Raw genomic sequence first — 134382 nt, 5'->3', positions numbered from 1 at the left:
AGAATTAATCTGTTTTTTAAAGGTCTGAAAGAATTTGTCCATCACAGCATATGTGCCCATCATTTTTAGGAAGGGTAATTTTTGGATAATATTTTTTATTTATGTCATGATTTTCTATCTATTCGAATCTTTTATATCTCCTTGGATCAATTCAAATAATTTCTCTTTCCTTAAAATTGTTCCATTTCTTTCACATTTTCAATCTTGTAGTATCAAGAGAAAATTTTTCATTGCAAATGTCTCTCTCCCATTTCTCCCATTTCAGAGGGGTAGGACTGCTTCATCCCTTTTAGGCTCCTTTGTACTTATCTGATCTTGGAGTGAGTAAAATCCCTGCCACTTTTAGCCACTGCTCTTAATTTGGCCCATTGCATTTTTTAGTGAAAACTTGCTGGCCCCTATAGGGTGCTTCTGTTCTCAGATCCATCTGCATATGCTACTATTTTTTCTTGCACAGATGCCATTGATAAGCAGGTCTTGATTTTTATTGATATGTCCCACCCACTTGTATTTAGGGAATCATAAAGACACCTATCACCTAGTTTTGTTGTAAATGTTGTCTATAGACTTTGGTTTTGCAGTCTAGTTACTCTGTTTTTATGTGGATATTTAGGAATATCCAAAAATGATCCTGCCACTGTCGTCTCCATCTTCCTTCTCTTAATTATATATTAGAAGTATGGGGAATATAAAACATAGTGCAAGGGACCATAAAGGAAGGAGGGGAAACTGAATGGGGAAAAATTAGAGAGAAAAGACAAATCATGAGAGACTCTTAACTCTGAGAAACAAACCAAGGGTTGCTGGAGGGGAGGTGGGTGGGGGTTGAGGTAATTAGGTGACAGGCATTAAGGAGGGCATGTGATGTGATGAGTGCTGGGTGTTATACACAACTAATGAATTATTGAAAACTACATCTGAACTAATGATGTACTATATGTTGGCAAATTGAATTTAAATAAAAAAAATTATATGCTAGAAGCTTCTTTGTGTAATTGCTGTGTTTGAAAGACCAGCTTTCAGGTTTATTTACCAGTTCTAAGTACTGGCTATTTACCTTTGTTATGCTTTGATGTTTATTCATTTCTTTTTTTATTTTTATAAGTTGTACTACTGTTCTTTTTCTAGATTTTAAGTAAGAGTAGTTCATTTTTTTCCCATCTTTCCTGTTACATATTAAATATTTGAAGCTATGCTTTCTTTTTTTGGAAATTATTTGGGAATTTCATATACATTTCTATTTATAGGTTTCTCATCTTTATCTGCAATTATGATTCATATTTCTTCTTTATTTTTTTATTTTATTTTTTAAAAATATTTTATTTATTTATTCATGAGAGACACACAGAGAGAGGCATAGGCAGAGGAAGAAGCAGAATCCATGCAAGGAGCCCCATGCAGAACTTGATCCCGGGACTGCAGGATCACACCCTGAGCCGAAGGCAGATGCTTAACTGCTGAGCCACCCAGGCATCCCCATATTTCTTCTTTAACAATTACTTAATGAAGTGATTTTTAACCTTCTAAGGGGTTGGGCTTTTCTTTAAACTTTTGTTATTAATTTAGAATTTTGATAAATTAAATTTAAAGGTACAGCTTGTGAGACTTTGGCTTTAGAACTTTGAAAATTTCCCTCTATACTAATATATCATAAATTATTGTAAATGGTCTATAGGTCTTAGAAAATAAAGTATATTTTCTGTTTGTACAATATTGTATAATTTATAAAATTGTATATTAAATCAATTTTAATAGATTAATCAGTACCTTTATTTCCTTGCTTACTTTTTTTTTAAAGATTTTATTTATTTATTCATGAGAGACAGAGAGAGAGAGAGAGAGAGAGAGGCAGAGACACAAGCAGAGGGAGAAGCAGGCTCCATGCAGGGAGCCCGACATGGGACGCAATCCCGGGTCTCCAGGATCAGGCCCCGGGCTGAAGGCAGTGCCAAACCGCCAAGCCACCCGGGCTGCCCTCCTTGCTTACTCTTTATTTCTTTTATCTGTCAAAAACAGATGTTTTAACATTTCTGAATATAATCATATTTCTGTCATTTTTCTCTGTATTTCTAATTTTTGCTTTAAATGTGTCAGTGCAATATGATCTGACATGTACATGTACATGTTTATGACAATTATATTTTCATGATAAGTTAAACCCTTTACCAATATAAAACTATGGTCTTTCTTGCATTTGCCTGATAGTCTATGTTATCTAATATTAATATTGTAGTCATGCTTTATGTTTTATGCATTTACATAATATTCCTTGCATTTTTGGTTGATTTATTTTAAGATATATTTGGTAAATAGCAAATACTAGGTTTTGACCCAATCTAAGAATCTTTGAATAGGGGTTATAACCCATTTACATGTTTTTGTTAAAACAGATATATTTTACATATGTTTTTTGTCATTTTGTTTCTACTTTCTTTTTACATTTTAGAGGGTCACTATATATGGTATATAGGTTTTTTTTTTTTAACTTCTCCATTATTTTGGGAAGTATATATATTATTTGAAATTCTACAAATAATTACTTTCAATTTCTTCTGGCTTCTTTGTTTTCGAGTAAATCTACAGATATGAAAGAAGAACTCAGGACCTTTTATAAGGTACTGCAATTTCATTAGCATTGTTGCCAAATGCTTTATTTAAGGCATGAATATGTCTTAAAGTCCCTAACAACCCTGTGCAAGAGGTACTTTTTGCCAATTTCACAGATGAAATAACTGAGGCTCAGAAAAGTTAGATGATTTGTTTCTGTTGAACAGAAACAAGGGGTTCTGAAAGTGAACCCCTCCAACTCTGGTTGGCTTCAGAACCCTTGATCTTTGGGCTGTTAGGATGGTGACACTGAGACTTGAGTCTTGAGAGATTTCTGGTTTTGGAAGATACCACCCCCTAGTTTGCTGTATTAGTTATGGTATAGGAGGAATTTTCTGTTCTCCTGGGAGGGGTGTGTGTATGTGTGTGTGGAGGAGGGATGGTAACAAGATTCTTCCTACTTCCCTGGTGTCTGAGTCTCACTGAATTTATTACAAGGAATCTAAGTTGTTGCCACTTTTAGAAAACTAGGACTTTCCCATCATGGTGAGAACTGGAAGGAGAGCTTCATTCCTGTCTCTGCCACTTTTTAGATGACTGACGTTGGTTTTCAGTCCTTGCCTCTTGGGAATAATTTTATTTGTCTCATACTCAGATGTATTCTTGACTATTGTTCCCCTCACAAGCCAAATATGTGGAAGGATATTTCTTCGAGAGCCTTTACTGTGACTTCTCCTGGGGAGTGGGTGGGGGAAGGCCATTTGTATTATGCACCATTGTTCTCTACCTCTAGTTGGAAGGGAAACAGGACCACAACAGAAACCTTCTTTTCTGGCTACACAGTGAGCTGGCTGACTTCTGTGGACCTCCCCCCGCCTCCCGCCCCCAGAAATTTCCCTGCATGTTGCCACAGAAAACTGCCTGTCATACAGTTCCTCCTCTAGATGACAAACTGATTTTAACCCTCCCTGGCAACTCCCCTTTCTTTGCTGTTATTTCTGTTAACCTGATGGTTTGCTAGTAAGTAATTCTAATGAGTTGAACAGGGAGCTTATGACCCTTTGGTGAACATGACCTTGAGTGCGAGCATTACACCAGTCTCTCTTTTTCTACTATAGATCAATACCATTACAATGGGCTGATAGGCAGGTGTGCTTCTCTTAGAAGAATATAGGCATCCTACTCCCTCAGTTCCTCCTCAGAAAGACCTTCTGGAACTGACCTTTGAGTTCAGATCAGATCTGAAGAATGAACTGAGGCAAAATGGCTGGGGTTTGGGGTGGGCAGCACAGAGAGGCAGATGGGAACAGGGAAGGGTGTATTGGATCAGGGTAACTCCTGTGCCTCAGGATCATAGGAATTCAAGAGGAGTATGAGACCCTCTTGACAGTGGGTAGGGCTCCACCTAGGTATTTACTTCAACTCATGCTCTTGTGTATTTGTATATCCCGAGAAAATTATGACTGGTGCGAAATTTTATCTTTATAATTTTTGAAATGATAAGGCCCTCTTTTTGAAGGGATCCTTCCTTCATTGATTCATTCACTCATTTATTCATTCATCAAAAACCTTCGTGAAGTGCCTGTCTTGTATTCTGCAGAGTCAGGCTTAGCCCTGGTGGGAGGCTGGGCTCCCCTCTGTTTCCCGCTCCATGCTTGTGTGTTTGGCTCACCAGCTTAGACTCTTGAGTCCAGAGGTGTCATAGCAGAGGGAGGGCAAAGTCTCAGGGGCAGGTCTGGCTTCCAGTTCAAGGGCATGAGACTTCACTGGGTAATAATTTGCTCCACAGATATGTCTTTACTCCCATAGCAGGGGAGGCTTATTGATTAGAAGCAAGAATTTTCCATTCCTCTTACCAATGATTTTGTGATGAAAAGAGTCACTGGATCAGTCCCAAAGGAGTAGTCTCCCAGGTTGGTTATGCCTTGGCATAGTGAGGGTGGATTTCCATTGCCAGCCCTGGAGGAGGGTGAGTCTGAAGGGCTGCTACTTTAGAGGGTATACTCTCAGTCTAGCTGGGAGAACCAGTAGATGCCAAGTGCAATGAGGTGTCACAGGTGCTATGACAGAAGGCTGTGGAAAGTGAATGGGAGCACAAAGAAAGGAGGGTCAGTTCTGTCTGGGGTGGCTGGAAAGGGAAGAACTCTTAAGCTCAACAAATTTTAACACCAATCTGAAATGGCACTACAATGCCTCTCCAGGCACCACACTTGGCTGTGATGACACAGCCAGACTTCAGGCCTGTAGCCAAGGCCTGATAGGGGTTGACAGATTCATAAACAACTGTACTACACAGAGGGTTCCATGTCATGAGAAAACTGTGCAAACTGCTGGAGGGATGGTGCCATCCATGCAGGTCAGGGCAGTAGAGGGTGGATGGCAGCCAGATGATAAGCAGGGCTGAGCTGGCTTGCAACAACACTCAGGCTGAGCCCTTCCCCTCAGCCTATAGTTACTGGGTGGAAGCACGGTTCTTTCTGGGGACTGGGTCTACCCATCAACTTCAGCCCTCCCTCAAATCCACACTTCCACTGACAGCTGGGAAGAGGCTGTGGATTTTGCACAGTCACTCCGAGCTCACGAGCAGCAGCCTGCTCAGGTCCCCTGTCTGTGCTTTTTCTGGCTCTCTCCTGGTGAAATATGCTGTTTGTTAAAAGAGTGTCCAGAACTTCAGGATCTGGCCTTGGGCAAAGTACTTAACTGCTCCAGGCCTCCGCTCCCTTGTTGTTAAGGGGAGAAAGATTGGTACTACTTCATGGGTCTTAAATGAGGTAAGAAACATAAAAGGCTTAGCTTGGAGGCTGGCATACTCCTCATACTCCTCAAACAGAAGACATTAATGAGTGGGGATAATCGCCTGAGGGAGCATATTAAAAAATGCAGGTCCCCAGGCCCACTCTTAACGACACTAATGGTTAGTGATGATCAGGGTCACCCCGTGTCCCAGGAAGGCATGACTCTAAGTTCTTTTCACGAGTTACCTCATTTCCTCTCCACAGCAACCCTACCAGGTAGGTCGAGGTTCTATGATGATGTTCATTATTACATGCCAGGAAGCTGAGGCCAAAAGAGAGGAGGCCAAGTGCCAGAGTTCACATCATAAGTGTGTAGAATCAGGATTTGAAACCAGTTAGTCTGACTTCAGGGCCTGGGTGCTGACGGCTGGGCTCCATGCTACATACAAGGGCTGCATGCTTCTGGGGCTGGGGACTCTACATTTGTCACCACACCCTATTTGATTAGGAAACATCATACAGTGTGTAGATCATGCTTTGAGAAACACTCTGAAGGCTGTTATTTCTATCTTTGTGCCTCTGCCTCAAGTGTCCCCCAAGGCTCATGGAGCTGGCTTCCTGTGACGCACCTCTGCTGTTGCCTCTCTTGGGATAAGCAGTTGCCCCCACAAATGCTTGACAACAATTCATATAAAGGCTTCTGGGAGTGTGAGTTGAGAACTCTGCCCATGGCCAGAGCCTACAGATGTCTTTTCTATCTATATATTTTTTTCTGTTTGCACTCCTTTATATGCTCTCACCTTCAAGGTTCCCAGCTTATCACTTCTAGTCTTGCTATTTCCCTTTGGAGTAGGGTCCTTCCTGTTTACCTAGCCTATTTGCTTGGTATGACTGAGGGAGGAAAACAGGAGGGAGGGGGCAAGGATACCTAAGGCTCCTGTTGAAATTCTTCCTATTGTGAAGATTGTCACTGAAATGTTAGTTGTGGATTCATTTTCCTCGGAACACTTGGGACATTCCCTTACCTTTGAACACTGAGATTCCCATTTCTTTTGGGGCTTGGTATATGTATATGGCCCTGGGAGGGAATGGAAGAGGACTTCAGGTCCTGCCAAGTCAAGTCCCTTAGGAAATTGAATTTAGATACAACAGTTGAGAAAGATTGATACAACCTCTCTGTCTGATCACATTTCCTTCTCATTTAAAATCTATTAAAATCTATTGATCTCCGGGTCTTGAGTTCAAGCCCCACGTTGGCTGTTGAGCTTACTTTAAAAAAGACAAAATCTACTGATGGCTTCTGGTTACCTTGGTGCCTTGGGGCAGAGTCCAAAAGTCCTTACAGGGGCTCCAGAGTCTCACATAAATCAGCCCTACCTACTTCTCCAGTGTGTATTTGTTCATTCTCTGCTTATTCAAAGTCCTCTCGTCACACTGACTTTCTGGTCAGTTGTTGGATGTGCATGGCCTCAAGTACTGTTTCTTCAGCTTTATGCTTCTTCCCCCATGACTAGCCTTCCTTTACTTTAGGTTTGAGTGCAAGTGTCATTTTCCTAACCCTCCTGTCATGGCAGCCCATATTTTGGCCACTTAGGGCTTATGACATGGTCACTGGGAGAATTATTTGTTCCACTTCTGACTTCCCCATTCGAAAACTTCCATTTGCCTCAGAATTCTGTGTTCCTAGTGTTTAGCATGGTGCCACCACACACACAGGTGTTCAAAGAGTATTTGCCAAATGAATGAATCACAAGGAAATCAGGGGGCCTGAAGCCTCTTCAGAGAGGTCTCATAAAGACCAAGGAAACAGCTTGGGAGGCATGTGGTTTTGGGGTGCTGCTCGGGGGCTTGCTTCCAGGGATCTTCCATGAGTTCCTCTAAAATTGCCGAGCAAAACCATAGCAGCCAGGGTAGGGGAAAACCTGGGAGCTAGGAAGCCAGGCCCTTTCCAAGAATATGTTTTTGTAAGTTGGTTTCAGAACAACAAAAGTTATCCCAAGAAAGAGAAACTTGTTTCTCAGTAGAAGCACTAGGTACTTCTTAGACAACAATGGTCAGAAGGGGAAGGAAAATCAGAGATGTCAAATTTCCACAGATAGTGAGCCTGAAAGTCAGAGAAGGAAAGCAGTTTACACCAGGGCATACAGCTACCTATGGACCACAACCAGATCTCCTGGCTTCCAGAGCAATTCTTATTTCATTACAATGTACTGCACTTTGAGTTGGGGCCACTGTTGGCGGTGAAAAGAAATCATTAGAAAATGAATGTTTCCTGAAATATCACCTGCAATTTATTGCACTCAGAATTTCACACTGATAAATAACCTCTCTCTCATTAACATGCAGGCTCCCTACAATTAGCACTCTCATTTGCACTATGTAAACAGCTTCTAACTGTGCCTTTTACCTCTTTGTTCAAACAAAGATTTCTGTTAGCAAAGAAACAAGAAGGAAATTAGTAGCAGGTGAGAGCTTATTTTTAATTATATTGAGATTGACTGTTGTTCTCCAAATCTTCTCTAATTCCCCCAAGATATTTATTTGCAGACCGGAGTTTTCAATCTATTAAAACAGCAGCCATTTCTGATCCTTATTTACTAAATGAAAACACAAATGGCAGCAGTGGATTTCTGGCTTGGTGCCAAGGTAGACAGTGTAGGGGGATGGTGCTGCATCAAGCTTAGATCTGAGAAGCCTAGCAATCAAAGTGAAGTAGTAAATACAGAAGATGTTGAAGAACACCAGTTTTGGCATGAGATGGGCTGAGAGTCTCAAAGCCAAGCCTTTCTCGGTGATAACTCCCAGCTTCTACCACCTGAAGTCAGGCTGGGGTTCTTTAGCCAGAGGATTTTAGTTTGTTTCCAGGAATAAGAAATTTTATGTCTGCCAACAATGGAGAAAGGGATTGGCTTAGAGCATCTTATCGTCAGAACTTTTCAAAGATTATCTATTGCAACCTTTCTCCAAAGGCAAGAATCCCTTTTGAAACATCTAAAATTGACGTTGTAGGAGCTCCTCATTTTATTTGTTAATGTACTACATCCTGAAATTCGCTTTCCCCTGAATCAACATCTTGTCTCCGGTAACTTTCCTTTGGGAAATCCACTTTCCACAAATCCACTCTGGGGAGTCCGTACTGAAGAAACTCCTTCCTCTTTTTCATGACAATGAAATGTCACTTATGTCACTTTATACATCTGAAGACAGGGCCATGTCCCCTGAGTCTGTCCCAGTCTCCATGTGCTGAGTTCCTTTAACTCTTTTTAATGGAACATGGTTCCTCAGCTCCTTATGCTCTGGTTGGTTTCCTTTGGACACTCTATAGATGGTGAAAGCCTCCGACTGTGTGCTGTTAGAGGATGGACACAATGCTCCGAGCTTTATCTGAATCTAGTGCAAACGTAAAGCTAAACACCCTGATACTCAAAGGCCATCCTCCCAGCTAAGGACCCTGCTCTGCCCACTGTGCTCTTAAGTTTCCATCTGTTTGAGGAGCACACTAGGATCCTCTAGATTTCTTTTTAAAACCTACAACCTTTTCCTAGGAACAAGAGTGCCCTCTTAGATGAAGGGCCAGTTATCACATCTGAGTATATTTTATTTAGCATTTCTGAGCTATTTCCATTAGTTGTTAAATAATTTGCATTGTACAAAACATTTCATTTTATACAGAACTTTCATAAGAACCCCAAGACAGGAAAAGTCAAGGTAGTCACCTCCATTTCACAGATGAGGGAACCAGAGGTAATGGCACACGGGATGCCACACAAAGTTGGGATTTGAAACTCAGTTCTCAGACTTGACTCATACCTTGTTTTCCCTACTCCACAGCTGGCTCTCCTTAGCAGATAATTGGGTTGAGAGGGAGTAACTGAGCTTCTGAGGCAACTGAACAAGGCCTGAATACCTCCAATCTGCCAAGTAGAGCAGTCCTTCTGGGCCCTTTGTCCTCTGTCATTTGTCCCAAGAGGCAGGTTGATGGGAGCCCTGTCATTGGTATAAAGCTGTAAAATCCAAGATTCACCCACATTTATAAGCTGAATAGAGAATATGACTTTCTGAAATCTGAGGTAAAGCTTGAATTAAAATTATTTTCATTGCAATAATTTGTAATTTATGCTCTGACTACTTCTAGGTGCCTGAATTCAAAGTTACATTTTAAAAGGATACTAAAAAGAACCCAATAATACAAAGGGAAACAGTTGTGCCTAGAAATCTAAGCCAGGAAGAGTTGCTATCACCTTTCAGTTTCCTGGTACCCAAGGCAAAAACAGAATCATAATGGGTTACCTAGCTCTTCTTTTCTTGTAAAAGGAAGCAAACAGAGAAGTGACACCTACACCAACTGGAATCTCTCACTTTCATTGTTATATAAACAATTCTGAACAGCATAATGATCCATCACTTCCATCATCATTTACAAACTGTTGGAGTTTCCATTCAGGAGGTCTGGGGTGTGCTTTGAGAATCCACACTTTGAAACTGCTCGAGATGCTTCTGGTGATCAAGCAAATTAGGAAAGGAATACCTGAAGATGCTTGTCAGAAATGCAGATTTCTGGCTCTGCCCCAGATCCTTACCTCTCTCTTTGGGCTTTTGATCATAGTGTAGTTTGTTAGCTAATAACTGGGGCTCTCTCATGAGGTCAGGAAGGCAGGCGGTTCTCTGTAGGGGTAAAGAAGTGGCGGCAATGGTGTTTTCTTCCAGTAGCTAAGGATTTGGACGCGTAATCTCACCAAGACAGAGGATCAGTCCTCCTTTTCATGAACCAGTCAGGATTACCGACAAGCATGGCCCAGACTTCTCATTTAGGTAGCAGTTCTGGTTCTGATCAGTTGCTCAAGGCATTTGCAGCCCAAGGGTTTGACACCACAAGGCCAAAGAGAAGCACTTTGATCCAGGAAGATTTTGGAGGAGGGTCTTGTCAATCATCTGGCTGTCAACAGAAGAAGCTTAACATGGCTCCTATGGAGTGTTTGATTCTGCACAAAACTGCTGTTATATGGTCCCTCTGTACGATTCAACATACCACTGCAGAACTTGATAAATTCACCTGTTAGAGTTATTTAATATTGTGCATCTGAATGCTGAAGAGTGTCTGCACATTAGAATTAATGTCAGTCTTGGACATGATAAATATGATTCTAGTGACTCCTTGAAGTTTCACTAGGGTACCGTTTTATTGTCTGCTGTCTCGAAGGCTTAAATCTTTTTTTCTGCCTTCAGTTCATAGGATAAAAACATGTGAAATCACTGGGATTTATATAGGCAGATTTGGCAGCTCTTTCATTTTTTTTTACTTGGACTGTCAGATATAAATCAATGTTACAGCACTCTTTCCAAGAATGTGTTAGAATGTGCATGTGTTTGGGGAGCAGACATGGTATTTCTATTATAATTTTGTTTGTTAGGTGTGATCTGAATTGTTTGGTTCTGTTTTATAACATTCACAATTTGTGGTTATTTAATTGGTTTTCCTCTGTTATCCCTACCCAGTGACTGTTTTTTTTTTTTTTTGCCACTATGCCTTTATTCTCACCGAGAATGCCCACCCCCCTCCTGCCCATCCTTTAAGACTTAACTCTGGCACCACTTTCTTGATAAAGTCTTTTCTGATATCTCTACTCCATGTTGATCTTTCTTTAAACTTCTTCAAAATTTGTTGCCAACACCATATACTTAACATTTTATTGGACCTTTTCTAGTTATTAAGCACCAGTACCATTCCATCTAGCATTTTATTTTAAACTTTTCTTTTTTTTATTTTATTTTAAACTTTTCTATTGGCCAACAGTTTCACATGGGTATTCTATTTTCCCAATTAGATTTTTTAGCGCATCATTGACAGAGCCCAGATTTTATAAATCTTTTTTTTTTTTTTTTTTTTATTCCCTCCCAAGAGTGTGTGCCAATGGCTAGGCATATGTAGATAGGCCTTTTTCAGGCTGCTGTAACAAATACACCCATAGACTAGGTAACTTCAACAGGAGACTTTTTTTCTCACAGTTTTAGAGGCTGGAATTCTAAGACCAAGGTATTGGTCAATTTGGTTCCTCCTGAGGGCTTGCTTCTGGTTTGTAGATGGCTATCTTTTTGTTGTATCCTCACATGTTGGAGAGCAGAGAAAAGAAGCAAGTTTTTTTCTTGTCTCTTCTTATGAGGGCACTAATTCATCATGAGTACACCTACCTCATGGACCTAATTACCTCCCAAAGGCCTCCTCTCCTAATACCATCACATTGGGGGTTAGAATTTTAATATGTGAATTTTGGGAGAACACAAACATTCAGCCCATAGCAAGATGTTTAGGACATGATGATTGTTTTACTCTCTTGCCACTACAGTTTGTAAAGAATACTATTGGCAAAATCAACTGAAGGAACAGCAAAGATCATTTGATTAGAAACTCCATGAAGTCAAAAATCATGTGTACTGTATGTATCACTACTTCTCCAGGGTACATCTTCAACTACTTGAACAGATACTGAATTAATTTGTTGAATGACTTCTTTTGTCTAAACCTAATTTCATCTGAATATGTCTCACAAGTCTTTTTTTTTTTTTTTTAAGATTTATTTATTTTGGAGACCAAGCACAAGTGGAGATAAGGGCAGAGGGAAAGAGAAGGAGAGAAGCAGACCCCCTGCTGAGCATGGAGCCAAATGTGGGGCTTGATCTTAGGACCCCAAGATCATGACCTGAGCAAAAACCAAGAGTTGGACACTTAACAGACTGAGCTACACAGGCGCCCCATGTCTCACATGAATCTTTTGTGTCAAAATGGAAAGTAAGGTATTTATCTTTGGCAAGATAGAAGTTTCTGGAGTTTGAAACGAACTGGGCCTATTCTTTTCTTGCCATTTCTTTTTTTTCCCAGACATTTTATTTTTAAGTGATCTCTGTACCCAACTTGGGGCTCAAAATCACAACCCTGAGATCAAGAGTCACATGCTCTACCAACTGAGCCAGCCAGCTGCCTCTTCTTCCTACTTTCTAAGCTCATCCCTCCTGTAACATCCCAAAATGAATAAAACAGGCAAAGGCAAATCTCTGATTCTATGGCATTATGGAGGGTGTATCTTCTTCATTGAAGAAACCCCAAATAAAGTCATTTTGTGTTTATACATCTCTAATTATTTGGACTTTTCTGCAACCCAAAGAATTCTATATACTTTTATATCCTCACAATATCTCGCATTTAATGTGAAAAACTGCAATCTACCTAAGTTTCATTTACCAGACAAGGTAAAATCAAAACCCTGTTAAAGATGTCCTAAACATGGAAAAAGGATTCTAAAGCAATGAGAACAAAGAAAAGTCATTATGTAAACATCTTGCCCTTCATCTTTGAGAGGGAAACAGCAGGAACAAATAGACTTTAAAACCTACTTTGGAGTTTTCACATTGACCTGCGGATTGATTGCAAGGAAATATGGAAATATCCCTTCATCCACCACTTAGGCACCCAGGCTCCCATTTCTTCAGTGTACATTTTTCATCCAGTCCCAAGCAGTTAAAGAAAGCTGCCAAGGTCGGGTGGCCCTTTGCTGTTTATTTGGCTCATTCTCCTTTCTAACAAAGAGGATTTGGCTGGGTCAGCTTGCCAAGACTCCCTCAGTAAGGAGTACCTCCTGGTTAGTTAGTCTTTATGGGTCCTGCTCATGTAAAATCCTCAGCATGGGCACCAGTCCAATCCACTATAATGAGGATAGCAGTGTTGGTTTCACTTCTATAGTAATAATTTTGGGAGGGGAATAGCAAGAGAAAGTCAGAAAATTGGTTAGGGTAGTTTCCCTTGAAGAAGAAGTTTGGCAGATGCTTGAAGCGTCATGAATTGTCCTTCCATACATCCAAGTCCAAGACCCACTGGAGGTTTGGGGGCAAAAGTGATAGAGCTGGGGATGGCAGATGGTAGGAAGAGTGATGACCAATATATAGGGAGGAGGCCTGCAAGACTTTAGGCAGAGCTTCTTGAAATAGGCCTAGGAGTTATTCAGGGAAGGAGTGAGTTTCAGATAAGACCCCTAGAATGGAGGTGCTACTCTTCTCTTTATTGGTAAGCAAGCCCATTCTACTTTTCCCATTCATTTAGGGGATATTTATATATAATTTCATTCCAGGACAAGGGATCAGTGTTCACTAATTAGAATGTTATAATTCTCTCTGTTGATGTGTCACTAACTTGTCTTTGTGAGGACTTAAAGCGATTGACAGTAATGACCAGGGTGAATAAGAGGTCAAAACTATGACATATGAGATAATGTTAAAAAGTCTTCTTTGTCTTCAGACATCTGAAGGCCACCATACAAAGGAGGAGTTAGATAGATTCCTTCATACTTAAGAAGGCATGATGGGAACCATTGGGTAAAAGATGCAGGAGGGCAGATTTGGGTTCAATAAATGGAACTAACAATTGAATCTGTTCAAAGATGGTCTTACTACCTTAGGGAACAGCGAGTTCTCCATTCCTAGAAATATTTGAGCAAAGTCTAGGGGCTATTCACTAGGAATGTTGGGGAAAAAGCTCTCTTTCAAAAGTTATAATATGAAGATTGAAATGTTTAACTTTGGTTTCAAGGCAAAAGCTTAAGAAATAATGGTGGTAAGAGCAGGTGTAGATCTCTCCCCTTTGGGGGACTCAGTTTCCTTCCTTGCAAATTGAGAAGGCTGGGCCACATACCCTTGGAAATCAGGTGGGCTCTGACACTTTGTACTAATGGTTATAATCCAGGTAATTTACCAGTCCAGTTTTGAGGTCACATTGCTAAGGGCACATCCAGGTGGTTTTGTGTTGGCTTCTTCAAGTACCTTAATTCTTATCCTTAGGGAGAAGACGGGGGGAAAGTTTAACCTTGGTTCCTATGACTTCCTATACCATGTATCAAAGGCCTTAGAGATTTTCTTGGCTGCCTGCCAATTTTTCTGGTCCTTTCACATCCTAACCTTGTCCGTGTGCATGAGGGGCCTCAATGAAGCCCCATGAGACATCGTTACCCAGCAGGAAGGAGCTCAAGGCTTCCCTGAATCTGTTGAGGACTGGTTCTGTTCTAATAGTGCTGGGATTTCTACTCTGATCATTTGACATGTTCTTAAATTGGAATTTATGGGAACTTCTTTCCTGAGTCCTAGGATCAAGAAGTAGAAATGAATCCAAGAGAAGGTCTACTTTCTTATCTTAAAATCTCAGTGCTGGCTGATAACTAGGGCACACCTATGCTTATTAAACTTCCTTTTTAAAGGTCCTTAAAAAAAATCAACCATAGAAATGCAGGATGGGGGACACATACATTCCTTATTCACTCATTTATATCAATATTGGAGTGCTGACCATGTGCCAGCCATTGAGATAAGCACTGTATTAGTTTGCTATGGCTGCCGTAACAAAATACAACAGACTTAATGACTTAATAGCAGAATTTTTTTTCTCACAGTTTTAGAAGTACAAGATCAAGGTGCCAGCAAGGTTGGTTTCTTCTGCGCCCTATGTCCTTGGCTTGTGGATAGTCATCTTCTTGCTGTGTCCTCACATGGTTGCCCTTTCATCTGTGTATTGTCTGTGTCTTAATCTCTTCTTATAACAACCCCAATCATGTTGGATCAGGACCCACTCATATGACCTCATTTTACCTTAATGACTTCTTTAAAGGCCCTATCTCCAAATAAATTCACATTCTGTGGTACTTGGGCATGAGTACTTGAACATGAATTTTGGGAGGACATAATTCAACCCATAACAAACACATGATTGTGATTTAGTGGCAGATATAATAATAATGAAAATTAGATTTGAACTGACAGGGAGGTCAATATGATTTAACTGGCTGCCTAACATTATGGCGGTCTCAAGCTGTGTGATAGGAAATGTGACACACTGTAGCTTCTCTTTCTTTTTTAAAAGATTTTATTTATTCATTCACAAGAAACAGAGACAGAGAGAGAGAGAGAAAGAGAGAGAGGGAGGGAGGGAGGGAGGAACAGACACAGGCAGAGGGAGAAGCAGGCTTCATGCAGGGAGCCCAATGTGGGACTTGATCCCGGGTCTCCAGGATCACACCCTGGGCTGAAGGCGGTGCCAAACCGCTGAGCCATCCAGGCTGCCCCTGTAGCTTCTCTTAATCAATTTGCATTTAGTTGACTTATTGGGTTGATATGTTCTCTTGATTACTTCTGCAAGTTATGCCAACCATTCATTGCCTATAGCGTGCTGAATGCACGTAGCCAATGGGCTGTTCTTTAAGTGCGTTCAGGCACTTGTGCCCCCTTCAGGTGGGTCCATATTCAACAAGGATCACTTGTGTTTATTCGAGTATATGGAAATACCAGTCATACTTATTGTAATTATAGAATCTAATTACATATTATGTAAATCAATGAAATATGAGTGCAAAAGAGAGTCATTTCTATGAGAACTTTGAACGTTTTAGAAACACTTATGCCACTAAACACATAAGCCACTAAAAGAATTGGTGTCCATGTTCAATGTGGTTCAAGTCCTGGCTCTGTCCCTTTCTAGCTGGTAATTTGGGGTACTGCACTTTACCCCTACCGAATAGTAAAATGATGACTGAGAACAAGGACTCAGTCAACTGTAAAAGGCTAGAAGGATTCTGTACTCAGACTGCTTCACAATTGTCTTTATGTTCTTAGCTTAGCTTAGTCCCCAAACTGTAAGCTACATGAGGACATTGAATAGGTCCATTTTTCTCACCATACCTAATGAATAGCACAATGCCTGGAATATTGCAGGTGCTCCATAAATATTTGCTTAATGAAGGACATCTACATTTTGGTGCATTTCCTTGTAGTGTTTTTTTCCTGTGTGTATTATACATGTATATGTTACGTTTTTTGGAATACATTATATGTAGTTTTTGTTCTCTGCTTTTCCCCCCACTTAACCTGATTACATCTGAAACATCTTCTCATGTTATTAGAAATACTTAAGAAAAAATCTTTGTGTTTTGAAATGACATCTGGTGCTCTGATAATTGTGTACAACATACTACCTATCTCACCTCGAAGGTTCTACAACATGGTGGGTGTGGCTAAGGGGATGCTGTGTTTGTGAATGGCATCCCTCACCCATGTTGTTGCAGAAAAGAGGTCACAATTGCTGCTTTATTGGATGGAATGACTTAAAAAGAGCAGATTGTATTATTCAATCCTGAAGGTTTCTTAAGAGGGTTTTTGCTACAGACCAAGAGACTAAATAATTATTTCCTGAAATGACTCTTTCACTTAGTTTTGAAGGATTTACAAGCACCAGAAAATCAACATGTCGAAACCTTTCTTATCCCGCCATGTTACTCAGATCATTCGAGAGTACCACCATCCTCTCAGCCATTCAAACTGCAAACTTTGGGTTCTTCTTTGACTTGTCCCCTTCTTCCACCTTGGGTAAGTCCTGGCAAAGCCATTTCTGAAAGCTTTCTTGAATATTCCCTCCTATGTTCTTTGTTAATCATGATCTGTCCTCTCTCAGACCTTCATCACTATGACTTGTACAGAATCCTCCTAACGGGGCTCCTTACTTTCTGCCTCACCCACTTCTGATTCATTGTTTACATTCTAGTGAGCTTTCTTTCCTCCTCAATGAGATGTAATCATATTGAGTTTTTAATTTTCTGCTCAAAACTTTTGAGGGTTTCCCTTGCCCATAGAATAGAGTTCTTACTTTTTGCTGTGATATTCAGGGCATTTTACTTCAACCTCTATTTCCAGTGTCTTTTATGGTATAAAATACTTTAAATGAAAAAAAATTTTAAAGAGCATTGTCTTTATTACAGAAAGGTAGGCATGGGCCAAATCCTGGCTCTACCTCTTTCTAGGTGGTGACATAGGGCATCTTACTTTCCTCCAACAGAGCAGTGACATGATGGTTGAAACAAGAACTCAGCAGCCCCTTCACCTGGCTTCACCTCTTAGTGGTAGTAAGACCTTGGGTAATTGACTTAAACACTGGAACTTAGGTTCCTAATTTCTGAAATGGGCTTTGCACCTGTATGGTTGAATCATTGTGAGGATTAAATGAATTAATACACGTGTAGTTCTTAGAACAGGACCCAATATGTCCTAAAGGCTAGATAGCTGTTTGCTATTATCATATGAGACATGGTTTTCACATCTGTAAAACAGGGATAGCACTACCCACTTATCACACAGGAGTATTTTGTAATTAAATAAAATGATATAGGATCACCTATGTGAAAGTACCTATAACAACCTCTGATACAGATTAGATATTCATTTTTTTCCATTATCCAGATCACAACTTAGAATCCAGTTCTGCCTCATGAGAGTTTCCATAGCCCTTTTTAGTAGTGTTAATATAGAACCAATCACTCTATGAATATATAATTTTATATATTTTTTTCTTTCTCTCTCATATATATATGTATATATGCATATGTATGTATATTCTACATTGTTAGCTTCTTCTTAAGGGAAGTGGCCATGTATCATTAATTTCCATATTACTAACTCATGACTCAATCTCTTGCATGGATGGGTGAGACAGTATGGGTAATGATATGAATGCATCCCCTTGATTCAGACAAATGTAGATCCAAATCTTCTTGACTCTTGCTAGCTGTATATAAGATCTTGGATAGGTTACTGACCCTCTCTGTTAATACCACCCTCCATATAGGGCTAGTTGAGGAGTGGATGAAGTAATCAAACATAGAGCACAGTGACTTGATCATCACAGGCACTCAGTAATTGTCTGATAATAATTTGTAGACATTTGTTAATTATTATTGTAGGGATGCAAAGGTATCTATACTTTAATTCTTTAAAAAGTTTTTTGGTTCTTTCATTTTTTTTTAGATTATAATACAGAAAGATGTGATCTAGGAATTTGCCATTTAAGTTTCAGTTACTGGCCTTTACTTCCTCCAGAAAGTTGGGACAAGAGGTAAGGACAGAAATGGGAAACTCAGTAGTGAGGAGTAGGGTGAAGAGAACCTTCCCTATTTTCATCAATAATAAAAATAGGTCACCCATGTGATAAAGGAACAACCTTTTCTATCATTTCTTTGCTGAAATTGAAGAAACGAAATGAGCACTGACGGAGATGGGTGACGTCATGTTGTCATCTGCCATCCCTGAAATACCACTTCCTCTTCGTGAGGGCATGAGGACCCAACACAGAAATGGAACTTGGTTGTTCACTGAGAGGGCGTCACCTCTTCAGATGCTCACTATAGATGGAAGGGTGTCATTGCCAAACACCTGGCTACCTGTTCTTAGGGGGGAAAAGAAACACAATGTGAGGAAATATGGAAGACACCAGCATAAGTGTTCTTACTTTTCAGACAAACAATCTAAAAGGCCTGATACATTATGCACTCCCCATCACCGCCACCCACACCCACTTCAATTCAATTCTACAAAAATAAGTTTTGTGTGCCACATTTATGCTAGGCGTCCTTCTAGATGCTGTGGGAAGTCACGGTGAGTTAAATGCAAAGATTTCTTGATATAGTAATGCCCTCAAGATAGTTTATGATCTAGTGAGGAGACAGACGTATTCTAAAATTATCAATACTTTGTAAAATAATACATAATAAACTAGCAAAGAGTAAGCAGAGAGCCATGGGACATTTTTAAGGAAGGAATTACCCAGATGAAGGGAATTAACATTTGTTAAGTAGCTGCCATGTGGCACATACTGTGCTAGAAATTTTACATATATTATTTCTTCAACAGAAAAATCAAATCAGGTCAGTCAGTATTATGAACTCTTTTATGAATGGTTAAGTTGAATCTCAGAGAATTTAAGTAACTTGCCTATATCATATAGTTAATGCATATCCAAGGTTGTTTGATGCCACTCTTGGCAGTTCTTGTTCTGCTAGAGATAACGGGAGGTAGCTTCTGATTGGGGCTTGAAAAATGATTTGGGAAATGGGGAAAATGGAGGCAGGATAGAGAGAACATGAAGAGAAGACTTTCACTCTGAGGAAAGGATGGCAAGTCACAAGAGACCTTAATAGCCATGTTGAAACCCCACCTGTCCCATCCATAGCATTCATTCCATCAAAAAACTCGTGTATACTTCCTATGAGGCAGAGCCTGTATTAGTTATGAGGAGATACAGGTATATAAGACAAAAATCCATGACCTCACTCATATATCATGTGTTAAATTATACTCTGTGAAATGTGCAGACGCTATGTAGTATAGTCAATGCCTGATGTGGCACTGGTGGGTTATGAATCATGGTTATTTTATGTATAAGAGAACAGTGGAAACTGAGAATACGTATCATGAAAAGGCACTGGATTAGAATTCGGAGGATCTGAATTCTAGTGTCGACTCTACCACTTCCTGATTTTGTAGCTTTGGACAAATCACATCTATTCTCTGGGTCTGACTTTCTTCATGGAAGGAGTAAAAGTTTAGTTTACATGATTTTGAATATCTTCCTTCCAGGGACGGCTGGATGGCTCAGCGGTTAAGCTCTGCTTTCAGCTCAAGGTGTGATCCTGGAGTTCAGGGATTGAGTCCCACATCGGGATCCCCACGGGAGCCTGCTTCTCCCTCTGCCTGTGTCTCTGCCTCTCTCTCTCTCTGTGTCTCTCATGAATAAATGAACAAAATCTTAAAAAAAAAAAAAAAAAGAATATCTTCCTTCCACCCCAAAGTGTACCCTGAGGAACTTTGCTAAATTTACTTTGTTCTAGTAGGTGCTTTCTCATTTTTTAAGCTTTCTCCTCCCCATCTTCCCGAAGGCAGCTGATACTCCATTTTAGGAACATTTATTGCAACCTCTCAACCTACTTCAGTGTGAGGGAGCAAAGAGCCAAACACAAGCTCTGTCTCTGAGAGAGAAGGTGCAGTTGAACACAGGCTCAAGGCAGTAACCTCTTGGAAGTCAGCTGACTGTGGCTGGGGAACCCCAGACTGGAAGGTTTCTAAGGTCTCAGCTCTGACCATCTGTGTCTCCATGGGTGGAAGTGACACCTTGGGCCTGTATTATTCACCCCACCACCAAATGTGTTTACAAAACATGGCTGGTAGATTCTGGATAATTGACCATTCCTGGGTAAAACAGAAAAGCTACTGTGTCCTTGTGCTTCAGCCCAGGAGAGGAGGAAAGGTAGAAAACAGGTTCATCTGAGGCTAAATTTAAGCATTTGGATTATTTATTATCACTGAATCCATAATACTTTCCTTCGATGTTTATGATAAATGTCAGCATATTCGTGAACTGTTAACTACACGAACTTCAAATAATCTCTTCTCAGAGAAGAGAAGGCTGTTGGAAGGCTGGTTTCCGAGAAACTGTGCATTTACAGAGTATTCAAAAGCCTTGTGTTCCAATCCTACCTCTGATATTAACTCTGTATCATCTTATTTTTTAAAAGATTTTATTTATTTGAAAGAGAGAGATCAAGCACAAGCAGGGGGAGCAGCAGAGGGAGAGGGAGAAGCAGGCTCCCCACTGAGCAGGGAGCCCCATATGGGGCTGGATCCCAGGACCCTGTGCTGAAGTCAGATGCTTAACCAACTGAGCCACCCAGGCACCCCAACTCAGTGTCATCTTAGATAAGCCTCTTTGTACTTGACTTTTGTCATTGGCAAAATGAAGAAATTGGGTTTCATTCATTAGCTTTGATTACTTTTTCCTTACCATTGACTCTACATTTTAGAACATTCTCACTCTCAAAAATTTATATAAATAATAATTGAATCTGTTTTTCCTACTGCTATCATTTATCATGGGTACATATAGCTTTTAGTTAGGGCTTCTGGTCACAATGAAGTACTCAGCATGACCATGCTAAGAGGATGTCATTCCAAATGTTAGAGAAGAAACTTGACCTTTGACCTCACCTGGGGAGCCTTACCACAGGAAAACTTGTGATTTCTGGAAAGATATTGAAAGGTTTAAAAGGGCTGAGGGAACCACTTTGCCAAAAATATAAACAGACCTGAAGTTAGATCCGTATTTTACCATTCCATAACTATGTGACTTTGGAAAAATTACTTAACCTCTCTGAATCACATTATTCTCATTTATAAAGATGATCATAGAATTATAACTACCCCACCCACCTCACAAGTTTCTTTTTTAGGAGTTAAATAATACACTTGGAAATTTGTTCAAAACTGCAAAACTTGATACAAATATAAGTTGTTCTTCCGAGTATTATAAATATTCCAATTCCATATATTCTTAGAGTGTTTGATTGCAACTGACAGTTTTTCAGACTTAGATTCCATCATCCATCCTATTAGATGTATGAGACGATTTGTCTCATCTTTGTCATCTGTTTCTTTCCCTTATTCACAAAGTGGTTCTATTTGAAAAAAAATTGTGGTAAAATACACATAACATAAAATGTATCATTTTAACCGTTTTAAAGTACACAATTCAGAAGTATTTAGTATACTCACAATATTGTGCAACCATGACCACTGTGTAGTTCCAGAACATTGTCATCACCCTGAAAGAAAATCCCATATCCATTAAGCAATTGCTCCCTGGTCTGCCCTCCCTTTTCCCCTGAACCTCAGGAAACCACTAAAAAATTGGGTTCTGTCTGTAGAGATTTGCCTACTTCAGACATTTCATGTAAATGGAATCACACAATATGTGTCTGGCTTCGTTCACTTAGTGTAAGGTTTCCCAGCTTCATCCATGTAGCAAGTATTAGGGCTTCCTTTCTTTTTATGGCTAAGTAAGATTCCACTGTATGGATTTGCCACACAAAGTAGTTTTTAGTCTTTGGGTTATTGGCTTCTTTGAGACTGACTATACACACACAAGTACTCTCCTTCTCACACAACTGCCCATTAATGTATCCCAGATTAAAAACTCTTGCTCAAGTAAGAGATCATTCTCTGAATCATTTCATTCATTCATTCATTCATTCATTCTAACCATTTATTCATACTTACTGATTGAGTATAAGGTACTTTTTCTATACTCTAGGGGAAATAAAAGTGATTTTTAAAAAGCAGATAAGAATTTCCTTCACCCATGGAGCTTACACTTTCAAGCAGTGGGCAACATAGAGTGAACAAATAAATCACATAGTTTATAAGAGGGTCATAAGTGCTACAGGGAGATATAAAACCAGAGAAGGAGGTAGGAAGCAGAGGAGGGAGCACTGAAATTTTAAATAGGGTAGTCAGGGGAAACTTCACAGAGAAGGTGACCTTTGGATGAGTGTGTGATGAAATAGCCATGGGTTCAGTCTTATCTGTAGGACGACTTGTTTACTGTGCAAAGATGCCTAAACAACATTCCTTTTCCCTGTAACAGGGGTAATTCCATCTTTAAATTGTCAAATAATGGGGTGCCTGGGTGGCTGAGCTTCTGCCTTTGGCTCAGGTCATGATCCTGGAGTCCTGGGATTGAGTCCCACATCCAGCTCCCCAAGGGGTGTCTGCTTCTCCCTTTGCCTATGTGTCTGCCTTTCTTTCTCTCTCTCTCTCTCTCTCTCTCTTTTTTCTCTCTCTCTGTCTCTCATGAATAAATAAATAAAACCTTAAAAAAAATAGTCAAATAAGAATTCATGTGGATGTGGGTTTCCACAAGTTTGCCTTCCAAAAAGTCTAAAGTTCACTATGTTTCAATTTAGGGCATAGGCTTGGGAGTCAGACTCTATCTTTGCCACAAAAAAATCTGCTACCTTTCCAGAAAGTCTGTTAGTTCTTATTATGGCTTTTTCATTTGTAAAATGGTAATAATGATCCTCTATATCTTATCCTTTCCACAACAACCCTATTCAATAAAATGAAGTATCTAAAACACCCATCATCCTTCATGGAGTATAGGTTTTCATCAATAAATGGATAATTTTATGTGTTTACAGAACACTTGCTGATTGCTATCGTCTCCTGAAGTAAACCACTTTTGCATGTTGTTTAACCACGGAGGAAAAAGGAAGTGTTCTGGTGCCTGTGTTGTTTCAGTCAGGAAAAGAAGGAAGTGAGATGGTGTATTATGGGGCTTGAAGAGAGCAAGCCCAACTATTTCAGCCCCACAGATACACACTGTTGATGTCTCAGCCCTTTGTCTCTACTTTTTAGGAATCATTCTGAATTTTTCTGAGATTTGAGTTCTTTGTGTCTTGCTTTGGCCTCAAAGGCAGAATTTCCCTTACGTGGCTCCCTCCTTCAATTCCTCCAGGTCTTTTGGAGAATCCCTCCCTGAACTTGCTTTTCACCTCCTCTTCCCCAACCCAATCACTCACCACTGAACTTGCTTTTCACTCCTCTTCCCCAACCCAATCACTCACCACCACTTACTCCACTTTATTTTTCTTCACATCACTCCACACAATTAAAAAAAAAATCCCCATTGCATAGAATAGTGTTCAGCACTAGCAGACACTCAGGAAAATATTTGTTGAGTAGGCAAATGTATTGAAGAACTTGGAAACCATGAGTTTTGTACTTTCTACCCATTTGATATTGAGTGTGACTAGATGACTAACTTTGACCAATGAACTATGTGAGCATAAGTGACAACATATCAGTTTCATGTGGAAGCTTTGAAAAACCAGGGCATGCTTTGTTGCCTTCTCTTTTCCTTTGTCAGGCAACTAGCAATGTTAGAGAGAGTGTCTGCATTGTCATCCTGGATCCCAGAATGATTACAATCAATGGAGCATCTCCTGACTTCTTGTGATAAACATGTACTATAAGCAAGAAACAAACCTTTGTTGTTTTCAGCCACAGAGCTTCATGAGTTGTTTGTTACTGCAGCATAACCCAGACTATCCTGACTGATCAAAGTGCCAACCTTATAATTTAGTCTTGTTATTCTCTCTTCCCAAGAAAGAGATCTGGGCATCATTGATTTTCAAAATAAAGTTCTGTGATTAGCAAAAAAATGGATATGGCATGATAATATCATGTGGGTCACATCTGACTTCTTCAAAGGAGTCTACCAGAGACCCTTGGTCAGCTCCTGTTTCACATGCACTTGAGGCATTGGAGAATGAGATTAAGTCTCAGATGTCATCTCCTTCAGGGAGTGGAGGTCTCTCTACATGAGACAGCTCTCACCTAGCTCCAGACCCTATGCCATTTGTTCTTCTTTCTGTTGTGCTGACCAAGTCTGTGCTACCTCGGATTAATTTACCTCTTTTATGTCAATGGGATAGAGAATTTTCTTAATACTCAATTTCAGATTAATTGTTTGAGGTTTATTATAATGAGGAAAATAAAACCCCAAAGATTTGACACCAAAGCATTTTGGTTTGAGTATCTATTTACTAGGTCTGTGATTGTGGTTAAATTGCTTAGCTTTCCTGAATCAAGACTCCTACTTATAAAAGTGGGAGGACAATGTGAGTCCATGATCTTCCCAACCAAAATTCTTGAGGCAAGATGTATTTTTGGAATTCTGAATTTTTTACTTTTTAATTTTTTAACGTTTTCTTAAGATTTATTTATTTATTTTATAGGATGTGGGGAGAGGGAAAGGCTGTGAGCAGCAGAAGGGGCAGAGGGAAAGAATCTCACCACTGAGTGTGGAGCCTGAATCAGGGCTCAATCTCACAACCCTGAGATCACAACATGAGGCCAAATCAAGAGTTGAACACTTAACCAACTGAGCCATCCAGGTGCCCCTGGAATTCTAAATTTTTTAGATTTTAGAAAGGCTATATGTCATATATGATATGTAGATTTAAAAAAAAAAAAGCCTAACAGCACCTAGGAGGTCCTCCAAAAGCAAATGTCTTAGTATTTCTGTGGCAAAATGTATAAATATTTACATAAGTAGGGTAAAAACTATGAAAAGGCTCACTTCAACACAAGTCAGGCTTTTTATTATATACGTTTCCCCCCAAGCTTTTGGTTTTAGAGTTTAAAAAAATTATGGATAATGTATTGTGGACCTATTTCTAAAGTAGTTATAAAGAATAACAAATAACGTGTATGTAAAGGACATTGTGTACAGTGTCACCATGAAAATGAGAATTGTATTATCACCACACAGAATTGGTAGTTCATTTAACAACATTCAACATAGCATTCAATAATAACAGTAATTATTCAACGAGCATCTACTATGTGTTTGTTATTGTTCTAGGTGCTGGTGCTTATGTTATGAATGGACCAAGGATCCATTTCTTCCACTCAGCCTCTTGCCCAGAGGACGCATATGTTTCTACGCAGTATTTTCCCAAGTGTGTGTACACACAGAGTCAGTCTCTTGCTTGTTCCTTAAGCTTTTTAAGATACTTCATTATTTGAGGCTTTAAAAAATACTTCAGATAAATTAAATTTTCTACTTTTCAGAACAAGTTAGTCCTAGAAGGTCTTCCGGTGAGTCACATTCTGAGCAGAGAAATCTGGCATTGAGATATAATTAACATTCTGGGTTGCCCCCAGTTTCTATGGAGATGAGTCTAGCCCCTCGGGGGAGGAGTGATGGATGTGTAATCTCCAAGATAAGTAACTGACAGGTAAGAAATTTTCCTTTCTCAAATGCATTAATTATTCACATTCATTATTCATCAAACACTGTGAGTTTCCATTTAGAAATTGGACCAAATAGAGAAAGTCTCCCCTGTCCAGCCCTCATAATCAAATTCTTCCAGGGATTGCTAAGCATTTGAGTAAGTCTGCTGTTTGGTCCAGTTTAATGGCAAGTGTTTGTCTGATGTTGCTGGGAGATGGAATGAAGATTAAACACCTTGTTGACTCCAGTAGCACAGACTTTTGGGGGGAGGGGTTCAACTTTCTCAACTTCTGGTATTTTCTTATCATCATATCTTTCTTCTAGAATATGGGCTTGGTAAGAACTTAGACCTTACCTGTCTTGTTCACTATCATAGTCCCAACCCCCAGAACAGGAAATAGATACTTGATAAGTGTTTATTAAATAAGAAAATGAATGGAAGAGGTTTGAGTCTGGGCACAGCAGACCCCTCTGAGTAAACGCACATATGTGCTGTAAAATGGCGATCCAGCCCTAGATCTTTGAGAGATTGCTGTCTACAGCCTCCTCTCCCCTGCAATAATCATGTATAATGGGACACAGAGAGAATGCAGCCGGGGCAAGACCCTTATTGCCCATTCCAGGATAGACACTCTTAGGCACATCTTTAGATCCTTTCTTATTGTGAACATTGCTTTTTAATGGACTCATGTGAACCTAGACCTGTCCTTTACCTGAAGTGTATCCAGAACTGTGATCAGTCAAAAAATATGGATTGCTTCAACAGGCCAGGCTGTGAAACACCAGAGTGCCTAGTCCCAGGATCCAGCATTGGCTCAAGGTTTGCAAAAAAAAAAAAAACAAACAAACAAACTCTCTAAAGGCTGATCTGTCCAATGACCAATTTCCCAAAAACATGTTTTCTAAGATCAATTATAAAGTAGATAGTCTTTGGTGTTCAGTGGGAACAATGGTGAACAATGGTGTTCAAAAGCTCTTGACTTTTTTTAGCAGTGTCTTTTTGTTCCATATTACTGTTAATTTCGTCAGAGCTGTTTCTCTATGGCAGGTCAAGGTCTCTTGCTTTGTAGATTTTCTTTTCATTAGCTCTATGACTTCTGGGCAGGAGGCTTTTTTTCACGTATTCAAATCAGGCATTGTGCATGTCTTAAATGTTAAAGATAGTGTAAAAGAGAAGGTGTCTGCTGTCCAATACATTCTAAATCCACTAAATACTTGTTGAATGATTCAAACGAGTGAATATATTGTTTGGTTTTGAGCATTAGAGAAGCTTCAGGATCTGAATTATTAAACATACAAGCAACTGATGTTCAGTTCCCCTGAACTGAAAGGGTGACGTGACTGAGAAGAAACAGTTTCAGGAAAGCCAAAACTAATTGTTCTTCTCAATAGCACATTCATTCATTCATTCATTCAACACATATTGAGTCCCTTTTTTGGTGCTGGGCCTTATTTCTGGGACTTGGCATAAAAGAAAAACAAGATGAGGTTCCTATTTTGGAGACTAGTCTGCTATTTTGAAGTTTCCTGGTAAGATGTAAAGCCCATTCTGTTGAATTCACTTAAACTTGTTTTGTTTTGTTTTCTCCTTTCAATGTGTGGTCATTCTTTTAGCCTGGTCCCCCTTCCACTCTGACAGGTATAGCTTCAAGTGTCTTAAACATACTGGAGGTGATCTTCATGGCCGATCTCTTCTTGTACAAATGCCAGTTCTCATCTTACAAATGCTGACAGCACTGTTAGAGACTGCAGTTTCATCCACTCAGCCTCTTCCTGCACTCTCTTGCCCCAGCAGCCTGTCCCTTCAGAGGCCACAGGAATCCAAAGACCAGTGTTCAAGTCCTGCTCTTCCTATGGAAGCTTGGACTCTGTATCTGTTAAGTGGGCTAACGAAGACTAACCCACAGTGTTATTGCAAGTATAATGGAGCTAAGAGTACCTTGTAAGCAATAAAACCCTAATGTGAGAGATTGTAATAGATTAGAGCAAGTCAGGTTCTAATGCACAAATAAAGAAAGCACCTTAGAACACAGAAGATATATATATATATATATATATAAAGAACACAGAAGAGAGACAATTAGGGAGATCAGCAAGGTTTTGCAAAGCAGGTATGGCAAACTTGGCCTTGAGATTAGGGGATCTCTAGGTGAAGCAGAACATTCCAGAAAGAAAAAAGAAAGAAACAGCTAGACAAAGTCTCAGAGGTACCAAGAAGTCCTATACATTAGGCAAAAAATGAACAAGAGTGATAGTAGATCAGGGAGGAAGTCATAGGTGTTGATACAACACCTGGTACAAGCCAGTTCCTGAAGAGCTCTGTATGTCAAATGAAATAGTTTGAGCTTTTTAAATTAAATTAAATTTTTTATTTTATTTTATTTTATTTTATTTTAACTTAATTTTATTTTATTTTATTAAGTTAGAGTTTTTTTTAGAGAGCCACTGAAAAGTTTCTCTTTTTTAAATATGATTTTATTTATTTATTTGAGAGAGAGAGTGAGCCTGTGCAAACAGGGAGAAGGGCAGAGGTGGAGGAAAAGGGACAAGCAGACTTTTTTTTTGAAGGCTGTGTTTATTTATTTATTTGGGTGGGGGAGAGAGAGAGAGAGCAAGAGAGAGAGCCTGCGCAAGCTGTGGAGAGGGACAGAGATGGGGGAGAGGGAGATTGTGTGTGAGCAGGGGGCTCAGGGCTTGGTCTCACCACTCCAAGATCATGACCTGAGCTGAAAGCAAGATTTGGATGCTTAACTGATTGAGCCACCCAAGTGCCCTGAAAAGTTTCTTTCTACAATTAATTTCTTGGGTGAGCCAATATGTGCCAAGAACTGTTGTAAGCACTTGTGATTTATCAGAAGAAAAATAAAAAGAACATCCATGATCCCAAACTTAAGAAATAGTTTAAGAAATGACAGAGCCCCTAATACACCCTCTGTGTTCTCCTCCTCAGTGGAATCCTAATTCCCCAAGAGTAACTCAAACTCTAAATTTTGTGTTTCTCATTCCCTTGTTTTTCATTATAGTTTTACTCCTATGTGAGGCTCCATGGATACTTGTTGGATAGAGGAATGAAAACACATGCCCCTGTGCAGGTGGTCTCTGGTGCCCCTTTCTTACAGCTGTTTCTCCCATTTCTGCCGCCATCCATGATCATTCCACATTCTTGACATGTCCGTCACTCTCAGGTTTCTTGATTCGCATGCTGGTGTGTGTCTTTATCAAACAGTTGTGTTTGTTATCAAAACAACTTGATACAGATTACTCTCAGAATCCCATTCAGCATAGCAATCATTTTTAATTTTTCCTTCTTCCTTCCATCTTTCTCCATGTTAAGTGAAATTATTATAATCATAGACATTTTGTTTTGTGGCTTGAGCTTTTTGCTTTGTGCTATTCTGTAATTTCTGTATTTCTAGGTAATGTTTGCATTAATTATTTTTATGAGTCTCCAATATTCTATCAAGCCAATATATTATAATTTTCTTTATCATAATTAAATTGCTGGATATTCAGGTTGCACCCAATTTTAAACTGTTATAAGTAACATTGCTATAAAACATTACCTTTTCACTTATATGATTTTTTTTCCTGTTTTGAATTATTTCCTTAGGATATATTTTCATGAATGAGATTTCTTGGTCAAAGGCATGATTAATTTTGTGGTTGTTACCTGAGGAGCTTGCTTTACATGCAAAAAAATTGTTTATTTTTCTGATTATAAAAGTAATTCATGTTCATTATAGAACACCTGGAAGACACAGAAATGTGTAAAGAGAAAACCCAAACTCTTTCCTAATCTTACACAAAGATAACTATTATGAATATTACATTTAAAAAAATCTATCACTAACATTTTGGTATATTTCCTTTAACTTTCATACATTGTCATATATTATTTTGTATCCTGCTTTTTAAACTTGATGATCAGCTCTTCCCATGTCACAGAATCATTTTCAAGGAAGTGATATTTTTTAATAGCCACATAATGTTGTGTTGTGTGGATGGCTAGCAATCCCATCTTACTGGACTTTTTACTGGAACAAATAATGCTATCAATAAACATCCTGATATAGGATAAGAATTCCGATTATTTCCTTAGGACAAACGTATGGAGGTAAAGTGTCTTGTCTGCATTGGACAAGCATTGCCAGTTTTTGATCCATGCAGGAATCATGAGCCTTGATGTGTAATATTCCTTTGCCACTCTATCCATTTTGTGTTGCTGTGTGATAACAAATTATCACAAAGTTAGAGAATGTGTTCAGAGATGGCTTAGACTAGTAGAGTGCTGTCTGATAGAACTTTCTATGATGAGGAAATGTTCTATATCTATGCCATTCAGTAGCCAAATGTGGCTGTTGAGCCCTTTAAATGTGGCTGGTGCAACTGAGAAACTGAATTTTTAATTTAATTTTAACCAAGTTAATTGTAAATAGTCACACATGGCCAGAGACTGTCATTGGGATAACGCAGATCTAGAGTGACTAGAAGGGATCTTTCGGGGAAAGAATTTTTTTTTTAAGATTTTATTTATTTATTCATGAGAGACACAGAGGGAGACAGAGGCAGAGACACAGGCAGAGGGAGAAGCAGTCTCCATGCAGGAAGCCTGACATGGGACTCGATCCCGGGTCTTCAGGATCACTCTCTGGATTGAAGGCGGCGCTAAACCGCTGAGCCACCTGGGCTGCCCTGGGGAAAGGATTTTTGAAGATGGCATTGGAAGATTTATTGTGGCAACATAATATAATAGAGGGCCTTGAAAACCATGCACTGCATAATGGGGAGTCCCTACAGAGCTTTGAGCTGGAGAATCACATGATCATAAGTATGTTGGAGGTAAGAAACTATTCTGATTGCCTTTGGGAGGATGGGAAGGATGGGAGGAAGTTGAAAGCCAGTTGACATCAGGGCTGACACACAAGTACTATTAAGTTCTAAGTTCTATGCATTTTCTAGTCAGTATTAACATTTTTGGGTGACTTTGTTTATGTCCATGCTCTGGGCATTTGTATGTAGATATCTCAGGATATGTGGATAGGCTTTCCTATTGAATTCTTAGCACCATTGGATACTTTCTATATCTTCTGTATAAAACTGTAGTAGGATCTGGTTTAGAATTTTTCTAGAGTTTTTATTCTTTTTCCTTCCAATTTTGACTTAAAGCAAGTGATTGTAAAGCTGGGAGGGCACAGACCACATTATTCGTTGTTGTATTTCCAGCTTCTTGAAGAATACTTGGCATGGTTTAACTGTTCAATAAGTATTGTGTAAGATAATGTCTTCTTAGGTTGATGAAGAATCTTGTGGTTCTGATTGGATTTCCCCGTACCTTTCCAACAGCCCATTGTCAACCACAGTTCTGAACAGACTTTCACACCCCTCTCATGTAGCCAAATGTTCACCTCTACAGTTAGTTATCTTTCAGGGTCAGACCTTTCAACTGGAAGAAGTGGCCCACTAGTCTCTCAGTTTTTAATCCAGTACTTCAGTGACAAGAGAGTTGTCCATAACCTTTTGGATGATTTATGGATCTATAAACACGTGTAGTAGTTGGTGCAATTGGGAAGCTTGGTCATCTCTGCGATATCTTATGACCATGTACTTCTCATACCCTGTCCATCCAGGCTACCTCCTCCCCTCAACAGAGACAAGTCAACCTTGGTAATGGAACACTTCCCCCACGCAGCTATCACTGATTTCTTTGTACTGCTAGTACTTAAAAATCCTTATTTTGGGAGGTCATTGCCCACTCACTTTGGCACTATTTCATATTATCAGTTTATTATTTCCTATGTATATATCTTGTTCTTTCATATATCTATATATATCTATCTATATATATATATATATATAGATATATATATCTTGTTCTTTCTCCTCATTGTAGTATAAGTTCCTTAAACACAGATGTAAAACTAAACAAAGACCACCCAAATGTGCAGAAGCAAAGGCTATTTATTCAGATTTTGTTATACAAAGGTAATCAGCCACCATCACTTGGGTTGGGCAGAGATTCAAAGGCAGGCAGTGGAGTAGGAAAGCCTTATAGTGGGGAAAAGGGAATGATTTAAGTGTACTCTGACTGGAGGCTCGTGGCTTAGAGGAGCCAGAGGCAGGCTAACTAGGAGCAGAGCATTATATGTGAGTGGTTAGGAGAGCATGTTTGACTTTCTTTGAACAAAAAAATGGCAAAGCTGTCAGTTATTAACCAGTTTCCACCATTTGGGGCTGATTGCCATAGGAGTCATTGTTTGGCTTCCTTGACTGTCTGTTGTAGTGGGTTGGCACTCTGGGCTGAAGGCTACAGACTGTGGGTCAGAGTCCTGTTTTTATATGTGATCTGGCCATTGTCCATTTGTATATTCAGTCTCTCACAGAGACTATATCTTATGCTTCTATTACACCTGGCCTTTCCCCATGCTCTTCTGGTTCTCTAGTGTTTACCATATGCCCAGACATAAAGCAGGTGTATGGTGAACATTTGGTTGAATGATGTGGCTGCATAACAGGTAAAAATGAACACTAAGCTGTGAGTTGACTTGGGCAAGTCATTCAGTTCTTTTCCAGTGTATTCCATTCCATTCACATTTACAGTATCCATGTGACATGTCAGGGCCTAAAGAACATGCTGATAGCACAAAGAAGGGTGATACAAAGTCCCTGCTCTCAAGCAGTCCTTAACAGATTCCTCTTTAAACTTTAGTTTTTCATCTATAAAATAGTAACAATAATTGCATCAAGCTGTTGGGAGGGTACGATCAGATAAAGTACATAAAAGCATGCAGCACATTGTAAAGAGTTATAAACCGTAAGGAAGTTTTGCTATTTTCGATGTTTCACAATTGTTTTTCTGAAAAGACAAAGTAGCTCCAAAAGATGATACACCTTGATAAACTTTTCCTCCATATTTTCAAAAGTATAATTTATGATATAATCACACCATGGACAGAGAACCTCTGCATTTCTTTTTCTATATTTTTACTGTGGGATCTGTGTATAATTATACCTCTGTCTTTTCAGGGGGTGATACAGTTTCAAAAGCCTGTTTAGAGGATTTCTAGTTGCCAAGCTGTCCTGTGAACTGGCCAATACGATTCCTTGAATCATCGCCCAGTGCGGACCCAATTTATATTTGGAATTTCATGCCATCTTGAAGGAACATCATCCAGTGCCAGGGTCTTCTTTGAGCTAATTGGGCTTTGGCAGTGATGTCATTCCATGGTGGGCGTTTGTCGAGACTATGGCAGTGATAACGCAAGTCTCATTTTCGGCAGCGTGTGCCCATGTGTGCAAAAGGCTGCTCCCCTCCCTCACAGGCAATCACTCCTCCTGCTGCAGTTCCACTTCTGGTCCCTTTCTGAAGACGAGAGATCAGTAGGCTATTTATACCTCATGGCTGGAAACATTCCTCTCCTTCTATTCCACGTGCAACTATTTCTCCTGTTATTAATATGGTTTAAAATATAATTAGGGAGAGCAGTCGTCAAACTTATCAAACTTTTGATAAGCAGGAAACAGTAATAGAATCATAGAGGCAGGTATCTCCTGGGGTTAAAATGATAGGTGTTAGGATGAAGCAGATCTGTGTGGAATGGCCGCCCAGCCACTTTTAGCCAAGCGTAGTGGACAAGGTTGTTAACCTATACCAGCCTGTTCCCTCACCAGTAAATTGAGGGTAATGATTTTTGTCTCATAAGGTTGTAAATTAAATGTAACTCAGATTTGTGGCTATTCTCCTATGTCCGCTATGTCCTCTGACTTTACTGACCTCAGATTTTCTTTCTATCCTGTGAAGTAATCTTCATGACCCAAGAGCATTGGAGAATAGGAAAAATTTTCTGGTGATTTTCCAGAGGAGATGGGGAAGGTTTCATTACATGTCTCACAGTGGGTTTTCACAATTTCTGGGATCCCTCCAGAACACTGTCCTCGGCCTCTGCTCTATTGTTTCTGAACAATTCAGTTCTGCCCCAAACTTGCACACCATTGCAGTCATGACAGTCCCACAGGCATCTTGCTGCTCAGTAGTTCAAAAGCCGTGCCATTAAGTGAACATCCAACTGTCCATCAGAAGGAACTTTAGCACTCATCCCTTGTTATGTTGGTATGTTCTTTGGGGTCTCATCTTTCACTCACATGGATGGTCTATCAAAATATTGCTTGCAGTCATGTTCAGGTTTTCCCCCCGAGAGTGTGTCCTAAAACAACTTCTCCCATCTTGCTGCATTAATTTTATATTACATAATATATACAAACACTTAGCACTGTGAGTACATAATAGTACTCACAGACACCATAGTACTCAACAAACAGAAGTGCATTTTTAGGCAAAGTGAAAGCAATATACTGAGATACAGAGCTTTGATATATCTGGATATATCTGGAACAATTGTTATACTTAAAAATTTATATCTCGTACTTGTCCCTTAATTATTTACATTCTATCAGAAAAGGTATCAGCAATTCTATAGAAATTCCCAAGGCATCAAAGGCATCAAGGATGTGTCGCTGCGGACTTAAACTTGCATCTGGAGACCTGGCCACATGCCTGCACAGACAGCTCAGTAAGCCATCATCATCTTTTCCTCCTGTACAGAGAGGTTAAATGACTTTCCCAAGTTTACATCAGCCTCTAAATTGCAAAGGCTACAATGTGATTTTGCTAAAGAAAGTAAATATTTTCTGCCATTTTGTCTTCTCCAACTGGGAAGTTGTATTAACCCCAACACACAATGTCCCATGGTCTCTCAGTGTTCCTCAGTGAGTAGTCATTGATGTTCCTAGCTGGTTTAGTCTCTTCTTTCTGGGTCTTAGTAAGTCTGTTTAGATTTCCTTCTACCACTGTGTAGGTTTGTCAACTGTTCTGCCGCCCTGGTCATTTTTTAACATTTAACTACAGAGAATGTACTCTGGGCCAGACACTCAGCCAAAGGCTGAGAAAACAGAGGGAAAGAAAAAAAGTTCTTGGGTGAACTCAGCTATGTCACAGGGAGTAGTAAGCTGGACAACACTTGATGAGCTAGTGTTCAAGGCAGGGCAGGATGGGAGACATTCATTTTGCTTAGGAAGTAGGGAGCCACAGAAGGTTTCAAGAGCCCTGATGTTTGATGTGGGCTTTAAGAAACAAGAAGAGATTTTTCTAGGCCATGAAAAACAGATGATGACAATCATTACAGACCTCTTTGGGTGTGGCGGCCAAAATCAAAGTGAAAACTTCAAAGGGGAAAGGAAACTCAAGGGGACAGAATTAAGACCTTTTATTACATCATCTCTTCTCGTGTGGAGACCCCGTTCAAGTACTGAAGGGCTTTGTATTTTCCTTTAATAAGGAGGGCCATTCCCTTATAAATGAAAGTTCTTTTCCCCTTAGGGAGGTTAAATGATTTGTCCAAGTTTTTATATCTTACAGGTAACAAACAGAATCTAAACCCAATGCCTACTACAAGGTCTTAACCCTTAGTTTGTGGTCAACAGCCAATATTTATTGCATGAACAATGAATGAATGAATGAGCGAATGAGAAAACCCAGGACTCCTGACTCCCATATAGTATGATTTCTGCTACTTGGCATTTTTTGTTGTTGTTTGGTCACACACTAGCTAATGATTATTACCATCCCTATATCCCCTCAAGGGATATACCTTGAGATCTTTCTGGCTCCTCAAATTCATGAAAGCATCTGATTTCACATAGATTTTTTTTAAAAAAAAGACTTTATCTGAGAGAGAGAGAGAGCAGAAGTGGGGGTGGGTGAGGGGCAGTGGGAGAAGCAGGACTCCCCACTGAGCAGGGAGCCCAATGTGGGGCTCTGTCCCAGGACCCTGGGATCATTAGTTGAGCCAAATGCAGATGCTGAACTGATGGAGCCACCCGGGTACCCAAGATTTTTCTATTTTGATATGAACATTTACATAGGGGAAGGAGTCTACCAAACAGTTTTAAAAATTGCTTTCCACTCTTTCTGACCCCTGGTCTCACTACCTTTCAATCTCTCTTGCCCATCATCATCAGGAGCTTAGCCTAAGTTTACCTTGAACCATACCCTTCATATACTTTCTTTATGGCCTATCTGTGGTTTCTCCAGCTCAGGGTTAGAGCCTTCAATCTGCCTTCTTATCCTTTCCTTTCACTTCATTTATTCTTGCATTTATTCAACAAACATTTATTGAGCACTTCTTAAGAATCAGACTTTGTGCAGTGTACTGAAGATCCAGGGGTAAAGAGGAAAGACACATAGTCTCACCCATGGGGCTCACTCTCCGGTGGAAGAAACAGTAGAAAATGAAAGTTGTATTATGTAATGGTTTATATTATGTCATGGTAGTTTTGCTAAGTGCCACAAAAGGGAAGTATAAGATGGTGAGGTTGTTTAGCAGGGGAATCTAATTTGTTTAAGGAGGGTTAGGAGCAACTTCCCTGAAGTACTGCCTTTAGGGGGAGTAGGAAATAGCTCAACAAAGAGAAGGGGATGGAGGGGGCATTCCTGGCAGAAGGCACAGCATGGGTAAAGGCCCTGAGGTGGGCAGAACTTGGTTTTCCCAGAGAGATTTAGCAAGGTTCATGGGGCTGTCATGATTTGGCTCAACAGCAGCTTCACAATGGCTTCCTACTGCACTGGGAGCAAAATCCAGTCCTTGTCTCATAGATAAGATCACACAAAATCTAGAGCCCTACTACAGCTCAGTTCTCATTTCTTCCCCCTTCCCCCTCCCACAATTCCTCAAAAATGGCAAACATAGTGCATTTTCTAGGCACCTGCATTTTTTTCTCCCTTCTACCTATACCATCCTCCTACCAGGTGTCTTCATAGCTCACTCCCTCATTTCATTTGGGTTTGTACTCAAATGTTACTGAACAGGACTTCTCTGCTCACTCTTCCTATGGCGGGGTATAGCTCAGGGGTAAAGTATTTGACTGCACTCTTCCTATGACAGTGACCCTCCCTTGTTCTCTATCCCATTACTCTGCATGTTGTTCATTATCATACCTACCACCACTGGGCATATCATTTTTCTTTGTTAAAGAACTGTGTCTCTCCACTAGCTTGTAAGGGTCATGATTAAAGCCACTTTGACTGCTGTATCCTCAGCATCTAGAACAGTGCCTGACTCATAGGTGACGCTCAACAAATATGTCTAACAGCTGAACAGAAAGGGTGATACAGGACCAGACTGGAGAGAAAGCCAAGAGCCAGACCCCATGACATGTACCACATATTATCATGCCTGTGGGACTTGCTCATGTTCTTCCCTCTGCCTGTGATGCTCTTCCTCACCCCCTTCCACTGTCATCTCCTCCAGTGGAAGTCCCATTGACATAGCCATTGCTTGAACTTCCACATAGCATTTAATTTGTCTTTGCATTCTAGTGGGTGGAATATATGTTTAACTCCAGTCCTCAGAAAGACAGCTGCCATTGGATAAGACCATATTGGATTCATGTCTGTCCCAATCCATCACAGAGTTTGATCCAGAGTAGGCATTCACATAAGTCTTAATTGGATGACAAGAGGGCAATAATCCAAGAGAGCTAATAATCCGGGTCAGGAATAATAATGAGGTTAGGGAGCTGGGTCAAAGTCATGGCTCAATTTGAAGGAACATACAGTTAAGAATCTGAACTCAGAGACTTGTTGCCTGGGTTTTGAATCTAGCTCTGCCAATTACTACGGATTTACTTAAACCCAAAAGCCTTAGTTTTTCTATCTGTAAAATGAGCATGGTAAGAGTATCTCTCTCACAAAATCATTACAAAATTTACATCAAACACTATGGAATATCAGAACAGTTCAAGGAACTTAGTGAAAACTATATATATCTGTTGATTTGATACATAAATAAAAAGCCTAGGATACTGTCAATAGGCAAGAAACCTCAAAGTCCAGGGGAGGTCTAAACTTGATGGAAGGGCAGCATCTGGAGATTCATGTGGGAACCCTGGCAGGACAGTTGCAGGCAAGGAGATCTTGAGAGCCAAAGCCCAACCCAAGCCCATCCTCTAGTCTGTTGTTATACAGAAGGGGAGACTGGGTCCAGGAAGCACCTTCCTCAAGCTCCCACTGTGGCAAAGGAAAGCTGACAACTCAAGCGGCCCCCAGTCTAATGCTCCCCCTACTATTTCCCCACAATTTATCAGTGGGAGCCAATAATGTTTCCCAGATGGTGGTTTATTATTATTTTCTTGTTGATTTCCCTCCTTGTTTCTCAGAGCAGTAGAGGAAGCTTACAGGAGGTACTAGAAGGTAAACTATCAATTAAAAACAAAATTAGGACTAGGAAATGTATACATTAAAATAGGAGGTCAGAATGACAGTGAGGTAGGAGAGATGCTGATGACAAACAGATTTTAAGGGTCTATGCAGTTGTTATTTTCATGTGCGCATTAAGTCCTGAGCTTCCTAATTGCCAAAGTGAAAAGAGGTACAGGGACAGTTATACAGAAGAGAAGATCAAAGTGCTTTCTTAGTTCTTAGCCCTAAGAGAAGTTCCTTATTTTGTGCCAGGCTCCACAGGATGACATTGGAAGCAAACTTTTTCTTCTGTTGATCACCATTCTCTTGTCCTGGAGCTGTCTCGGCTGACGGGTTGTCCAGATTTCTTCCCTAAGGAGGTTATAAATTCTGAATTTTCTTGCAAAATCTTAGATCCTCATTCTGACTCTGCTGTGATTACGGGGTTCCCCTGATCAGCCAAGAAGTACATTTGTGATTCAACCTCTTAGAATTTCATGATTCTTAAAAACCTTAAAGGTCATCAAGTCTAACATCCCCATTCCACTCACCTTCTGATGTTTGAATCTTCTCTGCAACAACTCCATCAAGTGGCCATCCAGATTTTTCTTGAATGCCCCCAGTGACAAGGAGCTCACTACCGTAGAAGGTACTTTATTTCATGTGTCCATGAAGTTTTTTATTCTATGGAGTTGACATCTGCATCTTGGCCATACTTACTGAAAGCTACATTTCATCGCTGAGGAAAGAAATCAAGTCAAATGGCCAGCAGGAAGAAGCTCTGGGAATCCTGAGCTTCCTTAGAAGTAGACTTTTGTTCAAATAAAGTGTTAAAATTAAAGCAGTATATATCTGAGTGGGGCCAATTGGCATTAACTCATCACAGCATATGGTGTGCTTCCTTTTATATGCATGTTTAGCAGCTAGTGGGTACCAAGCCTCACACAGCTCTCAATTGCTAGCACTAATGAAGGATCTGTTTGCTTTGGGGGATAAAGATGGTATCACTGATTCACAGTTGTTTTTCCAGGAGTGATGAACAGATTTCATTTCCTCATCCCCACTCTCTTGCTCGGTCCTCTATCGTCCCCACTACCACTACCCTTCTTCAGACCTCATTGTCTCTTGCCAGGACTGTTCACTTGCCTCTGACTGGCCTCCCTAAATTGGTTCTGGCCCTCTCCGGTCTAAGATCACACCACCCGAGGATCTTCATCAAGCAGATTTGCCACATCACTTCCAGCTTGAAATCCTTCAGTGGTTCCTGTTAGCTCCCTCGTGGAAGCCAAGTTTCTTAGCATGGAAGGTAGGCCAGGCAGGGTAGGGGGTCGCCTGAGGCCATGAAATAGGACAAAGTTAACTGTCCCTCTTTTGGGGACAGTAACGCCCCCAAAGTAGTATGAGGCCTTCTGGAATAAGAGCTTACATTTGTAGAACTTTACAGCATTCACTCTATTCACTGACAAAAATTAGTTTTATCTCCAGTGAGCAGAAGAAGAAATAGAGAATCTCTCAATGCTGTCAGTAGTAGTGTGGCTACTACTGATTATAACAGTAATATTGAATATTTTTATAGCTTATGTGTCAGGTTCTGCCTCTAAGCACTTATTTCATTTCGTGCTCCCAATGAGATGATGGACTGGCACGGCCCTGAGAGTGAGCACCTCTTTACATTTTGTGCCCTGATGCCTCCTTCACCTCACCTTCATCCCAACCCTGGGCAGAACCCCAAAAAGGCTTCAGGGGCAGCTGCTGGTGGGTGAGATGGGGGGAGGGAATCTCAGATGGGAAGGTGGGTCTGAGCAGAGGTTCAGCCTCACTGCTGGTGGTCACATAAGATGGCCCAGCCCAGTTTTGCAGTCAGGGTCAGAGACCCAGGAGGTCATCCTCACAGTAGGTAACATGGTGGAGAGGAAGATTCAGGGCTGAGACCAAGATTCCAGCTGTGTGTGCCACTATGGGGTGCCACAAGCACTGTTTCATTTCTGGACCTCAGTTTCCTCCTCTGTGCAGACAGTGTTAACTGCCCCCTGTCTCCTTCCCAGGTGGCCATCAGCGTGTCTGATGAGCGGTAAAGTGAAGCACCAACACGGCATGGACAGGGAAAGGGTATCCAAGTGGGTCAAGCTTCTCCCCACCACTGACTCACCGAGAGTGCGGCACTCAACTTCCCCTTTCTGGGGCAAGACTTCATATCTCATTAAGGTGGTTGAAAGGACTCAGCCTGACAAAGGCAGCTGTGCTTCATGTCCATAGGAGAACTGGCTGCCATCCCACCCATGGGCAGCAGCACACAGCCAGGAGTGGTGTGGCCCTCAGATCCAAGCCCCGGCTCTGCCCTCTTGGCGAAATGCTTCTTCCAGCTGGGTCACAGTGAAATGTCTCCTTCCATATAAACCCGGGGCCGTGCCTCTGCCTGCCTATCCCATCACCCACACTTCCTCTACAGCTTAAAACATGCCACTTCCTCAAGACTCGGAGGCCCACCTTAGGAAGTGTGAGATCCATGTTGATAACTAGCTAGGAGGCTAATTGAAAATATTTTGGGGTTTGCACGTTAGCTCTGTCAAATCAAGTAAAAAATCATTCTTATCTCCCATAACCAGCAGTTATGCAAGTCTGCCAATGGCATTAATTAAAGCACGTTCTTACTTCTCAGAGCATTTATCGTAAATGAGGAACAGGCACATTCAAGGGCCTATTTTATTCTCTCCAGGAGCCAGAGCCCCATCTGAATTAATGCCGTATGGCAAGAGTCTATCCTGGAGGGCAGTGGGAATTCGATTCCTCGTGGGCAGATATTTGAGTTCTGTATTTATGCAGCACTCTATGTTTCCCAGGTGTCAGCTTAGATGGGATATGCCGGCCCCCAAGTGAACCTTCACACGTCCTACATCAACACTTGAGATTTCAAGCCTTACCTCGACCCCATGTGGTGGGCCGAGTGGATGGTGTCTACAGAACAATTTTGCATCCACTACCCTTTTCTGATCTTCACAACAGCTCTATGATGTTGGTTATTGTCCTTGTGTTGCAGATGAAAAAACTTAAACTTGCTTGCTATAAAATAAGGTTGAACAAAATTTTTGCAAAGGGTCAAATAGCAAATATTTTAGGCCTTGTGGGCTGTAAGGTCTCCGTCACGTCTCTCAATTCTATTGTTGTGGCATGAAAGCAGAGATAGATGCTGAAAAAAAACAAAACATGGCTGTGTTCCAATAAAACTTTATTTACAAGAAGAGATGGTGGGCCATACTTTTCTGATCTCTGCTGTAAAGCACTCAGGATGTTGGGGCTCGGGGGGGAAGATGGCTTTGGTAAATAGGAAACTTTAATGAGGGTATTTGTTATAAACTCAATAAATATTATTGAGCATCTACCGTATGTCCAGCACAGTAAGGGATACATAGATGAATCATAGGTAAATCAAGGAGCTCATGATATGGTGGGGGAAATATCTATTTGAACTCACATCACTATCATGTATGTCCCAGAGTGCTTGGGGCCATTAAAGAAGGCAGATGGGACTCAGAATTCACAGCATCAGAAATATCAAGGGGCTTTCTGATAACATGATAACATGTTCAGGGAAACACGTTAGCTGAGCTTTGAGGAACAACTTTTGAATGCAACCCCGAAGCCTTGTTTATGGAGCTGGGGAGAGGCATACTTGTTGGAAGATCACTGCGACCATACGTCCCCTCCTCATTCTGCTCCTCCAACCACTAGAGACAAGCCATGTTCAAAGCAAGTGCCCATGTGACAGCCCTTGTGGGACAGGTGTGGTGGTGAAGGGCACCTTCAGGCCTTCAGGATGCTGCTCAAGGCCAATGGGAAGAACAGATCCAAATTAGGCCATGCAAGAGGCAGCTGGAGTAGGAGACAGGTACTTACGGGCAACAGAGAAAGAGAAGTTGGGGTAAGAAGATATCCCATGGCACTGAGTCACGGGGAGGGATGATAGCTGGGTGGAAGCCTAGGGTGCAAGTCATAATTCTGTGGCTGTATCCCTGACTCCAGGCCCTGCACCAGGAGGAGTTCCCCATGCTAATTACAAGCAGAATGGCCTCCCTTTGGGCCAGTGCCTGGGGTGCTTCGGGATCACAAGGCCCATTCATTGCCATTACTTGTTCATCTTCACAACAAATCCTACGAGAATGAGTAATACCACTCCCATTTTACAGGTTGAGAAGCTGAGGCTCAGAATAATGCACTGCTCTGTCCATGCATTTGAAGCTAGATCAGTGTGACCTCAAAGCCAGTACTTTTCTCATAGTTCTCTTCTGCTCCATAGTACGTGTGCCAGGTGGTAGAGACGGAAGAGTAAGAGAAAGAGAAAACACAGGTCAGAATCCCAATCAGGAAAAGCCTTGAGAGTGGACATAAGGGTCAAAAAAGTACTTTTGCAGGAGACAAATTCCTACCCAACTGGAAGCGCTGGGCTCCCATGGAACATGCTTCATTCTCGCCCAGTCTGCTAGAGGCACGGAGAGTGGCCACAGGCTGTCTCCTTCAACTCTCTGAGCACATCCCTACCCCTACCCCTGTGGCTGCCAGCTGGTGGGCTTGGGAATGCTTCCGGGCTCTGCCCCCTCTGCTTCCAGCCCTTACTCAGCCTGGTCCCTCTGGCTTCTAGCTCTTTCCAGCCAGCAGCTTTGGATTAATTATTTCTTTGGGCAGGTTTTCAGGGTGCAACTGTCAAAGTATCCACAACCAGTCCTCAGTGTTTACTCCCGAGGACCGCATGCCCAGGCCTCACATTTGTGTCAAGCCCCCGGTGTCTATTTTTAGCCTCATCTTGAATCAGGGTTATACACACAGTCTCAGTGAGGCACTGCCAAGCCTCGGAGAAGACTGTCATCGTGCAACTGAGAATTCTCTCTCTTTATGAGACTAGAGCCCTGATGGTATAGTTAATTCGTTGATAATTTCATTGACAACCATTGTCTTTGGAGAGCACACCAACATACATTGCATTGTTCACGTGATCAAAAAGCCGTACTTTTTTTTTTTTTGAAGCAAATATTTCAGAGATAACTGCAATTTATTTGGCCCTGTTGTTGCATTTCTTTCTTTTTATTTAAGGTACTGAAAACCTGGAACATGGAAATGCCCTGGAATTCTATCGATCCCCGAGTGTCCCTGGTGCCCCCCACCCCCCCAGGAGCCCAGTTTTCTGGGAAGCAGAATCAGATGGAGAAATTGTGCTTCTTGCCTTCTGTCCAGATCTTGGTTAGCAGCACAGCTCCCAGCTCAGTCTCCAGTCAGAGCTTCTGCCCACAGCGCCGCTGCCTTCATCTGCTCTTCTTCATCTCTCTTGGACTGTTACTGAAACATTCTGTCACCAGTTTCTTCCCGTGCACTCCATTTTCCACACTGCTCTTACAGTGAAAGCTCTATAAAAAGCACATCTGATCACGCCCTCCCCGGCTGCAAACCCTCTTCCTTACCTCAGTTCCTCTCCCAGCTTGGTTGGGGTGGGGGTCTCTGGTGCCATCATTGCCCGACATGACTTGTCTTGCATGGCAATGCCCGCGGAGGACAGTACCCTTTGGCCCCAGAGAAGAGAGGCACCCAAGGCTACTCTCTTGGGGCGGGGGGGTTGAAGGGAGAGCCCTTCCCCCCACCTTACCCCTGAAGCTTCACCAGACCCATCAGCCAGACAGTGTGGTCATGGTATGAGGCTCTTTCCCAGATCCAGCAAGGGACTTCCAGCATCAAGGCACAAGATGCAGATACTTAGTCACTTTTGCCCACACAAGAAAAGGCCCAAGGTCCTCCGAAAGATGTCTGACTTTCTGCCAATGGGTTCCTCTCTCTCTTGAGTTCTCTTTCCCCATGTGGTTTTCTCTTCAGTTCTCAAGTGTAGTGACCTCCCTGCAGACCTTTGCCCAAGGGGCAGTTCTCCCCCTTTGATTTTGCAAAGTGAGTGACGCCCTCAGGTTTCAGTGGGTCCCAGAGTAAGAGGTGAGGGTGGTGAGGGTGGCTTTCATCCCCTGGGTGGCTGAGTCCCTTCATATTAGTACAGTAGCATATCTCGGCCTTAGCCCTTTTAGAAACCTAGGTATCCTTACTATTGTGTCTGGTTTCGACTAACAAGCCTGGCTTTCCTTGAAGAGAAGCCAGGCTTAGCTGTAAGTGGCTGCTTTCTTTACCACTCGTGAAGGGTAGCATGGCTTGGATCCATAGCTGATAGAAAGCGGAAATGAAGGGGCTGCTGGTTTCCTGCCACAGTGAACAGCTGGCTATCTGTATTAGCTTCTGAGGGCTGCTGTGACAAGTTACCACACACTAGGTGGCTTAGAACACCAGAGACATGATCTCATACAGTTTGGGAAGCCAGAAATCACTGAAATCAAGGCGGACCGGGCCATCCCTCTGAGGGCTCTAGGAGAGGATCCTTCCGTGCCTCTTCCAGCTTCTTATGGCTCCACGTGTTCCTTGGGCATGGCACTATCCCTCTGATCTCTCCCTGCTGCTTCATATGGCCTTCTCCTCTCTGAGGCAATCCGTTCTCTCCTATCTCATATCTCCCTCTGTCTTTTTCCCTCGTAAGGGTACCCATCATAATAATTATTCAGGATAATCCAGGAAGAACTCATCTTGAGATCCTTAACTTAATTCCATCAGCAGAGATCCCTTTTCTAAATAAGAATCATATTCATGGATTCCAAATGTTAGGACACACACATATCATTTGGGGAGCCACCAGTCAAGTCCTTTGTGCCTTTACATCGGTTCTTATCCCTCTACCCTTGATCCTTGATGGTGCATCACCATCTTTCCACCTGCTTACCATTATCATTTTCCTCACTTTGCAAACTCGTTTTATCCTTAAAGTATGAGCTCCAACATCACCTTGTACCTAAAACCTTCCTTGACCCCCAGCAGGCACAGTCTCGTGTTCTGTCCTCTGGAACTCTGGGACATGTTGCTCACTTGCCTGGAAGGTAACTGCCAGCCTCAGTCTGGGAAATGAATCCTCTCAGACAGGCAAGTGCACAGTGCCAGGCAGGAGAGAGCCAGACTGGGAAGGAGGGGACAGAGGGCAGCCAAGGAGCTTACTCTGCAGCTATTCTCACCCCCATTTCGAACACCAGCCAGCAGCTGCTTCTCAGAGAGGTCAAATGCACCAGAGAAGGAGGAGGCAGTTGAAGCTATAGAGATCATGGGAAAATCCTACCCTCTCTGAATCTCTCCTCTTTTTCATATAAGCTCACATATTGCTGATATGGAAACAACTCAAGAGTCCATCAGAGGGTGACTGGATAAAGAAAATGTGAGTTACACACACACACACACACACACACACAGGACTTTTATTCAGACATAGAAAAGAAGGAAATCTTTCCATTTGGGATAACAAGGATAAGCCTGAAGGACATGATCCTAAGAAAAAAACCCAGGCACAGAGAGACAATGTGTGGTGTCATTTCCATGTAGACTCTAAAAGAAGTTGAACTCACAGAAACAGAACAAAATGGCAGTAGGCCAGGGGCTAGGGTTTGAGGGAAAGAGAGACAGTGGTCAATACTGGTTTGCAACCTTAGGAGATCCCCAGATGAAATTTGAAACTGGCCCCAGTACACAGAGGACAGGGAGGTCGCTGGAGAAATAGGCATGCTATTCTAGTTTGGTAGGTGGCAGTTTTATTAAGCAAGGGAACTTACACACGAGGCTTGTGTTGGATGGCTACAAGACGAGTAGATCTCCACACCAGCCCACTAGAATCTGAAAAATTTACATAGAGGCCTTAACAAGGTTCAGTCAGAAACACTGTCCAGATGGTCTCAGCAACACATTGCTCTCTCAAGGCTGTGACCTTGGAAATGGTCAGTGTGTGGGAACTGTGGGCAGAATGTACATTCCAAGGATGGGGAGAGGTAAAGAGCCTCCAGTTACCCATGTCCGTTACCAGTGGTCATATCCTCTCAATGACTTCCTTCAACAGTCAAAGGGTACAAACTTCCAGTTATAAGATGATCAAGATCTGCAGATTAAAAAAAATTTTTTTTTTTAATTTTAGAGAGAGAACAGGGGGAGGAGCAGGGGGCAGGGAGAAGGACAAGCAGACTCCGTGTTGAGCACTGAGCCCTGAGTGGGGCTGGATCTCATGACCCCAAGATCACAACTTTGAGATCATGACCTGAGCTGAAATCAAGAGTCACACACTTAACCGACTGAGCCACTCACGCACCCCCCATGAAGATCTGGGGATTTGACATACAGCATGGTGACCGTGATTGATAACACTGTATTGTATACTTGCAATTTGCTATGGGAGTAAGTCTCAAGTGTTCTTTCCACACACAAAAAGAGTGGCAACAAAGTGAGGTGGTGGCTATGTTAAGTAGCTTGACCCTGGTAATCATTTCACAGCATATACATTTATCATACCATCACACTATACTCCTTAAACATATACAGTTTTTATTTGCCAATTATATCTCAATAAAGTGAAGGGAAAGAAGAGGTTCCTTTAAGAGGAATAAGGTCTTTCCCTTCCCACCAAAGATAAGACAGGAGAGATAATCATCCCCTCTGTGCATAGTTTCCATCTGTGCCTTCTCTACTTAGCTGTGAGGGAGGTAGAGAGCAGAAGGGCTTTTGAAAGACAGCTGTGGCCAAGGGACAGACCACAGACACCAGAGACATCCAGAATGATGACCAGTCCTGTTCACCCTCAGCTCTCAGGGCCTATAGGAAAGAAGCAACTTGCTGCTGAAGAGTGGTTGGTGAATTAGGCAACACCAGTTTCAAGACTGAGCTCTGTCCCGACTGCCCATGACCTTCCCTTCTCCGGGCATCACGTCCCTCCCTTGGAAAATGAGACAGTGGATTAGGTGAGCTGTGAGTGCTCAGTGGTTCTAGGAGCAGCTCTCATCAAGGACCACTTTGTTCTCTGGAGATTGACTGGAACATTTCTGCAAGGCTGTCTCAGTGCGTGAATCTAGAAGACCACAATACAGGAAATCTCCACTGCCCACACATTTTTGAGAATCCCTGGAGAGTTAACAAACACTTGATGGATACAAGGGCAGTTCCAGGCTCTGAAAGGCACTAAGGACAAAGAGACTCTTCTGGCTCTCAAAGGACTTATGAACTAATGTAGGGGCACATATCCTCACAAGTTACCATAATATTGGTCAGACAGTGATGCATCCTATGATAGAGCAAGGTAAGGGAAATCCAGGAAGACTTCAGGGAGGAGATGACGTTGTAGTGGTGTTTAAGTGTGAGGAGGAACTAGGCAAGCAGCAAAGGCGAAAGGGAAGGAAGGGCATCCAGGTGGAGTGATTAGTCTTGATAGAATTCTGGCATTTTAGAGTCAATGGGCTGATGGGCTTACGTATAAATGATGCTAAGAAAGGAGCCCCGAGAGATAGGTTGGAGTCTGAATCAATTATAATGCATTTCATTGCCTCTAATCAAAATCAGTTCAAACTTGCTTAAACATTAAAAGCAATTTGTTTGTTTAGGGAACTGGAGATTACAGGAGTAGGACAGATTTCAGAATTGGCTTATTTCAGTGGCCCAAGAATGTTCTTAAAGTCTGTCTTCTCTCATCTTTCTCCTTGCTTCTGCAGGATCAGCTTCATTTTAGGCTGGTACCACTCTAGCCAAAAGACGGTTGTCAACTAACTCCTCCCAGGGTTATGTTCTTCCTTGGGGATAAGCCTTCGGTCCAAGAATAGAGAGAGAAGATTATTTCTGGGAGCTCTCTTGGAAGATTAAGGTAGTTTCTTTTATAGAAGCCTCAAGCAAATGTCTACTTTCATTTTACCAAACCTGCATCGGGTGGGTCATATATTCATTCCTGAATTTATATCCGTGACTGGAAGAAGGGGCTATGCTCATTGCCATAGGCCAATCACAAGCATGATCCATAGGTTGAGACTAGAGGCAGCTTCCTCCAAATCCAGGGCACTACAAGGTTAATAACAGTCAGGGTAGTCCAAAAGAAGGGGGAATAGATGCTGGAAGGTGCCATAGACACAGTAGATTCCACAGACTCCTCTGCCGTTAGGGGATCTACATGTGGCTAATGATCTGCCAACAGGAGGCTGAAATGAACAATGGGAGTATTGACTGTGTGGACAGTTTGGCTCTTGTGACAAGCATGGTGCTGGGGACATCTGCTTCTTCTGGGGTAACTGTGGTGGAGCTACTAGGTCCGTTCATACTAGAACAGTCCTACAGAACAATGGGGAGTTTCTCCGGACAACGTGGCTCCTGCATTTGTTATATCTGATTATGATGGGATCCAAGTCTGGTTTTGGGCCTTCCTGGAGATTCTGTGAGATACTTATTATCCTCTCATAAATCCCCTTTCTGTTCACATAAAGTGAATTCCATTCGCAACTAAGAACTCTGACAATTACTGACTTCCTCTATGGAGTTAGATTTCAGGAAGTTACTTTTATGGAAAGGAATGTAGCCTTTATCCTTTTATGTATAGGACAAGAACCATTGATGAGTTTCAAATGGGAAAGTGGTATTGATAGGACAAGATCTTATTCCCCTTTCCGAGCCACCATTCCAGTGAAACTGTTCCTCTTAAGGTCACCAGTGACTTCCATTTTGCCAAATCCATGGATCATTTCTCTCTGTGTCTCTTTCTCTCTCTTTTTTAAAATACACCATTTAACAAAATCTGACACAGCTAATTGCTCCCTTTTTCTTGATCATTTTCTTCTGGCTTATTATGTGACACTTTCCTTGTTTTCCTCCCACCACACTGGCCATTCTCTCTTACAATAGTAAGATCACTTTTCCACCACTGAACGAACCTCTGGACATTGGAGTGCCCCAGAGCTCTTCTTTTCCCTCTTTATCTCCTCCCTAGGAATTCCATGGCTTGAAATAACAGGGATATATGCCAGGGACCCTTAAATGTATACAGTTAGCCTACACTTTCTAAGTGTGGATTTGACTTGATATTTCACTTGAATGTCTAGTGGGTACTTAACATGTAACCTATTCAAAGAAAAATACTTGTTTTTCTCCCAGCTCAGTTGTCTTCCTTGCTCCCATTCAAAATGGCACCACCATCCTCTCAGTTGCTGGAGCCCTAAGGCCAGAATCATCCTCATCAAAGGATGATTCCCCATGTCAAATCCATTGGAAAATTCTGTGAGCACTACCTCCAAAATGTGTCTTGAACCCACCCATCTATTCTCTTCTCCCTCGGGCACCCCGGTGTCTACTTCATTTCTCCTGCCTCAGCTCCAACCACTTTTCCCTTCTTTCATACTACCTGCTAGCCTCCTGGGCTTTCTTCATGCTCTTCAGAGAGTCACAGTCATTCCTATCTTCTGGATCTCTTCTTTCCTTTGTCTGGAATGCTCTTCTCTCAGGTCTTGGTGCAATCTGCTCTCTCTTGCCTCTAAGGATGTGTCTCTCCACCTAAGTATCCCCCTGCCCGTGCCACTTCCTATCCCAAGACCTCTTCCTATGACTAAGCAGTTATGTGAGGTTAATCCTGTTCATTTGCCCTAAGTCATGTTGTCACCTCTGTCTGGACAAACACAAGTACTTGCCTGCCTTGATTACTTAACATACCTAGAAAAGTGCCTGACACTTAATTGCAGCTGAGTATGTATTTGTGGGATAAATGGGCATTTGATTTAGAAAAATCACTCTGATGACAGTTTGAAAAATAGCCTTGAAGGGAAGAAATTTATGCTTTAGAGGGGCACCTGAGTGGTTCAGTGGGTTAAGCATCTGCCTTTGGCTCAGGTCATGATCCCAGAATCCCAGGATTGAGCCCCACATCAGGCTCCTTCTCAGTGGAGAGTCTGCTTCTCCCTCTCCCTCTGCCCCTCCCTCTGCTCCTACTCTCTCTCTCTCTCTCTCTCTCTCAAATACATAAATGAGATCTTTATAAAAAAAAAAAGAAGAAAGAAAGAAAGAAAGAAAGAAAGAAAGAAAGAAAGAAAGAAAGAAAGAAAGAAGAAAGAATTCCATGCCTTAGAAAGTCCTCTCTGGCTGCAATGTGCAGTATGTATTGGACTTGGAAACCTCATAGTCTCTTGGATCAACAAACCTTATAGGATGTTAGGCGAGGTGAATTCAATATGATTAAGCTCAGAAATGACTTGGGAGATTTCTTCATTGGTTTCAACAGGTGGGCTTCTTTTTCTGTGCCGTTGCCTTTAAGTTGAGTAGTTAAAGTGTGGCCAAAATAGCTTTCTGTATTTGGGTTGCTGACACCACAAGTGTGTGAAAGTGGAATTAGATACTTTTCCCGTGGCAGCTCCTGACCCACAAATCATGGACAATCGTTGCGGGGACAGAGCCATTCTCTGAGAGCGTCGTCTGGCAGCGGAGAAGCGAGGGGAATGAGCCTGCAGTGGGGTGCGCTTCGCTCCGAGAGTCAGAGGTCCTTTTGGCTGGCCTAGTGGTGGATCATGTGGGGACAATTCTTTTCTTTCCATCTCTTCATTACCGCACAAAAGAGCACACAGATCTTCACAGAAAAGGGGTTAGCCAGGCTCCGTAACTCTAGGATTCTTCTTTTTCTCTTTACCCCAGAGCCTGAGTTCTCTTGCATTCTTTTCAAAGCACAGTGGAAACAGAAAGGATGCTTAGAAAAGCGGATAAAAAGAAGACAGAATAGAAATCTCCTAAACCTGCCAAATTCTTTCCCTGAATCCCATGTCATGCACAATTTATATTCCGTAAAAAAATTTTTTTGCAAGACAAATAAAAAGCCATCCCAATGGCAATTAGCCCCTTTCCTTATTATTTTTAAAATAGACTTTATGGAGTGATTTACATTCTTAGGGCCCCTCTTCCATTGTGCAGACTGAGAAATTGTAAACCTCGTAATTGGGAGAGCTGGGAGATGTGAAAGAGTGGGAAAACCAGACTCAAGCTGCTGGCAGAGACTCCGCAGATCCACATGGAAGCTGAGTTTTGCCAGTCTGCACGGACAGTCCCTTCTAAAAGGCATATGATGTTCTACTTGGCAGCACCACATAGTAGAAAAGTGTGGAATTAGAAGATGGGAAGTCTGGACTGCCGTCCTCACTACTTGGGTGACCTTGGACTAGCTCTTGAGGATTTCTGAGGCCTGGCTTCCCTGGGATGCCGTGGAAGCCATGCTACGTCCTAGCCTGTGTGCAGGAAGGTTCTGAGAATTTAATGGATCTGTGAGAGCGCTCAGGAAATGGGGAAGACCTTGTGTCTCTTAGTCATTATTTTCAAGTTTGTCAACTCAAAGTCATAATCTAGAACAGATAAATCTATTCACAGTGAATGTTCATTCATTAGACAGGCTGATTGATGATGAGTTGGGATTCTGGATTCAGACCAGAAGACAGGAATAAACCCACTCTTGATATTTTAGAGCCTCTCCAACTTAATATGACTGAGTTTGTGCATTTAGTATAGAGCTCGAGTATTAGATAGGTCTAAACATGGCTCTTAAGGTTCAGTGAGGGGCAGCCCGGGTGGCTCAGCAGTTTAGCGCTGCCTTCAGCCCAGGGTGTGATCCAGGAGACCCGGGATCGAGTCCCACATCGGGCTCCCTGCATACAGCCTGCTTCTCCCTCTGCCTGTGTCTCTGCCTCTCTCTCTCTCTGTGTCTCTCATGAATAAATAAATAAAATCTTTAAAAAGAAAAAAAGGTTCAGTGAGAAGAGATGGTTTTATCCATTCAACATTTGCTCAGTAAATATTTTGGGTGCAAGTAAAGTGTTTGTAACAGTGCTCGGCACATATCAAGTGTTTGATAAACTGCCACTGTTATTACTGTCATTATCCCGGGCTAAGCTCTGGGGCTACCGATAGGCAAAGCCAGTGTCTCTGCCCTCAAGGAACCCTTGAATCTAGCAGGTAGTAGGGGAGACAGATTTGTGAGCTGAAAACTACAAGAAGATGAAGCCAGTGGGGGCAAAGACAGACTTGAGTCAGCCTGCCTGTATTTGAATTCTGCTCCATTATTTATTAGGGGTGTGAACTTGGGCAAGTTGACTTAACCTTATTTCCCTTGTCTGTAAAATGGGAGAATAATAGCATTGATGTTAATAGATCACTGAGTGAGTGAAATTACATAATTATTCATTCATTTACTCATCAAAGGTTTATTGAGTGTCATAGTTGGCAGTGATGACCCCTCTGTCCACCACAGGTTTCCGTGGCCTGATCCCCAGAACCCATGAGTGTGTTAGGTTACTTGACAAAGGGGAGTTAAGGTTGTAGATGGAATTAAGGTTGCTAATCAGCTGACCTTAAAATAGGAAGACTAACCTGGATTAATGGCATGGGCCCTGGGTAGTCACAAAAATCCTCAGAAGAAGAAGGTGGCAGGAGAGGATATTTGAAGATGTTTCACTGCTGGCTTTGCAGATGGAAAAACAGGACCATGAACCACAGAAAACTGGAAAAGGGAAGGAAATGTATTTTTCCCCTAGAGCCTTCGGAAGGAATACAGCCCAGCCTACTCCTTAATTTTAGCTTAGTGAGATCCATTTTAAACTTCTGACCTCCAGAGCTGCACAGTAATAAATTTGTGCTGTTTAAGCCACTCAATTTATGGTAGTTTATTACAACAGCCATAGGAAACTGATACAAATGTCTACTATGTGCCACCAGACTCTGTTCTAGATGCAGGAGCTAAGCAGGCACACATACAACCACATGCTTGTGCGCTCATACATCCCCTGGTCTTCTGGAACTTAACTTCTAGGACAATAGACAAATAGACAAATTAATAAGTGTCAGAGCCTGATAAATGCTATGAAGAAAAACTAAAGCAGGGTAAGGGAGCTGGAGAACAAAGGGGATGTTGTTTGCATAAGAGTGGTCAGAAGGCCTTTGCAGTGAGATGGCATTTGAGCAGAAACATGGATGAGAGAAGGACTTGACCCACATGGATATTTATGGGGAAGAGCAACCTGGAGCAAGAACTCCTTTCTGAGAGTCATTCCTATGAGGGATGCAGCTATGAGATTTCAGCACCTGGGAGATGAACACTTCAATCTGGAAGGGGGATCTAATTAATGCATCACAGCACCCACCACAGGGGCTGTTATAATAGTCTGTTCCAGAGGTGACAATAATTTGTATGAGGATGCTTGCAAGGGAGAAGGCAAGAAATAATAATTTTAAATTAGAGCTCATAGATTTGCAAATGGATTTGCTAGAATGGAAAGAGAGACGTCAAGGCTGACTCTAAGCGGTGGAATGGGGTTGCCACTTGCTGAAATGGGGAAGACTGGCTAAGGGGCAAGTTTTGGGGAGAATAGTCAGAGTTTAGTTTTAGACACATTAAATTCGAGATATATGAGCATCTCTAAGTAGGGAAATGTTGAGTTCAGAGGAGACATCGGGGCTGCAGATCTAACTTGGGGAGAAATCCATGGAACTGAACTTCATCACTTTACGGGGTGGAGGTAGGCAAGGTAGAGATCCACGATTGAGTCCTGGGGCACTCCATCAATGAAAGATTGGAAAGATGAGAGAAAGGTCCTGCAAAAGCACAGGGCCCTGGCATGTGGTAAGTGCCCAGGGGAGGGTAGCTGGCTGCTATGGACTGAATTGTGTTCCCCTAAAATTCATTTGTTAAAGTACTAACCCACAATGTGACTATATTTGGAGATTCAGTTTTTAGGAAGGAATTAAAGTTAAATAAGGTAATAAAGGTGGGGCCCTGGTCTAATAGGATCGGTGACCTTATAAGAAGAACAGAGCACTTTCTCTCTCTCTCTCTCTCTGTCCTTCCTTCAGCTGTATGAGGACTTAGGATACATAAGCAAGCTAGGAAGAGGATTCTCACCAGGAATGAATCAGCTGACACTTTGAGCTTGGATTTCCAGCCTTCAGAACTGTGGGAAGATGCATTTCCTGTGTTTAAGCCCCCCAAGCTGTGAGACTGTGTTAGGGCTGCCCAAGCAGGCTAAGACACTTGACAAAAGGCAGGGATGGTTTAGGCCAGAAAGAATTAAGAAAGCCGGGAGGACATGATATGTCCCCAACTTTCTAACTGACTCATGTTCATCTGTGTCCTTCTCTGGGCCTGTTTCCTCCTTTGCAAATTAGGGGCTCCATTCAGTTCTCTCACTCTATAAGCTATGTTTTAGAAATGGAATTGTTAGGGCAGCCTGGGTGGCTCAGTGGTTTAGTGCTGCTTTCAGTCCAGGGCATGATCCCGGAGACCTGGGATCGAGTCCCGCGTCGGGCTCCCTGCCGGGAGCCTGCTTCTCCCTCTGCCTCTCTCTCTCTGTGTCTCTCATGAATAAATAAATAAAATCTTAAAAAAAAAAATAAAAACAGAATTGTTAGAAAACATTGTCATTACATTCATGTGGATAAAAAAAGACATTAATTTTATTTTTTATTGTGGTAAAGCTATACATAACATAAAATTAACCATTTTAACCACTGCCACTCTCCAGGACTTCTTCATCTTTCCAACTGAAACTCTGTTCCCATTAAATAATCACTTCCCTCCTCTCCTCCCAGCCCCTGACTCCACCACTCCACTTCCTGTGAATTCTATGACTCTAGGTAACACAGATAAGGGAATCCTATGGTATTTGTGCTTCCATGTCTGGCTCCTGCCACTTAGCATAATGTCTTCCTCTGTGTTGTAGCATGGGTCAGGATTTCATTCCTTTTTAAGGCTAAATAATATTAGTCATGTGGATTTGAAATCACAAGACCTACATCCAAATTCTAATTCTTCTCCTTATGAGCTCATGTGACCTTGAGTGTGCCCTCAGCTTTCTCATTTCCTCATCCTTAAATAGTGAAAATAGTACCTACCTCATGGACATGTTGGGTGGAGAATTTGATATAATGGATGTGAAACCTCTTTAAAAAGATTATGATGCTATGGCTATTTTTAGCTATAAAGAGGCCACTAGGTTGGCTGCCAGGGGTTGAGTCTTCTCTCTTGGCCACCCTAATGACATCTTTCCAAGCAATTCTTTGGCCCAGCTGCAGAGCTGATCCAATTCACTTATCATGGCCGTCAAATAAATGGACTTGGTTGTTTTCCTGTCAGCCTCTCTATGTGTCCCATCAGCACAGCCGAAGATAAGGAGCCTCTGTCTCTGACCCAGACGATTTGGACCTGGGTGCCGCCATTGTGTGCCAGGGAAAGTACAAGCCCGAGGGCTAGAGAAAACCGTCTTCCCTTTGGCTTTTTTTGCCACATTCTAAAGCAACATCCGGCTCCCTGTTTCTGGGCCTGGCTCCGGGAAGTCAATCCACCAGATCATGGGAGGTGAATTAGGGCAGCATGGCCTGGGAGTCTGGGGCATGAGGGCCGGACTGGGTCTCTTGTGGATGTACTCTGACTAGGGGTGATGCACTTCCCCAGTCTAGGCTGGTCACCCTCCTCTGTGTGCTGAGAGGTAGGACTTGACAGCCTCTGAGGTCAAGCTTGGTTCTGGCCTTCTGTGAATCATGAATCATTTAAGAATGCAATCTCACTCTCTGTCGAAGACTCTCCATCTTTCCTTCACCCTCACTCTTTGTGCACTCCACTTGTCCCCAGGAGCTGCTCATTTCAATTTCAGCTTTAAACTTCAACCCTACCCCAAGCACTGAGCCTATTATTTCCCTCCTTCCTCTTCATTTTGAGTCGCTTCTGGTCCTGTTTTCTGCCATCTAGAGGAGCTAGCTTTAGAAACCCCTGGTTTCCTAATGCATGCTGGAAGATTAATGACAGATTATGGCTTCAATTCTCATTCCACTTGCATTTTGGGAGAAGAGCGATACTCCAACTTCAGAAAAATGGCCCTCTCACAGTAGAGTCTAGACTTAGGCTGAGGAGATAGGCTCAAAAAGTAGACAGGGGGCTGCGTTATAAAGGCTTCCAAAGAGAAGGTAAGAGGTTTGGGCTCTATCCAATGGCTGCAGGGCGCCACCGAGGGTTGGTAAGCTGTATCTGAGCTGTATCTTCCAGGATCATTCAGGCAGCTTTTTGAAGACTGAGGTGGAAGGAAGCAGAGGCAGGCAGGAGAGTGAATCCAGCATCGCGGTGAGAGAGACAAGGAGAGTGGCAGCAGAAATGGAAGGCAAGAGCCTGACCTGAGAGGTTAGAGAACAGACTGGACTTGGCATGGTGGATGTGGAGATGAGATAGGGAGGAGTTGAGAATGACACTGAAAAGTGAAAGGCTGATGCAGTTTTGTCTGTAGTAGATAGGAAAACAGCTGCCCTGCCATCTTCCTCCAGCCCACCATGCTGTAGCCACAGCCATATCTGCTCCTGCCTCAGGGCTTTTGCCCTGGTGGGTCTCTGTGCCCAGTTTTACCTTAAACATTGCCTCTTTCGAGAAGTTTCCTTGATTGCCCAGTCTAAAGCTGTCTCCTGCCCTCTCATCTCCCATCTTGGGTCTTTATTCCCCTGGCTCTTTATCTCCAGCTGATGTGAGTTCATTCATCCATGCACTTCCTTCCACTATAATTTAAGTCCAACTTGTGTAGGGGTCCTAACTGTCTCACGCATGAGTGTATCTCTGGTACCTAGAAATAGGGCTTGGCTCAGAGCGGGTGTCTAGTAATTATAAGAGTTTAATGAACTGGAAGGGGAAGGAGGAAAGCAGGATGGAAGGAAGAAAGGAAGGAAAGAAGGAAGGCAGGATGGAAGGAAAGAAGAAAGGCAGGAAGGCAGGATTGAAGGAAGGAAGGATGGAAAGAAGGATGGAAGGAAGGAAGGCTGGCAGGAAGGAAAGGAGAAGGAAGGAAAGGAGGAAGGCAGGCAGGCAGGCCAGACAGGAAGGAAAGAAAGGACGGAGAGAGGAAGGAAGGAAGGAAGGAAGGAAGGAAGGAAGGAAGGAAGGAAGGACAGACAGGAGGGAGGAGGAGAAAGAGTTCTTCCCGGAGATGTCTGCAATACAATCCCGTCCTCCAGGCCTCTCCGGATGAGACTTGCTGCTCCTCCCTCGCAGGACTGGCTGTGCGGGTGGAAGGCTGCTGCTGGGCCCAGGGCCCGGGATCCCGTGGCTTCCGCAGTGCTTCCTCAGGAGGTGTGCGGGCGAGAGCCTGGAGCCCAGAAAGCCCGGGGCCTCGAGGAGGGGAGGCCGGCAGCCAGCAGCTCCAGGGGCCCAGCGCCCCCCATCTGCCAGCTGCCTGCGCCTCGTCCCAGGCCTGAAGAGCCCACAGAGCTGCAGAAGCAGGACATTGTTGGCAACCACTAAGTTTCTTTATCCACTTTGGGCTTTGGGTTTAAGGAACTGGTGGGCATCCAGATGGAGATGCAACGGCAGGAATTGGATATATGAATATACGTCAATATGTGTATACATGTGCACACATCTCCATGTATGTGTGCATGTGTGTATATGTTTATACCTACATGTGTGAGTGCATATGCACATGTGTTTACATTTCTGCAGAAATTGGTTTGATGACCTGTGGAGTGTGTATATATATAAGCTTTTAACGTAAGAAAAGAAGTTCTTTTGTTTCTTGATTGGCCTGTAAAGAAAACTGTAATAGTGGTGTGCTTTCATATGCCTATTCTGAAAATTTTTCGAATGGATGAACGGGGACAGGTATAACCAGGTAAAGGAAGGGTTTCCTACTGGGTGTGGTCTGAGACCCTGCCTGCCTGAAGCCTCTGCCCTCTGCAATCTACTCCCTGGTGCCATTCTTCTGCCCTCCTGTCACTCCTTCGGCCAAGGGTTAAGACAGTGGCTGCAGAAGCAGCAACTGCAGGTGGCCCTAGCATCAGTAAACAGGCATCTGGTGCTTTATGCCTTAGAAAGCAGTTTTCCCATCATCCTTTCACTTAATCCTCATAGTAACTCGGTGGCACAGGTTCTGGTATTTTTTTTTTTTCAAAATAGAGAAACAGAGGATCAAACTGAGTCACAGGATGCACAGGTAACTGAGTGAGGAGGGATCCAGCAGACTGTCAGTACTCCTGGGTCAGCAGGCTTTCTCTACCACCACCCTCAGTCCCAGGTAACATTCTATGGGCTTCTTGGAAGCTATTTACATAACAAAGAGAACAACCTTGGTCTTGAAAGCCATTCATTGTCTGTCACAGGAGACAGGGAGATACCATCTTTGGGCAAGGTCTTCACCCATCTCGTAATTTAAGTAAAACTTTCATGCTAATTTCCTCTCCCTTCTAGTGTTAGTCCTGGCTCCTGGGAAAGGAAAGGAAGTGCTTTCACACTTTATAGACAACCTTGGCTTCAATCACATCATTTGCTCCATTTTTTTTCTCTTACAAAATATGAAAAAGCAGAAGTAAGGGTTTCTCTGTTTCTCTTTAAAGGAAGAAGATAATAGTTGTTTTGCACATTTTAATTTAGCATATTTAAAAGGATTGAGAGTTGATGTTTTTTAATTGCAGGATTTATTTTGGATAAAAATTAATGTGGGATGAGCTAAGAATACTTTTTTCTTTCTTTCTTTTTTTCTTTTCGAGTATTGGGAGACAAGGGGAAGGCTCTGGAGATCTGTTTGCAAAATTCCAGCGACCTTCCTGGTCTCCCTGAGACCAGCCACACACGGTCTGAGATTCCACCCCCTGGCATCTGATTGGGGGTGGGCGGGGGTGTCTTCTAGCCAGGCCTCTTAGCTTTACAGTTTTCTATCACAGAAGAAAGGCCACACCTGACTCTCCTCTCCCCAGTTAGTGTCCCACTCATTCCTTGACTAAGGCAAGCTGCTTCTCCCTACTGCCTTCTCCACCCCTCTCCACTGTGCACTTGGGTCCCTGCTTCACGCTGACCCACTCCCCACCCACTCCCCTTGCTTATTGAGATCCGGATTGCTTCATGGGGACTTGCCCAGTGGAAGCTACTCATTCTTCCACTTTCCACATACCATGGAGCCAGGAAAAGAGTTGACATTTTCTTGGATCTCCACTTATGTTTACCAACATTACACTGTCACCCAAGTTTTAAAAATTGCAGTGTATTTTGAATTTTATTCTATTTGGCTATATAATCCATTATCTTTTCTATATCACTGTCATCTTCTAGCCTTCCAAGCACGGTAGTTCATTTATTGAAGACTTTGGCACCTGATTCATGACTCATCTTTCCATCTCAACTCCTGCTATCCTCATCCTAAGACATTTCAGTGACAAGAATTGGACCATCCCACATCCTAGTCTTATACTTCTGGAACTCCTTCTTTCTGGAGACCATTACCTTGCCTCAATTTCAGTCACATACTCAAGGATCATCTCCTAGAAGAGTTTCCTTTTTGAATTCTTCAAGTCCTTTCTAGCAGCCTCATGACTTTGCTTCCTCTAGGCTCTTGGAGCCTTATTTTTCTCTCCATCTATTGGCCTTCTCCCAACTTCTACTTCTACTTCTACTTTTTTCCCCTCCTTTTTAGACTATGATTGATTACCCTTTCCTTCTCAGTAACTCTCTGAATACTTACCACTCTCCTTGAATTCCACATACAACCCTGCACCCTATGCCCTACATTCCTAGTGGAATGTCGTATCACCTACAGCACTGAGAAAATTGATTCTTCCAGTATCAATCCATCTCTCTCAACTTACAGCAGCTTCCTATTCATTGCCTCCTTTCCCCTCTGCCTCAGAGGATATGTATCCTTGATGTCATTTCTCTCCCTGCACCTTGTTCTATCAGTCATCAACTCTCTACAAGACCTTTTTCCTTCTATGAAATCCTTTCCCTTAGGATATAAAAATGGTCATTTTTTTTTTCCAATCCAAACAAACGGATAGTAATTGCCTGTACTCCATGTTTACCTCTATCTCAGTAGGATCTTATCCAACTCTCTCAAAAGAGTTGCCTACACTCACTACCTCTAATTTCCCACCCCCCTTCCACTCTCCACCCCGCTTCAGTCTGGCTTCTTGTCTGTCATTCCACTGAAACACCTGTTCACTAAAATTAACAGTAACTTCCTAATTGCTAAATCCAATAGGTGTTTTTCCAGTCCTTATCCTACTGAGCTACTTTCCAGTATTTAATATTGTTAATCATCCTTTTCCTTCTGGAGACTGGATTTCCTTGCATCTGGGATATGCAGCCTTCTGATTTTCCTGGTAGCTGAAAATTCTATCCTTGGTTCTTTTTTTTTTTTTTTCTTTTTTTAAGATTTTTTTTTTTTTATTAATGATAGTCACAGAGAGAGAGAGAGAGAGAGGCAGAGACACAGGCAGAGGGAGAAGCAGGCTCCATGCACCGGGAGCCCGACATGGGATTCGATCCCGGGTCTCCAGGATCGCGCCCTGGGCCAAAGGCAGGCGCCAAACCGCTGCGCCACCCAGGGATCCCTATCCTTGGTTCTTCATGGCTCCTCTTCCTCTTACATATTGGAAGTTTCTGTAGTTGTCTACTGTCTCACACTCTCCCTAAATGAGCTCTTTTCCCCTTATGACTTCTATTTTTAATACCTGTAGGTCACTAACTCCAAAGTACATTTTTTCATTCATACCTCTTCTGAGTCAGGAATTTAACTATCTTCCAGATATTTCTAGGTGACCCATCCTGCATACATAGTGTGCCCCCGAACCAGTGTCTCCTCCAAAATTCTACAATTTACTCATCCTTCCCTAGGTACCAGGTTAAAACTTGGAAGTTACCTTAATGTCTCTTTCTCCTTTGCCAGCCACATCATATCAATGGGCATATCCTGCCCAATTAAAGCTTCCCCTTTCTCTTTGTCCTGGATTGGTGCAACGGCCTTCATGCATGGCTTTCTGCTTCCATTTCTGTTCACTTCTGGTCAATCCTCATGCCATAGTCAGCATAATCTGATGAAATAGAAATCTGATCAGACAAGCCCATGCTTAAAGCATTTAAATAGGCAGTACGTCCAGGAGAATGTCCAGGCTCTTCTCATACAAGGGCTTCCTTGACCTAACATCTGCAGACCTCTTCAGCCTCATTGATCAGCCCTCCCTGTCTAATCCTTTCTGTTTCAGTAACAATTAACTGCACAGAGTCCATACCTGACACCACCCCAACCTGGCAGGTCTTGGTGCCTTTGCTTGGGTTCTTCCTTTGCCTGGAATTCCTCATCATTTCCTACCTCTCTTTGCCTGGCTCAACCCTACTCATTCTTTAAGACTCAGCTTACCAGTCCTTCCTAAGCCCCTTGGCTAATGTATGAGCTTTTCCTCAGAGCTTCCACAACACCTTGTGCATACTTCCATAAAGTTGCTTTATACCATTTTCCATGTATATCCTTCCGGTACATTGTAAGTTTCTTGAGGTCCCATTCAATGTTCCATCCTCTTGCCCAGTCCAGTGCCAAGTATCTAGAAGGTGTTTGGAAAAAGCTTTGGATGTGGAATTAAGAGCCATTCATTTCCATCCATCTTCCTTATGATATAGATAATCACTTTCCTCATCTGAGTCATGCTTCCTTATCTAAAATTATTCCATTTACCTTTCAAGGAAAATCTGAGGATCAAATGAAATGACATAAATATTCCTTATAAACTGCAGAGTACTATGAAAATGTTTTATCATATAGGATATGCAGAAACACATAGAGAAAAAAATCTATCATAACATTATGGATCCTATACGTAAGCCTTCATATTCATTCAAAAATCTGGATAAACATTTTTATATCAGTGTGGTAGTCTGCAAAGTATAGTAAGGGATTATTTCTTTGTTTTAAAAACCTAGTCAATGTGCCCAGGGGCTCTAGAACTGAGCTTGTGAAAATAATCAGCTGATATTATTTAATAGCTGTGACAAGAGCACTAATCCAGTTTTTTTTTTTTAAGATTTTATTTATTTATTCATGAGAGACACAGAGAGAGAGAGGCAGAGACACAGGCAGAGGGAGAAGCAGGCTCCATGCAGGGAGCCTGACGTGGGACTTGATCCCGGGTCTCCAGGATCACACCCTGGGCTGAAGGTGGTGCTAAACCACTGGGCCACCAGGGCTGCCCACTAATCAGTTTCATCGTTAGAAGCTCACCAATCTACAGACAATCCTAAGGGATTTATGGCAGTACATCTTCTTTCCTCTGTGCCTGCAGACTGCCCCTTCTACCTAGCTCTTCCAACTGGGACATTTTATACACTTTTTAGTTCTGTGTGAAAATCAGGCCATGGAGAAGGGATGATTCAGATGAGATTTCACAAACCAAACATTTTCCTTAAGTGAACACGTGCCACTTATTCAGTTCTTTCTCTATTGCTTGGCAAGAGGGGAGGAAAAACAGTTCCACTCTGAAAAAGACAACTCCCAGTTTAGATAAATGGAATTAGAAATAAATGAACAAGCAATAAATGAGAGTGGCCTGCTTTAACAAGTCAGATCTTTATTGAAAATTGGAGCTAGAAAACTTAGTTCCAGGTTGTACAACAAAGCAGTCTAAGGAATTAAAAGCATCGGGCAAGAGGAACATGCACATTTCTTCGTCATAGGAAATAGGGACAGTGCAAGCATTCCCCAAATAGGAGAAGTTTTATGGGGGATGGGCAGAGGCCCACACCTGGATTGTGGTGATGGAGACCTGGTTCTGCCGCCTACTGATTAGATGACTTTTGGCATGTTATTTCATCTGTTTGGACCCATTTCTTCATATATCACATGGAGATCAATCATAAGACATACCTCATAAAGTGGTAGAGAGAGAGAGAGAGAGAGAGAAAACCTGGCCTATAATCACTAAATAGTGGATATTATTTTAATTAAAGTTAAATTTATTTGAAGTGAAAATGCAGGGAAATTAAAAAAAAAATGATTGGAAAGACACATCTGGATCAGAATATGCAGCTCTTGAATTCCAGGTTACAAAGTTTAGATTTTGTTTAGACAAGAGGGAGCCTCTGAAGGTTTTTGAGTGGCAGTGTGACACAATGACAGATGTGCTTTTTGAAGTTGATCTGGAATGCTGTGTGGAGGGAGCTTGAAGGGAATTATCAAGAGGCAGAAGAACCTGCTGGGAAGCTATCATTTGGTCCAGTGAAACCTGATAAAGTCTGACCTAGGGCAGTGGTAATGGGGTGAAAGAAGAGGGAGGTTATTGGGATAGAACTGGCAAGAGGTTGTTAAAGACAGTTTCCGTGTGTTCCTACCTTTGTGGCTGGGAGGATGCTAGTGCTCATTATTTCTTCAAAGAAGAGCCAACAGTCATTTGGGTATAGTAACTCTCTGAACATCCTGTCTGTGATCAAATTTTGGAAAACTTCACTTGACTATTGGTTCTTATTTCAAAAGAATTTATGTCTGATTTTTTTTCTTTTTTTAGAAGAATGCAATCGGTAGGAAGGTAGGATTCACTGACAAAAACATTCTCTGCAGCAAACCTGGCTGGAATGCATCTCTTCCATGAAGTGACTCCTTAGGGCTTCCCAGCCCACTGCAGTGCCACCCAGCTTAGCCACATTCATTTGCTGCCAGGAAGATGTTTGAATCCAGGCAAGATCCTGTGCCAACCCCTCTGGCTCTTCTTCCTAGAGTGTCTGTGTTCTACTCCCCACCCATACTGGCTGAAAACATGAGCAAATCTGATTGGAGTACAACCATGTTGAACAGTCTGTTTCTTCATTCTCCTTATCAGAGAACTCAGCCTGGCTGTAGAGATCAGCCTCCCCGGGGAAAGCCATGCTGAGACCCAGTATCACATCCACCTTATCTGTGTTGTACTATTCTGTCCTTCTTTAAACTCTCCATCTGTTGTCCTGATACCGAGGTGAGGCTTAATGGTCTGTAATCCCCAAGCTCCCAGTGATGCCTCTGAAAAAGATTGGGCCCCACATTAACAACCTCCCAATTTTTGGCAACAGTGTCTTTCATAACCTCATTTCTCCATTGGCCATTTCAACTTCTCATCTATCCAAACTCCATACAAGAGAGTGAGGGTCCCACTGTCCTTGCTAGTCATAGCCTGCTCCCAAAGATATATTTTTTTGAAAGAGGCTTTAGTGTATTAATCAATTTATTGTAAAATATGTATTTGGATTTATAGTGTGCATATTATTGAACTAGGCAGTGTTGGAGGCCTCTTCAAGATGAAAGAGACATATAGCTTTTATTTCCAAATGAGGTTGGGATCTAGTGGGGAGATTGACATGTACACAGATGAGACAGGTGAGGCTGTGTAGGGGTGGATTTGAGGAGGAGGAAGAGGGTGGAAAGCAAAGTAGGAGTTAAATCTGCGACTTTTCAGCTATAAGACTTAAATTTTATGTTGAAGATAGGGTACTTACAAACCCTTTCTCTGCAGAATGACTGATGTAGACTCTGAGAAGTCTCTGAGGACAGGTCGAAGGCCCATTTCAGTACCATCTCTGAGGCTTATGAAGTGTAAAGAGTGTCCTCTTGGGCCGGAAGAGTGGCCCAGAGGTCTGGCTGATGGCGCCATTTTGCTTATGTGAAAACAGCAAATACATGAAAAACTAGCCAAAATACCATCTTCAATTATGTATATAAAGGAGATCAAGACAGTATGCTGTGTAATTAATTATGGTTTTGATTTAAGTCTAGAACTCAAGTAAGGCTTCTGCTAATTAAATAATTATTTGTACTTTGATTGTTTTCAGACTAAGGATCTCATTAATACAGCCTCTAATGGAAGACACATTTTATGTAACATTCCATATGTGCAGAAATCATGTGAATTTATTGCATATATATACTTTACACTTTCCTATTTGATCATACCAGCCCTGAAAATAGCACATGTCTCAGTTCAAAGAGTTGTAGGACTTGCTTCAGTTGCTCCCTAACTAGAGGGTAATTTTCTGGAAGTCAGGGACCATCTTGCATCTCCAAGGGCCAGAAAAGAACTGAACAGAAGAGTTGGAGATAGAGCTATGGTAAAACCTTACAAGCTTTCCTCAGTTCTGTGCTTTTATTAAGAACAGAATAGCAACCAATGTGGAGTAAACTGGATCATCTGGGGCCACATCCACAGGAACATCTCTGATGCTGGAGACATTGCTAGAACTGTAAGGTGCTGAAGGCAGGTTTTAGCAAGATCAGAAATTCAGAAATTGTTGGGTTCACACAAAAGGACAAAGAATCAAGTCCACAGATCCAGGTCTAGGGAGGGATAAAGTCAGAGTCAATGGATTCATAGCCATGAAAACACAGATGTGTGTCTTCTTTCAAAGGATGTCTTCAGCCTCAACCTCTTTTATCTTTAGGTTTCTATGGCCCTCTCATTGTTCTGATGGGCAGAGATTCAGGGACCTTCTGGGAGTTTCAAGCAGTTAACATCTCCAAGACCTCCAAAGCAGAGACACATCTTTGTCATTGTCCATGTCCCCAGTTAAGCCAGGGCTGGGCCCTTTAGTGGGACCTTAGGTTCAGTAATGGGAACGATATCCACAGCAATCTAGTATATTGCATTCCCAAGGTGACAGTGTAGATTATAACAGAAACATCCCCTTGGGAAGCATTTTTCTTCTCCAAGTCAGGGCCAGGAAATGTGGCCACCTATTAATTAAATTTAAGGATTCCAATGTAACACTTAGGGGGACACTGGTTTTTAAACCATAGAATGAGACAAAGCATGGCAGTGGTACATGAAGCCTGTGATGATCTTGGCTTATTGACAGTGTTCAATATTATTTTGGTGTGGGATCCAGGAGAACATAAATTCTGTCTCAGCTCAGCCTCTTCTTTTCTTGACATATTTACAAAGATATACATTAACACAGAACAAAGGCAAAGAAAGGCAAAAATCACATTTTATTGTTCCCTGGGACTGAGACCCAATCCAGCACAGAGAACTTTGGCAGGCTGGCCTGGAGTTACGTAAAACTCAAGAGCTTTAGCCAAGGGTCAATTTAACATGCTTGTTAACACAAGGGCAAAAATACACAAAGAAAAAGAGACTCATCTAGGTGCCAAGCTGGCTTAAACTCCCCAGGCAGTAGTCTCAGGACTATTGCTGTTAAATTTATCAGGTTTTTTTTTTTTTATTTTTTTTATTTTTATGTTTAATGCCTTTTGTGTCCTGAGTAAAAAAATGTTTGCTGTCTTCAAGGCCTCAAAGATTTTCTCTTATATTCTCCTCAAGGAGTTTTATAGTTACAGTTTTCCATTTTGTTTTATGATCTATTTTAGGTTAGTTTTTGTGTATGATGTGAGGTAAGGATATGTTTTCCCATATAGAGATCTAGTGATTCCTGATTGAAGACTGCCCTTTCACCATTAAATTACTTTGTCACCTTTGTTGAAGGTGATATATGTGTGATCTCTCTAATCTGTTCTATTAATCCAATTGTCTATCCTGACACCAGTACCACACTGCCTTGATTACTATAGCTTTGTAAGTCTTGAAGTCCAGTAGGGTAAGTCCTCCAAGTCTCTACTTCTTTTTCAAAACTGGTTTTGGATATTTTCAATCATTTGCAATTCCATATACATTTTAGAATCAGTGTGTCAATTTCCACCAAAAAGACTGCTGGGGTTTTGATAGGAATTTATAAATAAATTTAGAGAAAACAGATAACATCACAATATTGAGACTTGCAATTCATGAACATATATATATATATATATATATATATGTATATATATATATATATCTTTCAATTTGTTTAGTTATTCTCAATTTATCACAGCGATATTTTGTAGTTTTCAGTGTATAGTCTTGTGTATATGTGTGAAGTATATTCCTAAATGCTTTATGTTTCATGTCACTGTAGTTGTTTGATTTCATTTTCCAATTTTTCACTGATAGTCTATAAAAATATAATTGATTTTATATAATTACCTTGTAACCTGTGACTTTGCTAAATTTACCTATTCTAATTTTTTGTAGATTTGCTGCATACATAAATGTGTTTTATCTTACATGACTTTTTAAACATTTTACATGACTTTTAAAAGCAGTGATACTGCCTGCTTGAAACAGTGGCCCAATTCTTGTCTTGGGAACTGACCAATACAATTGCTATTTCCTCATCTTTGGGGAAGTCATGGAAGATACTGTCTATGGATGAAGGCATATTGATTATACAGTAAATCAGTAACCAGCAGTCACTGGAAGTCTTAATAGATTCGCCTGATTGAGGAGAATAGGAATGAGGTTGATGAATGCCTCTTGGTATTCCTTCTTAAGAAAGAAGTAGATGGGGTGAGAGAATAAAGGTCAGAGAAAATCAAGGGGTGAAGGATTTCAAGGGACCGTGGGTTGGCCAGTCCTCCAATCAAGAAAGGACTGACTTCTTGGAGCAGGTGTCTGGGCTGTGGTGAGTCTGCTAAGATATCCCACTCTTAATGAATCATTTGTGTGGGCAAATGTTATCAATATCTCCAGGGATTCTAATATGCTAAACAGGACACAGAGGAACTTTATGGGTACGGGCATGGCTTTCTTCTTTGCTTTGTCAGGTTGTTATTTGGTAGATGACTTGGAAGAAATAAGGTTATCTGGGAAGTTAATGACTACCTAAGATGCATGTCTGAGAATGGAATCTGGGTTTGGATAGCAAGGTTTTAGAAACTGAAATTACGGGCCCTTACTTAAGACACTAAGTTAAGTGTCTGGAATTTAAGACACTGGAATTTTGAGAAAAACAAGGGCTTTGGAGTTAGGCAACCCAGGGTTCAGATCTCAGTTCTGAGGGATGTTCTCCATTTTCCTCCAGACACACTTTCTACCATTCTTCACCTTGTCCTGTGTGCTGGGGACTGGGCTGAGATTTGCTTTCCTGCCCCCTATTGGGTTTAGTCAATGGGAGGTACTGGCAGGTAATCAGAGGTAAGAAGTGAGGTCAGGATATTTATTTGCCCAGTTGTCTTTTGTTGGGTTGCAGTTTGGCCATGACTGCTCCTGACAGTTGGCCCTTTCTTACAGCTTCTCTCCAGGTTCCAGCAACCGCTAGCTTTTCCTGCCCCTTCATGCCCAAGGATAGGAAAAGTTTTCTGCTATTTCTATTAATGGGTTACTTTATCACCCCTTGCAGGTTTTCTATGAGTCTGCATACCTTACCATGTTCCCTTCATTAAGTTCTCTTCAATTGTCTCTTTCGAGGATGTCAGGACCCTGTTAGATCAGCCCATCCACTTAATAGCTTTGGAACTTTGAGCAAGTTATTTCGGTACCTGAGTCTCCATTTTTTTTCATCTATAAAGTGGAAATAAAAATATCCCTTGAAAAGATAAGAGATAATAGATGTGAATAGCTCACAGTAGCTACCCAATAAGTGGCACTTATCATCATCATTAGTAGTAACTATTATCACATGAGGACTGGCAAGATCATGGTGTCCTCAGTGACTACTCAGAAAAAAATTGTAGGGCTGGTTACTAGTTACCCAGAAGCATAAGACTAGGGGTGGGGGCAAGGAGAATCTCAGGTAATGAAAGGTGAAAACCAGACAAAGGGTTGGAAAGGCTTACTAGTACTATGTAATAGAATAACTTTGATATTTTAATGTAAGAAGGGAGATACAGCTTTAGGAGTCTCAAGACTTGATGGAGGGTCCTTATACCTAAAAATGGTAATGGAGGTATTTACCTTCTTAGAAAGAAGCATGTAGAGTTACCCTATGACCCAACAACTGCACTACTGAGTATTTACCCCAAAGATACAAATATAGTGAAGCAAAGGGACACCTGCACCCCAATGTTCATAGCAGTAATGTCCAGAATAGCCAAACTATGGAAGGAGCGAAGATGTCCTTCAACAGGTGAATAAATAAAGAAGATGTGGTCTATATACACAATGAAATATTACTTAGCCATCAGAAAGGAAGAATATCTATCATTTACACTGATATGTATGGAACTGGAGGGTATTATGCTGAGTGAAATAAGTCAATAGGAGAAAGACAATTATCATATGATCTCACTCATATATGGAATATAAAAAATAGTGAAAGGGACCATAGGGAAGGAAGGGAAACTGAATGGGGAAAAGTCAGAGAGGAAGAGAAACCATGAGGGACTCTTAACTCTGGGAAACAAACTGAGGGGTGCTGAAGGGGAATTGGGGGGGTGGGATAGGGTAACTGGGTGATGGGCACTGAGGAAGGTGCTTGATGGGATGAGCACTGGGTATTATACGCAACTGATGAATTACTGAAAACTATATCTGAAACTAATGATGTACTATATGTTGGCAAACTGAATTTAAATTTAAAAAAAAGAAAGCAGCAAATATAGTAGTTGCTACATGTCACAAGCAAATCCTTGAGTGGAGATTCAATGAGCCATGAGTCAAACCTTGAGAAAGGCAAAAATATAAAAGAAAAGAAGTTGTTTTTGACATGAGTGCATCCTGAAGATCATCCAGCTGGATGGAAAAAATGAATCCCTGACTCAGATTGCAGATCTGGTAAGGAAACAAGATGTCTTCATGTTGTATCTTGATTGTCCCCAGCTTGCTCCTACACCATCACTTAATACCCATTGCTCCTCTGGCTGGCCCTTTCCTTTCTCCAGGTCTCAGTCTCTTAGGGGAGCTCACAACCAATTTGGGTAGAAAGGTCTTTAGTTCACTCATTGTTCCCTTCTTTCCAGGGCACACGTGTCTGTCTGGATGGAGGAGTCAGAGGGGGTTCAAGCAAAAGCTCCCCATCGTGGTATTTGCAACCTCTCTCTCCATAGACTCTCAGGCTTTGGCACTGAATCTAACTAGTCATGCAAAATCCCTCGTGTTTGGATGTAGTTTATGTCCAAGGGGTTCTGCACATCCTCTTGCAATTTACTTTCTGTTGAACACCTCTACCTTATCATTTACTTTCCCATGCCACATGCATCTGTTTGAGTTTTTTTCCCCAGGAGGCTTCTCCACATCTCCCAAATTCAAAGGATAAAGCTGGAAACCAGAATGTGTCAGACGTAAGCAAATTTCAGATTCTGACCAGCTTCTAATAAATCCTTACTTGACACTGAATTTTTTTTCTCCCAGCAGGTAGATAAGGTGATGAGATCGTCTCCTGTACTTAATTATGATAGAAAGGAGAGGAAGACTGAGAGAGAGAGAGAGAGAGAGAGAGAGCAAGCTTCTGTTAGCCAGGAGGAGAAAAAGAAACCCAGAGATAAGATTCAGCGAGTTTGAAATACTAAAGTGGTAAATGTCTCAGCAGGGCTGGGAAGGTTCCCATGTGGACATTCTGTCCATGAAATTGCCTACAATCCTGATGACAAAGAAACTGAGGTGGTCTCTAAATAGAAGGAATCCTTTGGCTTCTCAGGGAGCTCCATGTGAGCTCGGCTCTTCCAAGGACATTACCGGAAACCAAAGAATGAATATAAAGGATGGTGGAAAAAAAAAAAAAAAAAAGGATGGTGAAGATTTGTACAAATGATGTCAGAAAAGCAAAAGCTCAGGATAAATTCTGACTTGTGAACAATGCCCAGGACATCATAAAGGACACAGAATGCTATTTGGAGCAAGTCGAAGAGTGAACAAGGCAAAAGCAAATGTCTTGGGTAAATGCTTTCAAAGCCATTCCAAAACTCTTGGCCTTCTTTTGCTTTGCCCAGGAGAATGACCTTATGAATGGAAAGAGTAGAACAATCAGGGACATAAAAAAGATCACCGAAGTCCAAACTGGTGAAGACACTGAGTGAGCACAAAGCTTCCAGCCTCCTGCCCAGGAACATTGTATTCTAGGGAACTGCGAGACCTTGCAAATGAGATTACTGGGCCACTTCTGGTTATCTCAGAGGAGCTGTGAAAAATGGGGGATGTGTCAGAAGACTGGAATCAGCTAAGAATAGTCATGATTTTCTAAAAGGGGAAAAAGTGGGTTATGTAGAAGAGATTGTAAACTTAAACGTTTTACGGAGACCAGAAAATGACTAAAGAGTCAAGTAGGGCGGATGGAGACCTTAGTGAGCTGGAAAAGGCAGGCTCTTTCTTAAAGGGCCAGCTGTTACTGAGCTCCAGCTGGTTGTAGCCATGCCCCTAATTGCTGGAACTTCAACATTTTTAAGTTAAATTTTTAAATGTTCAAATGGGGACAACAATTTGAACATTTTAAAAAGTATTAAAATCTGTTTAATACTTTTTAAACAGGCTGAATTAAACAGATTTGTAGATGTATAGGGCCAACAGGCCACCAGTGTTCGACTTCTGCCCATAGATTTGCCATCTTGTAGCTCAGAAGCTAGGACAGTCTATTATGTGATCACCTGGTAAGCATTTTAAAGGATTGATGATCCTCAGGAGCTACATGGGTTCACTAAGGACCAATATGCCACACTCTAGCCTCTCTCAAAATTTTCAATTCTGTGTAGATTTGAGTGGTGTGATTTCAGCAAGGCTCTGCCAAGGATAGCCATGTTCTCCTTGGGGACCAGACGGAGAAGTTCAAATGGAATAGGAGTACTTCTAGGTGGATTCTTAGCTGAATTGAAAAATGATGCTCTGAACTGAAAAATGATGCTCCGAGTTGATGGATTAATAAATCAATACTGATCAATAGGAAAATCTCCATTCTCTTGTCTCTGACCAACTACACTTTTAGAGTCCAGAAATAAACAAAAATTAGCTGGTGGCTTAATTCCTGCAGGGTGCAGTGAGAATATCAACTTGATTTTGGCTCTGCATTTTGTAGTCAAGGGATCAGGAAACTGACCCAGTTTGTATAACTAAAGTTTTCTTGGAACATAGCCACACCCATTCTTCTACACATTGTCTCTGGCTGCTTTTGATTGATAGGGACAGAGTTGAGTAATTGCCACAGAGACTGTATGGCCTATTTGAAAATACTAAAATTCTAAAATACTCCTTTCCCTTCTAAAATACTCCCTGTCCCTTCAGTAAATGAGTTTGCCAACTTTCTGATGCAGCTAAACATCATGCTGGTAATCTTAGTGATCTTATTAGACTGTTGACTAATATTGGATTTGTCAGTAATGGTCAATAAAAGCCCAAAGTCTGTATCATATGAACTGCTATCAAGCTATGTCTTGAATCCTAGATTTAAACGATTGATTTAATCATTTAATCGATTTAATCATAAAGAGCACAGCTTTAAATTTATTCCTGATAAAAATCAGCTTATTGTTTTATAATTTTTTTGTCCAGTGTCTTGATAATGCCTTTGGCTTTATGTCCAATGTAGCCCACTTTTGAGATAGGCTGGAATGGGCCCTCATGGTGAGGTTGGATTCAGAAGCCATGTCCATCATTGAGATGGACAAAGGCAGAGCAAGAGGTCAAAGGGTGAGTGAATGCAGAAGCAGGACTAGAAGTGAGCTCAACATGAGAGCAAAACAAGAGAGTTCTGGATTTTATCTGTTAATGAGGAAAGGGTGTCTCTTCCTGGATGCCTATTACTGGAGTAATTAGATTTAGATGAGTTCAAGAGGGTGGGCCCCATGATGGGATTAATATCTTTATGAGAAGAGGAAGAGACCAGAGTTCACTCTCTTTGCCTTGTGAGGACACAGCAAGTAGGTGGTCATCTGCAAGCCCGGAAGAGGGATCTTATCAGGAAGCTAATCTTGCTGGCCACTTGATCTTGGACTTCCAGCCTCCAGAAGTGTGAGAAATAACTATCTGTTGCTTAAGCCACACAGTCTGTGGTATTTTGTTATAGCAGCCTGAGCCGACTAAGACAGATGTCATCAATTTTGCCCCTTAAACATTTTTTTTTTTTTTTGGCTAAAGACACATAAAATGTGCCACTTAACCATTTTTTTAAAAGTGTATATAGTTCAGCAGCATTAAGTTCACTTACATTGTTTTGCAACAGCTCTCCAGATCTTTTCATCTTTCAAAACTGTAATTCTATACCCACTAAGCAATTTTACTGTTTAAAACAAGTTATCAAAGCAGCAAAAGAGAAACATTACCAGATATTTAAGAAACTGTACTTCAAAAGCAAAATCATAAAGAAAAGTAGATGCAATCTGGTATGTTTTCATTGCCTGCTAATTAGTATCCTCTTTTCCACTTACGTCTTTGAAAAGAAAGAAAAAAAAGTAATTCCTTCTCCTGTTTACCTACTTGGGCATTGAGAGATTCAGGGGCTGGGACTCAGGTTTTTGGCTCTTGGTAGAAGAATCTTCTTGATAGTGTTCTTCACAGCTTTGACTGGCATGTGGAAGAAACCTTGTAGGACACCATGCCTCCCCTCTGGTGGCATGTCCCAAAGGCTTATTGTTAAAGAACCAAATGCTATTTCTGCTTTGCTTCTTGCTACTGAAGAAATTCCCAATGGTTTTAGAATTACTTCTCCCCAGAGGTTTTCTTTTCATACTTCTTCCATGTAGCTTGACCAAAGCCCAAAGAGATAATTACCAAATGCATTCTACTTTTTTTTTTTTTTTTTTTGGTATGAAACATGGTAATTTTCTTTGCTCTGATGAGAGGGGCTTTCCATTGCTTAAAAATGACCTGCCACTCTCCAGTTTATTTATTAAACAATTTCTCCCTATATGCAACTATCCTATACATTTTAGGTTTTTTTTTTTTTTTTTAAGTACAGATTGATAATTTGCAAGTACCAGGAGTCATTCAACTTCATACAATGCAACTTTAAAGGAATGGAAATATCTTCATATTTTCTGAAAGTACGTGGTTGTTGTAAAATAATTCAAAGGTTAGAATAAAAATGAAAGCCCTCTTATAGTCACACCTGAAGAGATCACCCTTTACATCTTCGAAAAAACAACAAAATTGAAACAAAATTCAACAAAAGCTTAAACGTATCAATTCAAAAGAAGCTGTCTTAATCATATCCACGAGCTTCCACGGTGTGTGACGTGGATGTTGAAGTTATATGATTAAGGGCCGGGATCTCAAAGTCACAGAGACCTGGTCTTGACCGCACTCACCCACCACCTCCTAGCTGTGTACCCTGGAGCAACTTATTTTGTTTCTCTAAATCTCCAATTTCTCATCTTCAGTGTGGGAATAATAATCATCCTTAAAGTAGGGATAGCTGCTCCCAGGCTTGTGAGATGATATGACATAGAACATCTGAAGCACCGGGCATTAGCGCCTGGGATATAGTAGATGCTCAGTAATGGTAGTATCATAATTATGACTATTAGGGTTTAAAAAATTTTTAATGTGCTAAAATACACATAAAATTTTAACAGCTTAACAATTTTTAAGTGTACAGTTCAGTGGTATTAAGAACATTCACATTGTTGAGTAACCATCCCCACCATCCATTATATTATTAATATTAATTATTAATATGGCCCTAATGCCCTGTCCTGGAGGGGAAAAACACATGAATTTACCTTTCTCCTGTGTCGGGCTTGGTCAGAATAGAATCCTTCCTGATCTCTCATAATCTTTTCAAATCTGGTCATATGTTTGTGGCTAGATTTCGAAAACCCCCTCATATGAAGCATTCAAGGCATCGGGCTGATTCTAGTGTTATCTGGTGTTCATAGCTGTAGAGGTGGGAGCTAAACAGACCTGCACAGCTACTCTAGGGTAAAATTAATTCCCAAACGCCCTTGCTGACACTTTGCAGTGTCTTCCTCAGCAGACGTTTCTGACGGCTGCCGGCCTAGGCTGTGCTAATGGAGGTTTATAAAGGCCTTCACAATTCCTATGGTAACCCGGGAGAAAGGCTGTTGCCATGGGGACTAGTCAAGCCCATGTAAACCTTCCATCTCTATCAGACAGATGAGAACGATATGAGAATGAATCTTTTACTAGTTCACCTTCTGAAATTGCTAACAATTATCTCTGTTTTTGGAAAAGGATTCATCATTTCTTGCAGGTGGAGACTCATTCACATTTTCAGCTTTCAATAAGTATTATTTCAGAGCTTTGCCTGATGATCTTGGTGTCAACCAAAGTCACCCAGAGAATGAAATCGTTGGTGATGGAACCATTTCCAAATTTCTCCAGTGTTACCAGCCGCACTGGTCTAAATAACATTTATCAAAAACATGTAAACTTCATATTGTTTTAAGAAAGTAATATGTTTCTTTGAAATGCATTAATCCTAAGCGTATATGCATATCAATGTACCTTTAAATGGGTTTACAGTTAACTCTAGGAGAATCTGAGCTCCGTGAAGACAGGGTCCGTGTTTGTTTTTTTTGTTTTTTTTTATTTTTTGTTTTTTGTTTTTTACCTCTGTATGCCCAGCCTCTAGCTTGCCACGATATTAGGGATTCAGTAAATGCATCAGTGAATCAGCACACACCCTTACATTGATGATGGCAGAGATGGCAGGTATTGGTGTTCAGGTGTGTAAGGAGGAACTACCTCTAAAACATTTATTCATTTATTAAAAGACAATTTATTGATGCCTGCTGGCTTCATTCATTCAGTGATGGCACAGTTCCTGCTTCTCATTGACGGAGCTAGTCTTTAGGTATATAAATCTGAACAGGACAAGGTCCGCGTCTTCCTGGAGCTCTTGTTCTGTAGGGAGAGATAGACATATACCTCTGCCAGAGTCAAATATGATTGGCATTAGAGTAGATATATAACCATCAAGACCATATTTAATTCTGACTGGGGCTCAGGAAGAAAGAAGATGAAATTTGAGCAGGACCTTGACAGATGAGTAGGAGTTCCACAGGCAGAGGAGACAGGTGAAGGGGGGTTTTGTGCGGGAGAGAAGATGAAACATGTAAGGCAGCAGGAGGAGAGTATGTCAGAGAACATGGTGCATGAGGGCATGAGCATGGGTGACTATTCTCAGGTGGCTGAAATATAGGTTTTCTGAAGGCTGAAGCAGGAGACAGACTGGTGGCCAGATTACTATGTGGGGTAGAGAGAAGGAGAGGGTCCACAGGATGCTTCTGGGATGTGAAGGCAGGACCAGCCCCAAGAGCTACAGCGTGAGGAGGCCCACCATTCAAAGGGCCAGGCAATGAGGCAGGACCACACCTGCCTGTAGGACAGCCAACGGGCATGGCAGCGTCAGGGAAGGTGGCCAGAGCTGCTGTTCCGAGCCAGATCTCTTTTAGAGGGTATTGTGAATGATTCTGTTTATTCTAAACATGGGAATATTTGAGTCATCTTTTTGTGACTGATACCTAACTTAATTCCACTGTGGTCAAAAAACATACCTCAAATGATTTCAATTCTTTGTAATTTGTTAAGGCTCATTTTATGGTCTAGCATATGTCAATTTTAGGAACTATTCCTTGTGCACTTAAAAAGAGCATGCCTTGGGCAGCCCCGGTGGCTTAGGGGTTTAGCGCTGCCTTCAGCCCAGGGTGTGATCCTGGAGACCCTGGATCGAGTCGCACGTCGGGCTCCCTGCATGGAGCCTGCTTCTCCCTCTGCCTGTGTCTTTGCCTCTCTCTGTGTGTGTCTCTCATGAATAAATAAAATCTTTAAAAAAAGAAGAAAAAAAAGAACATGCCTTGCATCTTTACCTGCGGTGTTCTATAAATGTCAATTAGGTTAAATTCATTAATTGCATTATTTAAGTCTTCTTTGTTATTGCTGATTTTTTCCCTCCTTATTCCACTTGATATTATGAGATGTTAACGTTTAACGATGTGCTTTTCACTATTTCGCTTTATCTATGATGAACACAAATTTAGAGATTGTGTTATCTTCCTAGTGAATTGAACCTTTTATCACTATCAAAAGATTCTCTCTTTCTAGTGATGGTTTTTATTCTAAAATTTATTTTGACATTTATGGGGCTATATCAACTTTCTTTTGGTTAGTGTTTGTACATATATCTTTTCTATCCTTTTACTTTCAATCTTTTCCTGTCCCTATATTTAAGACTCATAAGCACTTCTGACTAGGTCTTTTATTTTGTTTGTATTCAGCTTGACAATCTTTGCCTTTTAACGGGAGTATCTCATATTTATATTTATGTAAGTGATATATTCATATGTATTTTAATATACCTATAATTTAACTTTTTTCTACTTGTTCCACCTGTTTTATGTTTGCTTTTTTGCTTCTTTCTTCTCTTGTTTTGGGTTAATAAAGTTCTTTTATTGTTACTATTCCATTTCCCCTCTCCATTTATAATTACATATTTCTTTTTTCTATGTCTTTAATGGCTAGCCTCACGATTAGAACATGCAAACTGGGCTTATTACAATCTAATATAAATTAGTACTTTTATCACTTCATTAACAGTGCTAGGGCCTTAAAATGTAAATTCTACTTAACCCCACTCCCCGTATTTTGTGTTATTCTATACATCTTTTAGACCACACAATATAGCATCATTGTTATACTTACTATTCATGTACATTTACCCACATTTTTTACTTTTCCATTGTTCTTCACTCTTTTTTGTATTTCAGTGTTTTGGAGGAACTATTTTCCTTCTGTCAGAGGACCTTCCTTTCCTTATCTTTCAGGGCAGGCTTATTTGGGATTAATTCTCTTAGGGTCTTTTTGGCCTAAAAATCTTTTCCCTTTGTCTTCACTTTTTAGAAACAAAACAAAACAAAACAAAACACAAATATTCACAACCCTGTGAATTTACCTCTCTCACATTTACCTCTCTTTCTATTGATATATACTTTTTATTGAGCCATTTGAAAGTGAGTTGTAGATAAGATGCCTCAATACTCTTTAATATTTCAGTGTGTATTTCCTAACAAACAAAACTCCCCTACATACCTGCAAAACAAACATCAATATCTATATACCCCATTAGAAATGTTTTAGTTGTCCTAATAGTGCCTTTTACAGATCCGGGATACAATCCAGGGTCATGTGTTGCATTTAGTCATTGTGCCACTTTAGTCTGGATGAGTTCTTTGCTTTTTCCTTACCTTCCACAACATGGATATTCTTGAAGAGTTTAATCCCGTAACTTTGTAGAACATCTCTCCACTTGGTTTGAAACTTGGGTTTCCTAAAGATTGGATTCAGTTTATGTATGCTTATCAGGTAAACCCTTTCTAGTGAATCAGATCAGGTGGTACATAATGTTCATTTGTCCCATTACTGTTAAGTTTTGTCATTCGGTAAAAATGGTATCTTGCTAGGCTATCCACTCTAAGATCAATTAACTATTTTGTACTTAGCAATAAATAAATATTTTGTATTTGCTAATCAGTAATTTTGGGGATGATACATTGGGATGTAAATATCCTGTTCCCGATCAAACTTTCACCCACTAATTTTAGCATTCATTGATGACTTTGCCCGAATCAATTATTCTTGTGATGGCTACCAAATGTTAGTATTTATTCTATATTTATTGGTTGCTATTCTATTTTAAGGTTGCTTTTCTTTCTATCCCATTTTTAAAATTCACTTATTTGTGTCAGTATGGGTTTATAGAACTATAATTTTATTTAATGACTTATAATCTATGACTGTCATTACTTATTTTGATGCTCAGACTTTCCCTGATTTGGGCAAGTATGAGAGTATGGGGGTGTTTGGGAGACCAGAGACAGGTGGAAGGAGGGAGTCCTTTCAAGCTGACCTTATGTAATTTTGACATGTTCTGAAAATTTGCTACTTTTGTACTTTTTAGAACCACAAGATGTTTCTGGCTCGTGTTATACTTTCATTGTCCCAACCCTGGAATCCTCCATCTTTCTAATGGGTTCTGGTTCCTTTTAAAGGAGAAAGGTATTTTATAAACCAAGGTCCGTGTTACAAGGTATGATCATTGCTATAGGTGTATCATGGATCCTAGGCCCTCTGTGTAGAAAGAGCTAGGAAATATTACCCACGTACACACTCCACATACCCATGTAAATTATATCTGCCTATATTAAAAAACCATGAGTTCACACTGACACCTCCCATTTCAGCCTAACACCCTTTCCACGTTTGAAACTCCTTTGGCGACAAGAAATCTGGGTCCCATTATCCTCAATATATTCGCTTAGTTATTTAAGCCCCCTGTATGTAACCATCAATAGCCCATATGGTGTCTTTGTGTGAAATAGAGAAAGATGTCTCTTCTGAGTAAATCCCACGCTGTCCTAGGAAGCACAGCTTTCTGAGTCAGAGGCTGGATTTCAGGCCCCACTAACCCCTCAGCCGGTTGCCCTTATGCAGGGAACGACATTCATAACCTACAGCAGCCCTATCAATTTCAGTCTGTTCTCCCAACAATGATTCCATTACTCTTCTTTTAGTATTAATTAAAAGGTGTGTGTGACACGGACAGAAATGGCACAAGTGAAAAGCAATTTGGCTCCAATAAGCCATTTCATGTTATTTTTGCCTTACTAAAGTCTTGTGTGTCTTCTTCAAAGTTAATCTTATTCTTAGGAATAGAGAAAGCTCAAGGAAAATTTGGATGTGTTACTCTGCTCTGCTAAGCCCTGGTGTTACTGCAGCTGGCACATGGCATTCCTTTGGGCTCAGAAAATTTAGAAAAAAAATTAAGTTAAAGAAAAAGCTCTGAAGGATAAAAGACATAATAACAGGGTTGGGAAGATATGACATACAGGGGGAAAGAGAGAAAGAGCTAAGGGTACCTGTCTGAGAACATATAGAACATATATATGTTCAACATATAGTTGAAAGGGCTCTGACTGGCCTATAAAGAACTTTAAGGAGGGACACTGCGCTGGCTCAGTTAGTCGGGCATGTGACTCTTAATCTCGGGGTCATGAGTTTAAGCTCCATGTTGGGTGTGGAACCTATTTTAAAAAAAATAATAAATTTAAGAATTCTAAGGAGATTTTGTAATTCCTCAATTTCCTCCTTTTCTAATTTTCTGATAAGCGCTCAAATAGAGAGGAAGAGATTTTTAATGTCCACCTTTAATGCCATTGCCCTCATGAAAGCTTCCCCAATGTCTACTACTACATTTCTTTCTTTTTTTTTTTTTTAAGATTTTATTTATTTATTTGACACAGAGAGGGCACAAGCAGGGTGAGCAGAGGCAGAGGGAGATGGAAAGGGAGAAGCAGGCCCCTCATTGAGTGGGGAGCCCAATGTGGGGCTCAATCCCAAAACTCTGGGATTGTAACCCAAACCGAAGGCAGACACTCAACCGTCTGAGCCACCCAGGTGCCCCTACTACTGCATTTCTAAAGCCCCAGCACCAAAGCATAGTAGAAATTTGGGAGTGAGGTTACACAAACTTGAGCCAGAGTAGAGGCGAATTAAAGAGTCATCTAGGGTTAGAGAGGGCACGGTGACAACAACAGTAATAGCTCATGCTTACCGGGCACTTACTATGTGCCAAGCACTGTTCTACATGCTTCCCACGTGCTCGCTCATTTTAGCTCCCACCTGCAGGATGAGGAAGGCATTATGACTGCGGTACAGGCAAAGCGATGGGCTCTGAGAACTTGAGTGACTTACCCACAGTCAGATGGTGGTTGAGCAGTCACACGGTCATTGTACAAGGAGGAGGCCAACTGGAGTAGCCGGACCCTGGGGCCTCAGTCAGTGTGCTGTGCTGCCTCTGCCGATGAGAAGGGCAACTGGGGCCTCCCAGTAGTAACCTTTCCCCTGGAAACAAAGTTGGCTTTCAGAGACTGGACCAGAGCATGGGTATGTGTGTTTGGGGGACCAGAGGCAGGTAATAGCTGGGTGTTTTCCAGGGCTAGAGATACATGGCACCTGTGAAAAGAAGAATCTCTAAATATCTGCTCAATATTTTAGTAGATTCAAGAGAAAACTGATTTTCTAGTAAGAAAAATGGTGTGCCTCTTCCTTTATGTTAAAAATAAAAGATTACATTTATGTAATATATTAACACTTTACTTAGAATTATTGAGGAATTTTGATTTTTCAGAATCAGATAGCTTTGGGGGATATGTATATTAAAAGGTTTAAAATTTAAATAATAAAATGAATCTCTATTCCCAATGAGCAGCCCTACACTATGTACTATTTGGTTTTAGAATATGAGCTGGCTAGTCTCAGAGTTGGTGGTATATCCAGGATTTGCACTGTACACTTTGCATATGCAAAGAACTAAAATACTCACCTTGCATTGCTTCATGCCAGCTAAGAATATTTTTAAAATTTCTATTCCAATGTGCTATGTCAGTTTCAGCAGGTCCAATTTATATTTTGGTAGTTGTCTAAAGATGCTGTGTGGAAATCTGAGTTAGCAACACCATATTCCTATTTATTCCAATAATGTCTTCTCATCCCTTATAGATTGGTACCCAAGCAGTTAGAGCTAGAGCAGGGTGTAGCAGGTTGTAAAGAGTCTCAACATTAATCTCTTTCTTGCAGACTCATGAAAGTTTGAATTCTTTCCTTAGAAGTGATAAGTAGGGTGGGCAACCTTAGTGGCTATGGTGAGCAGTGAAGTGAAACACTTGGTGGGAGTTTGACATTGTTGACGTGTTGGTTTTCTCCTACTCACTGGCATGTGAGTCTATGTCTGTGTGTGGCTGCTCCAGAACCAGAAGAAAGTGCCCCAGGGAAATTTCTACACCTAGTTCAGTTTATGAGGTGCAGTGATCACATGATGAACCGAAACAGCTGAAATAAAGAGATGAGCTAGATAGCTCCACCTTCATGGAGATTGCAATCTGTGGGGTAAATATGTGGGTATCACAGGCAAAAGTAGGGGAGGGGATGACTTCCCAAAGAGTTGTTCTAGGAAGAGTGCCCTGTATTTCAATTACAAGTGCCCTATAATTCTTCTTGATCTTCATTCAGCCATCATCTACATCAACCCCATCATCCCCATTCCCATCACCAACACCATCATTAAAAGAGTTGGCCATTTTTGAAACTTCTAATTTGCCAGCTTCTGTTTAAATTTCTATCTGTGATTTCTTTCTTTGATTTTTTAGTACCTGGGAATTTATCTTTGAGGCCAGATATGTGTTTTTAAAATGTCTATTTATATAGTACCCAACACATATGTGTTGAAAGTGAAGAGGAAACAGCTAATTCCAGTCCAGTCTGCCATGTTGCTGGCAATCTCCCACAGAAATTCATTTATCCATTCAACAAATAGTGATTGCCCGCTATGTGGCCGATACTGTTGTAGGTATTAGGGATAAAATAAACAAAAATCCTGGCTTTCATGAAGCTTACATTCATTCCTGTGGAAATATATTCAGGACTTACCAGGTGCTTTATCTAGGCTTTAGGTATAGTAACTCATAGAATTGTCATAATCACCCTGTGAGGGAGGTGCCATTATTTTCCCCATTTTATAGATGAAGAAACTGAGGCATATGGAGGTTAGGTCACTTCCCCAGTGTCACTCTGGTAGTGAGCAGAGTAGCAAGGATGCAAACCCTGGCAGCACAGGTGCCCTGTCCATGGTATAACCACTATGCAATGTGGCCTTTCTGTATGTGAATCTATGCCTGGAACATGGTGGGCTCTTGATAGTTATTTGTTGAATGATTAAGTGAAATGAATGAATAAATGATCACACCGTACTGTATCATCTGCTGTTTGTCTATCCTTTAGAAGATTTTGAGCTCCTGGGGGATAGAACGATATCTTCTTGGACTTGATGGTGCCATGGACAGGGCCCACAAGGAGTACTGCTCAGGAAAATGTTGAATGCTGAATGAATGAACTTCCAGGTGGTTTCTAGAATGACAGTGCTTCTCCACTTTAGTGTGCAGAAGAGCCACCTGGGAATCTGGGAAAATGGCAACTGCAGGATGGTACCCTCAGGCCCCACCATGGTCTGTGCTCCTCTCTCTGGCCTCAGAGTCTCAAGGTCATTGTCTTGGGTTTGATGTTCCACAGGGTGTCATAAAGAGCTACATTCTGCTATATAACATTGCTAAGCAAGGCACCTGCAGGCTTGTCTGAACACATCCCAATTCCTGTTGTAAATGATGATTTGAAGAGCAGCACTGATTTTTGGAAGTCTTATTATAGACATTTACATGAAAGCACTTAACAAACAGAAGTTAAGAAAGTAGAAGGCCATTATATAATAATATGAGCACTGAGTAAAGAATCCTTCCTCTTAACTGGTCCTGAGTGTACTCATCTGCTAAATGAGAAGACTAGAGATGCCCTCTGAAGATCCTTCTGGAACACTAGTGACAATATCTATCGCTTATTGCATGCCTACTGTGTGCCAAGCAATATTTGCAACTTTACCTCTATTGTGTCTGGTAGCTAATTCTCAGAACAATATGGCAATAGAGTCATTATGCTGCCAGGGAGATGTGTTATTTATTTCTAATATATATGGATAGCTTGCTGTGTACCAGGCATCAGGTTGGGCACTGAAGACTTTGCCATAAGTTGTCCAACATCTCAAAATTTGGAAGCAGTCAGAGGGAACCCTCAGGTATCTAAAACTGATGTCTGAGCTCTTTCTTCTTCCTCTCACACATTTCTTCTAAGAGTCTATATCTAAAAAGTATATGTGAGGTCACTGGCATTTTTCCTGAATTCCTCTACCAGTAATTCCCCTGGTTGTACATTAGAATCATTTAATATTCTACTTCAAACTAATTAAATAACTATTTCTAGGGAGAGGGAGGAATCAATGTTTTGATTTAAGAATTGCCTAAGTTATTTAAATATGTTGCCAGAATCAAACACCAAATCATGTAGATTCTAATTTTAAAAAATTATTTCTAATCATGGCAAAATCCATATAACATAAAATTCACCATCTTAACTATTTCTGAAGTATGTTGTTCGGTAGCGTTAAGCACATTCACACTGTTGTGCAGCCAATCCCTAGAGCTCTCTTCATCTTCCCAGTAGAAGCTCTGAAACCATTAAACAATAACTCCTTGTTTTCCCCCTCTCCACAGTCCTCAGCAACCACCTTCTACCATTCTGTTTTCTGGCTCTATGAATTTGCTTATTCTATGTACCTGATATAAGTGGAATCTTACAGGATTTGTCTTTTTAACTTAGCATAATGTCTTCAGGGTTCATCCATGTCATAGTATCTGTAAGAATTTATTTCCTTTTTGAGACTTATTAAGGCACCATTGTGTGTATATTTCATGTTTTGTTTATCCATTCATTCATTGGTGGACGCTTCCCACTTTTGGCTACCGTGACTAATACTACTATGAACATAGGTGTATGAATATCTGCCCAAAACCCTGCTTTCCATTATGTGGAGTACATACCCAGAAATGAAACTGCTGGATCCTGTTATAATTCTATTTTTAATTTTTTGGGGAACTGCCATGCTGTTTTCCACAGCAGCTGCACCATTTTATATTCCCACCAGTGCACAGGGGTTCCAACTTCCCCCCATCCTCACCAACACTTGTTGTTTTCTGGTTTTTGACAGTAACCATCCTAATGAGTATGACATTGTAGATTATAAATTTCAAATCCAATTATATTTGTGTGTATGAGTAAATTTTATCACATAGTTTTAGTTATTTGTCTGTGAATCTTTAAATGATTTCACTTTAATTTCGCATCATTTTTCTTTCTTCATTGAGAGAATCTCTCCAGATTCAGTATTGATCACTTTTCTCAGAATTATGGGGAGAGGATGGGTGTTGAGGAGATATTGGATAGCATCTCTGCTTTCAAGTTGCTTATGGTTTCTGGCTGGGAGTTTGCTTACAACTATGCTTACAGCCTTGCTGGATTTGTGTCCTGGTTCAGGTCACACATGCTCCTGTCTGGTGACTTACTAATTTGCTCAAGGCTTTGAAAGATGAGATTGCCAAATACACTGTAGCCAAGTGAGAAAAAATTCCATGTAGAAAGAATAAGTGAACTGTGGATCTGGGAATGGACACAATGTTTTGGAAAAGAAGACTGGTTTGATTTGAACTAAAGTTCATGTTGGAAAAAGGTGGGAAAGGCTGTCATATCAGATGAAGCCAGATTTGAGAGGATCTTGAAAGGTTCAGAATTGTTGGGGAAGAAGAGGTTGAAGGGCAGTTTGTGGCTGGCCGTCAGCAGTGTCTGCACTGGTGGGGTGGAAAGGAGAGATGTTCATCCAGGTGGGCAATCACCTAGACAGGAGCATCCTCCAGGACACTACACTGGAAAGGTGAGCCTAAAATTTATCTTTAAAGGAGAAACTGGGGCAGCCCGGGTGGCGCAGCGGTTTAGCGCTGCCTTCAGCCCAGGGTGTGATCCTGGAGACCCAGGATCGAATCCCACGTCAGGCTCCTTGCATGGAGCCTGCTTCTCCCTCTGCCTGTGTCTTTGCCTCTCTCTCTCTGTGTGTCTCTTATGAATAAATAATTAAAATCTTTTTAAAAAAATAAAGGTGAAACTATAATCTTTGGAGACAGATTGAGCATGAAGACTTTGGGAGGGAGAAGAATCGTCTTTCAAAACTAGGCAATATTTTGGGGGTAAAGCAGTTACCTCTTCAAAGGAGACTGTGGTCATGGGGGAAAACAAAGCCCCAGTATTGGTATTTGTTAGGCTCATGTTTGATTGCAAGGGACAGATAAACCCCAAATAACAATGACTTAAGCCAGATAGAAGTTTATATTTCTGTTACTAAAATAAAGTTCAGATATGAGCAGACCAAAATTCAGGTAACTGGCCAGGGTTCCCATGGGCACATCAGCTTCAGTGGTGCCCAGACCCAACTCCTCTTCCTGCCTTCCTTTGCCATGCCCTCCTTTCTTCATTGGCAATCCAGGCTTTATCTTTTTTTCAATTTCCCACCACCAGTCAGGAATAAATGCCATTGTACATCAGTCATGCGTCTTTGACCTGCCCCTCACTCCAACCCTCCTGCTCCAGCCCCACCCTCGGTTCTCTCTTTTGTACTCTTACCACAACTTCCTCAAATAGTCTCCCAGTCTCTTGTCTTAATCCACCCTTCTCATGGCTCCCAAGTTAGCTTCTAGAGAGCACATCACTCCTCACTCACAGCCCTCTGATGATGTTTCCTATAGCTTCTGGAGTAGTTAGAACTCTTGAGCTTTACATTCAATGCTCTCAGTCAATTAACTAAAATCTTACCATCTAAAACAATTGCTTGATTTCATTTTAACATCTCCATTTTAATAGTGTCTAATTTTCATAACCCTTTAAGGGAGAAGACTCTTAGTAAATTTCTCCTCAGGAGAATTAATGACTAGGAAAAGCCACATTAGTTGAAATGTTTTCACCTTCAAGGCCAAACAACAAGCTTACCGTCTACTACCATTTCAAATGTAGCTCAGTTTTGTCTTATTAAATCAAGACTCAAGGATCCATGAGTTTTTGGATTCTCTGCTGGACCCACAAGCCAGAGTCCGAAGTCTGCTCTGAGAAGGGTTGACTTGACACCCAGAAACAGGCCTGGTGGAAGTGATTATGGTGAGAAAGAGATCTGACTTTTCCCCTTTGTCCATACGAGGGGGTAAAGGGTGGGAGCAATGGGAAGGGTGTTGTGTATCTTTGGGAGCATCCCTCTGGACCTGACTTAAGATGGATATAGATTTGAATCTCAACTCCAAAGCTTGCTTTCATGTGGCATTGGCATTTTGCTTGATCTCTCTTGCCCCAGTGGCCCCACCCATGAAATGGAGGCTAATCACAGGATTCCCTACCCATCCTGGGGGTTCTTATCAAGATCAAAGACGCTGGATTTGAAATACTTTCTAATTCTATATAGGCTGTGGGAATTTTAATATCTCCTGTATATTTGTTTTCTGGAGCTGCTGTAACAAAGTACCACAAACTAGATGGCTTAAAACAACAGCAATTTATTGTCTCACACTTCTAGAGGCTAGAAATCCAAGATCAAGATGTCAGCAGACCCAGATTCTCTCCCAAGGCTTAAAGAGGAGTCTTTTCTTGCCTTTTCCTAGTTTCTGGTGTGTGCTGGCAACTCTTGTGTTCCTTGGCTCATAGATGCATCACTCTGGTCTCTGCTTGCTTGGTGATAGGTGTCCTCTCTGCATGTCTTCGTCTTGGCTTTCTCTTCTTACAAGGACACCAGTCATTGGATCAGGGCCCTCCTCAATCCAGTAGCATCTCATCTTAACTAATCACATCTACAGAGATCCAATTTCCAAATAAGGCCACATTCTGAGATTACAGGTGGACAAGAGTTTTGGGGAGACATTATTTAACAGAATCTACCACCTTACTAAGACTGTCTTAAGAAGGAATTCAGATCCCACAGGCTAAAAGCTTAGCCTATACTGCTAGAGAAAGTGCAGTCGCAGCATTTGCTCTTCTTGCTTCACAACCCCCGTTTCCCTGCCCCTACCTCAGCTCCACACACTTTAGCTTTGAGCTCTTCTCTCCCCGGGCATGCAATGATCATGTAATAGTGAACCTAAACTTCTATAGGGGAAAAATGTATTTATTTTTTCAGGGGGAGAATAAGAGGAGATGTTGATAAGGTCTCTCATTAAAATAATGAGTGAAAATTAGAGAACTATTATGGGTCAGGTTGGCCTGTGCAAAAATATTTTTGGGCCTCTAACGACGGTACATGCAACTAAGGTCATATTTAACAGACACTTGATCTGGGACCTTCTTGTCTCAGTATTGTGTGTGGTAAAGGTGGGGAATGGTTTCCATAGGGGTTGAAGGAGCCATTTAGGCATGTGGAAATTGACTCAAGAAGACGTAGAAGGGATGCAGCACAAGACAGTTGGGTGGAAAGGACATCAGTCCTGGCTCTGCCTCTGTCTCTGTGTGTGATTTGGGGTATGTCCCTTCCCCTGCCTGAGAGCTTGGAGGCCCGAGAGGAGCTTGGAGAGGAGGAAGGGAGCCATAAAAGAGCCCTTCTCTAGGGCTTAAGGCAAGTCACCCGCCTCTCGTACAACTTATAAAAATTGGACATTCACAGTAAGATGTTACATGAGATATAAACCTCTCTCACCTATTTTTCATGTGTGATCATCAGAACAACTCTGCAAGTTAGGTGAAGTAGATATTTGTGTTCCTATTTTGCAGATGGGAAAACTGAGATTTGTACAGGATAGCAGAAGGTCATGTGGCTCTGATAACCCTACACTGTCCGTGTCTCTGTGCCGTCATGCTGGCCAGCCTAGTGTCAGAACCAGATCCAGACATGGTCTCCAGGAGTCTTTGCCATCTCTCTTATTCCCACAGCCTAGATTCCACATTCATCAGGAATAAGCTGCTGGGTTTCCACTGCACCTGTGTAGACTCCATTCCATTTCATAGGATTTTAGGCCACACTCTTTGCAGTTAGAAAACGTGAGTGAGTAAATAGGTATATTCTCTCTTTTTTCTTTTTCTTCACCGTTAATTCCCTTTAAAAAAAAAAAAAGGAAAGGATAGGAGAACTTTAAGCATTTTGAAAGAGACAGTTAATCAATACGCATTATTCTCCAAACATTCTAGGAAATTCAAGGAAATTATAAAGTGCCTTCTAAAGGCCTCTTCAGATATCTGTATGCCTGCCCTTCAGAAGGAAAGTTTCCTCTTGGCACATAAAGAAGTCAAATTAGGCCCAGAAGAGACGATCCTTGTTGGAGCGTGAATGTCAAAGACACAATCTTCAACAAAATAGCTTTCTCTCTCAGCATGCTCTGGAGAGAATAACTTTGGTTATTGGTAGTTCCTGTGCAGAGCACAGTGAGAGAGTCTGGGGGATCATAAGAACTGACACTTGTATGAGATCTGAATGTCTTGCTGAGGATTTTCACTTATTTCATCTTTGGTAATGACAGTTCACTTCAGGATGCGCTGGGATTTGCCAGCTACACAAGGGACAGCACCCAGCCTCTCACAAGACAGGAGACAAATGCCTTTATCAAAGCTTAGTGATGCCTGCCTGAAGGTGTCTTCCTTAGACGTGTAGACAAACATGGGCCCATCTCCTCTGCCAACCTCAGAGGACCTGGTAGGCCTCAAGGGTCAGGATGGTGTCTTCAGTCCCAGGACAGGGCCCTTGAAAGACATCTTTCTGGTGACCAGAGAGTTCAAGAGAATTAGAAGAAAGAGGCAGTCCCTAGGAACTGAAACCCAAAGAGTTTCACAATCATTAAACAAGTTAAAGTTCACCTTTTCTGTGGGTGAGTCCCATGATCCCAACTCAGGCTGGCCTAGTGGGCCAGAGTCTTCCTTTGGGAGACCCATTCAGGGCCTGAGAAGAGGCTGCCCCTTTCCTAGCCTCCTGGGGGCCGGAGGCAGCAGCCACTAGAGCTCCCTGGAATGGTCCTTGTGATCCAGGTTCAATGTCTCTGCTGATCAGCTCTAGAGATACCCCTTCACACTGCAGGAAGTAACTCAGAAGTTCAGGTCACCTATCTCTGGGGGACTCCACAGGGACATTCTATTCAGTGACAATGTGGTGGGGAGGTATTGTTGTTTAGAGGATGGCTCTATAGAAGAGAAAACACTTTTCCATTACCTCCTTAGGTTCTGTGGCTGGACCTGAGAATCAGACTGACGTGAGCCAGATCACTAGGAGAAAAGCATAGGCATTTTATTTAATATTTTTACATGTACACAGGAGCCACCAATAGGTCCTAAGAAAAATGAAGACCCTAAGAAATGCTTCAGACCTTTTTTAAGGAAGAATGATCAATGTGTAGAAAAATGACAAGACAGAGGAAAAGGGGTTTATGCTTCTAGGGTAGTAAGCTATGGGATAGTGACTAGGTGATATGTAGGGGGACTGTGGGAAGAATGCAGATCATTTTAGTAGGTTGGTTTGTATGATCCATTTTGGTGTCAGCTGCCCTGGTGGTCAGAATGTTGTCTTCCTGGGGCAAGGAGGTCACCTTTCCCATGGGAAATTTTATAACCTGTTTCTGGGTGGAAGGAGGAAGTCAGAGGAAGTCAGAGAGCCCCTCCCACATCTACTATTTCCCAAGTGCCTTCAGCTCCAAATAACCAATATGCCAAAATAATCTGTTTTGGTGGTGTGTTCTGAACCCTTTCGGTTCACGTCTCAGTGTTTGTTTTCCGTCCATGTAATGCTGGACAAGTTACTGAACCCCTGTGAGCTTCAGTTTAATCACCTGTGAAATAGGGATAAGATCTCATTTCTTTTTTTTTTTTTTTAAGATTTTATTTATTTATTCATGAGAGACACACAGAGAGGCAGACACAGGCAGAAGGAGAAGCAGGCTCCATGCAGGGAGCCCGATGTGGGACTCGATCCCAGAACTCCAGAATCACTCCCTGAGCCAAAGGTGGATGCTCAACCACTAAGCCACCCAGGCGTCCCTAAGATCTCATTTCTTAAATAATATGAATGACACAACGCATGCACATTGTTTAACACAAGGCCTAGCATGGAGTAGCCCTCAATAAATGATAGATGGAGGAGGCTTTCAATACATTATAGATTAAAAATACACCAACAAAATGAGAGACAGAAGTCGAAGTTTCTCCTTGGTCTGGTCATTACTTAGGGCAAGGCCCGCCTTCTTGGGCTTATGCCAATTAAGGAAATCATACTCAATTAAGGAACTCCTTGGTGAAATCAAATCCAAGAGAGCAGGGCTTGGGGAATGTACCTCTGAGTTCAGGGCCCCTTTGTCATCCCAGAGAGGTTCTTTTCAGGCTCCATCTGTGCTGCAGGCCCAGGCACCTCAATCCTGGCCATGTCCAAGGCGGCTGGGAACTTTGAACACTATAGGCACCTGATGGGCCCAAGGATGCGTCACACAGCCTCTTAAAGCATCTACAATGTACCAGTGTAATCTAATGCTGCAGATATGGTGATAAATGAAAAAGACCAGTGTGTGCCCTTGTATTGTATTACTGGGCTTATGTTTCAGCGAGGAGATAGAAAATAAACGAGAATATCATATCATATAATATAATATAAAATATGATATAAATCAGTGCTAAGAAGAAAAATAAGCAGTGGAGGAGACCCGGAAAGGCCTCTGTAAAGAAGCAATATTTGTGCAGAATCTTGGATAAAGTGAAAAAATGTAGCTTGTAAATATCTGGGGTGAAAATGATCCAAGCAAGGGGAATGACAAGCACAAATTTCTCCAGGCCAGAGTGTAAGTAGTGGGTTGGAGCACTAGAGTGACTGGAGTCAAGTGGGGAGCTGGAAGGGAATGAAGTTGAAGCTCAGATGGCACGGTGTGGGTCATGGTAGAGATGTTGACCTTGATTTTGAATGAGACAGAACACTACCGGAGGTCTTTGTGATTGGCCTAACATATCTTTAAAGGGCCACGCTGGTTGCTATAGCAAGAACAGATGATAAAAGGGTAAGGGTAGCAAAAGCAGGAAGAATGAAGACTCTTTGACAGTATTCCAGACATGAAATGTTTGGGGTAGGAGTGGGGTGACAGTGGTGGAGGAGGTAAGGTGTGGTGGTGTGCATGATACCCTTTAAAGGCAAATTGACAGTACTGGGGGCTGGATTGGATATTGATAGAGAACAGATGGAATAGAAGAGCCTAAGTTGACCCTAACTCTTTTGATCTGAGCTATGGGGTGAACGGAGTTGCTATTTACTGAAATGAGAGGAAGTGGTGCGGAACTGGCCGAGGAGGTCAAGGGTCAAGCTTGAGATAGCGGTCAGGCATCTGGATCAGTTGCTGTGTGGCCTTTTGCATGTAAGAGTGCTTGGAAGACCCGTAGAAGGCCTGCTTTCCCAAGTCAGGGACGCAGCAACGCTCTCAGGTCTGAGGTCACGGACCCCAAGCCTCAGGGGTGAGGGTGGGGGTGCCCACAGAAGGCGCTCTGAATGACAGAGGCTGGGGCCGCTAAAAGTTAGGCTGAATTAGTGATGAATAATATTTGAGCACAGAGAGACGTTCATCCCTGTATTTGGATCTGAATTTTTGTGTAAATAGAAAAGGGAAACTTGGATTCATACACTGTTTTACAATTTAATAAGCACTGTCAAATCTGCCATATTTATCCTGTGAAGTAGGAATGATTCTCTTCCTTTTGGAGACGGCGAAGGGAAGTTCAGAGCAGTTCAGGGACTTGCCCAAGGTCGCATAATGAGCAGGTGAGGGAATCCGCAAATCCAGGTTTTCTGAACGAAAATCATTTTCATTTTATGGTGCGCTTCCCCATTTTCTCATGGCTATTTTAGTCACATATTAATTCTGCTAGTATCTAAAAAATCAAAGCAATAGTACCTAAGATCGGTATTAAAAATGTCCTCCTTGTATCTTATTGACTGCAAATGACCCCACGTGCTTGGTGTACACCTCCCAACCCCCTAAGCATTCCTCCCCCATCCAACTGGGGCTTTTCTGGCAGTTTCGCTTCCTTGGCAACCAAATGGCTAATGAGCTTCACCCGAACTCCTGTCTCTCTTAACAAATTCCTTTTTATCAATGGCTCATTTGCATTGAAAGAGGTTTTCACGCCAAGCAATATTTTTGGGAACATTTTACAACTCCAGTGCTAAAGTTCTGAGAGAAGCTGCTTCAAAAAAGCCGCTACCCCTTCCCTACATTGGATCATTTCAAAACACATTTAGAAGAGAAGAGTTTTTCAGTGAGTATCCCAGGCATTCATGCAAAGTATCGCTTGGTCCTGATTGAGACCACAGCTGGGTCTACATGGTGCGAAACATCTGGATGGAAAATACAAATGAAATGCATTGGGATGTGAGTAATGGGTCAAAAGCCAGCTTTGATGTCCTCAGACAACGTAAGTGGTTGCCCTTGGGTCACCCAAATCCCTCTTTGGGTCTCATCTCAATCATGCCTGTATATGAGGGTGTAGGCAGGACACTGGGCTTGAAAAAAAGAAAATTGGGGTGCCATTCTGTACTTTGTCACTTCCTGGAGTGTGACCTCATCTAGCCTCAGCTTCCACATCTGTGAAATGGACGTGCTTATATCTGCACAGGTTCCAAAGACATTTCTAAAGAATAAATAAAGCAAATTTTGAAGTAGGCAGGGGTCATGTTGTATTTATTTTTGCATCTCCACTGCCAAAACCAGGCACGTAGTGCACGTAGGAGGAACTGGATACCTGTTTTTGAATGATTTATGAATGACTATAATATAGGCAGTTCTATAGCTCTAGCACCTATTATTCGTATGGCTCTATTCACATTTGCCGGTTCCCTCTGGTACTTGAGTAAATTTACCATTCCTAGAAATGAGGGCACGTAACCCAGAAAAAATATTTACTGAAAGCATAAAATGTACTGTACTAGGTGTAAATAATTTTTCCCCCCAGTTAGTCCAAGTGGTGAATAACCCCAGCTTTTGTTCTATTTGGAGCACCTGTTTGTAATCCAGGTCATAAATATTTTCATGACTATTGCTTAGTAGTCAATGAGTTTCTTTGTTGGCACAGAATTTAAGATATTTCCCTAATAAGGACACCCAGTGTTAAAGCAATGAATTTCTATAGCTATGCAGTTCAGAGAGTTACCTAGGAGATGAAAAGCTAATCTGTCTGGAATTTCTGCCCTTGAGACCAGAGATACTATAAATTTGCTCGGGAGGAAAATAATCATGGTAAGCATCTTAATTTCTTCCATCTCGTTTCCAAGCAGATGTCGCTGTGTTTTAGCCTGGAATTCATCATCTCTCTGATACATCAACATTGACATATTACATCTTCATCTCCTATTATAGAAAATGGAAATGAAACCAGAATGCGAGCATGTTGAATGAATTGGACTCCCCAGAGATTTGGGGGAGAAGAAAACCTCCCACTCGCCTTTGACTTTTGGATTTCTTGTTTCCTTCATGTTTGGATTGCACTTTGAGAAGTCCATCTGGAAGTTCACTTTTTCATATTTTGCAAATGCAAGTAGAGCTTATTATCAAAAGATGAACCCCCAAAGGAAGAGAAACAGTGAGTGGGGGCGGGAGGAGGGATGTAAGAGAATCACCTCAAGAATCCAGTGCTGGGATTTAAGGTTAAACTCCAGAGATGAAACTCCATTTATTTCTCGGCTTGACTTTGCCAGTCTGCTGTTTGGGGTGAATGCATGGATATGTTTAGTTGCTCGCCTCTATCTATTAAGCTCTCCGGTTAGAGGATGAGTTTGGGTAGGTGTCAACACCTGCAAATGTCACCAGGCCTGTAATACCCTTGCAGCACTGAGTTATCAAAGTAGCACGGCACAGTCTGCCTGACACCTGTCACCCCACGGTGGGCACCGGGACGCTTTTTTCCTTTTTCTGGCTTCAAGAAAACATTCTTAGGATTTCAGGATCCTATTATATGTTGAGTGAATTGCGTTCTTCTTGAATTCCTTACAAAGTCACTCTGGTCCTTGGAGATTAGAAGTTTAAACTTTGAAGGCCATACCTCATCGAGTTGTCTTCGCTTTGGTTCCCCAGCCGTTTCTGTCGCATTCAGACTTAATCCTCTTCAGATAGATCAAGCCAACCATCAGTCAAGGTGGTCTTTATTTCCTTCCACATGCTACAGGGATTTTCTCATATATTCCCTGGCACCCTGACCACAGACTCAGCTGCTGTCTAAAGTTGATGTAAATAATGTTTATAACTTGGCCCAAACTTGTTGGCCATTTGCGGGAAGAATCCATCTTATGCTAAGAGTAGCAAAGGCTGCTGCCATTGTGGTCATAACAGGATAGCCGGGTAGAGCATTAGCACCCTAGCATCGATCTCTTTGCAAATTTATGGGCCAGGAAAGATAAAGAGCAGTTTGCTTCTATGGATCTGGGTAACGGTGTCAGCATCAGGCAGTGGGGCCCCTGCAGATAACTTTGGATGTAGTGTTGGGTGTTGGGGTCTAAGTTAGAGTTAGCTATGCTACTCTCCAGCTATGTGGCCTTGGATAAGTAATTTAATCTCCTTGGGCCCATGTTCTCATCTGAAAGATGGGAAAACTATCATCTTCCCTGCATGTATCACTGGATGATCTGGGTAAGGAATAGAAGAGTGTCTTGAAAACAATGAAATGCCATTAAAGTGAGAGCTACCACCACTGTCTCCTATGTCACATTGTAGGTTGTCTGACAAACATTTATTACAAGCTTTATGACAAGTCCTTAAAATACATCAAGAACTTTCTGCCTGCTTCTCTGAGCCTCAGGTTTCTCACTGTAAAATGAAGTAACCTTTAGCTCATATATTCAGTGAGATAATGGGCATGAGTGGGCCTATAAGGTGCAGGATCCTAGTATTACTTCTCTCTCAGCACTAGCCTGAGCTCTAGTAGAGTAGCTGGACATTATGTATTTTTGAATCCATGTTTGCCATATATACCTTCCTGGAAGCTTTCTGGTGATAGAGTCAATGACCTTGGTGCTCCACTGCTGAGGGCACCAGAGAACTCAGCAAACACTGAAGCAGGGAGAATGCCTGCCTGCCTCCTTGCCCCTAGCAGTGTACTGTCCCTCTGCCTCCCAGTCCTGTCACAGCCGGGAGGTCCTGTGCATTCCGTTTCAGTAGGAACACTTGAGACAGAACATAGTCAGAGGAGAGAGACCCGAGTAGGGAAGGGAGTTGAAAAAAAGACACATAAGGAGCATTCAAGGGGACTGGGATATTGAATGTGGAGAACAAAAGGCATAGGGCTCCATGACACAACCATCTTAAATTATCTGAAGGAATTGGTGTATTTCAAACTTTTCAGTGGCAACCTATAGTAAAAAATACATTCTGTATCACAACCTAGTACACATTTTACATAAATCCAAAAAATTTGATCCAAAAACTTTGGATTTACATAAATCCAAAAACTCTGAAACAAAACTTTGAAAAATAAAACTTGTCTCTCTCACATGCCATGAACTATTCTATCATTCTATTCTATTCTATTCTATTCTATTCTATTCTATTCCATTCCATTCTCCTATCCTACCCTAACTTCATTGAACATAACGCTGAATGCAATTCCAAAATTGATTTTATGACCCATTAATGAAAAACATTGACGTGGAAGGCATATACAATCCCAGAGGATGGAATTAGGACTTTGAGGGTAAAATTAAAGTATATTTCAGCTCAAGACAAGAAAGAAATTACTGATTATTAAGCCCACTCATATAGAATGGGCCTCTCAAGGTAGTGAGACCCCCTACGCTTGGAGATCTTCAAGATCAGACCCAATTTGTATGCTGTGTCTGTGGATGAGGGAGTCCAAGAATCCACAATTCACACTGAGCTGAAAAACAAAATCTAGAATGTAAAGAGAAGATCTGGATTTAAAACAACTAAAATAAAGAGGCAAGGAGGATAGGTGGAAGACTTTGGGAGACTGTTTTTCTTTTTTTTTCTTTTTTTTGGGGGGGGGGGGGAGACTGTTTTTCTTTAGCTTCTGTCCAGTTAAACAGAAAGCATTCTCTAACTTATGTATCTGTTCCCTACTGAGTGATCTCTCTTCCTTAGAAATATTTTTCTTATTGTTCAACGTAGCAAATTTTAAAGCTATTGCTGCCAAGCTGCAAGTTCCTTTTTCAAATTTTATGGTCCCTTTAAGCCTTCATCACAGCTTAGGTAGTTGCCTTGTGAATGACTTCAGGGTCTGTGTGTCTCTGTACCCTGGACTTAGCGACGTCAGATGTAGAGTCAGTACCAATAATTTCCTATTACACAAGTAAATAAATGAGTGCACTAATGAATGAAGACTCTACTAACATTAAAAAGAAGCGTCTTTGAGTCACAGGTGCATATCCTGATGGGAAAGAAGTGTGCTTTAGGAACCAGTGAGAATGGCAATGGTTGTTGAAGTGTTGACCAGCAAGCAGATGATATTAAAGCATTCTGGACGTTTTTTAGATACAAGGGCTCCTTTGAGAATCTCATGAGAGTAATGGCTTCTATCCTCAGAAAAGCAAACATAAGCAGGTTTATACAAAATTATGCATACAGTTTTAGGGGTGCAGTTACCTACCCTCTGGGCTAAGATTGGGCTTATCAACTGAATCTAATTCAAATGCAAATTTTTGTATTTGCTTAAACTAGTAGGATTATGGAGTGTTTGGAAGGATGTTGATGTGAAAGTATCCTTACTATGTACCAGATACTGTTCAGTATTTTATTTATATTAGTTCATTTACTTTTCATAATCATCATGTGGGGTAGGTACTGTTGCTATCTCCATTATACACACACACACCACCTCCACCATTTATCCAGTGAGAAAGGAAGAGGATCAGTGGGACACTGAGAGGGAGTAACCTGAGTTAAGGTAGGAGGAGAGCCAAAAAAGAATGTTGTGAAAAGCCAAGGGAGGGGGATTTCAAGAAGCACCATGAGGCCAACAGTAATATGCCACAAAGGGAGAAAGTATGATGAAGTCTGAAATAAGCCATGGACTTGACTATCAGGAGTTCATTGGTGATGTTAGCAAGACCAGTTTCTGTGAAATGATGAAGTGGAAATCATTGTTGTGAGTCATAGAGTAAATGGGAGGTAAGCAATTGAGAATTGAAATATGTACCAGTGGCTCCCAAATGCTGGACCATGGACTCAGATACATCAGAGTCATCTATGAGGCATTAGGGATTAGGAATTCCTGCCCTCCATGCCACATTTTCTGATTCAGTAAGTCCAGGGGGTTCCAAGGATCCATATTTCTAAGAAGCCAGGTTTGAGAACCATTGGAATGTGAGGTCCATGAGAATAGAGATCTTGCCTCTCTTGTTCACCACTGTATCTGGAGGAGCTGGAGCAGCTTCTGCCCAGAGAAGTTTCTCAGTAACTATGTAGGAAAGCCATTCCCTGGACCAGATCATTGATATCAACTACTTTCTATAGAGTAGTATTAATAGTAAAGCATTAACCATGTAAATCAGCAAGGATTTATAATAGGCCAATGACCTGAAATACAGTCCATCAGAAATTGGAAGGATAAAATGATAAATGAAGTTAAAAGTGATTCCTTCAGTTTCATTGCTTCAATACTGGTAAGTATGACCAGAAAAACCCACCCTGATTGATATGGGGTAGTGATTAGTAAATCAGAACTGATTTATTGGAATTGTTAATTTGAACAGAAAAGGTTGTGTTCTTTTTTTTTTTTTTTTTTTTTGAAAAGGTTGTTTCTATATCTGATAACGACACTTAGTGGAAGATAGCATGCTGCTATAGAAAGGTCATTTGGCATCTAGTGGAGTTGAAAGAATCTCATTCCTGGCTTGTGCAATGATTGCATCTATGAAGTTCTAGATCCCCATGTATTCTATACATCTTGCAAGACAAGTTAATTCTAGGAAGGGGGGGTGGGTAGGCGGGAATCCATTTTCCACCAACCATTGTTGGAAACCAAATAAATAATGTACCTCCAACAATACATAGTAACATGCTTTCCAGTGAACACATACGCTAATGTGATTAACAAGATACAACTTAAACACAAAATGCTAGCAGATATCTAAGAACTTCCAGAGGTTTTAAATTTGATTGAACCATATGAAATTGCCATTTTTGTGAGTCCAAATCATCAAATATAGGGCTATTTCATATAGTTCAATCTAATATTTTTTCAATAAAACACATGATACAAAAATTATGATCTTGATTTTGTGGGAGAAGTAAGCAAAGATTTTGGGATGATAAAGAAGTCCTATGTCAGCCACCCTCCAAAATGGCTTTCGCAATCCTCATCACACGGTGTTCACGTCTTTGTGTAATCCTCTCCCTTGAGCATGAGCCGGACTTAGTGACACATTTCTAATGAATAGAAGATTGCAGAAGTGGCAATGTATCTCCCTTAAAATTAGGTTATAAAAACACTTTGGCTTCCATCTTGGGTGTACTTTCTCTGTCTCCCTCTTGGATCTCTCAGTCTGAAGGATGCCAGCTGTCACATAATGAAGACACTCAGACAGCCGATGGAAAGACCTCCATGGGGAGGAGTAGAGGCCTCACGCCAACAGCCAGTGAGGAACTGCCATCACCAACCACAGGCAAGAGCCTGCGAGAGGATTCTGGCCCCAGTCTTGAGATGGCTGCAGCCCTGGCTGACAGCTTGACTGTAACTTGGTTAGGGACTCTGGCTCAGAGCTAAGTCGCCCCCGTATTCCTGACCTGAAACTGTTTGAGAACATAAATGTTTGTTGTTATAAGCTACTAAATTTGTAGGGTGGTTTATTCCCCAGCAATGGGTAACTAATATAGGTCCTCGTTTTCAAAATGTTGGGAACCAATAAGTCAAACAGTTTTGAGTTCAAGCACACTTTCACATATATTCTATACATCTTGCAAGACAAGTTTTAATTCCATTTCATTACTGAGGAATTTCGGCAATATATATTGGTGGAGAAAATATGATATTTGGAACCAGAAGGTGCCAGTTACTAGTTGTGTAACCTTGCAAATCGCTTAGTTTCTCTGAGCTTCTATTTCTTCTTCAATAAAATGCAGAAGAGCACGACGTCTGTCCTGTCTTACAGTATACTGTAAGGCTTTGAGGGTGAAAACAGCTGATCAATCCCAAAGTACTATTGAAATACTAGCTTTCATCGATGATACCATTAATCATCTTTCAACAATGATGATTTGACCAAAGTCACAAATCCAGTTGGTTGCAGGACAGGAATTCACACCAAAGTCTCCTAATGCTAAGACCAGGGCTTACGTAACTTGGGATAAGTCACCTTTACTACTATATCAGCCTCAGTTTCCCCATTGTAAAAGGAATAGATGGGACCAGGTGATGCAGGGACTTTTTAAGCTTTAAATAGGCACTGATCAGAACCCAAGGAAAGGATTCTTGTCGAGGTGACTGAGTTTTCAGAAAGGCAGGGAGAAGTGTGTATCTGACAACCATGGGATTTGAGAGTCGGGCCTGGCTGAGAGCCTATGCCAGGGTGGGGATGGGGTGCTTTGTGATGTGCTCAGTGTAGGTGGCAGCTGTGGTGCCATGCAGAGGCCGCTGATGCCGCTGCCAGCCCCCATGAGCCCCTGCAATAACATCCTATCATTTGTCACTTCAAACCACATGCACTTTGGATTTGTGCTGGTGCCAGGAGAATTCATAATGAATTCAGTTTCCCATTCATGCAGGAAAGAAAGTAAGGCTTGGGGAAAAAAAATCCGAAAACATTGCCTTAGAGTTTCTGTAGAAGATGACGAACATCACATTTTGAATGGGGCTAACAGAGAAATGATTTGAGTTACCGTGTTTGTTGAGAATAGTACAAGCCTGGTAATAGCGTTGTCAACAAGTGTTTGTACAGCGCCCAACAGTTTATAATGCGCCTTTACGTATATTTTCTCATTTAAAGCTAATTATCCTCATTTTCAGCTGAGAAACTAAACTTCAAGGGGTCAAGTGATCTATGGCTTGAACTTTGGTCATCACTTTCCAAATTGTGTGCTCTTCCTACTAGACTACTTGGGCTCCTATTGTAGTAAGGTTCTTGCTTCTTTGTTGCTATTAGCTGGTCTTGTCCTCCCAGAGTATAGAACTCCTCAAAAGCAGACTAAAAAGAAAGATAGGACTATGGTTACACATCATGACAGAGAAGATTTATAATCAGAGATACCCAAAGGACTATTTGCAGAATGTGGCAGGCAGATTGAGCTCTGTCTGTATAGCACTAAACATCTTGAATGTGGAAAACTGGCACTTGACCCTGCAAATACATGGCCTTGTGGTGGTTAGAATCAAGGGCCCCTTTGTAAGGGCCAGAGGAGCTGGGCTTGCTCTTTCTCTGTTAAAGTGATTATGACCATGGTAGCCCCTGGCCTTGGGTAGGGGCAGTGTCGAGCCCGCTGAGGAAGGAGAAGTCTGGGAATAAGTTCTGGCAGGAAAGAATTGGCCCAGGGCTGGGATCATTGCAAAGGTGGCTAGCCGCAGACACTGCTTGGGGGTTTGGAGACGATAGATGTGGTCAGAATCCCAGTTGCACTGTTGGGGCTGGAAGACTCCTGAGGTGGGGGTGACCTCATTTTCTCTTCCCAGGTCAACCTCTCCTTTCCCTCCTCTGGCTACTCAAGCACCTCTGAGCTTGCTGTTCCTAAACTACACTAAGGCCAAAGTGATCCCATCGCTCCTCAAGAATTGTCAGTGGCTCCTCAGGATATTATTATCCTCGGGATAAAACTTAAAAGACTGTCAGCACTTTAGGACCTGGGCACTCCATTCCTTATCTCTTGCTGACTCAAACCCCATTGCTCTTTACATTTCCTTACCTTGAATCTGCTGCCTCATCCTGAGGAATGTTCTTCAGCATCTGTTCTGCTTCCTTTAAAAAAAAAAAAGGCTAAACAGCCTTAGGCAGGTCACTTCACCTTCTTGGTGTCTTGTTTTCACAACTAAAAATCAGTGACAATACTATTGCCTGTTCCTTGTACTTATTTGTTGACCATGAGATCTTTTGCTAGATAAGGCTTTAGAAAAGGTCTTGGCAAACTACGACCCTTGGCAAGGGGTTGTTAAAAATATAACATTATATATTATAATATACAATTATATATTATATAATATGTAAATACGCATATATAAATCTATAATACATAAAATAATATATTTTGTGTCATATATCATTATATGTTATAGCATATATATAAATTATATGAAATTTTATTATATATGTATATATAAATGTAAGTATATTATTTATGTTATTTATATATAGTTATCTATTATGTGTTATACTATAATATGTTATTATACATATATTTTGCATATATAACATATGTAAATATAGCATGTTTATATACAAATATAAAATTAAATTGAGTATCTAGAAAGAAAGTTTTACTGGACCACAGTCATGCTCATTCCTTTACTGTCATTGTCTGTGCTACTTTCATGCTATCATAGCAGGATTGCGTAGTTGTAACAGAGACCACATGATTTGTAAGTCTAAAATATTTACCATATCGCTTTTTTCGGAAGAAGTTAGGTAGCCCTGCTTTTACAGGGTTGAGTGCTCATATAACTTGTGGGGTAAGCGGATAAGTGGTGTTATTCTTTTTATAGGTGAGAAAAGAGGGGCCTTGAGAGGAAAAGTGTATCAGTTATTGTCACATAGTTTAAAAAAAAAATCAGAGTTTGTACTAGAACCCAGACTTCTAACTGCAGATGACTTTCTCTTAATCCATGATTATAAATCCCTACCCAAGTTTGTAGACATTGGTAGACACAGGTAGGATCAAGTGGTGTCAGGGAGATTAGCAAATGGGTTATAAAGCCAAAGCCAGGGAAAACAAGTTAGAAATGCAAGAACACAAACATAGGGAAGCTGGACCACCAGGGCAGAAATTCTGGTGCTGTCCGAATATTCAAGAGGCAACATGATTAGTGAAAAACATAAGGGAAACCTTCCAATCTCACCAGTGATTAAAGAAGGATAATTTTTTAAACAAGATTATACATTATATATTCTAAATTAGCTAAAATGTTAGATAATTGTGATACCTAACACAGGTGATGTTATGTTGAAACCAGAACACTTAAGTATTGCTCATAGCGATGTAACCTAACTTTAATAAGACACTAAGCATTAAGAACCTCTGCAATGCTCTTATTCTTTGATTTAATGATTCCAATTCTGAAAATCCTTGCTTGAAAAATAATTCTGAATCCCGAAAAAAGGCATTCGTTGCAGAGTTGTTTAGCATCAGTTTGGAAGTAACTAAATGTTAAAAAATAGAGAGCTGGTTAAATAAATTGTGGTCTATCAACCTGATTGAATATTATACAGCCACTAGACCACTAGAAACCAGACAACAGGATGGAAACAAATATTTATAATGTGAACCAAAACAAAACCAAAAAAAGTACAGAATAAAAACTGTAACTTTTCTATGGTTTTGCTATGCAAAAGTCATGTCTATAACTGGAACAAGGAGAAATGAAACCCAGTGATTGATTAAGGAGATGGCACTCCAAATCCATTGCTGTCACAGTATCACCTGGATAGGAAAACACTGGAGATTTTATCTCCTGGAGACCAGGTCTGAGTCTGTTCAGTTGCCATATTGGCTTATTCTGTGGCCCTATACTCCTCCTGTACCTCAGGCCAGGAAAGGATCCAGAGCTGGAAGCCAGGTGGAGCCCACAGATATGGCTAGGGCTGAGGAGGCATTCCTGCCCAGGTGAGACAAGGAAGGGAAGGCAGTGCAAGGAGGTGGGCAGGTCTCTGGTGGTAGATACTCATGGAGACCCCTCAGCTACTGTGCTGCTTGGGTTGCCTCAGAAAGACGCTGGGCTCAGAATAAAAACTCAGTCTCTCAAAGCCTCCCCCTGAGTACAGAGGGCTTGTTCTGGTGTGGCAGTATGGGGGCAGGAGGCTCGGCCCAGCACTCAGCTATGGAGAAGGACTGGCTGACCCTCCACTGGGTGCCAAGAAGACAGACAGCTGTCAGACTCAGCCTTGTCCCCGTGGAGTCACAGAGGAAGACAACTATAATACATTCTGAAATTGCCCAAAGAAGGAGAGCCCCCCAGCACGGTTTGAACCCCTCAGTCGGAGACTCTCCAGTTGGCTTAACTAATGGTCATTTCTACACTGATGGAACGCTAGTGTTAATCCTATGTTCACATTTAGCTTCTCATCATTTATGAATTTTAATTGTGGTCTTGTAGAGCATTGTCAATGGAAATGATTTTGCACCTTTCCAGGGTAGAGACTCTTTTCTCATTCGATTTCTTAAACTAGATTGTGTTTTCCCTTCATGAAAATCCTCTCTGAACACAGGGTAACCTTCCGATTCAAACTTTCCTGGCTTCAGTAATAATTTACCTTTCTACTTCCTGGGTCAGTCGCTGGTCCCACCTTCCCTACTACTTTTTCCTCTTAAGCCCCCTTCTGAATTCCCCCAGTGAGATGGTAAGCAGGGTCTCTGCCCTCCAGCAGCTATCAGGGCGGAGAAGGAGACAAGACGTGTTAGCCAAGAATTCTGCACTTCAGGGGAAGCAGAGAGCATGAGACCTGGAAGACAGGTAGGATTTGGGCAAGAACATGAGGGGCTTATTTGGGGAACAGTGAGCAGTTCAGTTTGAAAGGAATCCAAGAGTTATATTTATCTTATTTCCATTTTCTGGAGATATGGAGCATGGTATGAGAAATAAGATTTATCTTGGAAGATGTTCTAGGAGAAAAGTAAGTCATCTAGGGGGACTATGCAGGGTTTCCCTCCTTGGACCTGTAAATTGCACAGTGTGAAAGACTTGAGACTTGGTTAACAAGTTACTAGGAAATATTAATCCCAGAAAAGGCAGCAATAAAACCAAATATTCTTTAGTTTTTTAAAAAGATTTTATTTATTTATTCATGATAGACACACACACAGAGATAGAGAGAGAGAGAGAGAGAGAGGCAGAGACACAGGCAGAGGGAGAAGCAGGCTCCATGCTGGGAGCCCGAAGTGAGACTCGATCCCAGGTCTCCAGGATCGGGCCTTGGGCCAAAGGCAGGCACTAAACTGCTGCGCCACCCAGGGATCCCAAAACCAAATATTCTTTAAATGAACTCCCTCCATTCCTTTAATATAATAACCATCATAATGATCTTATGTATGGAGTGCCTCTGTGAGGCATTATTGTCTCTATTTCATAGAGGAGAAACCTGAGGCTCACAGAAGTTAGGAGGCTTGCCCAGGATGGCACAGCTAGTAAAGGTTGGTGGCAGGACTCAAACCCAGGCCCACCATCCCTCAAGGCTATGTCCTTCTAGCACCATCTTGTCACCTCCAGACATGTGTGAAATGGCAAGGTGGTGAGGATGGCTTGGATTAACCACTCACTGGTGCTTTCCTCCAGGGACTGAAGGGGAATAAGACTTGCCATGAGGGCATTTTAAGAAATTATCTGTAGAGGGACGCTTGCGTGGCTCAACAGTTGAGCGTCTGCCTTTGGCTTAGGGTCTGATCCCAGGTTCCTGGGATTGAGTCCTGCATCAGGCTCCCTGCGGGGAGCCTTCTTCTCCCTCTGTCTCTGCCTACGTCTCTGCCTCTCTCTGTGTGTCTCTCATGAATAAATAAATAAAATCTTGAAAAAAAATTCTCTATGGAGCAGAGCCCCAGCAAGCTAAGAGCTTCTGCTGCAGAGGATAAAGACCCAACTGTACCTTCTGGGACACTGATACCAGGGTCACTGGACCACACCTTCCTGGAGAGGGTCATCAAGAAAAGAGACAAGAACATTAGATCTATGGTTGGAAGAATAGTATAGCTGCTAATAGCTGCTCAGATGAAAGCAAGAATGTTGCTGGGAGAATAACATCAATTTACTTCTGAACCATTCTTTGTGGTTTGTGGAGATCTTTCCCTTTTATCATTTCATAATCATCTTGCTCCAACACCTGTTAGTTGGGGTGAGAACCTCTCTTTTACAAAGCAGCAAATGGAGGCTCAGAGGTGCTATGTGATTTTCCTTAGGTCACACAGCTTGTTGGCAGTGCCATTTTGCATTCCAGTTTTCTTTTCTTTTTTTTAAAGATTTTATTTAGTTACTCATGAAAGACACAGGGAGAGAGAAAGACATAGGCAGAGGGAGAAGCAGGCCCCATGCAGGGAGCCCGATGCGGGACTCGATCCTGGGTCTCTTTCTTTGGGCCAAAGGCAGGCGCCAAACCGCCAAGCCACCCGGGCTGCCCCACATTCCAGTTTTCTAAAGCCATCCTTCCCACCCCATACCCCTTTCCATTGTATTATTGAAGGGGGTTGGTGACCAATGGGAGAAATCAAGATGATGCTTTTCAAGAGATGCTGAGGGAAGTGAAAAGATTGAGATGAAACAAGCAAACAAAATCCTTAAGGCTGAACACCAGACACAGAAATGTAACAGCAGAGCCAAAGGAAATCTCTGTGAGTTCAGGCTGTCAGAGTGAGCCCAGGTATGTCAACTGAATCTAAAGCCCACAGAAGAAACCAGGAGGAGGGTGAGAGATACATGGAGGAATGAATGGAGGACACATCTAGAAGATGACGTAGCATGTCTACTTTGGATGGGACCCACTTTGGGAGAACTAAAACAGGAAATGGAAGGGTTTTACAGAGCGGGGCAGTAATAGGAAAGGCTACCCAGAGAACATGGACTCTCACTCACTTGTGAGGAAATCAAGTTCAGCCAAAATTTTGAAAGATGGAAACCATTTCCAAAATATTTGTGAAGCTCAACCATGTCATGAAGATCATATAAAAACAGAAAGTGAGGATATTTTCTTAGATGAGCATGAGAGCATCAAAATGGGATGCAGTTTTATTATAGTCATTCAGACTGACTTTTATTTTTTTAAGGCTACTATCAGGAATGAAGAAATAGAGTTTGGGGTCACTTGTACCAGATGACCATCTTCATAATGCTGTGGGAAGCATTTACTCCCACAGCCCCCTCGAGCCCCATTCTGCTCTTTGGCTGGACGGTTGAGGCTGCTGACCACATTGCCAGGTTTGGCTATTTCCGGAGATCAACCAGGCGTTGGTCTGTTGGCTGTGCTTTTGGTTGGATTCCATAAGCTGCAATGAGTAATATTCATGAATCCTATTCTAAAGATGCTAATTATTCTTTAACAGTACTATTGTTGGATATCACAGCCCTTTTTATAGAAGTAGCCAAGTAACAGTTGCAATCAGCCCCCTAAGCCCCCTAACCTCGAAGAGGATGTTTTAAAAGTAAGTTTGCTTCTTATACGTCCATGAGAAGTTTAGCAATTTCAGTATCATAGAGCATTGCTTGATTTATCTTCAGATTTGTTTTTTTAAGGTATCTCAAAATAAATTTCTGACAATTAGAGAATCTAGTCATTTAAAGAACTCTAATTCATGACAATGTTTGGGAAGGGGGTGGTATCTTGATACATATATATTTTTTAATTCAGCTTAATGTCTTTTACTGAGGGCCAACTTTTACTCAATGGGAGTTCTGTGTACTGTGGACTTTACCAGATAAATGGGTGATATTCTTTATTTTTGAAGTGTCCTATCTGAGGTTGAGCTTACTATGAACTGTGGGTATCAAGAAACCTGGGAAGGGGTAGGGACAGATTATAGTGAACATGTGGTACAGTTTCCAGTCCTAGATGGGGAGGCCAAAATGAAACCATCAGTGAGCCCATCCCAGAAGATAAAAGATCTAGGAAGCTAGAAGTCAGTGTGGGAGTTGTAGTTACTGGGTAAATCCAGCCTCAAAGCTGGGAGGGACTGACAAGGGGACAAGGAATAGGAGAAAGAGCAAGAAAGTACTTTGTGTGAATGGGTAGTTGGGCAGGGCTCTGAGGTTTCCTGGCCTCCTTTGAAGGACTCCCACCCGCAGGAGTCTTGGACTGTGATGGTTTGGACTCAAAGGTTGGTGGTTACATGTGGCCAGGAGCTGAGATCTATCTGCATACAGAAAGCCTTAGAATGCAATTACGTCATGTTTAGAGGTCTATGGAAAGGGGCCTTAAGAATAAGTTTAATAACATCCACTCTGTTAATCTCATACGGTGGCCTTTTGGTTCTATTTTATGGAATTCATAATCCTGAGAGTTGGTTAATCCAAAGGAAACAATTATAGGACAAAATACTTCGCAGGTGATATCAGTGTGCTGTGGTGCAGAGAGCATGGAACAGAGAGCCTGGGTGTTCCAACCCCAGAACAACCAATTGCCTGCTGTTGACAGGGGCAGGTCATTCAACTTCTGTGAGGCTCACATTCCTCACCCACACTGTGGGAAATTGGAGAATTCACAGAGCTAATGAAAGTTATAATCAATGAGCTACAAAAAGGTCTACATTTGTGAAATGATGATGTTGGGAAAAAATGATAGACATAGGTTCAAAATCCTGACTATATAATTTACCAGCTCTGTGACCTTGCGCAAGACGATTAGCTTCTTTGAGACTCAGTTTCCTTAGCTGATAAGTGGAAATAATATTTGAACATCTAACTCCTAGCATCCCTGTGAAGGTTAAATCAAATAATGTACATGGATATGTTTGGCACTTAATATGTGCTCACTAAGTGTGACTACAATTATTTATATATTTAAAAATACTTAATTGAGATATGATTAACATGTAAAAAGCTATACCCATGAAACCAGTGGCATCATCAAGGCCATAAACACCTCCTCTCCCAAAGTTTCCTCCCACTATCTTTATTATTGTTATTATTATTGTGTGGTAAGAATGCTTAGCATAAGATCTATTCTCTTAGCAAATATGAAATATATAATATTGTAAACAGTAGTCACTGTGCTGTATAGTAGATCCACAGAACTTATCTTACATAACTAAAACTTTACACCCTTTGACCGTCACATCTCCATTTTCTCCTCTCTCTACTCCCTGCCAACCACAATTCTACTCTGTTTTTTCAACGGACTATTTTAGATTCCACTTATAAGTGACATCATACGGTATTTGTCTTTCTGTGTCTGGCATATTTCACTTAGCCTAAAGTCCTCCAGGTCCATCCATATTATTGCAAATGGCAGGTTTTCTTTCTTTTGTAAGGCTGAATCATATTCCATTGCATGATTATGCCGCATTTTCTTTATACATTCATCCTTTAATGCTTACTTCCATATCCTGGCTGCTATGAATAATGCTGCAATGAACATGAGAATGCAGGTATCTCTTTTGAGATTTTGTTTCAATTCTTTTGGACAATACCAAAAGTGAAATTGCAAGGTCATAGGGTAATTCTATTTTTAACTTTTTGAAAAACTTCCACACTGTTTTCCATAATGGATGTACCAATTTGCATTCACACCAACAGGGTACCAGGGCTCCCTTTTCTCCATATGCTTGCCAGCATTTGTTTCGTTTTGTTTTAAATAGTCATCCTGAGGTGGGAGGTGGCATCTCATCGTGCTTTTGATTTCCATTTCCCTGATGATTAGTGATGTTGAACATCTTTCCATGCACTCTTTGGCCATCTGTATGTCTTCTTTAGAAAATGTCTATTTGAGCCCTTTGCTCCTTTTAAAATCAGGTTATTTGGTTGCTATTTTGTTTTGTTTGGTTTTGTTGTTATTGAGTATAGGAATTCTTTATGTATTTTGGATATTAATCTTTTATCAGCTGTACGGTTTGCAAATATTTTCTCCCTTCACATAGGTTCTCTTTGCATTTTATTGATTGTTTCCTATGTTGTGCAGAAGCTTTATCCTGATGCAATTTCACTTGTTGAGCTTTGCTTTTGTATCCTGTGCTTTGGGTATCATATCTAAAAATCATTGCCAAGCCCAGAGGCAAAGAGTTTTTTCCCCCATATTTCTTTCAGAAGTTTTATGCTTTTAGGTCTTATGTTTAAGTCTTTAATCCATTTTGAATTGACTTTTGTGTATTATGTAACATACATAGTCAATTTCATTCTTTTGTTTGTGGATATAATTTGTTCCCAACAACATTTATTGAAGAGATTATCCTTTCCCTATTTTGTATTCTTGGTGCTTTTATAAAAAATTAGACTATATATGTATGTGGGTTATTTAATTGTCTCTTAATTCTGTTCTACTGATCTATATGTTTATTTTTATGCCATATCTTACTATTTTAATTACTATAGCTTTGTAATATAATTTGAAATAAGGAGGTGTGATGCCTCCAATTTTGTTCTTATTCAAGATTGCTTTGGGTATTGGGGTTTTTTTTTTTTGCGGTTTCATAGGAGTTTTAGGATTTTTTTTTTCTATGATGAATGATATTGGAATTTTGATAAGGATTTCATTGAATCTGTAGATTGCGTTGGGTAGTATAGACATTTTAACAGTATCAATTCTTCCAATACATTAATACAGGATATATTTCCATTTATTTGTATCTTCTTCAATTTTTTTCAGCTTTGTTGAGGTATAATTGACAAGTAGAAATTATATATATTTAAGTTGTACAATGTGATGTGTTAGTATACATATACATTGTGAAATAATTACCACATCAAGCTACTTAATATATTCATCACCTCACTTGGGTACCTTTTTTTGTTGTCCTGGTGAGAGCAATTAAGATTTACTCTCTTAGCAAATTTCAAATGTACAATATGCTAGTGATAAGTGCTATCACCACTTTGTACATTAGATGCCCAGAACTCATTTATCTTATAACTGAGAGTTTATACGCTTTGACCAACATCTCTCCATTTTCCTTAGCCTTCAGTCCCGGGCAACTATTATTCCACTCTCTGCTTCTGTAAGTTTGACTTTTTTAATACTCCATATATAAGTGAAATCATACAGTATTTGTCTTTTCTGTGTTTCTGACTGATTTTATTTAGCTTAATGTCATCCAGTTTCATCAATGTTGTAAAAAATGGCAAGTTATCCTGCTTTTTTATGGCTGAATAATGTTCCATTGTATATAAGGTGATATATATACATACACATACACACATCATATATGCATTTTTAAATTCATTTACCTGTCAATGAACACTTAGAGTGTTTCCATATCTTGGCTACTATGAATAATACTGCAATCAACTAGGGAGTGCAAACATCTTAAGCTATAGATTTCTTACCCAGAAGTAGGATTGCTAGATCTTTCATCAAAGTTTTATCATTTTCAGTGTACAGCCTTTTCATCTCCTTAGTTAAGTTTATTTCTAAGTATTTTAATTTTCTGGTGCTCTTACAGATGGGAATGTTCCCTTAATTTCTTTTTTGAATAGTTAGTTACTAATGTATAGAGGCACAACTGGTTTTTCTGTTGATTTTTATATCCTGTAACTTTACTGAATTTATTGGTTCTAACAGCTTTTTGGTGAACTCTGTAGAGTTTTCTGTATATAGAATCATGTCATCTAAAAACAGAGACAACTTTACTTCTTACTTTCTAATTTGAATGCCTTTTATTTCTTTTTCTTGCACAGTTTCTCTGTCTAGGACTTCCAATACTATGTTGAATAGAAATGGTAAGAGTGGGCATCCTTTTCTTCTGTCTCATCTTAGAGGAAGCTTTTCACCATTGACTGATGTTTGCTGTGGACTTGTCATATATGCCCTTTACTATGTTGAGGTACATTTTTTCCATACCTAATTTCTAGAGAGCTTTTGTTATAAAAAGCTGTTGAATTTTGTCAAATGTTTTCCTGCATCTACTGAGGTTGCCATGTATGATTCTGTTAATGTGGTATATTGCATGCAGTGTTGAACTAATCTTTTATCCCAGGGATAAATTCCACTTGATCATACTGTATGATCCTTTTGATATGCTATTGAATGGATGTGGTATGATCTTGTTAAGGATTTTTCATCTATGTTCATCAGGGATATTGGCTTGTAATTTTCTTTGCTTATGGTGTCCATGTCTGGATTTGGTATAATACTGGCCTCCTAAAATGAATTTGGAAGTGTTCCCTCCTCTTCAAATTTTTGCAAGAGTTGGAGAATGGTTGGTGTTAATTCTTTAAATATTTGGTAGAATTCACCAGTGAAGTTGTCTGGTCCTGGGCTTTTCTTAGTTTGGAGGGTTTTCTATTTTTAAGATTTTATTAATTTATTAATGAGAGACACACAGAGAGAGGCAGAGACATAGGCAGAGGGAGAAGCAGGCTCCTCAAAGACAGCCCGATACAGAACTTGATCCCAGGACTCCTGGATCACACCCTATGCTGAAGGCACACGCTCAACTGCTGAGCCACCCAGGTGTCCCAGTTTGGAGGGTTGTGATTGCTGATTCAATCTCCTTACTTGTTACTGGTCTGTTCAGACTTTCATTTCTTTATGATTCACTCTTGGTAAGTTATATGTTTTCCAGAATTCAGCCATTTCTTACAGGTTATCCAATTGTTGATGTATATGTGTTAATAGTATTGTCTTATGATCCTATGTATTTTTGTGGCATCAGTTATAATGTCTCATCTTTCATTCATAATTTTATTTATTTGAGTCTTTTCACCTTTTTCTTATTCTAACTAAAGCTTTGTCCATTTTGTTTATCTTTTCAAAAAAATTAACCCTTAGTTTTGTTGATCTGGTATAGGGCTTTTAGTGGAGCTTGCAAGCTGTAGATATCTGTGAATTGTATTCAGGATCCATGTGCTGGATGCTGTGAACCCCTACCTCTTATTTCTGCTCCTAAGTGTTCCCAGATGATTTGACTATACTCATCCCCTGAGTGTTCTGGGTGGGGTGACACGAAATGGGTCTTGGGCAATATCCTGCAAGACTAGGGAATTTGAATACTCACTTTGCTCTCACTTTCCCTTGTGAGAAAAATCATGGGCAAAGGGGGTGGGGGTCTCTTTTGGTCCTGACTTGTGCCACCCTGGGGGAGACTTGGCACTTGTAAAGTGAAATTGCTCTGCTCATACCCTTCAATGCATTTAGTCCTGAATTTTTCCTCCACCTAGGTCCTGGAACCTCTCAACTATACTTCTGGGCTCCAGTAAAGGTATTATCAACCCTGAGTGGCTGTTAAATCAGTGTTTCTGTAAGAGCTATAAAAGGCCTCATATCATGACATTTTCTTTCCTGACATACCATGATTATATTTTAAAGAAAATAAAAATAAAAAAGAGATTCCCAGAGGTCAGGCTGAGTCCTAGAAACGTCCAGAAGGCTCTAAACCCAAGTGGATCACACAGCTTGGTAGAGAAGGCCAGGAAGCTAGAGTGTTCAGAGAGGTAAAGGGAAGATGTTTGATAGGGTAAGAAGACCAGTTTCCAAGTGGACTCATGGCATGATTTATAAATTACTTCAAGTCACAGTAGGCTTATCCCAGGCAGGGGGAGGGAAAGTCTGCTCAATGGCTCAAGGGGGCACAATTAGGACTAGTGGTAGGTTGCTGCAGAAGAGAGCCCAGCACAGTATGAGGAGGCCCTCTCTGTCAGGGTTTTCTAAATGCTGGAAGGCTACTCAGAGCAGCTGAGCCAGCCACAGATGTTATGGTGTACAGACACTACCCAAGACCCACCTCTATGGGTTCTTCAGGACACAAAGGCAGTGACAAGCCTAATGCCCTGAAATGGCCCCTGTCATTTGAATCAGCTAATCCCCTCTTACAAACTTGTAGTCTTTTTTTTTTCCTTTTTCAGGTAGGTTCATAAATTCATAAACTTTCATCCTTTCAATGGCAGCAAATAATATTAGAAAGCTAATTAGCTACAGAGCTCATTTTCATGTCAGAGTGAAATTATAGGTTTCATGGTATGGAACCAAATTATCTTTCTGTCCCTCCTCACCCTCCATTCCCCACCCATTCCAGTCCCTTCTTCTAGCATATGTATACACTCCCCTCTTCTGTCTGGACGCAAAGGTCAGCAGAGAGGGGACGCTACTCAGGAGCCCCTTTCTCTTCTGTGTCAGGCATATTTGCATTTGCAAACAGCTTTAATTGAGTAGAGTTTTCATTGCTCTTTTTCCTGCTCCATTTTTTCAATGCAAATGTTAATGTTTGGTTAGCATGGGTTCAGAATTAAGCTCCTGCTACCTGTGGCTGCCTCCTTCCCTGGGTTCTAAATAAGCGCTGTGGAGTATCATGACCTGCTGAGAACTTGTGAGTCCTGGAAGGCTGGAGTCCAGCTAATTGCCAATCACGCTGAGAGGGCTGGGCAGAGCCTTGTCTCACTTACCAGCTCTCGTGGAGTCCTGCTTCCTACCAGCACCAAAAGAGAGAAAATTAGTGTGCTGGGAACAGAAAGGGGGAAGGGGGATGGGGAAAAGGCTGTTATTTGGAATCAGGTTCTGGACTCTCTAATGGCATGAAAATTTTGTGGAATTCGGAAAGTTATCAGAGGTCATCAGGTTTGAGTCTCCAAAGTTGGATGCTCTTACACAGTGTTCTTAATGGTTTGCTATGGCACCTCTGTTTGAACACTCCCAGTAGTCAGGGGCTCCTTCCTTCACAAAGCAGCCTCTTCTACTGATAGGCAGCTCTGTTAGGTGTACTTAACGTTGAGCCAAAATTAATTTCAGCCATTGGTTTCAGTTTTCACATAGAACATGGTTGATCTCATTTCCAAATGGCAACCTTTCAGATATCTGGAGGCAACTCTTACGGAGCTTCAAAAGCCTTTTCCCCTGCAAGCTAAAGATTCCTAATTTCTTCAGATTTGTAACATATCTGACCCTTTATCCATCCTGCTCCTCTTCCCATTGTGGACTCAGGTTACCTGACTTCTATGAAGGGACTTGTAATTGGTATTATGGTCATCCAGCTATGGATTGACCAGCACACAGTAGAATGGGGCTGCTTATCTCTCTCCCATTCATTTGAGCCCTCCTCATTTACCAAGATTGCCCAATATGCTATAGACTTTGCACTGTCCATCCTTGCCAAGCCTACAGCCGATTCCAGCTCCAAACTCTTTCCCAAAAAGATATTTTCTAGCTGATTAGCAATGCCTAATTCAACCCTTAGTTAATTCAAATGAGCTTCTCATTTAGTGACAAAGAAAGTTTATTATTCTAAAGTGTCAGATTAAGCTATAATCACACAGGATATGTTTATAGTGTATTTGGTTTTCTCTTTCAGAAATCAGGGACCTGGATGCTGAGAAGCCTTAGCAAGGGCAGTGTCCCAGGAACCTGGGTGCCTCTCTTGCCCAAGGCTTGCAGTGTATAATTTCGATAGAAGTAAGAGGTCAAATCTAAAATCTGTGTACAATCCTAAGAAGTTATCAGTCTACAAAGAACTGATCAGTGAAGGAGCATCTAGAAATGAGCCATTGGGTAGAAATGTGTCGGATAAGGGTTGCCACAAGGCCCATGGCTGTTAAAGGTTGACTTGGAAGACTGCTTGGAAAAGGAGACATGAAGGAGGCATGGCAGGTGAGAAAAGAAGCCATAGACATTAGGACATTTCCTATTTACCTCTAAGTTCAGTGTCACTCCACCTCCATCACTATGACAACCCATATCCCATGAGAAGTGGTATTTGTAGGAGAGACAGGAGGACCAGCCTGTCACTGTGACCTTTGCCCCCAATTCAGAGCTGTTTGTCTTGGAAGATCTCACCCAATAATATTTTCTTTTTCTGGACTTTGGGCATATTTCATTATACAAGAGCCCCAGAAAAGCCCCACATGGATCTGGCTCTCTTGACCTCTTGGCACCAACAATATTTTTCTTAGACTCATATATGAGCTCTCCAATGTCTAGAACTAAGAGATAAAATGAATCCTCACATTATATAAATTCTACGTATCAAATGGTGGAAAGACGAAGGAGCCATGTATTTATATGACCAGGCCCTATTCACAAAAAGAAGGCTGCAGAAATATTCTGAGTTCCCTCAAGTGGCCTTAGCCATAGAAAAGGAAATGTAGGATGTGTGTGCTGGCAGCATTGTGAACAAAGGGAGCTAAACAATGGATCTCTACATAGGACAACCAGTATAATTTGTAGCAATTTCATTTTCATATACCCTTTTATTGTCACCATCTAGGCATTCCTGCTAAAATGAATCCCTTCAGGACATATTGGCTCTCTATAATAAGAGAGGGATCATTTGATTTTTATCACTATTTCTGGACCCTCATAGTAGACACTAGGCATGGCGCTGATCCTGGTATTCTTGAATGACTCCATTTGCAGTTATGAAATTTGAACTTCTGGAAATTGCTGTTTGCTGTAGGCAAGAGCATCTTGTGCTAGAGCGAGTTTTGTGAATAGCAATGTTGTGGATAGTTTAGACGTGGATGGAAAGGAAACAGAAAAGTGTAATGCCTGTAAGTGGAGAAAGAAAAAGATAATATTCACAGAGCACAATGTTGCTTTTTTGAGTTTTAACCTGCTTGCAAGTTATTTGGGGTATACTACTTCATTGAATCCTTAAAACAAGTGCAACAACAATCATTTTGCAGTTGAAAAAAAAAAACTATTTTTGGAAGACGTGAAATGACTCATTCAATTAGCAGTGGATGAGATTGGACTTGCACCCAGGACTTTTCTCCACCAGTCCCACACTCTCTTTTCTACTTTCCCTCAAGCCGAAGGCCTTGGTTCCAGAGATCTGTGAGTGGGAGCTAGAAGCTCTGGGCTAGCTGGGAAAGGAATCTTGGCTCAAATCCCATAGCAAAGATGTCTTCAAAGGTTGGATCTTGGATGATCTGATTGATTTAACCAGAATGTCCTGAAGGCTCAGTGAGTGCAGTCACTAAAGAAATGGAGATGGATCAGACACAGTCCTTGCTTTCATGAAAGCAGTATAGGGAAACAGATTAACATGAAAAATTTTTTATTACAGCCTAAGGTGTACATGGGAAGTGCAAAAGAAGTGATGCATATATATCAATCATGAACTAAGAGTTCTAAGGCAGGTGAGACCAGAAAGAGCCAGGAATGTCAGGAAGACAGGTAAAACCATTAGGCATGAGAAGCTGGGAGAGAGAATTCAAGAGACAAGAGAAGCTATAACTAAAGATACTGAGCTAGGCGTGCTCATGTAGTGCTATTGCTAAGGAAGAAGTCTAATTTCCCAGAATATGGCATTCAACAGAGAAATGGAAAAACAAGCTTCCAGCTCCCCTTGAACTTGTCTGATTTTAAAGTCTTTTAAAAAAATGACTTGGTCTCTGTGCCCTTTACAAGCCCATATAACTGATGGGTAAAGAGCTAAGTGAAAAGAAGAATAAATTCATGTATATTTCTTAAGTTAACCACAAAATGTCCTCCACAACCATATCAAGAAAAAGAAATACATCTGGCAGCCTCACCTTTTATTTTGATGGGCTCTGCTAGAGACTTCTCCCTAGAAAAGCTGCAGACAAATGGCCTTGTCTCAGAATGCTCTGATGTGGTGGCATCTGCAGTGGGCCACAAGGACTGATTTCATCATTTATTTCCAATTCGCTGGCCAAGGCACCAAATTAAGCCATGCACACAGTGGGATGCATTGTTTCTGGACCAGCAGTCCATCATGGCTAAAAATGAAAACAACTGAAATTTAAAAATATCAAAGGCATTTCCTAAAGAATAAAACCAAATCTGATATATCCAGAGCCACATGCTAATCAGTTTAAGCTAATAAACAAATTCAGTAAAGTTTCAGGATACAAAATCAACATGCAAAAATGAGTTTCATTTCTATATACTAACAACAAATTATCTGAAAAGGAAATTAAGAAAACAATCCCATCTACCATAGCAGCAAAAGAGAATAAAATACATGGGAAACAGCTTAACCAAGGAAATGAAAGACTTGTACATTGAAAACTATAAAACATTGATGAGAGAAATTAAAAAAGACACAAATAAATGGAAATATAGCCCACATTCATGATTTGGAGATTTAACATTGCTAAAGTGTCCATGCTAGCCAAAGTGATCTACAGAGTCAATGCAAGCTCTTTCAAAATGCCAATGATATTTTTTTTCAGAAATAGAAAAAAAAATCTTGAAATTCATACAGAACTACAAAAGACCTTAAATAGCCAAAGCAACCCTGTGAAAGAAGAACAATCTAGAGGCATCACACTTCTTGTTTTTAAAGTATATTACAAAGCTACAGTATTTAAAACAGAAAGGTATTGGCATAAAAGCAGATGAGTAGACCAATGGAACAAAATAGAGAGCCCAGAAATAAACCTATGCAAGTGCAGTAAACTGATCCTTAGCAAGGGTGCCAAGAATACACAATAGGAAATGATAGTCTCTTCAATAAATGCTGTTGAAAAAACATATCCATATGCAAAGGAATAATATTAGACCCATATCTTACACCTTACACAAAAATCAACTTAAAATAGATTGAATATTTAAACATAATATCTGAATCTATAAAACTCCTAGAGGAAGAGAAAGGGGGAAAGCTTCATGATATTGGTCTAGACAATTATTTGTTGGATATAACAGCAAAAGCACAAACAATAAAAAAAATGGGATTATATCAAACTAAAAAGCTATGTATAACAAAAGAAATAATTAACAGACTGAGAAAGTAGCCTATAGAATAGGAGAAAATATTTTTAAACCACATATCTGATAAGGGGCTAATATCCAAAATGTATAAGGGACTCCTATAACTCAATAGCAAAAAAAAAAAAAAAAAAAAAAAGTAAATAATGGGCAGAAGACTTAAATAGACATTTTTACAAAAAATACAGACAAATGGTAAACAGGTATATAAAAAGATGCTCAACATCGCTGATCATCAGAGAAATGTAAATCAAAACCACAGTAAAACATCACCTCATACCTGTTGGGATGTCTGTTATCCAAACCCCTAATCCCCACCAAAAAACAAACAAACAAACAAACAAACAAACAAAGATAACAAGGGCTGGTAAAAATGTGTATAAATTGAAGCCCTGGTACATTATTAATGGGGATGTAAAATGAGGCACCTGCTAATGGAAAATAATACGGATATTCCTTTTAAAACTAGAACAGAACTATCTCATGATCTAGTAATCGTTCTTCTGGATATATATATATATATATATATATATATATATATAAAAGACTTGAAATCAGGATTTCGAAGAGATGTTAGGACGCCTGTGTTCACTGCAGTATTATTTACAATAACCAATAAACGTCCATTATTATTATTATTATTAATGGCAAATAGATGCCATTCATCTGCCATTTGCCATTTACCAAAACATGGATGGACCTGGAGGACACTGTGCTAAATGAAATTAGCCAGCCACAGATGGGTAAATACTACATGATTCCTCTTATATGAGGTATCTAAAATATTTAAACTCAGGAAGAGAGTAGAATAGTGGTTGCCTGGGGGAAGTGGAGTGTTGCTGTTTAACAGGCATAAAGTTTCAGTTATACAAGATGAGTAAATTCTAGAACTCTGTTGTACAACATTGTGCCTTTAATCAATAATACTGTTTTGTGCAATTTTAAGTCCATATATTTTTTTTAAAGACCATATACATAGAAGCCCTTTCTTCTCTCTAGACCTCAGTTTTCCCATCTATAGAATGACCAGGCTGGACTTACTGATTGCTAACTGTAGACATTAACTTAAAAAAAGTTCATTCTAAGTTGGCTCCTTGGTGTTTTGAAAGAGCAATGGCTCAAAAACAGTGTAATGGTCAATTGTTAAGTGACACTTTTAAAGATCTTAATATGAATTAAAAGGAACAAAATGTCTCCCTTGTTTTTTATGTTATTCCCCTGCCCCAATTAAAATAATACTGCTAGAAAGAGTAAGTAAATACCCCAGATCTCATTGTCTGTAAGCAACCTCTGCTAACATTTTGACATGTTTCCATTCAGGACTATTTTTATGTTTATTTTTTTGGTTGTTGGTTATTTTTTCCATAGTTCATATGGTGTGTACACAATTTGGGGGTCCTACTTTTAGTTAATTATTTTCATTAATCCAACCAATGAACACATACCGATAACCCATTACACATAAGACATTATGCCAAATGTTAAGGAAACAGAAATGAACAAGATGCAGTTCTAGCTCTAAAGAATCTCATAAACTAGATAGGAAAAGAGATAAGTAATCCAATAACTAAAATTGAGTGTAATAGGTTCTTTAGGAGAGGAAGCACACCTTCCTGTGGGACAGAAAGGCTTCTCAGTGGCTACAAGGTCTGAGGTTGAAACAAGTATGAGTAAGCACATGGCTGCTCAGCAAAACCTCTATTTCGTAGGTACCCTTGAAGCCAGGAACTAAATTATGATCAATAACATGAAATTGAATGTCATATATTATCTTTCCTTGATTCTCTAGCCCTTCACTGTTGGCTGAAAAGGGAAGAGATGGTGGGAGCAGGAGCAACCACCTTAGACTACCTTGAATGAAAGCTGCATAGTAGGAATGATAGAGTAATAAGATAGAGGGAATCAGGGTTCCTATAGCAGTCCTGAACTGCTTATGCTTGGATTGATATGTAAGACAGAAAAAGATCATCTATCTTGTTTAAAGGCCACTGTGATATTTGCATCTTCGTTATAGCAGCTGGACACTCAATCTTAACTACTACCAATGGCAGTAGATGGAGTCTAGAGAAGCAGTCAGGAGGAGGGGGTCTGAGACAGAGGAACTTGTAATACATTCTCAGATGTTTGAACCTTACCCTGAAGGCATGGGTGAGCTATTGAAGAGTTGTAGACAGGGGAGTGACATAATCTGGTTTCCATTTTGGGAAAATCTCTCTGGCTGCTGCATCAAGAATAGAACAGAGCAGGAAAGAATGGAGGGAAAGAGGCCTATTAGAAGGTTCTTGCCATCATCCAGTTGAATGAAGTTAGTAGAGTAGCTAATGTGTTTGGAGGTTACTGAGGGTACTGAGGAAGAACTGACATGTTCAGGATCTTTGGATATGGCAGTAGGAAATAGACAGTCAAACATCCATGGTTCTTGCTTGGATGGATTAATGGGAGGTACAAGAGGAAGATCATGATTTGGAGGAGAGTTGACATTGAGTATAAAAAGTTCAGTTTCTGAAATGTTGAGCTTAAATGCCTGTAGGACCTTCAGATGGAGGTATCCAGGAGGAGACTGGCTTATAGATCTAGAGTTTTTTCTAGGTATCTGGGCTAGAGCTATAGATTTGGGAATCGTTAGGGTAGAAATGGTCATCAAAGTCATAGAAGCAAAGGAAACCATCAGGCAGGCAGCCAGCCATAAAACAAGGGGCCAATGGGCATAGCTAATGCCTAAGGGGAGTACAGAAGAAGAGGAACAAATCTGCACAAGAGACCCACAGAGGGTCTGAGAAGTGTGTGCCACCAGGACCAAGGGAAGGTGGTGGTGTAGATGACAGAGGCCAGCCATGCTAAATGTTGCAGAGAGGCCAATTAAGCGAGGAGCGCTAAGCATGGTGTTCTGTGAGCTCAGCATTTACTCAATACATGTTGGAGTGAATTGCTAATTGGTAAACCACTAAATTGATGCTGTTGTTTTTAACTTAATTATTTGCTCTGTTTTGGTTTTCATTAGAAACAGCACATCTAAATTGTGTTTGTCGAGACAAAGTAGTAAACCCTGCCTATGTTAACTCCTGTTTCTTGGGTTAAAATAATGGACTTAAAACTTTTAACAAAAGGAAACTGTTATAGTCTTGAGTGACTATAAAGGTACTATCTATTCACTAGAATATTCCTGACCAATATATATAAAAATAAGAGACGAAAATAAAGACCATACCAAGGCAAGGCATGTGGCTATTACCTTTGGTCATGGTCATGGTCCATAGAAGCCACCCCCAGGGAACAGGACTTGGAAGAGTGTGATTCAGGTGTGGAAGTCAGCATGGCAGTTTAGAATAACTGCTCTTTCCCTTCTATGAGTCAGGGATGCTTCTGAGAATCTGATTAAAGTTTTGGACTTGCTCCCCAGAAAAATACCCAGAGCAGTTATGCACATAATTTTGCATTCACTTTCTGTGGGACCCTGCGATGTCTGAAGACTTCCAAACTCAGAATTGTTTCCACTGAAAGCCATGCCCCTCTTTTCACTAACTCACATATCTCCCTGACAGAAATTATCTTCAAAGGACACTAGCTGCCTGGGTGGGCCTTTTCAACCATCTGTGGAGCAGCCACAAAGACAAGGGTCTCATTTGGGGCTTCTGACTTGCACCCAGTGTCAACCACCATTGGCCTCACAGGTGAGATTCTTTTTCCGGCCAAAGGAACAGCTCGAAGCTATTAGAGTTATTCTTTCTTATAATACCCATTGCAGGATGAGAAAACCAAGGCTCAGACATGTTAAGTGATCTGGCCAAGGATGCATAGTCAATAAATAGCAGAGCAGGGCTTGGTATTTAAATGTTTGGGACTCAAAGTTGCATTTTCCACGCCACACACTGCCTCCTGTGCAAGGTATGCTTCTCCTGCAGATTCTCCACCCTCCCTTATACTCATAGCCTTGAAGTTCCAAGGTCCGTGGCCCAGCAGACTTCTATCCTATAGAAATGCCTGCTACCCCTTTGGATTCACTATGCTGAATTGCCAGATTTGAGAATTGATATCATCCTGATTAGACATTTATTGGCCAGATTCCTTGTCTGTCAGGGTGCCAGCTGATAGGCTGACAGGCACAAGCTCCAACCCTGGGGACTGTCTGGTTTGAGCAGTGAGCCGTCCTGTTAGCGGCTGGCTGGCCCCACAGCCAAGCCCGGAAGGCTGGAGGGGAGGGTCGGGGGGGGGATCGCCAGATGACGGATAGGAGACAGCGAGTCTGCACAGGGCATAGAGAAGCTTTCTCTGTAGCTCTGGTTTTATTTATGCATCATTTAGACCCCAACGACTTCCCAAAATAATTTGATGTGGCTAATGGCTTAGGTTTATCTAGTGTTTCAGTTTACAGAGCACAGCTATTTAGTGATCAGATTTGAATCATGAAAACATCTTTGAAGGTGGGTGATACAATTTCCATTTTACAGATAAAGAACATTGAGGTAGGGGTAGGGAAAATAATCTAGCCAAGGTGACTGAAGTACAGAGCTGAGAACCAAATCCAGGGCTTCAGACTAAAATGGCTATACCACAGCTGCTTCCTATGAGGTGTACATTAGAAGTAGGGGAGGGCGAGGTGCTTAAAAGGAGGTGGAGGGGCTGTGCCAAGCCTGAGGCCCATGTAGAGATGGACTGAGAAATGTCCATCCTACCCCTGGGATTCTCGCCTGGGATGCTGAGCCCTAGTGGACTGACCACGTGCTACTGCATGGGCCTCTGGAGGTCTTTCCTTGGGTAAATATCCTCTAAGCAGAGGGCTGTTGCTGGCATAGGAAGTTTAGCCAGTGTAGGAGACTGCCTGCCCAAGGGCTATTGGAGGCCATGGAGGCTGCTCTTACCTCCAGCCTTCTCTAGCTCAGCATGAAGTCCAGCTCACCAAGAACTCTAAAATGCCCTGCCCTTGCTTCCTGCCTGGCCTTGTTTGTGACCAAACCGTTTTATCCAAGCTGGAGTCAGGAAAGAAGCCTTATCAATCATTAGTTCTAATGCTTGATCTTTGACAGACAGGAAAACTGAGGATCAGAGCATATGTTTTCTAGGCCAGGCTTCTAAGATACTATGTTCACAACTGGTGTTGCTGGGGTCCTTAGGCCACGTTCCCAAGCTTTGCCTTGCCGTTATGTGCACCCTGTGCAGAACTCTAACAGGCTGCCTGCATCCCCAGCTCCAGCCAGAACCTTGACTTGCCTAGACTAGAGCAGTGTGACAACAAGGCTGGCATCTGTCCCTGCAGACCTCTGCAACCTCACTTAGAGACAAGGGCTCACCCCCAGCGGTTGCTGAAATCCCAGGCTGAAACAGCCAGTCTTTGACCTATCCCATTAGCCAGGGAATGAGGTCAGCTTTGGGGAATACAGAATACTGGGATAGGAAATCCCTTCCTCCAATCCCTTCAGATCCCTTAGTATTTGAGTAAGGCACATGGGTTTTTACCATAAGCAATAGTCTAAGATTCCCGCAGCAATGTATCAAATAAGTCCGTGGTCTGCCACTATTTCTCCTTTTGCTTTCGGGTGCATCAGGATAAGCCCCAGGTGGGGTCAAATGCATTTTAGTCCTCTTAGCTTACATACGAGGGACTACAGGGAAGATTTAGGAATCACACACTGCACAAAGGTGTTGCAAGCCTGAAAACTAGAGGAAAATTGGCTAAGGTGAGATATGGTAACTTGCAAACCTGCTATAAAATGGATTACTGCTGACTGCATCCTCTTTAATGTCTAAAATCGCTCCCAAATAGTAACAAAATGCTGGAAAAGGGAAAACTGACTGTTAGGGAATTCTTTTTTTTGGAAAAATGCCCTCCTCTTCAAACACATAATTAGTGATTTCATCTGCCTCATCAGAACAAAAAATTAGTTGTTCAAAAGTGTTTAAAGTCTACAAATATTTATTGAGTGCTGGATTATGCACCCAATGCTATGTTGAGTTCTTTGATTTCAGAAGCAAGTATCCACCCTCCAGGAGCACATTTTAATGGGGCTGATGACACATTGATACATCATCACAGTCTAGCATCACGAGGATGGAGATAGAAATAAGCATCATTTCTGTCAGGAGTCAGGGAAGACTTGCCCAAGAAGCTGGTGGCTAAAGGGGCTCTCCGGGTTCGTGTAAGGAGATGGAGTGGGAGGGGAGGCAGCACTGAAGGCATTAGTAGTCAAGAGTTTGTGCAAAGGCACTGGAGCAAGAAACCACCAGGTACATTTAGGACTGGGCATGTGAAATGGGAGGGAAGAGCAGTGACTGGAAGTGAACCTGGGGAAGTGAGGCAGGGGCCAGGTGATGATATGATACGTATGTCCAGCCAGGTGTTTTTTCACTCCAACTCCAAAGAAACTAAGGAATTTCATCTTTTCTATGTAAGCTGTTGAACTGAGGAGATAGCATTGATTTTGATATGTTGCATTAGTGCTAATACTTTCATATTAGGATCTGAAAATGACAAGCAAGTATTTTGGGATTCATTTGAAAATTTGCAAACAGGAAAATGCAAACTTCTATGGCATATAGTTCTATGGGTCTTGAAATGTATAGATCTGTGTGTGTATCTGCCGCCATAATCATGACACAGAAGAGTTTCATCTTCCAAAATGTTCACTCACACTGCGCCTTTGTTGTCAGTCCCTGCTCGCACCCCCACTCTGCTCTCTAGCTTTATAGTTTTTGCCTTTTCTGGAATGTCACACAAGTGAAATCCTATAGTATGCAGATTGGCAAATTGTTAACACAGAAAATAACTAATAGAATTTGTACCTTTGTAAGTTCAGAGATTGGAATGCTTTGCTTTGTTAAGACTTATTTATTTATTTTGAGAGAGAGAGAGAGAGTGTATGCTTGTGTACACACCGCAAGGGAGGGAGAGAGAGAATCTTAAGCAGACTCCCTGCTGAGCGAGGAGCCCACTTGGGGCTGGATCTGAGGAGCTTGAGATCACTACAATTCCAATGCTTAATCGAGTGCGCTACCCAGGCACCCCTGGAATGTTTTAATAAAGTGGGATGGGAAAGGAAATCAGTGCAATGGGTGAAAAGTTAGGGAATATTGAAAACATGGCTTTCCAGTCTTCCTCCAAATCATGGATAAGAAGGTTGAGCAAGAAAGGGTCCAGATGTGGACCCTATTATAGACTTCAAGAGCCTCCATCCAGGCTGTCATCATTGGTGACCTATACTTTGTGGGCATATTTGTTGACTCTGTGGCCAGGTATGTAAGCTTTCCCTTCCACTTTTCTTCAAGTACTTGCATAAATACATTGCCGATTTGGGTAAATGCCTTGCTGCAGTTCATGGGAACCCACTAAAGAAAGTCACTGATTTTTCTCTTACCAAAAAAGAGAATAGAGCTGGTTTGGTTGGATTTGTTGTAGTATCTGTGCCAGTTCTTGGTAATCATAGCTCTCTGGGATGTGATTAAAGGAAAGAAGTTCCAAGTTCTAGCTCTAGGAATTATCATGATATCTAGCAAGCAACCAAAGGCTGGTGGCTGGTGTAGAATGGATCTAGGGGTCTGAAAAGCAAAGGCAGCAAAACAGCATGTGATTGAGAAGTTTTTCATGGTGTTGACCATCAAAGTTACAAAGGGTGATGGCAAGGATGGGGAGGATCGATTGTATCTGGGGGCTGACGTCTTCATGAAGGGAGAAAGGGAATTATTTTCATACAAGAATATTATCCTTATTATTTTTTGTGTTGTGGAAGGTTTATTAATAAATTAAGATTTATGAGAAAAAATAAATTCTGGATTATTCTTGTGGTTTTTAAAATATTAGACTGTTGTGGTTTATAAAAAAGATATTAGACATATTCTCACGGTAAAAGCCTCTCCTTTTCCTCCTCTTCCTATTAGCATTTCGCATTATTTTTCTTGGATATTCTTGTAGATTTTTCTGTGTATATACAAATATATACATTTCTTGTTAGATCGAATGGGATCATATCATGCAGTATTGTCATTTGCTTTTTACCGTGTAATACCTTAATGTGTGTTGGACACCATTCTATGTCAGAACATAGAGCTTAACTTTCTGTTTTTTAAACAGCTGCATGATATTCCATAGTATGTATACCCCATAATTGACTTCAATGGGTCTCCTCTGGAAAGAGATTTAGATTATTTTCATGTCTTTCTATTACAAATAATGCTGCAGTGAGTATCCTGAATGTCTCCATTACTCTTTCCATTGTGCTGCCAAGTATCAGCATGAAGAAAAACAGTTTCTTGAATTCAATGTCCACCTATGTTTGAATGCTCTTATCTTTTGTTTGTGTGAAGCTTCTTTCATAGGGTTCAGCCACCATTTGAAATTAATCTTTAATAAGTCTAACCTTTTTTGTTTGTCTCTCTCTTTTTTGACTTTCTTCTCTGTAGAGAGACCTCATGCAGCCACATAGGTTTTCCCTTGAAGACTTCATGTTTTTCTTCATCACTAATCTGAGTCTTTTTAAAACATAAATATTCACAATTGTCTCAGATATTTTTGAATTTATAGAATCTAAAATAGGGAACTCTGCTTATCTGATGACCTGATGCCTTCTCTCTGGATTAAGGATCTTGAGTGGGCTTTGAACTTGGTTGGGCAGTGAGATTTAGATATAAGAAAGAAGAAAAAAGAAATAATTTTCACATTTCTAGCAAGAGTGTTATGGAGCTTCAACTTCCCATCAGCTGGGGGAGGAGGAGAGGCTGGGAAGTCTGCCACAATATTTGGCATGGCTGGGCTTCCAGATTGTATCTATTTTTGTAGCTGCACAAATTGGGAGGAGATTAGAAGGATAGTCAAATTTCCTGCTCCAGGTTGTAAATTGATCAAGAGGTGGAAGGAGCACTAGATTGGGAGGCAGAAGATCTGGTTCGTGGTTCCATATTTCCCAGATATTAATAATAGGACCACAGAAGAAGTCCTTCCCTTTTCCAAACTGCCTTTCCCTCAGCTCTGAACAAAGAAGGTTGGATTCACTGGTTTGAATGCCTCTCCATCTCTAATGTTTTCTTGTTCGGAAGTCCTAGAAATGCTTACCCCCTTAAAAAAAAAAAAAAAAACTTTATAAACTGTAAGATTGTTTATTCATTTATCAGAAAATTATTTGAGAGTATCTTTGTTAATAAATAAATGTAGAGGTGAACTCAAAGTCAGATCTTCATCCTTGCATGTTCTGTTTCAAAGCTTTGCTTCTAGCAATAATTAGATTGGGCTGAGGTGATGTGCAAACCTATGGAAGGCCCTAGAGCCATATAGGAGCCTCCAGATAAAACCATCCAGATGCACCAGAAGCAAAGAAGTCTTTTTGGGCCCCAAAGGGAAGCTGTGAGGTGAGTGGGTCTATTCCAGGCTGCACAGGTGAATGATTGGTTCCACTTCTTTGAGGGGTCTCTCTCAGAGCAGAAAATTTAGAGAGGACTAGCACAAGCACACATACACCTCAGTTTTCCTCAGACATGTGTGGCTAAGGGCACCTCTGGTTCAGACCCCTCCTGAGCTCATCAGTCTGAGTCTCTCCAGAGGCCACAGCCACATTGTCCCTTCTTGGAGAGTTGCAGCTCTGTGATGCTTCTAGGATCCCTTCTCACTTGAGGCATTCCCTGTGTGGTCAATAATGAGCCTGTATTCTTCAGCAATTATTCTAAGAGGACCCTATATCTCTCCGAGATTTTTTGACCCCCTGAGAAATGGCCAGGCCCTGTAGAGCAAATTTCTTCTCTTTTTTTGTTTTTGGAGTTTTTTGTTTTGTTTTGTTTTTGGTCTATAAGGCAACCCATGCACCATTACTTTTAGCAACACTAAAAAAAAAAAAAAATTCACTAAGCATGAAAAAGAAATGATTTCTATTGAAATAACACATTATTTTCTAAAGAAAAAAATGATATGGAAAAAGAAAAGCTCAAATGCCAATCAATAAAAAAAATCAAGAACAGTAATAGTATGCTTTAATCACAAATAATTTACTGAGTAGCTCTGTAATGTAAACTCCATAGGATCAAGGGCCTTGCCTGTCTTGCTATATGCCATATCTCTAGCTTTCTAACGGTATCCGATATAGGATAGTTGCCCAGTCTATGCTTACTATCATCCACTTATTATTACTTTTGTCCCCATTTTACAGATAAGATAACTGAGGCTTAAGGGTTAAAAGATTGTCCTGACTAAAAAGACAGAGCTAGTAAATGCTTGAGCTGCGATCCATACTCCAAAATGGACTCTACTGGCATCATTCTAAGTGAAATAAGTCAGACAGAGAAAGACGAATACTGTATGATCTCATATGTGAAATTAAAAAAAAAAAAAAAAAAACGCCAAACTCTTAGAAACAGAGCAGAACGGTTGCTAGGGGCTGGGGGTGGGAGAAATAAGGAGATTCAGGCAAAGTGTACAAACTTCCAGTGATAAGTTGAATAAGTTCCAGGGATCTAATATTCAGCATGGTAATTACATTTAACAATACTGTAATGTGTACTTGAAAACTTGCTAACAAAGTAAATCTTAAATGATCCTTCTCAACACACATAAAATTGCAATTGTGTGAGGTGAGGACGTGTTAACTAACCTTATTGTGGTAATTGCTTTGGAATATATGCTGTATTGAATCATCACGTTGTACACCTTAGATTTACACAATGTTATATGTCAATTATATCCCAATAAAGCTGGGGGGGGAGTTAATGTAACATATCATGCACCATAAAAATAATTTAAAAATTTTTGCCCTAATTTCAACAGCAGAATAAAAGTTGAAGTGGCAAGGGGGGCAAAAAGGCTTCTAAGTCTCCCATGTGTCCTGTTATGCTCCTAGGTCATTTCAAGCAGCTCAAGGTTGAAAGATCAACCTTGTTTCTTATATTCATGGTTGATGATAGTTTGTTGACTCGACTAAGTAATCACCTTTTGTGAGTTGTTTCCACCCTTGAAAAAATTCCACTGGGTAAAACTAGGTTTTTCTTTAGAAATCTACAACATCCCACATATGACCACTGTAGGGTATGTGAAATTGGAAAATAAGGAAGTAGAATTTACTGCTTTCTTCAGAATTATTATTGTTACAATTTCCAAGCAGGATGCTGATTGCCTAGGAGAGTTTTAGGATTACTAACTTTCTTGTGAAAATCCTATGAATGTTGGGTGTCAGAAATATCTGAAGCGAATCTCTGAAGGCTGGTGTATGTTTTGAGGAGAGACTTAACAGAAACCTCATTCTCTGCCTTGCTCCTAAAATGCTAATTTGATGTGCACACTTACCCAGAAGATGACTGATCTGTTCGTCGGCTGATTGATATTTGGCATCACCCCCACACTGCTGCTCCTCACTGAAAATGCGGGACAATAATCAAATGTTAAGTTTCTCAAGAACCTTTTTTCCCAAGAAAATCAAACCACTTGCCCTTTGTTATCTCAATTATCTCCAGAGCACCTTGGAAGGAGCTTGTTTTTACCTCTATTATCAGAGAGGTATCTGTGACGGGAAGAAAACCAGACTTAGGTTACCAGACCTGGTAGGAATCCTGCTCTGTGACTGCGAGGATTCATAAAAACCACTTTACTGCTTCTTTCCAGGATAACAGAATTACCTGCCTCGCAGGACTGCTGTGGTGGCTGAATGACATGGCACGTGTAAATAAAAAGGTAATAAATGCTATAAGGGAATTGCCGAGAGCCGGCTCAACAGGCTGCAGAGGGTAGTCTCTGGAGCCGGCCACCCTGGGAGTGCATCCCAACTCTGTCACTTATTTACTGGGTGGCTTTGGGCAAGTTGCCATACCTCTCTGGGCTCCAGCTTCCCCATCTGGAATAAAGAGACAATAATACTACACCTGCCTTCCTGGAGTTGGGATGATTGAATGAGACAATGCATGTAAAGGTTAGTGCTCACTTAAAAGGGTCAAGGGAAACATTGGGTGTTGGTGAGGAACAAATGAAATGGTTTACATGAGAATCTGTGTAGACTGTAAAACACTGCACAGACATTCATTCAGGGAAGAGTCACCGAGCTGATGAGCATAGGATGATGCTCAGACCAAAGCCCCTACCTGCCAGGTCTGCTGATTGCAGCTGGAGTTGGAAGCCAGAGAGCAAGCAGTCACCCAGGACAGTGAATGAGTAGATGAGAGAATTCTGCTTCTTGGAAATTCTTAGAATTCAGATTCTAGCCTGGCCAAGTAACCTTCCTTCTGGCGACGATAATCTTGAGGGTACACTTTGTCGTTTGCAAAGCACTTTCACCAACTGTCTCGGTATTACTCCCCACCTTAGCTCTGTAATATGGCAGGGTGGGCAGAAAGGTTTTGCAGATGAGGGGCAGGGAGGAGGCTGGAGGTGAAGTGGCTTTCAGGAGGGCTCTCTGCTTCCAAGTGCTGGAGCTTGGACTCCCTCCTCCTCCTCCTCCCCGAGCCATGCCTAGCGACCATCTGTCCCGGGCCAGATCTCGTCAGTGTTCTTGGGTATTTTCTGTAGTTCTCTGTGGTACCATAGTGCTTATTAGATCCAGGTCTGCCCCCAGCTGTGTGTATGGGGAGGAAGGGAACTGGCAGAAAGGAGGCGGGGGTAGGAATCTCATTGCACTGTGAGCTGCTTTGCAGAGAGGTTCAGGGTCTCTGGCCGTCCTGGACATTCACCTCTACAACTCTTCATGTCCCCATTGGTGAAATGGGCTAATAAAGATCTCCTTATCACTCTGGTCTATTTTAAGGATTAAAAGAGATAAACCATCAATGGACCTTCGTACTTGGGGTCTCCCAAATGACTGAGTTCTTCTGCCTTCTCACCTTTCATGGACCCCCTAGGAACCTCCCCCACCCCAATCTCCACAGGCACCCCCACATGGACCCCATCTGTAGGTTCTGAGGGGACCGCAGGGGAGGGGAACATCTGCTCTCCCTGACTCCATGAAACACACACCTGCATTCAACTCTCAGCTGTGATGGAGGAAGGGGAACTGGTTTCTCTTACTTTTTCTTGACCTCTGAGCCCTCCTTTCTCTATTCCCAACACATCCCACAGAGGCTGGTCTGAAATGTCCTAGAATCATGCCTTTTAGCAGGGTCACAATCCAGCGGTCACCCAGACCAGCTGTCCTCACGTCTACCGTCTGTGCATTCAGATTATCCTCTACGTATCTGAGTGCAGGTGGCTTCCAAGGAACCCTCTAGGGTCTGACACCAGGATGATGAAATCCTTTGTCTATCATCTCGATAGGGTTGCTGCTTGAATCACTCAGATGACAAGGAAGCGTGTGTAAATTTTGATATGATTTTATGTCTATTGTGTTTCCTTTTTTAAAGGGTAGCACTAAAGACATTGTTGAGGTAAGATCGAACTAAAACAGGCTTCACTCGGCAGGAATTTAGACCTTGGAGTGAACCCCTGTGTTGGGTTCCAACCTCACCCACAGCCTCTCAAGGAGGAAGCAGCCAGGCCTGCCCCATCTCTCTCTGCTACGGTCCTGGCCATTTCCTCATGCATTGGCGGCCAAGAAACCTGGCTACTCTGGCCTTAGCCAATGGGATCAGGGTTGGGCACTTGACCACAGGCAGCCAGTCTCTGGCCTGGCTGATGACAAATGAGGGATAATAGTAAAGAACTGGACAAATCAGATTTTTTTCTCTCTCTCTCTGGGAGTTTAATGAAGAGTTTAGTAGAGTAAGCCATTCATTTCTGGAGCCAGCACAGTAAGACACATGAAGAGAAGCAGAGACAGAAGCAGACCTCAGCTGAATAGGGAGGCTTAGGCTAAGGAGCCCCCATTGCTACTATTGATGGTGTCAGCCTGTTCTGGACCCTGAGCACCTTTCCACTTCTGCACAACTCTGTTCCCAGCTCTACATGGCCCTTCCTCTTCTTTCTGGGAGTCTGACTGGGAAGCTTTTCCCCCCATTTCCTTGGGACTTGATCTTGGTTTCTTTACTTCCATGTGTGTCTTTTCAGTAAGTTTCTTATCCCTTGAAGTGACCAAAGTGAGTCACTTTTATTCTTCGTACCAACAGTGCCAAACTATCACCTGCCAGGGAGCTCCTTTCCTTGCTAGAGGGGACAAGGCAACAGACAACGAAACCTGTGCTGTCTGGAACATGTTGTCAGCTGACACCCCTTCAGAGCAGCCTTCCCTGGCTACCCCGCTGACAACAGCAGCCTGTCCCCTCCCCAGCCAGTTATACCGTCAGGTCCCCTTGTAATAAGCCTTCACAGAACTTATCATCAGCTAATAGGACCTTTGAGTTCATTTCCTATTGCTACCATATCGAATCACCATGAATTTAGTGGCTTAAAACAACGTACATGTATTCTCTTACCGTCCTGGAGGTCAGATGTCTGAAATGAGTCTAATGGGATGTGAGGAGAGCTGGCTCCTTCTGGAGAATCTCGGGGGGATCTGTTCCTTGCTTTTGCCAGTTTCTTCTAGAGGCTGCCCACATCTCTTGGCTTGCGTCGCCACATCCCGTAGCCTTTTCTCCCTTTGTCTCTATTGTCACATCACCTTCTCAGCTGTATCCCTGTATCCTGTATCCCTCTTATAAAATGTTTTGTGTTGGCATTTAGGGCCCATTGGAGTGACCCAGGATGATCTCCCCATCTCAAAATCCTTAATCACATCTGCAGTCTCTTTTACCATATAAGGAAACATTCACAGGTTCCAGGGATTAGGATGTAGACATCTTTAGGGACCATGATAGAGCCTACCACAATCTTGTTAATATATTTGGTTACTTGTTTGTATTTTTTCTCTCCTTTCCACCTTCTGCAAAATAGACCCTCTGTGGGAGCAGGGGCCTTATTTATTTTGTTCACCACTGTATTCCCAGGGCCTGGGGTAGGGTCTAGCATATAATAGATGCTGATAGATATTTGTTGAACGAATGAAATGACAGGATTTCTAATTTCCAGAGACCCCTTGGTCTCAAATCTTAAAAGAGAATATGATTTTTGGATCTTTTACATCAATGTTGTCCAAACCAAACCGTTCTATGGGGTACAAGATGCCTTATGAAAGAAATCCTGTGGTCACAGAAGTCTGGGAGATATCTCACTGTATCATGTTAGAGATGTTCAGTGCACATTGATATATTAAAGTCTGAATAGTCTCTCAATAAAGGAACCTCATTAGTGGATTGTATAATCCAAAAATTCTAAAGCTTTTAGTGAGGAGCTATCCTAGGAAGAGTTATTCTTTTCCTTGCTACACTCCTTAGTAATGCTCCACAAAATTGATGTTCAAGGAACTTGTGATGGGAAACACTGATCTCACTGTTGGAGTGTCCCTTTTTAACTCTGAATTTGTTGAATCTTTTCTCTTTCCCTCTTCCTCCTCTTCTTCCACTTCTCCTTCTCCTTCTCCTCCTCCTCCTCCTCCTCTTCCTCCTTCTTTTTAATTTTATCTCTCAGCTTATTTTGGTCCTGAGCATTCCTAACTCTATTCTTACAAGTTCTTGCTTCTATTCACCCCTCTGTCCTACCTTATGGGTCCTTGAGGAACACTACGTCTCTAGGGCTGTGACCTATGGACACTGCTCTCAAGTGTCCTCACTACACTTTTGTATTCATCTTTGGTTATGTGACCCGACTTCTATTATGGACATTTTCTTAAAAGTCCAAGTTCTTCAAAGATAAAAGGGAAGCTTATTCTACAACCTTTAAGTATTTCATTAAGGCATCAAGAAAGGAGGATTCCATTTCCTGGGGTTTTTGTTTTGTTTTAAACACATATTCACACACATATATGCTTTTTTTTTAGTGAGAAAAGAAAATGTAAGTTCTGCTCCTTTGGTAGATTTCAATTAAATAAAATTTCATCAACTATAGATGGTTTGAAATATGCTAAATTTTTTTAAAAGGACTGATCCTGGAAGCCTGGACATCCAACCTGGTCTCCTTGCAATGTGGTAGCCTGGGCTGGACTCTTTCACCTGAATGAGGTCAGAGAAATGACTGGTTGGGTAGACATCCATTTGATTAGAACCTCACATCCATTGAGATGTTTGTTCTTCCCAAATTAAACTGCAGGCTTTGACCAATTTCTAAATTCTTGGCATATCTCCAGGATCCAACCAGTATAATTTAGGTCCTGCAGCAAGCATGTTTTGGTAGAATCATATTTCTCTATTATTTTATTTTTCATAGTGCTTTCACATTGACTATCTTACCCAGTTCTCTCAACAACTCTGTAAGGCAATCCTACACCCAATTTACAGATGAGAGAATAGAAGCACAAGCTTATGCAGTCAGTGAGTAAGTGACATTTAAGATTCGCTGTCAGATCTTCAGATCTTCCTATAGCCATAGTATACAAAAATAAGGAAATGAGCAAATATTTGTAAAGTGCTCTCGTGCTTGCAGTGCATTCTTATATACATAATCTTACTTAATCCTTGTAAGTATTCTGTAGAATGGGCAGAGCAAGTATTTTATTTTATTTTATTTTATTTTATTTTATTTTATTATTTTATTTTATTTATTTTTTTCAGAGCAAGTATTTTAATCCTTATTTTATAAATGACAAAAACTGAAAGCCTGAGGCTCAGGTCACATAACGAGTCCATAGCAGGGGTTGGATTTAAAACCAGAGCTTCCAAATTTATGTGTCAAACACTTTTTAGATACTCAACACTCCCTTGTAGCCCAGGGTTCTTGGAGGCCTCATTATGGGGGAAAAGGCATAAAATATGTGGAAAATGGAATCAATGGTTGAAGAAAATCAAACCAATAATTTGGGGGCAACAACCAGCTGAGGTTTTTAAAGTATTAACAGAAAATGTTAAGAGGCCTTCATTTTTGTTTCCTGAGGGCAACTAGCCTTAGAGGTGGGGGTGACATGGGAACCCCTCGCAACAGATTCCAAGGGTAGAGTCCCTAAGTGAAGGAGGTTTTACCCTCTATCTCTTCCCTATTCACTGTCCATCCTCATTGTCAGGAAGCTCTCTTTTTATTTGTAAACGAATCCCTCTTGCTGCAATTTGAATCCTCCTCTTGTTCTGCCCCTGGGGAGAGGAACCTGTTTTGTCACCAAACCTCCCCTTTCTGTTTCACCGGGGCTGGAACATAGTTGTGAGGTGTCTGGGTTTTAGCTTTCCTATTGCCCCTGTCCTTGCCTTGAATAATTCAGTAGAGGAAGCCCTCTCTTTTTAGCTTCTGAGAATCACAGTAGTTAATACGAAAGCCATCTTTTTGCAAAAAGTAAAAAAAAAAAAGTTTTTT

The 134382-nt window shown here is 41.2% G+C and overlaps 4 long non-coding RNA genes across 6 annotated transcripts; 2 read left to right on the top strand and 2 right to left on the bottom strand.

Moving 5' to 3' along the window:
- The first annotated feature begins 25575 nt into the window (after window positions 1-25575).
- On the top strand, window positions 25576-41169 carry LOC140641759 (uncharacterized). Its single transcript, XR_012038358.1, has 3 exons — window positions 25576-25714; window positions 39075-39248; window positions 39988-41169. It is a non-coding gene; the product is annotated as an uncharacterized lncRNA (long non-coding RNA).
- A 4410-nt stretch (window positions 41170-45579) lies between these two features.
- Window positions 45580-74337, bottom strand: LOC140641758 (uncharacterized). 2 transcript variants are annotated; one of them, XR_012038356.1, is made up of 5 exons: window positions 74029-74337; window positions 60482-60652; window positions 52196-52325; window positions 49989-50496; window positions 45580-45932 (listed from the first exon to the last, which is right to left on the bottom strand). It is a non-coding gene; the product is annotated as an uncharacterized lncRNA (long non-coding RNA). The 2 variants fall into 2 exon arrangements; XR_012038357.1 differs by lacking the exons at window positions 49989-50496; window positions 52196-52325.
- A 47-nt stretch (window positions 74338-74384) lies between these two features.
- Window positions 74385-94420, top strand: LOC140641756 (uncharacterized). 2 transcript variants are annotated; one of them, XR_012038354.1, is made up of 2 exons: window positions 74385-74519; window positions 93015-94420. It is a non-coding gene; the product is annotated as an uncharacterized lncRNA (long non-coding RNA). The 2 variants fall into 2 exon arrangements; XR_012038355.1 differs by lacking the exon at window positions 74385-74519 and adding an exon at window positions 82428-82946.
- Window positions 74906-82324, bottom strand: LOC140641755 (uncharacterized). Its single transcript, XR_012038353.1, has 3 exons — window positions 82073-82324; window positions 80018-80167; window positions 74906-75172 (listed from the first exon to the last, which is right to left on the bottom strand). It is a non-coding gene; the product is annotated as an uncharacterized lncRNA (long non-coding RNA).
- Window positions 94421-134382: the final 39962 nt, after the last annotated feature.

This window comes from Canis lupus, chromosome 10, assembly GCF_048164855.1.
Source record: "Canis lupus baileyi chromosome 10, mCanLup2.hap1, whole genome shotgun sequence".
Classification (NCBI taxonomy): domain Eukaryota; kingdom Metazoa; phylum Chordata; class Mammalia; order Carnivora; family Canidae; genus Canis; species Canis lupus.
This window is presented reverse-complemented; position numbering and strand designations above follow the sequence as displayed.